The sequence below is a fragment of the Oxyura jamaicensis genome, chromosome 3 (genome assembly GCF_011077185.1).
Source record: "Oxyura jamaicensis isolate SHBP4307 breed ruddy duck chromosome 3, BPBGC_Ojam_1.0, whole genome shotgun sequence".
NCBI lineage: Eukaryota > Metazoa > Chordata > Aves > Anseriformes > Anatidae > Oxyura > Oxyura jamaicensis.
The window spans coordinates 71398767-71523753 of NC_048895.1; the positions used below are offsets into that span (position 1 = coordinate 71398767).

Sequence of the window (124987 nt, forward strand, 5' to 3'; positions counted from 1 at the left end):
CCTTTTTTGCAGTCCTACTCCACTGCCCTAGAGCCCTTCTTCTACAACAAACTCAGCTGCTCATAATATCCTGGTTTGACACCAACTCTACACACCACAGAGTCTGTAAGGTTTCTCAGGAGTTTGCAGGCCTAACACAAAGGACTGGATAGCTGGCATGTTTCAAAACATTCCACTGACCACTACATTGACTGGACATTTGCAATAAAACATGCTACTTTCCTTCTTTAATGAGCTTTTCTTGTGTGGTGATGCCTCAGACCTGGAGCCCTGCCTATGATGTCTATTTTGGGCAGGATGCACCTGCAGGTAACACAAATACCCACACTCAGGAGTGGTGAAAGGCAGAACATTTGAGCATTTGAACCAGTGAAACATTTGATGCTTTGCAAAGAGCAAACTCATGCAAAACACACATTTAGTGGCTGTTTGTAGTGGGGCATTCGTTACTTATTTCATAGTTCATTGTGTATTTTATACTCCCAAGTTAGAAGGTTACTTCATGTAGCTGCAGTGATTTTGCAAGAAAGAAATCTGCTCTCTGAAGTGTCTGGCTCTAGAGACAAATGCTGCACTACTAAACACTCCATTAGTGAAATTAAGATTTTCCTCTAAAACTGTAAGCACTAGAAGTGTTTGGGATTGGTGGCAAAAATAAACGATCTCAATAAGGTCCATAGCTCAGTGGCCAAGGACTCAGGAAGCTCTTGGCTGGGTTGGCTCTGCACACGGGAGTCACATACATGCGTATATGGTCCCACCACTCAACAGCACTGCATCTTCTTGAATTTATATCACCATGTCACACATTCACGGACCTGGACCAAATATTTCTTAGACATGTGAGCATTGGGAGAAGGGCCAGGCAGATTTCACCCCTCAAACCACTTGGGAGTTTGCATGCGGGGCTGAATGGCAACATAGCACCCTACTTCTCATCTGGCAGAGGCTGAGTAGCATCACTGACCTTCTGCCCAGTCTCCAAGTGAATGTTCCCACTCTCTTCTGGCCAAATGTTTTAAGAACGTGCTGGGCCACTTTTGAATTTTATTTAGATCTGAAAAGTTAAAAAAAAAAAAAAAGAAAAAAAAAAGTGGATTTTAGTTTTCATTTAAGTTTTAAGTGAAACTTTAAAGACCAGCTATTTTTAAAGCAGTTATGAACAAATACCTAGAAGAGAAAATAAAATGCTGGTAGAAATTTTGGCAGGTGATAGTTTCCATAAATTTGGCAGCCATCTTCAGTGTAGCCATCTATGCTATAGATGGGCTCAAGGGAGTTCATGGACCTAACCTCTTTCACCGTGACAGGGATATCCAAGCATCTAAAAGAATGGCAAATTTCATCACGCTGATCACCTTGTTTTTGGAGTTTTCCTGTAGCAATTGCTCTTCCTGCAGAAGAGGAAGATTTTCTGATTAAATTTCTATTTATTGCAATGGATTCCTGGCAAATCAAGCCTGCAGTCCATAACTGACAATTCACTGAAATGTACTGGAGGACTTCACACTTTCTAGGCAGGGCAGTCTCGATTCACTTCCTTGTGCAAAAGCTTCTGCAGGACAACTTTTCCCTGTACTCTTTATTTATTCTCTATTAAATATGATAGCAAAACTGTTTCCACCCTCTTTATATCAGTAATTGCATAAAGGTGGGTTAGAGCACATGGCTTTAATTTAGCCTTTAGTGGTTTTATGTGGCAGGAAAAAAAAAAAAAAAAAAAAAAAAAATGTTGAGCGCTAACCTTGAATTAGAAGCTGACCTCTGAATTAGTCAGCCTTTTTCTTGTAAATGTGTTTTGTGGAGTATAAACATGAACCATCTATTTACATAACGTTAGTGACAGCCAAATGATTTCTTACAAGCATTAATGCTGGAAATCCCAAACACTCCTTCATTGCTGGAGAATGGTTTATAACTCATGAGAATTACTTCTGCACCAGTTAACTACAAAGAACAAAGTCCAATAGTTTTCCCCTGAATTTAGGATTTCTATAGTTTTTCACTAAGAAACCAAGAGAGGGTTTCACGTGACATGTCCGATGACAGAAACCCAGCACTAACTGCCAGAAGCCCGTGGTGCCATCGTACTCTGAATTTTATCCACCGTTCCTGTTTCCTGGTCTGCTGTGAAGGCAAAGGTGATGAGGACCAAGGGATGATGGTTCTACGGAAGCTGAGATGTTCCTCAGACCAGGTCAAGCAGGTCTGTTCCCCACCTCTGCTCTCCCCACTACAGCTGCATAAAGAGGAGGCGGGTCGGACCAGTGGGACCCTGTAAGTATGCTGCTGCATTTCATGCTTGCTCAGAGCTCATGGTAATGTCTTCTGGGTTTTCTGCTTTGTCTCGTCCAGTGAAAATTAAAGTCACTAAATGCCATTTAGAGCTGCCTGTTTCTTCAGTTGTTAGCTTTGTTATTTTTAAGTCTAAAATTTGATAAAACAGACATATTAAGTATGATGAAAAGCAAATCTGAAAAAGATACAAAACACTTGTGTCAAATATTCCTCAGGCCACAGAGATGATTAACAGTTTTTAAGAGGTGAAAAAGTGTCTTTCTGAGCCTTGGTTCATTTTAGTTTATTTTTACCCACTTTAAGAGAGGGCATTGTGTGGATGTCATCACTTTTTTTTTATTGTTGAATAAACAGCAGAACATTCTTTATTCTTTCGAAACTCTATTTCCAGAAGTGTTTTTTTTTATTATTATTATTTTATTATTTTTTTTTATTGCAATAAGAGTACATACCATAACAGAGCACTTCTACTTTGCTCCGCATTTGTTAACATGCCCTGCCATAATGTGCCATAATAAGTCTCTAAATTAAGATGGTATTTTTCATGCTTTCAGCAACAGCAGCAAAGTACTCTGCTCTTTGCTGCGTGTTATTATCAACTGCACCATGATTGAATTTCAGCCTTGGGCACTGACTGTGTGACGGGGCCTGGCTCTGACGGCAAGTTTCAGCCCTTGTTTTGTCTGGCTGTATTTGCCCTGCCTAATTCATGGCAGGAAGCACGAAGACTCAGCTGAACAGAAGGGAAGTGCATGGCAAATTTAGCTATCGGTGTGCAGTTTGGGGCACCACACAATAAGAAGGACACAAAACAACTAGTGTCCAAAGGAGGGCTGCAAAGATGGCGAAGGGTCTGGAGGGCAAGACGTGAGGAGCGGCTGAGGCCCCTTGGTTCGTCCAGCCCAGAGCAGAGCAGGCCGAGGGGAGGCCTCATGGCGGCCTGCAGCTCCCTCACGAGGGGAGCGGAGGGGCAGGCGCTGAGCTCTGCTCTCTGGGGACAGCGACAGGACCCGAGGGAACGGCGTGGAGGTGGGACAGGGGAGGGTCAGGCTGGGGGTTAGGGAAAGGTTCTGCACCCAGAGGTGGTCAGGTGTTGGGACAGGCTCCCCAGGGCAGTGGTCACAGCACTGAGCCTGATGGAGTACAAGAAGTGTTTGGATAATGCTTGCGCTCAGGCACAGTCTGGAATTTGGGTGGTCCTGTTGTGGAGCCAGGAGTTGGTCTTGGAGATCCTTGTGGATGCCTTCCAACTTGGGTTATTCTATGATTACATGGTTCTGTCTTCAAATTATGGGTTATGACTTGTTCCCAAACTAAAATAAAGTGACTTCTGTTTAACACAAAGAGTAAGAACTTTTCTCTGGGCAGAAGGTATTAGCCACAGCAGTGCCTCCAGTAGATGGGAATAAGAAACAAAGCATCTGAAGACATCTTAGATAACCAACAGGACACCCTCCACTGCCCAGCACTGTTGTGCTAGCTTGCATCTTCAGTGGGAGCACTGGCAAGCCTTTGGTGCTGGGAAGCAGTTGGAAGGCAGGCTGCAGAGAGCATGGATGGTGTTTCTTTGTTCTTCACCTTCGCCAAACACTTGATTCAGAGTGATTCCTTTGGTGTTTCAGGCATCATGGAGCCATTCTCCAAGGCTGAACACAAATATTGTCACTACCACTACTAAAACAAGGCAAACACCTTCCCCTCCCTTTGGAGGAGGAGGAGGATGAATCCCACTGGTGGACACGATCCATTCCTCCTATCATGGCAAATGGCCAGAGATGTCCAGCAGTGTCCATGTACCGTGAGCAAAGACTCCTGCAGGTACATCCTCTGCCTCTCTTACAAGGCTGGGGCTGATGAAGCTTATCCCTCCTTCCTTTGAAGGTCTTCACTGCAGCAGAAAAAAACTATCATATAAATAAACCAGCTTCCCCCAGGGCCAGAAGCCAGACAGAGTGGTTACAGGCATTACCTATGCTCATTTATATTCATTTTGTTCATTTTGCTCACAGGGGTCAGATGCAATAGTGTCACTTCACAAATGGAAAGCAATCCCTCCATCTCCTCCATATCATTTTAGGATGACTTTCTGGCAATGCAGCACTGTGAAGTTGAAGCATATGTCCTTCTGAGGCAGGAGAAATTTTCTGAGTTTTACCAAAGGCTGTAGAAGTTTTTTTTGGCAGCCCTCTGAAATCTCCAGTTCTGGGCATGGGCACAGGTGATGGGAAATAAAGTATTGTTGGCTGTTTCTCTTCAGCATGCAGCTCTTAAGCTACACAAGGAGGTTAGCAGGTTGCACACTCCTCTTCTGCTAGAAGAACTCCTTGTCCAAAGGAAAAGGGCTGAGTAAAAATTTGAACATGGTTAAAACACAGAGCACTTGGAAAAAAATATTGTGGCCTTTGCCTGGCCTATGAAAAACACTTCTGTAAACAATATGCTTACCCTATGTTTCAGGATAAATTACAGATCACTGAAAAAATACTTTCCTAAATAGTTAATGATATACACAAAGGACGGGAAAAGTTCTTGTCCCTTGTGCATGGCTTGCTTTGTGCCCAAAACTGAAGCTCTCTGCTTGCTCTGGTTTCCAGTGATAAGGTCCCTTGCACCCATTACATCCTTAATTATTTGTTTATTTTGTATACAGGAGGAAAATGAGAAATCTTAACAGAAGTGTCTCAACCTCACTTACCAATGCCATCAATCAAAGGGCATTTTTGGTAGCGGGTCAGTTTTTTTAAGCAGATGACATGACACAAGGTCCCCATGGAGCTCCTCTGCCTGCACGATGAGCAGGAGCATGACATGGTGGGGACCAGGTGAGCTGGAGCGCTGCCAGCTCGCTGCTTCTCTGCAGCTCCCAGCCACCTCCCCCAGCACACAGCTGCCACCAGGCTGCCCTTCACCTGCCTCGTGCTCCTCCAGGGCATGGAGCTTTGAATTATCTTCAGGCTCTGTGATGGGCAACACCGACGGCAACTTTTGTACTCTCCTGTTGTCTCTAGAACCTCTGATTGGATTCCTCCCGGCGTAGTTTAACATGCTGACTGCCTGCCAAGTATTTTTTTTAATCCTAAATGCCTTTCTGTTGCTAGGTGGAATTTTTTCTGCCTTTCAGATATAAAGTGGCTAATGGGATACATTTCATAATACACCGGCGAGTACAGTATGCTATTATCATATCTCAGTGCCCTTTAAATATTATCAACCTGCACTGGAAGGATGAGGTAGTACATAAATTAGACACAATAAAGAAAGTAGGAGGAATTCTTTGTTCTTGGCTAATCACATTTTATAAGTTTAACAAGGTTTATTGCATTAGGGAGATGAGGTTAAAGCACATTGGGTTTATGTAGGAATGAATGGACATCCAACAGCAAACGTTAGGTGTCAGGACTGAGGTGGGATTTAGATGCTATAAACCTTATCCTGGTCTGATGCATATCTCCCTTCACACTTCCATGTTCACAAGCAAATGGGAGCATGTGTTCTCCCATCCCTCCATCTGGAGAGATGTTGGTTTTTCTGTTCCTGCTGCTGCCTCCTCCAGCTCTGCAGCGACAGACAAGACAAAACGTCAGCCCAGAGGAAAGCAAATGACTGGAGAAGAGGTCATGTGGAGAAAAGGGAAGAGAAAGACAGAAGAAATAAAGGGAAGTGGTGGACTGGGAACCATGAGATTTGAAAGGGATTTTTATGAGAAAACTTAGAAACATAACACTATTTGCTTTGCATTGTGAGGAGGGGTTGCCTCTAATTGGAAATGTGAGGTGAACATTTCTGAAGAAATTCACTGAAGAAGAACATTATTGAAGGGAATTGATCATTATTCAGCAAATCAGATATTTCACTGCAAAGCGCCATCAAGGCCATGCATTCCTGCGTGCTGCTGGAGTGACCGTTGCTAGCAGGCACTGCAGCTGCTGGCGGGTGGCAGGTGCAAAATACTTGCAGGTTTTGTGTGTGACACTCAGTGGAGCAGGTCTGTCTCTGTGGCTGCCTTTCCTCCTTTCCATTAGTGCACATGTCTTTGGGGACATCCCAAAGTCCAGCAGACTTCTCCTGAAGGAGCTCATCTACAAGCTGCATGCAGAGCCCGTGTGAAGGGATGGGGCGGACACCGACATTAAACACCTTGGAACAGCCTAAATGCAAATCAAGGAGAAAAGTGATGATGCCATTTCAATCAATAAATGCAATTGCCATTTTTGCCTTTTAAGCTTCTGAGGAGCTGCTCAGAAGCCTTTGTGCTACTGACAGCCACTCTTGGTTGTTAGGTATTTAAACCACAAACCACATTTGCAGGTTCTCAGATTCTAGAATAAAAATAAGGTTTATGTTTTTCTCAGCTGCTTTCAGGACACTGTGAGATGTGTGTCAGTGTCCCCTGTGTTCCTGCAAAAGGCATGAGCCAGCACAGCACTGGGGTGTCCATACACAACACATGCTTCCATGCTTTATCACCCCAGGGGCTGATAATTTCAATGCATGTGTGTGAGAAACTTGTGTCATGGTTTGTCTGTAAAAGTGCATTTAAAACATCAGGCAATTCAAGTTAAATGTAGTGTGATTTATTTATTTATTTGGTAATAAGACATAAGTTTTTTTTAGTGTATTGAGTATATTGAGGCTGTTAAAAATAATAACAACTAGATTTATAATATTCTGAAAGTTATCTTACTGCTTCTGTTCTTACGCAATATTTGGAAGTGAATTAGCAAAATACTTTGTGCTCTGGGTGGGTGTAACTGGCGCATTTCAGCATGTTTAATTTTTCTGGTAAAGAATTTTAACTGTAATATAGGAGACCTCCTGGAGACTGGCCATATCTGTGAGCTTAACTGGCAGTGCTAGCCTAGGTCATAAGACTCCTCTTGAGTACTTGTTCCCTCTTGTTAAGGAGACACCAAGAGGTCTCTACAATTTTTGATCCTTCTGGTTGAAGGTAACATTTATTTAATGTAACTTATAATATGAAGAGATGAATGAATTCTGACTCAGGTTTTGATAAAAAAAAATGTGTTTGGATCTGGAAGAACTCTAGATTAAAATAAGAGTAGAATTAATATCCTAAAAATGATGAATTAACAAAATTTGATTTTAGTAGCATAGAATAGGATGGGTCAGAAAAGACGTCTAGAGCTCATATGGTCCAACTTCTTGCTCAGAGCAGGACCAGTTCCTGCATTAGTTCAGGCTCCTCAGTGCCTTGTTCAAGTGAGTTTTGAATATCTCCAAAAATTGAAGTTTTGTTTTACTGCATTCTCTTATTCAAATCATTTCCAAAGAAACAATTCACTCAATGTTTTCAAAAATATAAAAAATAAAATAGAAAAGGTTACCTGACAGTGCAGGAATTTTGTTTTCAGTAGCAAAGTTTTGCTTTTCTTTGAAATTCCTTGACATATCTGAATAGCAAAGAGTAATAAAAGAAATCACCATTTATACTTCTGTAGAAATAAAAGCATAGAAAAAGTCAAATCCCATAATTATTTTTAACAGATAAAAATGAAGTTCTTGTGACACTCTTAACTGTGGAAAATGCATTTCTAGGTATGAATTTGAATATATGAAAAAATGTTTCATGCCAGTCACTGGAAAAAAATGAACCAAATAAAAGTCCTCAAAATACATTACACATACTGATTGCTTTCACAGCTTTTTAATGTTTAATTTTACAAGTCCTTGGCAAAACTGAGTGCCTTTCGATGAACTCATATTGACTTAAAGCCTGTATCAGGAAGAGAGGAACTATGCAGAAGAAAGGTTTCTTTCCCCTAGAATTTAAAAAAATTCTGCTAAAACTATTTTAAAAAATCATTGAAAAATCAGTTTGAAATTTAGAGGTTTTTTGTTTGTTTGTTTGTTTTAAAAAAAATAAATCAGTTATCTCAGACTCTTAAATGTTATTTCAATCAAAAGAATCTAGGTTAGGTTTTGCCAGCCATTTCTTTGGCTTTTATTTAAGATCTGCAACTGCTTTGTAGATCATTTTGTTTGTTTTAACTGAAACATTTTCATTTTGTCATAAAAATGCCACTAGAGAAAAACACTTCCCGAACCATTCACCATAGCCGGTCCCACTCGTAGGCCCAGGGCTGTGCAATCTGGTGCATGAGCCCTGCTGGAGATCGCAGCATCACCCGATGGCTGAGGTGGGCAGGGACCTCCGGAGGCCATCTGCTCCAACCCCTGCTCAAGCAGGGACACCCAGAGCTGCTTGCCCAGGACCACGTCCAGGTGGCTTTAGAGGATCTCTCCAAGGAGGAGACCCCACAGCCTCTCTGGGCAACCTGTGCCTGTGCTCCATCACCCGCACAGCACAGAAGTGCTGCCTGGGGTTCAGAGGGAGCCTCCTGTGTTACACTTTGTGCCTCTTGCCTCTGGTTCTGGCACTGGGCACCACTGAAAAGAGCCTGGCTCCATCTTCTTTACACCTGCTCTTATGTACATTGCTGAGATCCCCCTGAGCCTCCTCTTCTCCAGGCTGAACAACCCCAGCTCCCTCAGCCTCTCCTCACAAGAGGTGCTCCAGGCCCTTCATCATCTTGGTGGCCTTCCAATGGACTCTTTCCAGTACATCCAGGTCTCTCTTGCACTGGGGGCCACAGCACTGGACACAGTCACAATCTCAAAACTCTTACTCTCACATTTGTCCTAACTCTTTGCTGTCCACCCTTGGCTGTTATAACACTCATCTTTTATCGCACAGAAAATGTAAGGTAAGGGAGAGTTTTACATCAAGTATCTTCTACATAAATCTCCCGTATCAAGTGTATTGCCCACACACATTTGGAAAGATAGGTAAGTAGAACAACTGTCCAGTGTATCCCATGGCATTTACATTTATAGTTATTGAAAAAAAAAAAAAAAAAAAAAACATAAAAACAAACAAAAAAACCCAACAGCTAACTTGTGTTTAACCTCTAAAAAACAAAATGACACAGTTTGAACCACATTTCTCCACAGCTTTCCTATACAAGTCCAAAACACATCTTACTCAAAAACCTCTGAGGAATAGGTCTTGAACTGAAGATGAGTCCAAAATATTTAAAGGCTAAAAAAGAGGGAAACAAGGCACAGGACCAGGGCCATCCCATGTAAGAACCAAAGCTCAGTGCTGGGCCAAATCCACGATTGCTACGAGTTGTCCCAGCTCCACTGGCAGTTTAAGCCTGGCAGTTTTCACAGACTGAGCACGCTGGTCATCAGCACTCTGATTTTGGGTCTGTAAATAAAAACAGGCAGGCAGGCTGTGGACCAGGTCGTTCCACGGCCGCCCTCAGATGCAGGGCTGGCAGGAGGGTGGGGAAGGCCTGCAGGCCCACCTCGGGTGGCAGAAGCAACAAACTAGTTTTTTGTGTATGTGCGTGTGTTGCATTATTCAGGATCCAAACTTAATCCAAACCATTTGGATGGCGTCCCGCCCCGTGCTTACTCGGTGGAGCAGGAGACGCGTGCCAAGAGCGGCACCAAGCAGCTGTGGAGCCCGCGATGGTCTGGCTCCCAGGCTCCAGGCCCTGCACCTGCACGGATGCACAATCCAGAGCCTGTGCAAGTGAAAGGGACCCTGTTTTTTCAGTCAGCTCTGGAGGCAGCTGAGGTTTGCCTTGGTGAAAGCAAAGCAGGGAATGGCTTTCAGCCCATGTGCCGGTTCCAGGGCTGCTGCGTTTGTCCAGGGCTTTGGCAGCGCCTTGCGCTGCGGCTCCCTGCCCGCCCTGCCTGCCTCTCCCACCACAACTCCCCAGGTCTTTCATTTCTTGTAGTGTTTTCTTCCATTGACCACGGGGAAGCATTTCACAAATAACTGCTCTTTTAGAGATGGGAGCTCAGCTAAACCACCCCTAGCAGCGAGGTGGGTGTGCATACAACCTTCATACACAACTGTGAATGTTTGCCTTTCAGAGCTGCTCACAACTCAAGATTTCATTTTAGCTGCTCTAACGTGCTTGCATCATTAGCAACAATTACCAGTCGTTGTTCCATTTGGATTTCTCTTGCTAATTAGCTTCACTCCAACAATCTGTAAGGCCCATAAACCTAACCCCAAAAGGAGTATCTTCCCACAGCAAACAGAACGGAATATGAACAATCAGTTTAATAATTGTAATTGACTTAGCTTCTCAACACCAGCACATCTATCGATACGCTGCCAGGGTTCCCTGGTGGGACAGTCCTGCTCTGCTCCAGGTTGCTCTTGTGAGAGGGCTGAGCCCTCCTGGATGTGTTTCCAAACCTGCAGACACCGTGCTGGTCTTACACAACTTCCAAGAGCCTCCACTGCTCATTCTTGTGGTTTAGTGTGGGCATCCAGCTCTTTTTCTTATTTTCTCTTCTCTCACACTCTCCCTCTCTCCCCTCTCATTAGGAAGGTAGCAGCGATGGAGGCAACATTAGTTGCTAGGAAAGCTAAAGAAATTCAGAAACGTAAAGGGGTCATACTGCAGCCTGGTTCACACAGACCCAAGCACCTTTGCTCCCCTTGCTGAGCTGAATATTTGGGTGGCAACCCTGGGCTGGAAGCCATTTCTTAGCAACTTGCTGGGTCTTATCTGATAGCCTGCAGCAACGGCCCCTCTCAGACAGGGTTGCTCCAACAAACAGGGCAATACCGCTTCCAGGCTGGGGTTGCTTCATGTCTGGCTGGCTCGAGGCATAGCCAGGGGGTCTGACTCTGCTCCTACCTGTTTGTTAATCTGGGGCCCTCCTGCAAATTCCCTTTTCCATCAGAGATGTAGAAGAATTCTTCTGCTCACTAGGTAGAGCAATCCGCAGTGTATTGCTCCGGCTACCAAGTAGCTGGCTTTATTCATTTTTAAAACTGTTTTTCCAGGCTTTAAGGAAAAAAATATTAAAACAAAACCTGATTGCGCACATCCGCAGCCGCCCCTCACCGGGAGCTGTGGTTAGAGCTGGCACTGCGGGTGGGAGCGCCGGCAGCTCCCAGGAGTGGGGGCGAAGCTTTTTGGCACCGCCAAGCTGTGCCCAGCCCGGAGCTTCCCGCGTCTCCCTGCTTGACCCTCCGCTGCCTCCACCACTTGCCTCAGGGGCTGCTCATGCTCCTGAGCCAAAGAAAACAAAATAAATTTCAGTGCACCAGCAGCCAGGACCTCCCTGCATCCTCCTGCAGAGAGGTCCCCTGCTTTTCCCTCTGCAGCTGCTCATGCACCTTTCCCAAAGAAAGGGAAGAGGGAAGATGTATGTTGGCACTAATATTTCCACATCTCATCTGGAAATAAATACAAAATAAAGATCAAGCTGGCAGCACATGAGTCTATGACTGTCTAATGCTGTTTTTTCTTTCTCCTCAGTGTTTTCCTCAATTGATTCACTCCCTGTTAATAGCAAAAGCTGCCTCTGACACCATGCTTCACCTGTGTGACTTTTTGTCTTTTACTTGAATGTCATCCTCCTTTTATTACGGCCACTGGCGACGTGTCCCATTCGTCCTGCTTGGCCTCCAAACCACCTCCATATCCACCATGCGTCACAGCCTTGTGCTAGCACATGTCATCAGCACGGTGCTCATGTGGGCCAGGAACATGCCATTAATGGAAATGTTAAAACAAAATTGGTCCCAAACCTCCTATTCAAAAAACACTGCCACGTAGCTTCTAGCCTGGCATTTCCACCCTCCGCACTCATTGTCTCCTCTTCTTTGCAACAATGCACTCCCCCTGCTCACCTATTTTGTCTCCAGCAACATCAGTTGTTTCACACTTGACGTCATACCAAATTAAAGTAGCCTAGATAAAGGAAATCTGGCAGATATCAACTGTCTGGAAAAATAATTGTTTTATCAAGGAGAGCCATCGAGTCAGTCTGGCATGATGTACCTTTGGTTGCATTTTATCCCATTTTTGATGTGCCTTTGCATTTTTAATTAACCTGCCAGGCATGTTCCAAAGCCTTGCATACCGGTGAGGTCAGAACTACAAGGACTGCAGCTGGCTGGATTATTTTTTAACCCTGCACAATCAAACGTGTTGTAAAAGATATCCCGCCATCACATGGTCCCTCACATTTACCAAAACATTTGCTGTTGGCTGTGCCACCTTTGACGCTGGTCCTTCCAGAATCTCTTCCCTCCCCAGGAGCAATGCAGCCGTGCTGGGAGCTCTGCTTCCCCCATGGTAGCAGTTCCATTTCCATATCCTTGTTCCCATTAACCAGACTGCTTTTGCCCCTAGGATTTGTCTTCCAAAAATGAGAGCAGAGGTAAAATACTCCTTTGATTTTAGGCCATGCCTAGATTATCTTTAATCTCATTTGCTGCACAGCAGCCTGACTCTGGTTTTCTCTTACATTCATATTTGAAGTTTTCCCCATTTTCTTCGGAATACTTTGCAAGTTCCAGCTCAGGTCTACTTTTGACTGTCCCCACTTTATACCTGCATTTCTTGACCTCTGAATGATTGCTTTATTTGCTGATCAGGCCCTCTCTCCCACCCCTGTGCCTTGCAGTGGGCAGGCAGGGTGCTCCAGGTCCTCCTGCCTGCCCTGTGCTCCAGCCCGTGCTTTCTCCACCCAAGCCGCCTTTGCTGGCCAGCATCACTTCACTTCGTCAGTTTGCCCATTGGAAAACCGTCTCAGATGTATACCTGTTTGTTTTTATTTCCACATTTGCTTCAAGCAGTGAGATCTAGTCAGTTCAAAGCTCTTTTCTGTGAGTAGATCAACAGTAACTTAATTGCACATCAAAACAGCACCATCTTGTACTCGTTCACTGACGAAGACGCTTGTTGGTTGTCACATCCAAGAAGATCTGGGTCCTACCACTCCTTGCATGAAGCATCAGCAAATAACGCAGTCTGCCCAGACTGCCAAAGCACTGAATGAAGATATGAACATTTTCCCAAAGAGTTTTTATCTCAGCCAAAAACATCGAGTGGCAGCTAAAGGAACATAGACAAAGCATGTTTCTGACCCCTCCACTTTGTTCCTGCCGAATTTCCAAGCCCATATGTGAGCAGCAGAAATGCAAGAGCTTCTCAACAAAATGTTGCCAGAAACTTTAAGGCTGGGCAATGCGGGGCAGCCGGGGTGGTGTGTAGTTAGTTATCGTCCCGATGTGCTCTAAACATCAGCAGAAATGTTTATCACGGCCTGGAGGCCAGGAGCGGGCCATCCAAGTGATGTCAGAAGAGATTTCCCTTGACTGATCTTGTCTGTGCAGGCATAGGTGCCTCATGCCCTCTGAGCAAGGGGTCTGCCCTGGCCTGGATGAGGCTGGGATCTGCCCCAGGAGTGCATCTCTCAAGATCTGCTCCTTGTTTTATCTAACCTCATCAATCCACTGGATGTGTCATCTTAGCAGCTAATGAAAAATAACTTCTCCACCCAAGAGCAGGTGCACCACGAGAGCTATTGTGAAGGAGAACCCATAGGGGTTTTTTGTTTGTTTGTTCCTTTGTTTTCCCATTTGATTACATGAAAATATGTTCTCACATCAACAGCAGTTGCTTGGTGCCTGAAGTGGGAAGCTGGACTTCTAGGGCAGCTGTTGACAGCTCAGGTCATCTCCATGCAGTCTGTGGGCACATGGCTTTCCGGAGGCAGTGGCCTCCCTGGCTCAGCACCTACTGGGGTGAGGAGAGAGAAAGTTTGACTGCAGAAATGAATGGACAGCCTCCCACCAGTTTTAGATGAAAACATGCTCAGGGTGTTGTTGTCAGACCAGTGAATAGTGCCAGGAGTTGGGTAGAAGGACAGGCTGGAGACAAACATTCCTTCCAAGCAGGTCCCAGTCCTGTGGCTTCCCATCAGTTAGGACTGATGGCTTTTTTTTTTTTTCTTTTTCTTTTTCCTTTTCTTTTTCTTTTTCCTTTTCTTTTTCTTTTTCTTTTTCTTTTTCTTTTTCTTTTTCTTTTTCTTTTTCTTTTTCTTTTTCTTTTTCTTTTTCTTTTTCTTTTTCTTTTTCTTCTTCTTCTTCTTCTTTTTCTTTTTCTTTTTTCTTTTTCTTTTTCTTTTTCTTTTTCTTTTTCTTTTTTCTTTCTCTTTCTCTTTCTCTTTCTCTTTTTTCTCCTGAATCAGCCCCTCTTCTGCAATTTTGAGATCAAGCCACACATCAGAGGACCATATAGTGATTCCAGATCAAAGAAGCCATGGATGCACCCTGAAAATGGCTGAGGGCTGAAGAAGCTGTGGGGTCAGCTCATGCACAGAATGGCCTAAAGGATGCTATAGGATAGCAGTCAAACAAAATGTGTAAGAGGTTGTTGTTGTGCTGTACCCTGGCTTGAGCAGAGGAACCTTAGCAGAGCCAAATCCATGTCTCGTGTTCCACATTCGGTGGCTGGATGCGAAACAGCAACCACATTGTGAAATACCACGGGTCTTCTGCATAGCTCAAAACATGTCAGCGTTGCCTCCTGGTTGTATCAAGTCATGCTAATATTGCTTGAGTGCATGCCTGGCTGAAACAACAGCGACGAAAACAAAGAGACGGGGCCAGGGCTTGTCTGTGCACTACTTTATCTTCCTGCCTTTCCAGTGCACCCATGGCAGCGGTGTCTGGGTGATAGGTCTCTTTACAAAACAGGAAGACCGTGGGCTGGTCGGCTTCTCTGACGAGCTATAAATTACATGGGCCTTCCCTGGCTGCCAGCCTGAGCTGTTTGCTAGGTCAGGGAGGCACTAATGGAGGGTGCTGGCGTGGCCAGCGGTAGGGCAATGCCTGTTATTGCATTAGGAGAGAATAGCTGGGACCTGAGACCCAGAGGGAAAAAAGAGTACCAGGAAATGGAGTTCCAAAGGCATCGATAGCACACAAACATGGCCAATGTATAAATAACCTGACCTCTTTGTTCTGGTGAAATGGCACAAGAATTAAGATCCTGATTCAGGAAGAAACTTAAAATGCATGACTACACTTGGCGGAGCTGAGCAGACCTATTGACACCTGTGGGGCCTGAAGGCGTTTCTGTGTTGTGACTCTGTGCTCACCTGGGAGAGCAGCTGCTGGAGGCATCCCGCTGCCAGAGCTGCCCCAAGGTTAATTACTGCAGGCAAATGAGGGAAAGCATCCCATTTTTTAGTGGGTCTTGCCAAGAATACCAGGGGTTCGGTCAAGTACTTTCTCAGCTAAGAAGCTTGCAGCTGAAGAGAAACTCGGTAAAATCAGTAATCTGATAATAGTTAGCAACTTGAAAACAAAAAGCTGACACGTGAAGTCAAAATATTAGAGAAGGTGTTAGAACATAACCTTGACAAATGCAGCCCAGAAATGTGATAGTAAAGGAAAAGCAAAATAAATAAATAAATAAATAAATAAATAAGATGAGCCAGCAGCAGGGCAGTTCACCTCCAAGTTAGCTTCCCTCTGCACATGTACCAACTCTCATGTTGGCAAAAACCCACCCAAAGTTGTGCTTGTTCAAAGGAAAAGGCTTGCCATCAGCCTCTAGAGGCTCGATAGCCTCCAGCCTTGGCAGCGTTGGCAAAGTAGAGCTTCCCGTGAAGAAGAAAATGCTTTGACGGTTGCCTCGGGTGTGGAGTAGCATCATGTATGAAATCTTTTTTCTAGCTCTTCTTCATGGAGACTTACAAAAATTATATCTGACATTTATTTGTAAATATAAATAGACCATAAACCTTTCCTAACTTTTGCTTTTCATCCTCGTGGTAAAGAGAGAAAAACAAAAACCAAAAACTATTTTCCTCATGCAGAAGGTGCATCACTGACCCAGCACAGCCCAACCTGCAGCCAGCCCGCGGCCCCCTGTGCCTGGGATCTGCAGCAGATGCACAGGTCTTAGGGAAGACACGCGCAGGATGTTTTTAAGAGCCATTTGTTGCTGTGGGGATGAGTAATGGGATTTGGTAAGCGACTTTGAGCCCTGTGGGGTGTCAGAATGAGTTGCGTGCTGCTGGGTTAACAGAGAGCTAGAAAAGCAGTAATCCCACAGACTTTTTCCCAGGTGAGGAGGGAACAATAGGATGCAATGTTATCTGCCAGAAAGTTTGCAGTGAATGTTTGCGCACCTGTAGGAGGTCCAGCCACTCCCCTTTGTCCTGGGAGTACCTACAAAGTGAGGAGCTCTCTGTGCCTTTTGTCTATACTGTGTTTTCAGGCAGCCAGGGACACCAAGGATGAGTAAAGAGGCATGCAACCCCTTATCCCAATCCACAGCACCCTTCCACGACATCACTGCTCCTCCCCATGCCTCGCACGTGTACATAGCCCCTACAGCAAGCACTTTAAAAAGTGTGGAAGTATAACCCAAGTTTGCATGATAATTCTTCCTATGCAGCATAGTCACTGGCTACCACAGAGCAACTAAGAGCTAACAGGTCTGTCAGAGACACCCAGGGTCTTCTGGTTGCTTTCTCCAAGCTCTCAGGACCATTTTGGCTGAACTCCTGGATGGCCCTCAGCCTCGCCCTGTCACAGAGTATTATATGGCAGGAATTTTAGAGCCAACTATTCTGCAGTCACACATGGCGTGCATCCTGTGTTTGTATTGTTTCATGCTGGGAGCCATGATGTTGAGAGCCACACCACCCGCCTGTTCCTCATGCTCCTCCGTGTGCATCACCCTGGCGTCCCAAGGAGGTGTGAGTCTGCAGACGAAGCCAAGAGGCAAAGTTCATCTTTTTGTTCTGAGGTAGAACAGTGCCTGGCCTGGCTATTTTTGGTCCATGACTCAGGGCACAATCGTGTTAGAAATAAATAAAATGAAGAAGGAGAACATTTTTGGGCCCATATTTGACACTTGTTCTCCAACAGCACTTAATGTTGTGCAAACCATACTCATCGGTATGGTAGTTATTTTGACTCATCTGTTTAACAATCGTTTTTTTTTTAATCAGTATTTATTTAACTTACTGGCTAGACAAAAGCTGCCTAATTTCTTCATCTGATTTAATTGATATTCACTGACAGAATGAAGCTGGACTGGATAAGACAGTACAAACCCCACCGGTCTTCTTCATCTTTGGGTTGCATCTCTTCCAATGAGTTGTGTGACCGTCGCATCACCTAGGCACATCTTGCACGTCACGGGTGAGCCAAGTACGTGCCTGTATGCCTCGGGATAAGAGGCCAAGAAACACAATGAAACAGTAAGTGTTGACACAATAATTAGCATATTGATTCCCATTGCAAATCAGCTCTTGATACGTTGTGAAACGCTTTACAGTTTCGGAGGGCTTCAGAGGAGCTTTTAGTGTCTTGTAGGCACCATGAGAATTAAATGCATGTCTTTGGTTGTAATATTAAGATATAATTCTTAGTGAATGATCATAGAAAGAGACATGCACATTGAGCAGATAAAAATATATACCTGATATTCCCCTCCTGTCCAAACAAGCGCCATAAATTATATTCCCGATTAAGTTTTCAGGCTATAGGTATTTCAGGCCTTCCTGGAAGAACTTTTTGCTTTTTCTTTGAAGGAAATAGTCTCTACCCTGTGTCACCTCAGCCCTGTGCCAAGGGAGAAAAGTGGTTGCAGGCTGAAGGATTGAATCATGAAGTTTAACCTTAGCCCAGTACTCCATTTTTCTGGAAATAAAAGTTCATTTTAGCAAACCCAAAATAGACTGGCTTTCAGAGGAGCTAATTTTTCAAACTCCATCACAACAAGCGCAGAGGAAAAAATGAGGTCTCACATTTACATACAGGGGAGTCATGAAGAAACTCCGATCCTGAAGTCAACACGTGGAAATGTTTAAGTGAAGCAATGCCGCAGCTGTAACTTCCTGCACAGATCAGTTCATTGCCAGCTCTCACTGCCAGCCTGTGAAATGCTGAAGTGTCAAGGGTTGTGCTGGCCCTCTAGTCCAAAAACAACTGCTATTAGTAGACGGTGGGATAATGTTATGACCATTAACAACATTAACAGCCCCGTCAGCCAAGACAAAAATCTGCCAGACATCGTGCCACAGAACCACCTCTGCAAGAGGGAAAATGCTTATCCCTCCACAAACGTACTACAGCTTTGTAAAAAAATAGCTTTCTACTGAAACTACAGGCTAACAGGGCAGAGTTTCCTGTAGTGCTGGAGACAGACCCTTCCAGAGACAAATCTGACACAGTGAAGCACACAAAGGGACACCTAGATTTGAGCATAGGTCCAAACACAGCAGAGCAGAGTGGTGAGTCCCAGGACAGCTGCTTACAAAATGAAGATGCCTGATCATGGTCAAATTTTAGGAACAAGTCACCATTCTCTAATGGAAAGCTCTGACACTCACCAAAAAGACCAAAGCTCATACATGGTGCCTTTTCCCTTTCCTCATGCAAAAGATACCTTTTGCATGCTATTCATCTCAATGTTGCCATGTGGTAATGCTACCATAGGCTTCTGATGAAAAACAGCAGCTTGCACGCATATTCATACACTTCAGATAAGTACTTTTGGGAGGGACAGAGACAAAAGGCCATAGAAAGACCCAAAACCCTTCTGAGGAGCTCCAGGGAACAGGAGACAATTGAAGAAATTTCATCTTCTGCAAAGGCATTCAGGTCAGCTCAGGATTTGTTTAAGCTTGGTTTTCTATGGAAACAAGCTGAATAAGGTCAGACACAGCCTGTACAGAAGCTCTTGAAACTGTTGGCTGGTTTCAATCAAGCATGACAGGAAATGAGAACCTCTGTGATCACCCAGTTCCCATGCATTTTCATTAAAATGTTACTTTTGCATGGGCAGAGAAGAGATGTCTTCCTGATGCACTCATTTATTATATGGCAGGAGAATGAATGGGGGCAGAAAATCACCTTATGATGCTGCAGCCCTAAGCAAAGCTTCAGCATGTGCTTGACCAGGAGGGGGGTCAGGGATGCAAGTGGAGGATATGGCACTGTGTACTTGTTCCCCATGGCAGAAGAGCAGCCAGCTACAGCCTGAGTGATGGGTTGTGCCTGCTCAAAGGCCAAATCCTGGCTTTCGAGTATGCACATCCCAGCCCCAGGATCCCAGATCCAACTTTCCCACATGTTGGCTTCAGGATCAAGGTCTCCCCAGGTTCAAGTGGCACCGGTTGAAATGGGTTTCATCCCTGACAAAGTGATATTCAGCACCTCCACCCTATGCCCCAATAAGCCCTGGCTGTTCATGGGAGGCTTTCTGCGTGCTGAGAGAAAGGGGAGGGACTGGAGGAAAAACACCTTGGGCCTTCGGAACACAGAAAAAGTGTCCAAGTTGTTTCAATAGCCTGTCCTGGACTTAATAAAAAGTTAATCAAATCATCTGAAATGAAAGCACATGCAGCATTCCTGTCCCAGGGTTGGCAGAAGCATCACACAGTTTCCTACAAGTGATGCTATTATTTGGGAAAGGCCTCGAGTACAATCCTATGGGGGTTGGACAAAAAAACACCCAAAGCCCAAAAGGCTGCATGGCAAGAATTACGATAGAAATTTGCACTTCTCCTGCCTGTGAATGTGATTCATGCAGTTAGCACTTTATCAGAACTAATTTAACCCACTTTTTTCATATAAACTAAAGACAAGTGGGTTCAAGTAGGTTTCTGTAACATAAAGGACATCTTTTAACCCAACTTTTGCTCCTGCTCCCACGTATTGCTATTAAATGGCTTAAAATGTGACACAAAAACACATACGTGTCCACATGGGTTGGCTTCTCTTGCTATGGCAGCCCCTATCAGCATTCAGCAGCCCTATTAATGCAGTCCCCCGCAATCAGCAAGACAAAGTAGTGCTCCGCACATCTCTGATCCATCTCTTCCTGATATCACAGGCCATTTCTGGATGCAGAACAAAGAGCAGGAGCTTTTTTCATGCCAGCAGCTTGCTCTGTTACATCTGCTCTGCATCCTCCGGTCCATGGCTCTCTGATACCCCACGGCAGAGCCCTACGCTGCCTACCCTGCATGAAGCTGAGCTGCCCTGGGGCACGGCTGCTGGCATCCCCGGTACTGCCACACCGGGCACCCTGCATGCGGCAAGCCCTGTGCCCGTGCCCTGTTTCAGGCACGCATGTTTAGGAGGAGATTTGCCTGGATAAATATTACACGTACCATGCTGCTAAGTACAAACTGCTCTGAAGAGATAGCGTAGATTTGCCTTAATCTCATAGTCTGGAGATATGGTGGAATAAAGTGCTGGCAAAGCATTCCTTGGCATCTGCCAGGATTTTTGTAGAAAAAAACCCTGCGGATATGCACTCCTATGGAGCCTGCTGCAAGAAGAAAAGCTTCAGGAGTTAAACTGCTGGGGGACTGGGAGCTGGACATCCTCGCTGGGCACCACATTTGACTTCCAGACAAAGGAGACCTGGATTCAAGCAGATACATCTCCATTGGTTTTTAATACAATTATGCTTGCCATTTTCCAATCCTCATTGCATATATTGACAAGCCCTTTACTAACTGCTTTCCTCTGGTTATTTTGAGCTCATGGGTTGCTGTGCTTGCTCTAAGATTCCCAAGAAATTACAAAAAAAATGTAAACAAGTGTTTTCAAGACTTCATCTCCCTTTGTCCCCACTGCTCTGAGGAGCAGAGAAGCATTGGACCAGGCTGTCCTTGACCAGCTACTACCCTTGATTGTGGCCAACAGGCTGAGGAACAGTCAGCAAAAACAGATGGAGGAAGGATATTGCAAAACACCGGTGAAATCCTTCCCCTTGGGATTTTGGGTTTTAGGAGCTGGGCAGATGGTGGAGCAGGAGAGGAGGAGAGTGCTGACCTCTCCACTTCTGCTCTACACGAAGGCAGGCTTGCCCGGAGAAAGCCTGTGTTGTGCAAATGCCTCTCGGGCAGAGTTTACACCGAGTGTGAGAGGTTACGGGCAGTTTTCGGAGCGCTCATGTAAAAGGTAGGCTGCTCTGCTTCTGTTCTGCATGGCAAAGCCCTGGTGGGGTTTGCTCAGGTGTTGCCTTTGCCAAAGCCACAGTCAGGGACGTGACAGGGAGGGAAGAGCAAAACTTGGCTGCAGGGAGAGCAGGCAAACAGCCAAGCACGTAGGACATGGGGGAGGAAGGGCAGGCAGCAAGAGGCTGGACTGAGCCTACCTGAGTGCTCCCCAGCACCTCTGCAGTGGCAGGGTACCCGTGGCACCTCTGCAAAACCGAGGTACCTATGGCATCTCTGCAATGTCGGGTTCCCCACGGTATCTCTGCAATGTTTGGGTGTCAGCATCTCTGCAATGTTGGGGTACCCACAGCATCTCTGCAATGTCAGGTTCCCCACGGTATCTCTGCAATGTCAGGGTGTCAGCATCTTTGCAATACTGGGGTACCTATGGCATCTCTGCAATGTCAGGGTGTCAGGACCTCTGCATTCTTGGGGTACCCACAGCATCTCTGCAATGTTCGGGTACCCAGCTGAGCTCAGGAGCAATCCCTGTGTGCTCCCACGCCTCATCCATTCTTGGGGGCCTCCAGCCCAGGCAAGTCCTGCTGCCATTCCTCCAGGTCCCCTGGCCACCCTCAGCAGACCCATCCATCACTGCTCTTTCTAGTGGCCTGCTGGGGACACGAGGCAGGCAGGGAGGTGTCAGCAGGAGTCCCCAGGGGCTGGGTTTTTCTCCTGAGGCTTGGTGGCACTCCATTGCGAGTCAGAGAGGTCAGGTAGGGAGACAAAATCTCCGTGTACAGCTTCTGTTGCAAGACAGAAACTGTGCAAGGCATGCTCGCTAGCTATGAAAAATTATCCGGGGAGAAGGTTTCTCTCTTGTGAAATGTAACTCCTGATAGTCCTGCAGGAACAACCCTCACCCTCACTAGTGTTGCCACTGTGCAGATTTCCATTGCTGTCTTTGACTTTCTTACAGACTTTTAGAAACATCTCCAAGCCACCCTCAAGCAACGCTATCCAGGCTGCTTTTCCTAAAATGCACAGATTCAGTTAGAGGAAAAGAAGCCCCTAAACCCAACCCCAGCTCACAGCAATGATGCAAATATATAGGTTTTGTTGGAGTTTATCATACATAATTTTCTTCATCTAGAGGCAATTTTTATATTCATAGTATTTATATATGTATTATTATCCTTTAATGTACTGTTCAGAGGCATTATTAACACATGGAACTGTGAAACTTAGCAGATCTTCCTTTTAAGTCTTTAATACCCACATGCACAAAAGCAGAGAAGTTAATGCTTGCCTGGCCATTTCACTTCTCTATTTCCATCATCGTTCCCCAGTGCCTGCAGAATTACTGCAGATGAGAAAGAATCATTCCTCAGTTAAATAAATGTATCTACACTTTTTTTGTAAGAAAGGAGGAAAAATGAGGTATTTTCATATTGTCTGTAAGAAATTTTACCAGTGCAAGGACAGGCTAAATTTGGACCAGTGTCTTATAGCTGAAAAGCATTTATTTGAGAGCTGGTTCCCTTGTTGTAGACAAGATGAATAAGAAAGCGATCTCTGAACATGAAGACCCCCGCCCACAGTTCTTCACACAACTGCAGGTTGAATGGTGTAAGTTGCAGAACAAGTCTGTGAGGAGATATTTATGTGGGTACAAATTTAGGTAGCCACAGGCCTTCAGTGCCCTCTGCGTGAAACTGATCTGTTTCCTGCTGTCCACTCACAAACATCTCGTTAGGACAATTAGTGGCGATAAACAGAACTCGGAGGGCTGACGTTCTCCCCTTTCAAAACTTCTGGCTCGGATTTATACAAACCACCATTTCAGGAGCCCACAAAAACCCACAGTTGTTTGCAGGGAATGCAGTTTTACTGGGGAAAAGGAACAAAACCCTGCAGCCAGCCAACTTATTGGTCTTTTATTGTTGTTTTCAGGGAGTGATCTAAGCGTGACTGGGGAACAGGCTCTTCAGAAGCCGGGCACGTCACGGATTGCACAAGGCGTGGAAAGCACAACAGTGTCATCACCACACCTCTATTTTTTTAAAGGCACTTCCTTCTTCTTTTAGGTTGGGTCCAGTTATTCACCTGGCCCTGTATGAGGAAGCAGTGAATCCTTCTCCTCCTTTAAAGCATGCAACTAAATTTTGCTCAGGGATTTTTCCACCAGATCAATATTTTCTCAGTAAAACATGACACATCTTTTTCTTGCATCTTCAGCTGTGGAGGGAAGGTGGCTGTGTGTACACTGGTCAAGGTACACAGCCTCCCAAATGCCACTGAGACCAGACTTGGGATCACAGCATCATAGGATGGCTGAGGTGGGCAGGGACCTCCGGAGGCCATCTGGTCCAACTTACTGTGTTTTGGAAGAAACTACTCTATAAGGAGTACATAAGGGAAGTTGTAGACAAAACAGCAACAGCAGTAAGACCCCTTTTCCAAGACTTTTTTCCAAGTGCATGCTCTGGGCAGGGCAGCCAGATAGGATCTGCGGCACCATAAATCAATTTCCTGCAAAGCAAGAAGAGAAATGGATTGTGAAACGGACTGTAAAATAAACATCTAATGTAAACATCGAAAATGTGGTGGTTTGTTTTTTCTGTCTGGGAGCCCAAGTCCAGTCCAAGTTACTGGCTGGCTGTGCTGCTTCTTTCTCCAGCCCTGGGTTTTCTGATAAGCAATTGCTCACCCAAAGTCGCCTCTCCTGCTCCACCATGCCTTCCCCATCCCAGCCCTGTCTTTTTGGTCGGTGGGGCTTTCCCGCTCAGAGTGTCTTCTGATCCAGCGCATCAGACCCTTCACCATGAAAAAGAACCCTACAGGGCAGAGGATCTTCTCCGAGTTTCGAGTCTCACCAGAAACAGGAGTAAATGACTTCTGTTTGTGGCAAGACATGTCTGGAGAATGAATCAGGACAATGTGCAGCTTCTCTGGGGGCAAAGGGAGACACTCGAAAGCAGGAGGAAACCAAACACCCCCAGGCTGCTCAGCAGGCAGTTGGGTCATGTCAATATCTCTCTGGGGTCCAGGGCAAACCCTGGCTCATGTGCTCATGTGTCAACAAATGGGGACAACATTGCTCAATGCCTGCTATGCTCAGCCCAGGGGAAGAGATAACAATTTGCTACTGTACATAGAGACCTCTGCCTCAGGTAGGAAAGGGCAGAAGCCTCTGCACTTTTTTTTTTTTTTTTTTTTTTTTTTTTTTGGTTTGGCTTATTTTTAAAGCTTTTTAACTCTTTGAGGGAAGTCATAGAGCGTAAGATTAGACAGGACCTCAGGATCCAGCATATCTCCAGTTCTGAGGCAAGACCAAGGAAAATCCAGGCAAATGTTTGTCTCCCAAAAACATTCTTAATGAAGAAGAGTCCACACCTCTAGGAAAGGTGTTAACTACCCACCTAGCTAGGAGAACATAAGCTACATTTGCTGCAAATGAAACACAGTTATATGTCCTCTCCTTAGTGAGCAGGAAGTGGTTTTTTTGTTTGTTTGTTTCTTTTTTTTCTTTCAGTCATCTACTAAATAAAGGGAAGCTGGTGTCCCCTCTCAACCTGTTCTAACATATGACTGGCCTTTTCTCATATGTCCCCATTTGCTCTGTCTCCCCTCATTCTTGCTACTTTTCTTCAGAGTGGCTCCAGTGCCCAGGGCTGCTACAACACGACAGCAGTAGCTTGGGTATTTCTAGCTCATGAGTGCCCACAAAACCTTTTTTACAGTGTGGCTGTTAGTGTCCCATGTGGCATAAATGTAACTGATTTCTCCTTCCTTGGCACAGTGCTGTAAACTTTTGTCTACAAAAGTTAATCTTGTTGATTTTCTCTCCCCGTTCCTCAAGGTCACTTAGAGCTTGCTGAAGCAAAGGTTCAGGGAAGCCTTGCAGCGTGGTGTCTCCTGCAGCCTTTGCGAGCGTATATCCTGTCCCATCAGCCTAAGCCACCACTGAAAACTGCTGAAGAGAACTGGGACAGGGCCAGAGGTCCCCTGAAATGCCTGTGATGCAAGGAGGGAGATACTCATCACCCCCCTGCGAGACCATGCTTGTGGGATGACTGTGCACCCACGCAGGGGAGAGCTTCTCCGAAACTATGGAACAAAGCCTTCTCCCAGGTGGTTATGTGGAGACACGTGGCAGTACCCCCTGTTCTGTGTGTAGGCCCTTCTTAGGGTGTGCAGCACGTGTCCTGCAGCTGCCGGGACAGCGACACACCAGCAGACAGAGGCTGTGGCCAGTTTTCGGTCTTCCAGTCCCCCACAGCCATGGGAATCCAGTTGGGTAGAGCAGGCCTCATGGGGACACATGTGGCAGGAGATTAGGCCCACAGGAGAAGGATGGCATGGGTGGGAGGGGAGATAACATGCAGTGTCCTGCTTTGGGAATTCACATGTGAGAGCCGATAGCTGATGAAGTGTCTCGATGGAGAACTGGTTTCCACCTCTAAGATGTGGCCAAAAGCCATCCCTGTGGAATATGACAGGGAAGTCCCCATGGGAAAGGGTCTTATAGGTGATGGCAGTTTCCCAGCAGAGGAGCTGGCATCCCTCAGTGCACTGCTGAACGGGGAGGAGGACATGATGCTGGAGATACCTGATTTCATTTGGGGGAAGCTATCCACCTTCCCTACTGGGTTCACACTTTCAACTTTGACCACAGCTTGACTGCATGTCGAGGTCCGTACATAAGCACTGTGTGAGGAAGCTGAGCACACACAGTATGGGCACCAGGAGCTATGCTTCCATAGAGGCTTTGGTCACTGAATACCATCCCATGAGCAGGGTTCAAGGATCCCCAGGGTTTGTACCAGGGCCGCCATCGGCTGTGGCAGCTGCAGTGGGGTGTGGGTGGCCGTACGCTTTCTGTGTGCAGCACGGCCCCGGCCTTGGGTACACCAAGTTTGGGAGTAAAGTGCTTAAGTGACAGGGTGCTTGAGCAGTTTGGCATAATGAGGGTTTCAGTTGAGAGGGGTCAGAAGAATGAATTTTTACTTTAGCCATTTCTGAATGAATCTTCTTTGTTTGGACCCTCCACCTTTACTATCCTTGGACAGTTTGCACATAAGTGATGTGTGAGACAAGGCTAGACCAAAAAGAAGTGTGTGTGTGTGTACAGATATGTTAGACAAGTCACCTTTAGCTGGTCTTTCCTCAACCACGAGCTCATCCAGTCTGCCTGTATGATAAATCTGACCTTCAGGTTTGTCTTGAAATGCTGAACACGCATCTACAGAGGACTGTCAATTACAGTGGAAATGGAACAGATAAGATTTTTGTTCACTTACAGATGAGGTGATCAGCATGAAACATTCAAATTCTCTTAACCTTCAAGAGAAGTTAGCAGATTTTTGACTGGCTCAAATAAAGGGAACCAGAGGTTGCCAACTTTATTTAAGGGATTACAAACCAGGGTCACAAATGCCAGCCCTGCCAGAGGGCTGGCAGCGTGGCCTTATTCTGGGCTGCATCTAGGCTGCACAAAGGTACTTTACAACACCCATTTCTCACAGAAAGGCCCAGCAGAGCATGTACAAAGAGAGACACTTTTAAAAGGTGAGAGGCATTCATTTTTCCCATTCCTTTGGCTGTAGAGGCTTGCTCTGAAGTAGTGTACTCTTGTCGGTTTGAGCAGCCATACCTGGTAAGAGGGCCACAAACCATTTTCACTCACACTCAGCTCCACATCTCCTGACCTTAGCAGACCTTTGAATATAGCCAACAGTTTATATTGGCTGAAGACTTGCTATTCTGTGCAAAATAACACTTACAGTTTAGCATATATTTAAAAAAAGGTGGCTGGTGTAGCTGGGCAAGCAAACTCTGTCTTCAGACTCAGACATAGTTTTCAGCAGCAAAAAAAGATTGCTTCTTGCCAGCATAGCTGGAATGAAGTGAGTTGTACAGGCAAACAGCTCCTGCCAGCCAACTGTGTCTGCACTGGGATTCTTGCTTGTATAAAAACATCATTAAAAATAATCATACCCATAACTGACATTACTGTGCCCACAAACATTTTAATATCTGGCCTTAGAAAACCAGAGAATGTAAAAAAAAGTCAGAGAAAAAAAAAAATCTCTTCAAAGAAAGACTTCTGGAGATCAGAGGTTAGGAAGACCATTTCTGACAGCAGCAGGAAACCCTGGTGACTTCAGACATAGATTGAATAATGCTTGAAGGGCACAAAGGAGCGTTTCAGGTGCCCCCATGGCAACATATGACTTAAAGGATTACATTTTATGGGGCCTTTTCCATGCATTGCCTTATTTGACATTCCTGTCTTCTCACATCTCTTGCAATTTTCTCTACACATACAAAAATGTCCACTATTAAGCGTATTCCATGACGCAGGCCAGGTAGGAGCAGACAACCCATGCATTTGTGAGGGAGAACCGAACTGTGAGAGACTCTTGCTAACAGCAACATCATGTCATCTCCCCTAAGGCCCTTTCTCAGAAAGGGAACAAAGCTTTAGCAAGGTAAGGTGAAGAAACTTCAGAAAAGCAAAGATATTCAGGAAGGAGCTTTCAGAGTTTGGAAACGCAGCAGCAAAATCTCAGCCAGGTCCCCCAGGGCCCAGCAATTCAGGGCACTTTCTGCAGATGAATTATCACCTATGTGTCCTCTAGTGAAAAACAGAGTGAAATGAAACAGGGTGAAATTACCTTAAAATGCTAGCTGCAGATGAGCTGGAGAAAAGGGAGGGAGGCTTTGTGTCTACATGTATTAGCTGCTCTAGGGCAACTTCCCCAAAACTGCTGCAGTAAGCCAGTTTGCACGGACCCCTTGGTGAAGACAAGGCGATCCTGCCTTACCCTGACTGCAGAGCAACCACAACTCAGTTACAAAGTGAGGACACTCACGTATCCACACCTGACCTTCCCCCTTCCTACCTTGTTCTAGCTAGAGTCCCAGATGCAGAAGCTTCAGAGCAGACACGTGAAGGTAGCTGCCTTCCTCAGGAGGAGACTGGGATACCTCCTAGCTCTGAAGGACGCTGTAATTTTAAAACCACTCAGGCACAGTAGAGTTTTGACTTAAATTGTGGCTTTTCCATAGGAGTCTACCAGGCTGAGTGACAGTGCATAGCAGAAACTTCTGTATAAATGAGACGGCATTGCTATAATTTTTTCTTAATGGATGCACACTGAGGCTGATAACCCAGTTTGATATTGCAAGTATGACTCTCAAGAGTAGTGCAAATGACAATGGGTTTCATTTAATGAATAAAATGATTACTTTTTTTAAAAAAAATAGCATTTCATGTCTTACAAATTGCTTCCAAGTACTGACTTTTCTCCAGGACATTCATCCATAAACTAGTTATGGTATACAAGCCTGGATAGCCTTAAAATAGAGGAGCCTATAGAGATTTAAAATAAAGTGCTGGTAAAATATGCTCTTTTTTTGACTGAAAAAAAAACAAATGCAACATGAGAGGCTGCATAGATATAATCCTCTTGTTCATAGTGGAGGCTTGGAAAGGCTGGACCTTGGTCTCCTGGATGGAAGGGTGCCAAGAACAGCAGCCCTCTGAGGTGGCCTGGCCAGTCAAGGCCCCCAGAACTGGTCCTCCAGTGGCAGCCCTGGGTTCAGGCTCCCTTTCTCCATCTCCCACCACCAGCAGTGCTGCCTGGTGTGTTGGGGTGCTTCATGCCACAGGACAGCGCTGTCAGACACAGACAAGGGGATGCCCAAGTTGCATGCCTATGGTAGATGACCTCAGGTTTTGCAAGAACCTCCAGCCCATGAAGACCACACTGCCTTGTCCCATGGCGGCCAAGGTCCCCCATATGGGAGGTGCTGCTTTAAAATTACTTTCCCCCTGGGGGTGGAAGCATAAAAAGTTGTTCTTTAGTTTGTTGCCCATTAGGAGCTGCATGAAGCTGTAAGGAAACTCCGCGATGAAGGGGCTCTGGAGGCCCTGCTTCTCCCAGGCAAGTCGGCATCCGACCTATGCACCAAAGGAGGCCAAGTCCTCAAAGGAGCCGTGGGATCCCTGAACCCCATCTTTCTGAGCAGAGGAGTTGTTTGTTTGAGAGCTCCCATCCCTCACCTGTGTGCTCAGCCCTTTGTGGGAAAGGCAGCACTTGGGAAGGAATTTCCTTGCACTTTGAGAACAACCAAAATTTTAAGGTGTCACCTAGAAAAGAGGGAGAGCTCAAGGGGGAACCACCTGATCTGACTCATTTTCATTTTGGAAGCTGAAAAGACTTTTGTGAGATGACTTCTATTTTTATTATTTTTCCCCCCATTTCATTAGGTGTCATTCACAGGATATAGATATCGTTAAACCTGCACATCGTTTAGGCCAATTTCTACTTCTGAATCAAGACATTTTATCTTGTTTTCCAAATTAAATCTTTTCCTTGGTATGTCATCAAAGCATCAAATAATACAAACAGGAGACGCTTTGTTCTATAACGTAAATGTTGTGGCACATGCAAAACTACGGGTGTCATTAGTATGAAAAGAAAATCCAAATGCAAAAAGAAAAAAAATCCAGAACAAAGTTCCAGAATTTTATCAGACAATTGCAAAGTTTTCTAAAGATTTAAATAATAGTAAGAGAAACGCACTTAACTTTTTTTTTTTTTTTTCCTTCTAATGGAATTTTCTGTTTCATTTTTACATGATAATAGCATTTTCATCCAAAAAAAAAGAAAAAGAAAAAGAAAAAAAAAAAAAAGAAAAAAGAAAAAAAAAATGCCACAGGCAGAGCGAGTGGGAAAAAAGCTTTATGGGCTGGGTAGGGCAAACAGAGAAGTGATGAGGCACCACAGAAGTCACTGGTGGTGGGATGACTCTGTGTGCCAGGCGGAGATATCTGAATATATGCTTCATCTGGCTTGGGTTCTGCTTGGCCCAAGAAGTCCTCCTTTTGAAAAGCGAGATACCAGTCACCGCGACTGCATCAGAAAAAAAAGAGGCAGACTCCCAGATTTGCTTATCTCAAGCTTCTTGAAAGCACCCCTAGCTTCCTTGGCAGCAGTAGCCAAACAATAGCTGTAAAACCTTTTCCGTGGTCTGGTCTAACTAGCGACTCAGCACATGCGGTGGGGAGCTCCCAAAATAGCTCTGGGTTGCCTCACCAGTCTCGGCAGCAGCTCGAAAGGCCTTTTGTCTTCTGGGACTTGGAGAACTCTAAGATGTTTGGGCTTATTTTGAAAGTATTCTGAAAGATAAAGATGATATATTTCAAGGCCGGGTGAACCGCAGGTCACCGTGAAGACATTGCACAACACAACCGAGTAGGCTTAGTGCAGAACTTTTATGGGATTTGGTTGGATTTTAGTTGCTGCTGCCCCGACCTAAATTCGGGTCGAAGCCGAGGCTCCTCCACGTTGGCACCTCACTGGGCTGAGGGCTCTCACTGATTGTCCCAAATGCCCAGGGAGCAATACCAAGGATTAGGAGGACCAGAGTTGGAGGAGCCTTTGGAAAACGCAGCAAAATAGATCAATTTTCTGGGAGATAATGCACAATTCATCCCAGTAAACAGCTATTTTCTGAATGTGTCTTATAATACTTCAAGCTAGCCTTATCCAGGCTGCTTTTGTGCTGCAGCACTTCACAGCAAGCTCCCGTGAGCCTTGCATGGACAAGGCAGCCGTCGCACCCCCCAGCACCATCGTAACCCCTCCCTGCTGCACGAAAAGGCTCCTCTTTCTTGGAACCATCGTTTGCTTTTGAAAAGCGACTCCAGAAAACATATACATCTGTGGCTTCCCGTCAGGGCGGGAGAGCAACTTCTGCCGACACGTCTCATGTTTCTCGGCACGCTCTCCTGCGCCTCGGCCAGAGCCGTCGATACAACTTTCTGCTGAGTCAGGCTGCTGGTTTTCTTATCCCAAATCCCAAATGGGTGGTTTCAAGTACTCCAGACATTTTTCAAACACAGTTTGAAAGCCAGCCAAGCCCAGGGGGATGCAACTCTTCTGGCTGGGTTACAGTCAGGCTGGTTTTCTCCCGGGAAGTGCGAGCTGGGCTGCAGCAGCAGGGTGCGACGTTGGGAGGATTTTCTCCATCAGGCGAGAGAGTAGGGTTTGGTGTCACCACCCTCACCCGGCACCCTCGCTGCTCTGCTGCCCTTCAGCCCTTCATAGAGGGGCACTGAGCCTGGTCGCCCACCCAACGTCCCGGGGAGAGTCCCCTTGTGCAGCACCTGGGACATGCAGTTTTATTAACTCCGTGTTGCACGTTGCCTACAGCCAAAGGGACATGAAGTCACGGGCAAACCTCTTGGAGATGCCTCTGCAGAGCCACAGGACCTTGTGCAGCCCCATGCCTGGTGGCCCCTGCCACTGCCGGTGTCCCCTCCCAGCCCCTCTTCCAGGTTCCAGATGCCCAGGACAACAAAAGAGAGCGAAGGCGATTGTGCAATGTAGAGATCCATTATGCTTTATTTACATGCGTCACCATCTCTTTTACAAACTAGATTACAATTTAAAATGGAATACACAAGGCAATATCTACTAACACCAAGTGGAGTAAGCACTGCGTCTCTACTTCGTCTGGAACGGGGCAGGATTTGCTCCAAAACAAACTTCCTTCCGATCTCTGTGTAGTAAGGTAGTATATTCATCCAGGGCAGCATCTTTTTTTTTTTTAATCTTTTAATTATTATTATTTTATAAAATCCTCAGTAAGACTGCAACATGAGAGTGTCTGCTTTCAAATGAAAGTACAAGATAGCCCAAATGAAAAGTATAAACTGTTCAGCTCTTCGGTATGTAAAGACGGCCATGCACGCTAAGGCTGTGGATTTCATATTCTTCCAATTTACATGGCTTGAAACAAAAACAGATAAAACAGTTTTACAGATACTGTATACATATTTTTTCCAATCATGCAACTTTTTTTAAAAAAAGTTAAACATGTGAAGCCAAATGTACAATCCATTTTTCCAACCCATAGTAACGAAATGTATCTGGTCCCCCTTCGCTTCTGTTGGCAATGCCTAATGTATATCGTGTACTAAAAACAATTACAGGACACTGATTGCCAAGCAATGACATCATTCGAGAGAAATACATGACCTAGAAGGTTAACTTTTTGAAGCAGTGGCACAAAGATTGCTGGAGTTAAGCCGTGGCCAACTATCCAATTGTTCTCATGAGAAAGAAAAAAATTACAAAATTATTAAATAACCCCCCAAAACTGTGACTAGGAAACTGCGTAAATGCCACCTTAGACCTTCTGTTTAGACAGAGTGTTCAAATGACTCCTGTGTAATTTTCTGGGCCGTTATCTGTTTTACGTGGTTTCAGCAGGAAAACTATGCGGGAGAATGTTCAAAAACTCAAAGGCCAAAGTTTTCAGAAGGTGTTTTCCCCAAATTAGCAATTTTTATCTGCATTTTGACACCTAGACGAGTGACCCTTTGAATTTAGTAAGATGCATTTATTTGCTCGGCACCTCTGGAGGCGAGGGTGAGTTTTAGGCACCTCAGCATGCGGACGGGGCGGCCCTAGGGGCAGCAGGCACCTCTGCTCAGTTTGAGGTGCGACAGCCCCATGACACCACGTCCAAGCCCCAGACTTGTGATGCCTGACATGAGGCACTTCAGTCTGAAAATTTTGGCCACAAAAACGAGCAGCAGAAACCAAACCAAGCTGAAGAGGCTGTCCAAGACCGTTCCTCTTCAGGGGGTGCTGGGATAGTCTCCAGGGTAGGGGCGCGATGTGTCCTAGACATGCCAATGGAAATGCTCTCCTTGACACTGCTGGGAGGTAGGCTCAGCTTTCAGCTGCTGATGCTGGGTTATTTCAGACTAAGGGGCCTTCCTCTGCATTTGACCAGAACTGCAGCTGTACCAAGAAACAGAATTAATGATGGGTTTTTGTCATGTTGGCCACCATGTCAATACTCATGCTGCCAGCGACCTGGTGGTGGCCTTTGGGCAGGCACCCGGGTCTCACTGGGGACATTGCTGTGCAGGGATGCATGCTGAGTCCTAAGGAGCTGCTGAGGGAGCTCTGCCTGCGTCCGAATCCACAGGGCATGGGGAGAATCCCAGCCCAGGGCTGCAGCCACGGGGCAGCCTTGGGAAGGACCACCGGAGGACAGGCCTTTGGCGTGCACTCACAATTTGGGGTGTACCAGGAAGCTGACGGCTAACGCTGCAGGCTCAGAGCAGGGGAGGCTCACAGGGAAGCTCTCGACTGACTTCGATAAGAGGTGCCTGCAGCTGGACTCTGATAAGTGAAGTGACCCCAGGCCTGGTGACCGCCGTGCCATGCCAGCACCTGGGCAGCTGGTACTGACCAACCTCCTCGAATGATGAGATGGGCAGTGAGCATCAGCTACCTCCCGTGAATTTAATCACCTCGTCCCCATGCTGACAAATAGACCACCTTAGGGTGAAAAAAAAGTTTCTTTTTTTAAAAAAAAAAAGAAAAAGGGAGTGGTAAACCCTTGGCTGCTTGGAAGAGTTGATATGCTACGGGGCGACGATAACCACAACTGCACAGAGTTTACACAGTCATAACCGCAGGATGAAACCAAGAGGGGCGCCTGTACGAGAACAGCGTGGGCGTGAGGGGGGCCACGATACGGAACAAAACTTCCATCACACGGGGAGCTGTTATTTCACCAACATCACCTCAGGGACCTGGGAAGTGAGGAGCGAGGGAGGGCCCACGAGCGCTGGCGTGGGTGTGCATGACTGTGCGTGTGCGTGTGCGGTGGCAGTGGCGCGAGGGAGTCACTCCACATTGCATGGTACACGGACCGGTGGCAGCTCATGCACTGAAACTTTGGGTTAAAATGCTAGTTGGTTTTCCTAACATCCATGCATAATGATCCATTTCTGTACATAATAAAATATATTTATATATTTATATGCATAATGCCTTTATGCAAAGAAAAAAAACAAAATGTCATATATCGCTTTGGAGAATTATGTATACACTGTCCTATTCAGAACGTCTTCATACCAAGTTCTTATGTACCATTGGTGTTTTCCCCTCTTTTTTTGTATCCCTCCCCCCCAAGATACTAATAAAAAGTAATCAAACTTTCCAGATTATAGAGAGGATCTATACAGCACCATACCTTTTATTCATTATTATTAATTATTATTCATTTTACAAAAGAAAAATCTTAAGAAGCAAAATATATAAAACTGCCTTGTCTTTCAGTGTCATTTATCCTGTTACAATCTATGCTCGTATGAAAAGCCATTTGTGTATTGTCACCTTGCCATTCCCTCTCCTGCTTCTTCTTCCACAATGGGTTAGACATGATGAGAAGGAAAAAAATCATCAAGGATATGTCAAAAAAAAAAAGGAAAAAAAAAAGGATCACTGATGCAATAACACACACTGCAATGACCTGTGCCTGAACGCCCGGCGTCGCCGCTGCGAGTGACTTGCTGATGCACTGCCCATTTGCTCCCCTTTCCTGCGAAGCAGCGTTTCCCTTAATTTTCACTTCTCCAGATGGATCCCTGCAGGTGGTTACTCTCAACACATCTGGCAGCAGAGGGGCAGCTCAGCCTAAAACTTCTAATGTATAGCAGGTGGGGAGCCTGCTCTGGTGGGCAGCGAGCGGGGTCCTGCGGCCACGGAGGTGAGGGCAGCGGCACCCGCGGTCAGTCCGTCCTGTCCTCGCCAGCACCAGCCGGGAGGTTTCCCTCGCTGGTTTTCCATCGCTTCGCCATCAGCCCTGGCTCGATGCTTACGGAACACGGGGGCGTACCATGAAGTTTAAGGAAAGAATAAGAAAGAAAAGAAACAAACCAACCCAACGGGCAAACAGACCACACGAAATCGCATCCCTCTGGAATTCGGTCGGTCGGTTGGCATAATGGATGCTGTATATTCGGAAAGCCCTGGCATCTGAGCCGTGGTGGTGGGTTATGATCATTTCCTCGAGCATAAGCAGTGTTTCAGATTCCCCAGGGAGAGAAAGCAAAAATGGTCAAAAAATCTAAGGAAATCAAACTGGAGGTTGAGGGGAGGAGAGTGAGCAGACATGAAAAACCTCCAAAAAAAAAGCCAACTTAAAACATCCCATAAACCATTAATATATTGAAACACCACATACTCATTGACAAGTAACTACTGTAAAGGCTACACAGTGTGTTCTCAACAGGATGGTGCTGAACATTGTCTCCACAGCAGGTGCTTGGCCATCCCAGAAAAGGAAGATTTTGCATACTTCAGAATGAGTTCAATTCCAAAAAAAAAAGAAGAGAGAAAAAAAAAAAATGAGGATCTTCACTCAGGTGTGGGGCCTATTAACAGTCTGCTTCGTTAGGAAAATAATGCAGGGTTCACGAAGGTCGTAAGCTGTAAACAGTATCACTGTCCACTTGCTGACAGCAGATTTGGCAAAGGGTTCTCTCTCTACATCTCGTGTCAGTTTGAGGGCCTGGAGAGGAAGAAAAAGAAAAGAGTGAGATTGCTATGTGTAGGAAAAAACAGCCCACAAAACAACAACAAAAAGCCACCCGAGTAAACCTCCAAACCCAATGACAGTTTGCACTGATAAGCAATTTTGATTTGTTTGCATCCAGAAGCTTCAACCTAGAGCAAAGGGGTGAGTTAAACTGTTACCCCTTGTGAAAATGCTTCTCTCTCACCATGGTTTGAGTGCTTCTTTACAGGCTTAGCTGCTCCTGAGCATGAAAGAAGAGACCCTTCCTTGAAATAAAAGCAATAACCAAGTGTTATTTCACAGGAACCCAGTAGATTGTCTCCTTGTTAAGCATATCTCCAGGTGAAACACAGAAGGATGTTCCTGGAGATGCTCCTGGAGAGATGTTTCACGATCACCCTGCCTCATCACCACCAAGAGGCGGACACATCTGTCGGTGTTTGACACCGGGCACCAGCCCTGACCTACAGCCGAAGGAGGTTGTTTGAAGGAGGCAGCAAGGAACCACAGGTTTGTTAAGCCCTCCATTCTCCTTCACAGTACAGCACACCATGACAGACAGGCACGACTCGGCTTTAAAAATGTGGTTAGGGCAGGTAAATCACTGAAAACACGGGAACATTTCAACATGCACAGGGGACAAGTTTCAAAGGTAAGCAGTGGCTTAAGGATACCCTACCAAGCAGGGTTTTGAAAAGTATGTACGTTTAAACATTCCCGTGAAATCCTTCCACATTTTCAGAAATCCTACTTGGTAGCCATCCACAGTGCTTGGTACATAACTCCTCCTTAATATCTGGCTCAAGTGGCTTCTGAAGCTGGGGCCTAGTCCCCAACACCACCCAAAGCCTTTTGAGGGCCTTCCCTGTGATGAATGACCGGTGGTTTTTTATACAGTGCAAGAATGAGGGGACACTTGCTGAAGCAATCCAAGTTGATTACAGGAATGTTTTTACTCTCTGAAATGCCTGGTATCAGCCACCTTCAGGAACATGTAGGGGCACTGCTGGCCTGATCTGGCAGAGCAGCTCCTGCAAGGGAAATCACCCGACAGGGTATCGTCAGATGACTCCATTACTGCTCAGACTGTCCCGAGGATCCTCCTTTTTGAGGTGCCAGGCACTGATCCTACGATAACATTTTATTAAAATGACCTCTTCTGATAATGCTAAATGATTGATGGGAATTTAATCATTTTGTCTGATGGTTATTAGAGCAACAGGGCGACAGCTGCTCCCCGCGCCATTAAGGGAGAACTTCATTCAGAGTGGCTTAGGGAGCAGACAGATTGTGCCTTTCACCCAAACAAAATTTGGCTTTAGCCTTAATTACGTGCAGGGTTTTGGGGTAGACTGTTTTACAAATAAAGGGATTTCCGACTGGATCAACATATTGATTTCTTCGTTTCCAAAGAGTAAATTAATGTTAGCCCTTTGCTAATGTGACTGTCTGGCAACGGCTCCGTTTGGTAAGTGTGTCCCCATGGCCACAACAAGGTCACCACAAGTTCCCCAGACAGGCCCGGTAAGTCCCAGTATAACCAGTGGCCTGTCTGCAGAACAAACGAGTGCATCCCTTTGCAGGGAGGCTGGAAGCTGGTGGCTTCCCAAGGCCCAGGCTGCTCCGGAGGGAGGGCTTCAGCCTGGCCAGCCGGGCACGTCTCAGTCAGCACCCACGGGCTTAACCCGAATGTGTGAGAAGTCCTGCTGGCTCCAAATAGAGCCATTAATTACAAGGAAATAAGGACAGAAACTCCTGAGTAAGTACCAGAGCAGTGTTTAACATTTAAATTAAAAACGTATGTAAAATACAATGCTACGGAATGAGGTGACAAAGGAAAAAAAATGGAGGACAGGTGATCACAGGCAGGATTTGTGTAAGTGGCTCTGCCTGGTGTTTCTTCCTAGGAACACCGGTCCTCCAGACAGCGCAAACCTTCGTGGGACTGGGGCTTACCCAAGACAAACGCACGGAGGAGGTGAAAGCTGCTCATAGCAGAACTGAAACACACTCGATTTTCACGGTTCTGTTTATGCAGACTTTGCAGTTGGATTAAAAAATTGAAAGAAGTAGATCAAAGCCTTAACCCACATGCCTTTGAATTTCCCCGCTGCAGTCCGTAATAGACCCACACACTCTCACTTTCTGTCTGACCACAAAAAACCTCCGTCAACCCTGAGTTAGGTGCCTGCTAGTTCACAGCACTGAAAACCATGCCAAGCAGGGAAGCAAACACTCTGGCTACATCTTCGTGTAGCAGTGGTTCTCCACCACAACTGGCTCCAGGACCTCCAGCTGCCTCCTGAGCCACCACCAGGTTTTCTCCCATTCCCCAGGGCATTTGGGAAAGCTGTGTGTCAGCAAGGGAATCTCCTCGGGTGAGGCAGGACGATGCTGTCCTTTGCGGGCAACAAGCCCCCACTTTGTTCTGTGTTCTGGCCTTTATTTACTCCTGGTGCCTCTTTTGGGGAAAAGAGCAGAAGCACGTGCATGGGAGTGACTGAATAAATACATGGAACAGAGGCAATGGGTAGATAGAAGAAAAGGGAAATCTAGCAGGGCTGGTGGGTTAGAGATCAGTGCTCAAAAGCAGTGCCATGGTGCAGTGGGTTTATGTGGCAAGGTTTTGGTAGCAGGGGGCCATAGGGGTGGCTTCTGTGAGAAGGATCTAGAAGCTGCCCCATGTTAGGTAAGGGCCCCACTGCTGACCAGAGCTGAGCCAATAAGTGATGTTGTTTGCGCCTCTGTGAGAGCAGATTTAAGACAAGGAAAAAAAATGCTGTGCCACACAGCAGCTGGGAGAGTGAGAGGAGTGAGGAACAGCCTTGCAGGCACCAAGGTCAGCGAAGAAGGAGGGGGAGAGGTGCTCCAGGCGCCGGAGCAGAAGTCCCCTGCGGCCTGTGGTGAGGACCATGGTAAAACAGGCTGTCCCCCTGCAGCCCATGGAGTACCACAGTGGAGCAGGTGGACCTGCACTGACAGAGACTGCAGCCTGTGAAGACCCCTGCCGGAGCAGATTCTGGACCGGACCTGTAGGTCATGGAGAGGAGACCACACAGGAGCAGGTGACCTGGCAGGAGCTGCTGCCCGTGGGGGACCCAGGTTGGAGCAGTTTGCTCCCAAGGGATGGACCCCGTGGTACGGGCCCGTATCTGGAGCAGTTCTGGAAGAGCTGCTGCCTGTGGGCAGCCCATGCCCGATCAGTTCAGCAAGGACTGCATCCCGTGGGAGGGACCCCACAGCACAGGGGACGAGAGTGACCAAGAAGGAGCGGTGGCGAAGAAGCGCTACAGACTGACCATAACCCCCACTCCCCCGTTCCCCTGCACCGCTCGGGGGGAGGAGGTGGAATAGGGTGGATGGGGGGGGGGAAGGTGCTTTTGGTTTCTTTCCTTTGTTTCTCACTTCTCTAGCTCGTTAGCAATAGGCAATAAATCTTACTATCTCCCTAAGCTGAATCTGTTTTGCCCATCACGATAATTACTGCACAATCTCCTCGTCCTCACCTCAACCCTTGAGCCCCTTTCATTATATTTTCTCCCCACTCTTCTTTGAGGAGGGAAGTGAGAGAGTGGTTGTGGTGGAGCTCGGCCACCCACCCGAGTAAAACCACCACACATGGCAGCAGCTGGGAGGTTGCCATGGCTAACTTACTGCAGCAAACCCATTCCCCTGGCTCCTACCTGCAGCACGGCCTCGTTCCCTGTGGATGGGGACAACTCCTAGAAAGGGGAAGGGCAATCCTTGACTACACTTCCTAAGACACACTCTAGAAAATTCACTTCTCCCTTAAAAAGCTCCTCAGCTCCTCTGCCAAACCTGAAACCCATTTTCAATCATCAGAGAATGGAAAGGAATTTTAGATTTTCTCCTGACGTGTTTTAGACTTTCTTTGCTCAGTCTTTTCTTAGCCTTTCTAAGAAAATGAAGATTTTCTTCTGAAGTGCAGTCACCACAACTGAGCTGACACCTGGGCTCTGCGACACGCAGGCACGCACTGAAAGCAGAGGCAATTCCACTCTGGTGTTTTGACCCCTTGGGTACAGAAGGCTTGGATAAGACACATCTGCTGGACATCAGAAGAAGCCATAGTACTATACCAAACTATAACTTGTGCAACCACACATGCATGTGGTTGGTGAAAACGACAACTTTAAAACAGAAACAGAAAAAGCATTAAATTAGGGGTAGTTCGGGATGAACTCTTGCTTCATCACTTCCCACAGACATCTGAACCCTGGATGCTAAATCTGTTTATTCAATTTGGTGGAAGAGAAAAGGAAAGACTTTTGTATTCCTTCTGTCCTTTCCTATGCCCTTCCATCCTCTACCTTGCTACTGAACTCCTATAAATGCTACTCTTGCCTTAATGTGTGGCCAAAAATTTTCAGAGAACCACAGAATGGTTTGGGTTGGAAGGGGCTTTCAACACCATCTAGTCCCACCTTCCCTGCCATGAGCAGGGACACCTCCCACCAGACCAGGTTGCCCAAAGCCCCATCCAGCCTGGCCTTGAACACCTCCAGGGATGGGGCATTCACAGCTTCTCTGGGCAAGAGCAGAATAAAAATCAGAAATGCTGATGCCATGGCAGGTAAGTCACTGTGGTCCCATACAGGCCTAGCATATGCTGCACTAGAGTGGCACCGTGCCAAAATGCAACGCTGAGGTCAGGATGCACAGTCCAAGGGAAAGAAGAGAGCTGGCAGCTCCATGCACTTTCTTACAAGGGCCTGAACTTTCAGGCATGTTGCAACTTCACTTTTTCTCTTTGAACTGTACTCAGAAAAATAGATTTTTTTTCTGGTTCAGACTCAGAGGCAGGGAATAAGGGGAAAAGAATGGAAAGAGGAAGAGAGCAGCAGAGAACTAGGACGTACGGGAGCTAAAAATTTGCTGTGCTGGTACTTGCACAGGCACGTAGAGCACGAAAGTGCATCCTTTCCTTCTGTGGCTGATGCTTCTCTCCAAAACACACAGCAAACCATAGCAGACAACCAAATACTTTGGAAGTTAATGTACCTGAAGATGTCAGATCATTCTCCCTGTATTAGCACTGCAACAAAAGGCTTGCCCAGGACCTCAGCAAGGTGCCACAGCTACTGGCATGAATGCTATTTTGATAAACCTTCCTCTACCTCCTTTCTCCTTGCAGAGGCCCATTCTGGTTGTCCTATCTGTAATACCACTGCTGCTTGCTCCTGCACAACAACCAGCATCACAGAAGTTCACAACTTTGCCAAAAAGCTGGGCCTTTCTTTTTGCATCCCTGCATAGAATAAGTCTCTATGAAGACTTAAACCAGACTGCATGGTGAGGAGATAAGCACAAAATGACGTTAGCCCTATTGATCTCTGCACTTACTCATCTAAATCTACATTTACCTTGCCATGCACTTTATAGTTTGTCTGTAGGACAACAGGAAAAAACAGAATAAAGAGAAGATTTTTTCTCTTCTACTTTTCTGAAGAACAGGTATTGAATATAATCTAATCATTAATACGTTGCCATCTCTATTATGCATGTGAACAGGTTTTAAAAAAAAAAAAAAAAAAAACAAACTTTCACAACTGTTTATGAAGCTTTTGAAGAACTACTCTTCACAGAATCACAGTGAAGTCTAGGCTGGAGGGAACTTCTGAACATCATCTGGACTATCCCTGCTACCCATTTTACAGACAAAAAGGAGACACCTAGAAAGAAATTGGCCCACCTGTGCTCACACACTTAAAAGAAAAACAGATTGGGGTTTTCCTTATGTATCGGGACCTGATACTAAACCACCCAATCCACAGGAAATTCTGCTCTTGTTTGCAAGAGGAGCAGGCTTGTACAGACGACACTGCATATGTCACTGTGTTGTTGCCCATACAAAAAGACCATATGTTGTGACACTTGTTTTTACACCTACAGAGATGCCAACATGCAGCTATGCTGGCTTTCCAGCACAAGCACTGCTGACATCCATTTGCTTTTGAGAACCACGACATCTGGCTGGGTTCAATCCTCTGCCCTGGCCAACCGAGAATGGCTTAGATACAAGTCACCATCTCCCTGTAATGTCTCCAGGCTTCTTACAGTTTCATGGTATTTTTTTTTCATGGTATTCTATCCTCTCCCTTTTCTTCAGGGGTCTGAGGAGGTATGTGGAAACCATAGCAGTTATGGATAACACTGCCGCTGATTGAGAGACATCAGCACCTTTTAGGCAGGATGCTGCTGGACAGTTAACTGTACAGAAGAAGAACGCCAAAATGCTTGCAAAATGTAACTTCTAAAAGATGTACAGTGTATCAGCTGAATAACAGGCCCATGGGAGCACTGGCAAAGAGACCTCTACTGAGGATGAGAAAAGGATGGGTAACTACTATACCTGTGCAAATACAGAGAAGGATTTTCTTATGCTTCTGAATCTGGAGAACAAATGTTGCTTTCCAACCTGGAGAGTAAAGGGTACCTATCTGACTGGAAACATTGTGAATTACGCATTTTACAGTGCCATGGAAACCTGCTATGTACTCTTTTTCTGAATGTCCTCATAGACTGTCTCTTTTTCTCTGCCAAGTGCAGGCCAGTAATGCTCGCGTGGATCTCTGAAAAGGATTTCCACCAGGCTGATGTAAGGCAGAACCTCCCCTACCATGACTTAGAAGTGTTAGAAGGAGGCAAAAGAGGCAAGGCCCTTCCTCTAAACCAGATCTTCCCTACACTTGTATGAAACACATTACCTGTGGACGCTGAGAGAAGCAGTTTACAAAAGGAGGCAGCGCAGGGAAGAGCAATGGGCAAGGCACTCAGTTCAGATGAAAAAGTGCATGAACACACGCTATTCTCCACGGCACCCTCTGGGAAGTATCCTTTTTTCCCTGGAGCAATCGCAGACAGCCACGGCTATGCAGCAACCTCTGTTAGCTAAGCTGTGTCCCTGTCCGCTTTCTGCTCAACAGATGTCTGCTCCACCAGACTCCAGCAACGGCCGCCCTGTGTGGTAATCTGAGTGGAAAAGCTGATTAAACAGCCCCACAAACCCGGCTGGAGCTGAGTGGTCCTGCCACCCAAATGCTGGTACCTGATCTAATGGGGCCGGTGTCCCCACGTGCCACATGGAGGCTCGATTGGGGGCAATGCCGATGTGACTATCCTGCTGGAGACTCTCGCTCTCCACCTCCAGCACCAGGAGCCCAGGGAGGCTGTGCAAGCATCTGTGTACCTCACCCTCCTTCTGCAGGCCAGGAGAGAAAGCCCGGCTATTTACTCACAGCACTGCTCAGCTGTGTGCACTCCTGCTGCCCACGCCACACCTGTGCCCTTTGGCTGTCATGAACCTAAGACTCGAGCCTCGCCGGCTGTCAGTTCATCACTGCGGCTGAGCACTGAATTGTCATGAAAGAAGATCCTGACCTTTCCTCAGCTGCATGATGCTATGTTTCTAAAAAAAAATCTCTTATTATGCACTTCTTGAAGAAAATATGCTTTTTAGGGGGCTATTTAAAAGACTAGATGAAAAGACAGAAATAAAAAACCAAACCACCTGTAACCATCCCAGCTATCGGGCAAGAGCATGACTTGGGACGAACACAGATCCACAGCTGTAAACAATCACATAACGGCTCATTCACGTGAAAAATACATTTGCAAAGACTCATTCTCTAATAAAACCCAAGTGCTGCTGATACAGGGAGGAAAGCACTGGGGAGACCAGTTGATGCGGGCTGTTCTAAAAATACCAGTTTGTGCTGTCATCTGGTGAGAGTATGTCATCCTGTAATCTTGGCATCTGCAGGGACAGCAAGTTTCTGCCTAATTATTGCTGCTGAATCACATGACAAAGCATGAGGCTCTAAAATATATATATATATCACAAAAACAGAACACCCAAACCACAGGATCAGACCACTATCTTGGCTTCTGCTGCCGACGGCTCACAACACAAGCCTGCGGACAGCACGCTGGTTTTGATGGACCTTTTCCCTCAGTTACAAACCCTAAAACAAAAACTTAGATTTAAATAAATAAATAGCTGAAGCTTTTCCAGAAGGAGCGAGGGGATCCATCACGTTCCTGTGCCGGCTCCTGCTGCCTTCACCCCCGCTGAGCACAGGCCCCGCGAGCACCCTCCTGACTCACCCGGCCCAGCCTGGGGAGGAGCAGCCCCATCTGCTGCTGCTTCCCGTCGACATGGGGCTGTGACAAGGACTTTCTGGAGCCGAGCTGAGGACAGTGGCCGCCTGCAACACCACAGCAGGGACTGAGGCCCAGCGGTGCCTGGGGTGGCAGCAGCAGAGGCTGCAGCTTCCCCACAAGCATAGGACAGGCCCCTGGGGAGCCTGCTCGGGGCAGGCCCTCCCTGGAGTTAATGGGATCCCTGTTTCCAGAGAAATACAGAGTTTTCCACACAGATATTTTTGCTCAAAGACTAAACTTGGCGCAGGACGTTCAGCTAGTCACAAAACCACTTTTCAAAACTCGGGCTGGCTGAAACAACACTGAAACACGAAAAGCGCGCCACCGCCTTAACCACTGACCTGTTAGAAACGGAGCAGAAGAATTTGCTCCTCTTGAATTTCCTTTGGATTTCTTAAAGGTAGCCGCACAGGAAACCTGTCAGCCCTGCCTGTGAGACCTCATTTTGGAAACTAAGGAGGGAGCACAGCCATGGTGGTGAGGCAGCCGGGGTCCAACAAATCTGCTCTCCACATGTCAGCTTTAACAAGCAGAAAACAAGGTTTGTGGAAAAGAATGACAATCATCATCCTCATGGCACATTGTCCATTCAGAGTGCTCTGATTCAAAGGGGACAAACTGCATCCCAAGAGAGATCCCTTTACTATTTCAACTTTTAAGAGTCTTTTAGTCAGTGCTGTCATCCTCAGACCTATGGGTTTGCCTTTGGTATGAATTTTACCCAGAAACAGGCTGAATGTAAATTAACAAATCAGCAAGTAGTCCTAACAGATACAGACTAATGAAATACAGGCCTTTTATTACATTTCGTAGGATTTTGATTTATCAGAGATGTTAACCATCAAATTCTGTGAACTAATTCAGGACACTGCTATTAGAGACTCGTGAGCTCTACTGCTACAGTAGATGACTTGGGACTTCAATGATGCTCGGGTAAAATGAGTGACTCTAACTGCTCTGTGAAGTATTTTACTTCTAATTTTCAAACAAGTCAACGTGGCTTCAGCACAGCTCTGTTACAGCGCCCAGAGGGATCCAGCTAAATGGCACATTAAAACCTCTCCCAGAAGATGCAGCTAGATGAGTTTTGCAGGCAGCAAAACCAGCTCAAGAAGTTCCTGCCCTACTTGCACGGAGCCGCCCTCCACCCCTTTTCCAAGCCCTGCCAGCATCGCCGGCTGTGGGGCTCTCTCAAAAGCTGGATTTCTGGAATAACTGAGGCAAAACCAGCTTCTTTGAGGGGTTTTGATGCCAGAGCGTTTGCTGATCACCAGCCCCCATATATCCCCTATTTCTTCCCCAAACTGACAGGGAGAGCCCCCATCGGTTTGCTTGGGGCTGCTCTTCGGGCAAATACCAACTCCCTTGGGCTCCTCTGGCTGAGAAGGACCACAAAGCAAAGAGCCAAGTGGTGGGAACACCAGCAGATAGAGGGAGGACCCACTGGTTTATAAATAAAAGGTATTCTGGAGAAAGGCTAGGCAATAGTGATGTCTTCACGTATTGATAAATGGGCTGAAAAAACAACCCAATGATTACGTGAGTGGGTGGAGGGCAGATTCAGTGCTCTTGGGAAGTGAGCAGAGATTGGGGGAAATCACGGCTGTGTGAATAACGTAAGAAAAAAGCATATTGATTTTCTTCTTTCCTTCTTGCAGGAGGAAAATCCAAACAAACGAAATCAGTTACGGGCATCAATCGGGGCCCATTGAAAGGCCGGGCACAGCAAGTCCTGCGGGCACAGCACCAGCGTGGTGGGAGCTGGTAAACGTGCGCAGGCCATGGCCACCAAATCTTAACGGTGGTATCTTCTGCACATGCCTTTCCTCTCCCCTGTGAGGAGACTGTAGTCAATTTTCTTCCAAAGTAACCTCCCTTCTATACCTAGGGTATGTATAAGCTAAAGAACTATGTATTTGGCTGCTTTCTTTTCTTCCTGAAAACTGACTCCAACTTTTCCCTTATTTTTCATAGAAAACACAGCACTCTAAGGTATGCCGATAGCCCACTGTAACTGCTTCCCTTCGTGAAATGGATTAAACATGAGCAAGCATCAGGCTGTTCTGCTGAAAGTGTTTCCCAGGCTCCAAGCCCACAAAGCTTTGTTATTGGGGTCACGAAAACCGCTGAGAGGAGATTTTAATTCAGGGGTCCCTATGCTACAGCGAGGCAGAAAAATAGCTGAGAAAACAATTCAGGCTGATGACATTTGACTTCACGTGAGATGCTCCTACCAAAACTGGAGGCACTTGCTCAGAGGCCAGTTATTCAGTGCTGATGCTCAGCAGAGCAGGAGACCTGTGGAGGTGAACCAGCACAGCAGAAATCACCTGCACTCACACCTGACACCGGAGGCACCCCATAGCAGCCAGTCTGGCTGCCAGAGACAGAGAAAGAGGCTTCCACAGGTGACTGGACATTAATTCACTGAGGAGAGCCATGTCCTTAATAAATCTGTCCTCTGAAATGAGGCTCCTTGCACACAGATGTGTCGGATCCTCTCCTCTGAGAGCACAGCGTGGGAAGGATCGGGCGGTTTTGCTCTCCCTGCATGGTGCAGGACAGGGTTGAGAGGCAGCTGGGAGCCCTGGTGAGGAGGTGGCTGGTGGCGTGCCTCCCTAGTGCTGCTTGTGGGCCTCCCCCGGCACTTTCTACCCACACAAAGTAAGTGACAATGCTAAAACATCACTCTACTGAAGTGTGTCAAGCACAGCTGTCAATAACATCTCTGTTTTAAGCAGAATGTACTGTTGGATGTTTCACCTCAGGCAAAGAGGGTTTCTGAATCCAAAAAGCTCATGCACCTGGAGGCAGAGACAACTGATCGACAAGAATGACCTGCTGCAAGTATTTGGTTCCCAGTTCATGAACCACTTTTCTTTTTTTCTCCCCTTTACTTTCTTACATTAATAAGCACTGGAGCTGAAAAAAAAAAGCAGAATTCAGTGGGCACCCTGTCCTTGCCATGATGCCATCTCATGCACGGTCAGTGGGATGCAGCATCCTCTACAGCCCACCTCTGCAGCCCATCTCCCAACCTCACTCTGTAACACTCTTGCTTTTAGAGAGAAGATGTGAAAGTACTGGGCAAACCACCTGCTCCACTGGAGCGAGGAAGCTTTGCAGATGACTACACCAAGGAGTCCTGCATAGTCCTTTTCTCCCTTACAGACAGCAGATCAGCACATATCTTCGGGGGTACTCGAGACAGAGTTCAGGAGGCTCACCACTGCTGTTCACAGACTGCAAAGCTTCCCTGTGAACATCTAACTGTGTAACAAAGAATGTAAACTAAATTAAAGATGAAAGGGTCACTCATCAGTAAATTATGCACCATAAAGTCAGAAGACACTGTGACTCCTTCTTTCTATCCTTTCCCCAGAAAATAAGAAAGTTGGAAGTCAGCTGCAAAATGAGTGAATGCCTCTTTTAGCCTCAGAGTTGGGATACTCTGCACACTGTTCTGAAGTTAACACAATACTTTCAATAATTTATAGCTAACCTTTTATCCTACTGTATTTTGAAATCTACTCCCTTATACTAATAAATAAACAAAGGAGAAAGGGCACTTTGTGTGGAACCTAGTCGATGAGTCAGAGAATATGTACGTGGAAGCAGGCAGAGAGGTATGGGCAGGAACCTGCAGAATCACAAAGGATGACAGAAACAACATTTACAGGCTCTGGTGTCCCCAGATGTGGAAAAGAAACACTGAGAAAAAGCACAGCAACCTAGAAAAAATTAATCTGAGGCAAACATTTCAAAAGCATTGGTGTAAAAACCCAAACCTAGAGATACTCTCTTGGTGGAGTCCAAAAGGAAACGATATCTACGCAGGTCCTGAGGGGGACCAACAATTTTTGCATATTTAAAGCACTTAAATCAGGATGTTCCTGGGACCAGGATCCTACCTTTGTTATTTCAAAATACAGTTCCTTGGTTTGCTACTTTTCTTTTGCTGAAAATTACATTAAAAAATAAAAACAAACAAGAGCACTAGAGTAGGTGTACCACAGCAGCAGTATAACTCTAATTCAGTCCAAATCTGTGCCGCACACCCCACCCTCAGCGCAAGCAGTGATCTTTCAAGGGCACTCTTCCTCCTCCCCTGCAGCAGTATTGCTGCACTGACTGCAAAGCCCCTTGCCCCATCCCCATGTAACACAGCTTGGCTACGTGCAGCCCCAGCTGCAGAGATGAATCCACCTGTTGCGACTTCAAAGAAGACAAGCTGGAGCTCTCTGATTCCTGGAACCCACAAATATCCCAGCTCGGTTTGCCTGATTTGTCATTAACATTTCTTATGCCTAAATTAAGAAGGACACATAGCATCAGATGTGTGCTGACACTGTTGCAGCCGAGCAGCTTTTATAGCTTAGCCTCATTTCCCTCCACACCTCCAAATTTTTCTTGGTTGTAGCTGTTGCATACCAAAACACAGCAAGCCATCGCAAGCCAAATTAGCACTATTAGTGTGCGCTAACAATTAAGTGTTTGGTGCAGACTCCAATAAAACTAAGGAACCAAGCATTTTAGCACATCCACGGGGCACTGACCTGTTTGCCCATTTTTCCCTGTTCTGAAAGATCCTTCAGCCTGGTACCCAACTCTGTGATGAAGCCTGTTTAGCACCAGTGAAGTTCCCCACATTCAGACTGACAACGTTCTGAGCTGAGATGAGGGAATCAAAGTTAAAATCCAGCCCATCTGCATCCATGAGTTCACTGCGGATGATGGACTCCATGTCACACTCCAAGCTCCCATTGAAAATATCCAGGTCCAAGTCACTTGGGAATTTCTCGTGTCCCATGACTGGGAGGTTCACGCTAGAGGAATACAAAGAGGAGCCTGAGAGCGGGTCAGAAAGTGTTTGCATAGACTGGTTGACGGGTGACTGCTGATGTTTGGAGGAACCCAAGCTGTTCGAGTCATTCAAGCCTATGTTACTGATGGAATTGGACAAGGCACGGCTGCCACTAAGAGGAGAGTTGTGAGACTGGTGCTGGTGATGGGGCAGGCTCTGATTGACCAGACCGCCCTGGCTGGACTGCGCGGCAAACGACATCATGGGGTCGTTGCGGAGCATTATATTCCTGCGGGAGTTCTGGGCGGACACAGCTGTGCTGGCTTGTGACATGAGTGGGTCAGACTGTGTCATCATGACATCGCTGTGACTAAGTGCATCAGAGGCGAGCAGATCCTGCAGCGTCTGGTTGTTGTAATGGGAAATGGAAGAGAAGGTGGCCTGCTTGTTCTCCTGAATGGTCTGCATGGGCGACTGGCGGAGGGAATTCAGGGACGACGGCCCAAAGACGGCGTTGTTGAAACTACTCGAGGGGGAACCCAGCCCTGAACCTTTGGAACCATACGGAAAACTGGAGCTTCTCTGCATCATCCCTCCTGTGGGCGACTGCTGGGAGGAAGGGAGTGTTATATTGTCCAAGAGATCATCCATGAGGTTATCTGTCAGTCCATCGTTCAAATTCATTGTCCCAGCCATATCAGTCAACCTAGGCAACTCCACAGTACACGGTTTGTTTACCGAGGGGGACAAGCTTGATGGACTACTGTACAGCATGGGAGAAAGTGGAGCGTCGTCATCTTGAACATCATCTAGTTCGGTGCTTGCCAAAATCGGTGACAAGCGGCCACTTATCGTACTGGCGTTGGAATTCGTCCGGGAGCGAAAATCTGTCCACGCATCCAGCTCATCGCTGCTGCGGGAAGTTGGGCTCCCCGGCCACTTGGAGAGCTGGGAAGGGCTGTCCTCGCTTGCTTCCTGGGCAGTCTGCAGGGCCGCCTTTTTCTTAGCCGCCCGCCCTCTGCTCTTGGTGTACTTGTTGCTGTTGTCCATGGACACGGCGCGTCTCCGTGGTGCCTTGCCCACTTTTCCACCATCTGGATTGATCATCCACCAGGAGCTCTTCCCGGTGCCTTCGTTCTGCACCCTGATGAAGCGGCTGTGGAGTGACAAGTTGTGCCGAATTGAGTTCTGCAGGAAAGGAAGAAAACAAAATGTCAAGGCCAGCACTTCTTTTGCTACCCCAAACCTCAACCACAAAACCAACATCACATGAAAATGACATCGATAAAAAAAGCAGCCCCTGGAGGACACCACCGTGGGTTTCTTGGGTGGTAGACATGGAAGGGCTGGAGCATGACAGCACCGTGGCAGCACGTTGTTGTACAGCAAGCAATTCCTGGTGTCCACCTTTACTCCCCAGAAGCTGCATCCTAAGGAATGGGGTGTGACACAGGTCTGGTCCTGCTAGCAAGGAGCTAGACAAGAGAGCTGGGAATGTCAGAGCGAGGGAACAACATGTCCAGCTCCCCTTTGCCAACCAGCCCTCTGATGGGACACGGGTGAAACCAGAGGCCAAAGCCCATGCCCTTAAATCATCCAACAGCACCAGGCTAGAGAAGGCTGCATCTCTCTTTCCACTCAGGACAAACCTCTATACTATCAGCAATCTTGCCATCAGTTCCTTTTAACAAAAGCTGCAGAGACACTGCAAAAGTCTGACTGGAGGGGTAGTCACAGTCATTGCAGCCTGGCAAATGTCTTTTTAATTCTTCATTGGCATGTGTGTTTGTGTACTTGTTATAATCATTCCTGCGAAAACTGTGTGTGCTGGTGCTCCTCTCCCACGGGCACGCTGTGCATGAGTAAGCCGTGCTTTCTCTCTCGGTGAGAGGCACCAGAATTACACCCGTACCACAGCAGCCGGCCCGGTGGCCCCCCCCCCCCCCCCCCGCTATAGTATCCTCACAGTCTTCAAAATACGATGTGACACAACGCACGGTGACGTCCCCGTCACTGTAAGCTGCTGGATACTCATCTGTATGAAGTTGCACAAAGCTGTCTACCCCGTGTTGTAGAGGATGCCACAAAATACGGTACTTGCAGGGGAGGTCGGGGCACAGGCTTGCACCACTCAGCAACAACCACACTCTGGCAATAATCTCCCCAGAATAAGACAGTGGCAGAGAAAAGCAGCTACTGTGGTAGCCCCAGCGAAAGAACACCAGATTTATACCCAAAGAATAGGGATAAAAATCCAGCTCTACTCATCCTACTGATTTGGGGCTTAAAATAAGGCTCAAGAAAGGACATGCAAGTAGTATTGGCAACTGAGAATGCTTCCAAGGGGCTGGATTTTTTTTTCCCCATGTGCAAGTCAAAGATTTTTGGAGTGATGCCATATTCTTTTGACAAAACAGTTGTGCTATTCTTGCATGTTAAAGACAGACAGGTTTAAAAAGTTGCACTTTTCCCTACATTTCTGCAAATACCAGCTATATAGAGAGTAAAATTACATTTGTTCTACCAGCATGCTTTAAAAGCCCAATGTCAACAGGACGATAGCATAATCAAACCATCCAGAATAAATGACCTTAATTTACAAAGCACTGAAGAAATTCCAGGTTTAAATGCGCAAAGAATGCATCAATCAACAAATCATTCACTATCTCAGCACTTGCATTGTAAGGGTAAATGGATGTTTGACATATGTGAACTGGAGACACACTGGATGTATGAAGAAATACAGCCCAGCTTTTTTTAAACAACCCTTTTCAGCCTAAGATGCCTTTTCCCCCTCTAAGTGTTGTGGTTTTTGTCAGATTGTGAAATGGAAAACATGCCTGAAGTTCTTCTCACATGCAGACAGCAGACGCATTCGCGATGAAAAGAGAAATCGTACTGACTGCGGTTCAAAATAGCAACTGCTCAGTTTTAAACAGTTTGCACAAAACAGCAGACCAGGCTTTGCAGACGCACTCAAGACAAGTTTGGGTCAGCATTTCAACTGTGAACTTGTCTACTTCCAAAGAACTATAATGCCATTGAAATATGTTGGATTGAGGTGCAGCATCATAATTCTTCAGTCTAAGGAGGGAAAGAGTGCTTTTTGTTGTTTAGCTGATGAACATTTTTGACTATATTTTGAGCCTGGTAAAAGTCAGTTTCTAACTTCTAATAACTAGGCACCACTGCTAACTTCCTCATGTTTCTCTCAGCTGGCTGGAGACTGCTGGTTTTGTTTTTGTTGATTTTTTTTTAATTATTTTTATTTTTTTAAAATAGTATTTCCTGATATTCCAGTTTGTACTGCATCAATGCAGGTAGCTCTTGCATTCATCCCCTGTGACAACTACACGTGAGAATATCTGCATGGGAATCTCTCCCGGTGGCTGGATTAGGATGACCAGAGCTAGAACACCACACCACACACCATCACGTACACAACCTACAAATGCTGGATATCAGAGTAAGTATCACAGTGATACCTGCAGATTAAAAAAATCTCCCAAACCAGAAAAGAAACACCCAAGGTGGCATATGCAGACTGCCATATAGCTTCTAATGTGAAAACACTCAGCCAAAGTGCCAGCAGCTAACAGTGTGTGACCTCTGGTATTCTCACGCATTTCTGCTGGTGGTAGGTGTAGTATGAAAACATCTGGTCTAAAACCACGAAAAATCCCAAATGGTCAGTTGGTAAAAATGCAAAATTGAAGAACATTTTAGGATGAGGGTGCCTGCATGTGTGGATATATGTGCACATATGTAATCTTCCTATAATATCTTTTTGCTCAGCGTTGGTATCACATAAATAATAAGAATGTAATAATACTTTTGCACTGAAAATTGTTAGTTATGAAAAAATCCAAGCAGTTTGTTTTCCTTTACATTATGCAATATGCCATTTATGCTCCAGCTTCTGTTTTTCTTTACTTTTCTCCTGCAGAAGAACTGTTTTCTTACGCATAATTATGGGCCAATTTATTTTTGTGTACCTCATCTCCACCCTCTGTTCAAACACTGCCTTGAAACCCACTTCTTTCACGTAGCCTCCCCCGCTAACCTCTTCAACAACAGTATCTGAGTTTCTTGGTTTCTCCATGTGTCGGATGCCCTGCCAAATCAAATTATGGCTGGACCCTATTATGCTTTCACAAACAAGTCTTGCTACGGAAATCAGCGAGTGAAGGCTGCTGTGCTGGGCTACCAGGCTGCTACCAGGATGGGAATAACTGTGCTTTCTACCTGTTTCAGGATTGTCAATGAATGTTCACGGCTGCATAAAATATAGGAAAGGGTTGTGGCACAACTTCTGCTCCCAGGCACATGCATTAGCAATGTATGATCCTTCCGACAAACCACAGAGGAGGTGGGGAAGGAACGAAAACACAGTTTGTGATTTGAAGCCACTGCTGTTCAAATTAATGGGGATTTGTTCTGGCTTATTTGAGGGAAGGAGTAGGCCACTATGATGGAAACAAAACACATTTTTCCATGCCAAAATGCAACGAGAAACTTTAAAAGATCTATAAAGGAACGCCCATGAATCTGTCCTGGAGACCATATGTCCGTGGGACAGATGCTAGCCAGGCTGCAGACACCTTGGGAAGAGCTCACATACCACTGAAGGCTACAACACAAGGACTGTACAAGAGCAGAGCAGAAAATAAATATGACGAGCTCCTCCCTTTATTAGCGTTACTATTTATACCCAACTTGAAGTAGGCTGCATGCCCTACCAAGAGCCAGAAGACCGAGGTTCCTGCAGATAAGATCAAGAAAGAGCGTACCATACGGCACTGTGCCTGGCCCAGCTGGGTCCCAGCCCCTCGTGAAGTGGTCTTGCAGAAAGGTTTTTGGCCCTGAAGGCGAGGAAGACCGAGCAGAGAGGAGCACACGAGGCAGGGCAGATGTGGTGCGAGCAGAGGATGGTACAGCGCCTCAGGAAGGCAAGGCCGCTTTGCTCGGCTGCCAGCTGCCAGAGAGCTTACTGCACGCTTTCGTTAAAATACATACATCTGTGAGGAGTATGAGGTGCCTCTGGCAGACGCCAGGTGGGGGGGCAAGGCTGTGAGGAGATGGGCAGGTAGGAGTGACGCTGCTGGGGTGGAAGGAAGCTGAGCATGGAAGGTGGAGAGAGGGGAGAGCACCAGGACATCTGGAGAAGAGGACAGCAGCAGTGTGGGGTGGAGCAGACCCACAGAGCTGAAGAGGAAGGTGTCAGCAGAAGGTGTTGTGAGGCCAAGTGATGGTGCCATCAGGGAAAATGGCAGAGGAAGGGCTGGCACTCAGCCCTGATAGAGGTGGGGACAGCGGGGTCCTGCCTCGACCTCCCTGCCCATGCGTGCTGAGAGGCCGTGGGATATAAGGCTTCCCAAAGGCAGACCCTGGGATGAGGTGGTGGTGGTGGCATCAGGAGGGGTGCTGATCTTCCCTGACCCCTTTGCTAGGCACTTCTCTTCACCATACACCTCACACCCCTTGGGGTTTCATATAAACCTGCGTGGTTTTGTGAAACAGCAGGCCAGGGGGTGGCAAGATAGCATACCGAGTCTCCCTAGCAATAAATCGGAGCTGAGCACCCCATAGGAGCCTGAGCAGCAACACACGTGGTGACACTACTGTGAAACCCAGGTCCACATGGGAAGTCAGCGCTGACCAGGGTCAGTGCTGATCCGCTGCTCCCAATTTTATTAATGCTCCTTGAGGGAATCAGCCACATTTTTGCTCACGAAAATAAATGAAATCAGCTACCATGTCCTAATTACACATCCCTCTTGGTATTTTGGTACGAGTGCGGATGGATAAGCTCCCAGAGAGGACACTCAAACATTTCCATCGCGCCATATACCTGATTTGGTGCAAGCATATAAATGAGCCGCCTGGAAAAGCTTAGGCCATGCGTTATTTCAACACGCAGCCCTGGCCGAGCCAAAGCAGCAAATGCTCAAGCCTTTAAGACGGAGAAAATCCCCCCCCCTGCTCCTCCTGCCCGTGTCTGCTTCAGCCTCTTCCAAACTGTGTTTACCTTGTGGAGCCCGTCCATTAACTCAGACACCAGCTGCAAGTGCTTCCACTGCAACACAGAGTCTTTTTTGTCTGGGAGCAACATGTGGTATCAATTTATCATTCTCAACAACGCAACAAGGAATCCACTCACTTTAAAAATAAAGAGAGTTGTGTAACTTAACTCTTAAAGCACCCCCCCCCAAAAAAATAGGCTGAAGATTAGGCAAGATGAGGTGCAGCTGGTGGCTGCCGGGTCCAAGTTACACACTGCTCTGTTTTCATTTCAGTGCTTTGCAATGAGAAGTTAATTCATTATTTCAGATACAGGCTCCTAAACCGTAAAGTTGCTACTACAAATCAAAAGCAGCGGGTTATTTTAACAATTGGGATACTGGGAAACGATGAGAGAAAAACAAACACGATCTGCAGGCCCGTAACTGCTGCTAATGCTCACGTGGGAGAACTACACTTTATTTTACACTTTATTAACATATTTAATGCTCTAACTTCACCATATGAGGTTGTCTGGTAGCCATACAGTAGGGCAAGGCTGCCGTGCTGCTCTTCTCAAGGAGCTTCAACATCCCCAGCCCAAATGGGTCTCAGAACTCATCTTTCCCGTAAGATTTTGCAAATCAGGAAAAAAAATAATGTAATAAAGTAGCAAAGGTGCTCTGGAGGAACAGAAAAAGCAAGAACTAAAACATAAGGAAAGTCCTCCAACAGAATCTGTCCAGCCACATTTTACATCTTTTTAATTGCCTGTATTTTTTCCATACAAAACCAAAAATCATGTATTTTTGGTTTGTTGTATTCTCCCTGAATTATGGAAGTTGCAGAGAAGAAAAAAAAAAAAAAAAAAAAAACAGCATTAAGCAAATTACACCGAAGGAGAGATCTTTTCTGATAACCAGCCACAGATGAGCAGGGCACATATCTCCACTGGTCCCAAACTAAGGACTCCACACTATGCCAAATTACGATGGGAGAACTTGATTAGAGGAGGGAAAACAAACCCTGAGACGCACGCCTCATGCCCTGGGGCTGCTCCCTTACTGAAGGGCAGGATACGTGCCCCCAGAGGAGGTGGGTGCCCTCCCTTCCTAAGGGAAAAGCATCTCGAAATGTGGAGCTGAGGGAACTTAGTCACAGTGTAATTAAAAGCTTTTCTACACACACACACACACACACACAAAAAAAAACTCTAATTAAAACAACTGCTGCCTCACTCTTTGCAAACACTGATATTGCAAATCACTACGCTGACGTAAATAAAGCTCAGCTGAAAATATACGCTGCCTGGAAATTGTCTCAGAGCATCACACTTCCAGTTAGCAGAAAAATCTCCAGTTATTTTACAGTCAGACGTCTACTGACCACAGGAGGACTCTAATAAATAACATTTGTTTTGCTGTGAGCAGAGCACGCTGGTTGCCGTTTATTTTTTTTCCACTGCGTGTTGGGAGAAGGGAAACAGAGCGAGGGAAATGCTGGTATTTTAACCAGTGCAGCTGCGGAGAAGGAACACAGTCTGAGGATAAAAAGTGTAACCAACTTCATAAAGAGCAACGGCAATGGCTGTGCAGTGTGTATATGTATTTTTTTATATATATTTAGAAGCTGCCTGAGCAAGCTCCTGCCCAGCTGTTTTCATTCCTGGAGGGCTGAGGAGAACATCCCCTTCCTGCAACCCAGCCCACGGCCGTGTCCCCCCTTCGCCTGGGCACTCAGCAACTGCTCGCCATGCCAGCAGACACCTACGCTGTAAAAATATAAGCTGGTAAAAATATAAGTGCTTGCCTCTGTATGAGGAGCTGATGCTTTTCTGTATTAAAATGGGATTTAGGCTCCAGAATCACACAGCAGCATCAGGAGTTGCTAAAGGCACCTTGTCAAGAGCCTCCTTTTTCGTCCCTTTCCACCTGCTTTGTACCGTGTCTGCACAAAATTAAAGAATGCAATTAATTTCAATCAAAGGGTTGAACTTAATTAAGAGCAGGAATTTACTTTCAGACATTGATCTTGCAAGGTGCTGAATTCGTGAAAATCCCAAGGCACATCAGTGCAGGCTTGACTGCCCCACAAACACAATTGGTAAAACCAAAAAAATGTCGCCACTTACTGTTTTTTACGCAAGGGGTTCCATTAAAAAAAAAGCCATGATGGACACACACAGCAGGGTCTTTGCAGAGCCACTTTGAAAGAGTTACAGTCTCTGTTCAGGAGCAGTGTCACCAGCAGATAACTTTTTTTTTTTTTTCTCTATTTTTTTAATGGAGAACCCCAGCATTTCAAGTGTTTCCATTGTATCCACTCTGGAAAGGGCATCACTCTGTATTTGTAGAGCACCTCTGGTAGGGAACCGATGCATTTCTCCTCCTCTCTTCCACCAGGAGCCCCAGGAGATGTGCAAGCACACACACCTCATCAGTCCGAATATCATTCACGTGGTATCTTTCATAAGAATAGCTCCTATTTTCATCGTGCACCCAATCCAGCAGCTGCTGAAGCTTATGGGAGAGTCCTCACAAACCTCAGTGGTCACTGAGTGAGACCTCAATGAAAACGATGCAATTTCACTGCGAGGCAGGCTTCCACCCTGAAGCCTTTGGGTTTGTTTTTCTTAACTAGAAAAAGAACTTTTCCCTCTGCTTTTTGTTTCCTAGATGCAAAGATCCCAGCAAAACCCCCACGCAGCATTGTGGAAACCAGGGTGCCGAGGCTCTGTTTCTGCTCGCTCTCAGCATATGGCCGCTACTATACATCAACTATTTAGAAACACGTATGGGTGTTCTTTCATGCCTTTATAAATAAATGTGAGTGATGCTACTGCTTATAATAATTCACTAAAAATAGTAGCTTCCCATGGAAGATCACACAAAAGCCTGTCGATGCTGAATCACCTGTATTTATACAAATTCATTGGTGCCCAGGACCAGGACAAGAGGTGGTGGGCACAATGTGGAACACAGAGGGTCCCTCTGAACACCAGCAAGCACTTGGCTGTATGCGTGATGGAGCACAGGCACGGGTTGCTCTAAGAGGCTTCTTGGAGATCTTCAAAAGCCTCCTGGACGTGGTCCTGGGCAAGCAGCTCCGGGTGTCCCTGCTTGAGCAGGGGTTGGAGCAGGTGGCCTCCAGAGGGCCCTGCCCACCTCAGCCCTTCTGTGATTCTGTGATTTGTTTTAGAGGCTTTTGCAGTTATGTGTTTTTTTTTAACACTTGCTAAGCCTGGGAAATGCAACTAAACCCGAGGTGTGTTGCAGGAGCCTTCCAGGGCCTCTGCCTTAGCAAGGCACAGTGCTGTCTTGCAGGCGGCTCTGCCAAGTGCCAGCTCCAGAGTGACAGAGCTCTGAAATGATAGATCGCTAAGTACACGGCCTGCATTAATTGGAAGTGTTGAGCTGCACCTATTAAATTGCAAATCTGGTGACAGTTCTGGCTAACATGTGACTGATTAGAGGAACAGATCTGATACGCTGTCGGCCGACCAAGTTTGACCAGGCCTGAGTAAGCCCTTCAAAAGCTGGAGCAGGCACACGAGACCTTCTCGCAAGAAAAAGCCTTCAAGCAACCTCCAGAACAGCCCTGGGCACCTCTATTATGTGACTAATCTGAAACAGGACCCCTCTCCCGCACTATTTTAAGCACGTAATTAGTTTATTATCGAACCAGTATATATTATCTGATTAAAAACAAGTAAGTGCATTTTAAAATACGACGCACTTCAGCTGGCAGCTGGCACGGGGAAGGGACCCGGGCTCCTGCTCCGCACCCCTGGGCACGGGGGGCGCAAGGGATGAGCCTGAGGGCACCTGCCCAAGGGTCTGGCTCTGGCTTTTGGGGCACCAGCCCTTGGGGACACCAGGCCAGGTGACGAGGCAGAGCTGCACCTCCCAAAATCCAGAGTCAGCACTCTACCGTGGCGAAAGGATGGGATGCAAATTAGGATGAGGGAACAGAGCAGCCTGAAGAACGGGTGTCTTCTCTTTCACCGGGCAGCCGTGGTGCTACCAACAAACATATGACCCGTGCGCTCTTCAGAACATAATGGCAGCTATGAAATATTAATACGTTTGGAAAGTAGCGAGTCATCAGTTTTCCTTTTGATGGGTTCTGATGTGGGTTCTTGTTGCATCCTGGATATATGCTAGAGAATACATCAAGTCCCCCTAAGCCTTTTCCTTTCTGTTTCTTATGGTTTCCTAGCTTTTCCCTCAGTGTTGGGGAACATACTTTGAACACTTAGGAATATATTTGAAAAATCACACAGACTTTGCTTTCTGCAAATACAAACAAAGCTCATGATATTCCAGGATGGACAAAAATATGCATCTTCTCACCAGTTTTACACCACCAGCAGCAACACGGGTTCACATCAGCAGCCCTTCCTCGGCCTCTTCTGTAACCTCACTTCCATGGGAGCATCGCATCGGGGAAGGGACACCCAGCCCCAAAACCAGTAGAGGCACAGGACTCCGTCTTTCATGTTGTGGTGCCCTGCCTGTGTTCTCCCAGTATTTGGTTTTTATTTTATTTCCTACAGAAAAAAACCTTTCTGGAACCTTGAAAGTTGATTCGCCTCCCCCAGCCTGGGTGACTGCGATATGGCTCTGTGTCTGCTTGGGGAAGGTCCCTCCCTGCGCCTCGCGGGGCACGGCAGCATCCCAGGAGCTTGTCCTTGCTCACACCAAGCTCTCCTTCCACCCTTTCAGGTTCATCTCAGCCTAACCTAACTTGGTTTGAACCAGACCTCAGCTCACTCAGATGACTTACATGTTACTGGTTTTACTGGATTTTTTTAAATTTTCTGTTCAATGCAGGGGCAAAATACACCTCAGGAGCTGACAAAAGGGAAGATGACACCTATTATGCTGCCAATGAATCAGTCCTTTGCTACAGCAAGCAGGACATTCCTGTTTCACACGTAACTGGCATCAGCACCATCCCAGAAACCTCAGAATTGAGGTAAATGCACAGGTATGAAAATCTCTCTCTTTTTTTTTTTTTAAGCTATTTACCTAATCCGGGAAGCTGCCATCGCTGCCAATGCTATGATGCCAGTCACAGGTGCTAAATGTCGAGCATTCAGCGAGGCTGTGTCCGAGCACTCCGGCACCTCCCCGTGCTTTCTTAGCACCCCACCCCTACAGCAGAGCCCGAATAGCAGGAGGATGAGTGGAGCCCTTTCATGTTCCCAGCTTGAACCTGTGCTCATGAATCACACATCCTGAAGCCAACGCTCGGCCACGCTGGGGCCTTTGAGTTTGTATTGCCCCAGACTGGGCCATTTTTCAGAGGCAGCTGTGGAGCCACAAGGGCAATGGATTTCAAGACCCCTTTTGCATGGTCGAGCTCTTCACGAGGCACTAGGACAAGAAATACCTACCCTGCAGCCTGCAGTCTTGTTGACTCCCATGGTGGGAAGGGCTGCACACATAGAAGATGCTTGCATCTGAATCTTTACAGGTGGACTAAGAAGTCTTAATTAAATAAAAATGCTACAGGGTATAAAATCAAGTGGCCTTGGTGTTATTTGCTAGCACAAACCAGCCTTGCATTACCTGCGGCTCTTCAGTACAAGTATCGAGGCAATCTCTCAGTACACTGAGACAGTGTCACTTTGCAGACACTGTCCCCTGCTCTGGAAAACCAAAAGTATCATCTTGCTAAACCAAAATCTATGCTTCTTGGGGTTGCAGAAGCTGTCTGCTCTCTGAGATGATCCCTCAATGCCTGCAGATTGGGCTCTCTTACAGCACCAGACCGGTAAACCAATGTCTGCCTCCCAACAAAACTGGTCCCAGACCTGGGTGGGATGGGTGGGTACACTTAGCATGGCCAGCCTTTATCAGGAGTACAGTGAGTTATGTTAGTGAGTTATGCTAGTGGAGCTACGCTGCTGGAAAATAAGTCCTCTTTTAACACCTACCTGGCCAAGACATGGGTGGATTTTAAAGGACAATGCTAAGAATGACGGTGCCGTTGTTCATCGCTATTTGCTCTATGACTCCGTTCACATTATTCACAGCTCAAGAATGCCAGGCCTCCTAAGCATGCCAGGTATCATTTTCATAATAAAGGTACCTAAGGAACAAGTACCTTCGAGTTGTGGCTGAGCAGATGAGGACAGAAAAGAAAGGAGCAGTGAGTGGCAAATGCTTATGGGGATATGCACACATCTTTGCCAGACTTTGCCTTATGGGAAAGGAAAAACAAAAGGACACACACACAGACACACATACACTTTTCCAATTTCTTCCGTACGCAAATTTCCAAGCTTGCAGAAGTTGATGAAAACCTTCTAGCAGTTTTGCATTAGGCTCTCTTTGAGGTGAATATAGACCATATTAATTGTTTTCAGCAGAAATGGGTTCTCGGTGTTGTCCAACTGCAGTTATAACCCCAGCGGTCCTTCGGAAGCGGAGTGACAGCTGAGTCACTAATGTTAAAACAGGGATGAGAAGAGGAAAATGAACAAGAAACTAGGCTGCTTCCCCTGAGGAGCTAAATACAGTATTTAATGGCATCCTTTTATAAGGTTAACAAATCAAATGCTTCAGCTATGAATTGTAGCTATCACCACAGGTACAACAGGATGACCCTGGACAACCCATCTCCGTCGAGGCTTTTTCCTCCCGCGACGCAGGGATAAGCAGGGAGAGATGGGGTGGCAGCACAGCCTTTCGGTGTGCTCCGTTAGTGGCAAACATGTGAGGTTTCAGCCGGACAAACGTCCCTGCTGACATCGGGGAAGGAAGTGGGAGGGAACAGATGAGGGACTGGCATTTCCCTGCATCTGCAGCAGCTGCCATCTCCACCAGGCCACTGCCTCCTGGTCAGACAGAGGCACTGTGCAGGCGAGTGCAAGAGGCACTTGGCACGCAGGGAACAGTCCCACGCCACCTGGGAAGGCCACATGTGCTTGTGCCCACCTTCCCAAACCTGCCTGACCTCTACAGGGCTCTGCAGGAGAAAAAAATTGCAGGATGAGGGCCTGAAGATAGGGCAATGTCCTCCTCTGTGAGCCCCTGCATCCAGTACACACTGTTCTCTTCGCTGCCTTGACACAGTCCTTAAGGCTTCAGACCTGAACCAAGGGAAGCAGAACAGCAAGCTCTGTGATTCAAGGGTATTGAAAAGAGGGAAAGAAAGGGCAACTGTTAGTCACCGTCTTCCAGGAGGAGGAATTGGTCTGTGCGCCAGGAGGCAAGAGTCCATGGTTTTAATTTCAAAGGCTTTCAGGAAAGGCTACCTCAAGATATTTTCCCAAGCTGCTTTGAATGAGCCGCAGTTTGGTACTCTGCCCTTTTTTTTTCCTCCACTCCTTTTCACATCCAGATTATTTTTTTTTTACTTGGTGAAAGGCAAAACTTACTTACTCCACTATTTACGTGCACGTACATGTCACTTAGCTCTGGGTCGCTGCTGTATTTTGAGATGGTAGACATGCTTGGAAAGCAGTCCCTGGGAATAACAGTGCCTCAAGCCTGTGGCATGGCTTTGGTCAGCATGGCACGCTTTCTTCTGCCGTGCCCCCTCTCCTTCCCTGCTCCCCTCTGGGATTAGGACAGCGCTAGAACCTGATACTGTACTGTTTGCAACCACACGCCTTGAAAGTAAAAGGAGGCATTGTACAGCAACAGGATCGTATCTCCGGCTGCCAGCAATCCACCGCCTCAAAAGACGAAGCCGGGGCTTGCGCGTTCCGCTTACAAGTGTAGCAAAACGAAGACAAAGGCTGCGAGTAATCCGCTTTGCACGCACGCAAACCAGGGGACGGCTGCCAAGGCGCTCTGGCACGACCCGGCGCGCTGAGCATGCCGCACTCGTCCCGCTCCCGGCACCACGAGACCCCGGTGGGTGGGGGTCAGCTCGGGACAAAGCCGGGAGCGGGGCAGCCCGGCTCCTGCTGCTCCATCCCTGCTGGGGCAGGAGCCAGCTGGCAGGGCCGTGGCAGCACTAAATGGGGACAGGATGGCTCTTAGGTCTCCGGGACAGAGCAAGACGGGTCGGCGTGACACCAGAGGAGTGTTTGGAAAGGTCTTCGCAGACCTGGGGCTCTGCCTCGCAGAGGAGCAGAGGTGGTAACACAAAGCCTAACTCTTGTATTAATAGCTGTCACATGCTCATCCGGAGGGGGATCTACCCTTTCCTCAGCACACACCACCATTTTTGCACTGGATGAAATAAAAAGCGCACAGCGGATGCGTGACACCCCTACCACTGCTTTGCGAGGAGAGCGAGGTGAAACGAACAGAGAGATTCAGCATCCTGCAGGACGCGATGCGAGTGCTTTTATGGCTATCCCAACTAGTAAAGCTGCAACGAGAAGCCTGGGACGCATGTCAGCAGGTATCGGAGGCCCGGTGAGCGCTGAAACGAGAGCTTTTGGGGCCCGGGGAGAGGCCGGGGTATCACCTTCCGCGCGGTACGTAGCAACAGTTGCTAGCACTGACAGCCGGTGGGATGCAGAGGAAGACTTCGGTGTGACATCATCTGATCAGCACCTCGCTTTCCTCATGTTCAACTGAATTCCAAGAAGAAATTATTTTTAGAATTGCTGGAGATAAAAGCCTTGAAAAACTTATCTGTTACAGACTGGGGTAGAGGAGGCCGGGGACTGTCTTTCTAGCAAAGTCTTAGCAAGGCCCAAATATCTGGGAGCTAAAACCACAGCTCAAGTAACACGTGCAGGTTAGCAATGAAGGTAATTAATCACTCTTGAAGGCAGGTGGATTCCCCACTGCCTGAAGTTTCTGCATTTAGAGCTAGATATTCTTCGAAAGGCGGGATGCAGCTGGTGCTGAATTTGAGATATGCTATGGAAAGAACTGGTGGAACTGTGGGGAGCCCTGTCCCTCTCTGCTCGTACTAGCTTCGTAGTTATGAAAATGGGTAAGAACTATCACAGGATATCACAACGTGTGCCATGAATGCTCCAGGGAAAGCAGTACGAGCAAAGCCAAACAACTCCAAAACACTAAGCGCGAGGTCCATTGCCTTCACACCGACAACAGGCACGAACAGCATCTTGTCTTGTAATTCCGCCTCACCAAGAGCTCTGCAGCAACTGATCCTGCCTCCGATTTCGGGTCAGCTGCGGTGCGTGTTTGGGAAAAGAGGCTCATATGACAGGCTCGAGGTTGTGGAGGGGATGTGTGGGGATGGCAGCAGCTAGCTGGAAGCAGCCGGCCGCCGGGATTCCCAGGCGCACAGCGGTTCTTCGCTGCGTTTGTGCAACCACAGGTATGGGTATTTACAGCAAACTGCTGCTTTTTGCAGCCCTTACTCTGAATATTTGATATCCTCCATGAATTTTAATGGACTGTTGTGCCGTCTTGTGTTTTTTTAGCTTGTCATTTAATATGCTTGTACAGTGACAGACTAATGAAGCACTGAGTGCTGTGAGGAACCGGGTGGTATGTCACAACAACGCGTTGTGTGAAATAACAGGGCAAAGCTTTCTCTGCTTACATAGCAAGGACAGACTCCGCTCCGCTTGCCCCAAGTGACAGCGAGAACGACAAGTTGAGCACGAGGGAAAGGCGGGGGAAAAGCGAGATGGAAGCAGAAGTGCACTGTCAGGTTTCCCTTTCCACGGCAGACCTCACAACCGCCCCCACGAGCGGCCCTGGATTATCACCTCACCCCGAGCGCACGGCTCCGCGCTGACGTCGGCCATCGACTCGCCTGCTAATTCCATTTCTACACCTCGCTGCGCCGGGCCGTGGCCGATAAGACCCGACTGGTGGTTCCCCCAGGCAGATGGGATGTGCAGAGCCTCGCTCGCAGCGCTCGCAGCCCGATTCTTCCTGCGCAGGCCGCCGCCACCCCCGGCTCTGAGGCGGGGCGCGCTATCAGCAGGACCATATGGAGATAGCACAAGCCAGAGGATGCCGCCGTCCAGCCGAACAAACAACTTGACAGCAAGAAGTGACATGTGGCAGGAAAGAGACGGGAAAGGACAGAGCTTATGCCTCCAAAATTCAGAGGCTGCTGCCTCACGTCATGCCTCCAGCAGGTTCAGCCGCAGGTTTCTCCGTGACACTGTGCCCCGGTCCTGCTGTGGAGAAGTCAGGGTCACGAGGGGAGAACTGTACCTGGCACAGAGGAGATGGACTTCTCTGGTGCATCTACACTGAGGCTTTTTGTGGGGGGGGGGGGGAAATAGTTTGGTATAAGGCAAGGAAGGGGAGAATGGACAGCTTCCCATTACTCGTGCTACTCGATGGCCTGCCAGAAGGCCAGAAGGCAGGCCATCGAGTAGCACGAGTACTGGGAAGAATTTGGTGGGAGAGGTGGGCAATAAAGCACCAGGCATCCAGCCGCCCGAGATTTATGACAGGCTGGCTGCCAGCGAGGCTGAGCGGCTCCTTTTTCTGGAGTGGGCTGGGCAAGGAAGTGAGAAGGGAAAGACTGAGCCTCGTGTTTACTGGAAAAGCAGATTTTTGAAACCCTCAGAGAAGACACGACGGATTGCAAAGGAGACTGCTCAACATGCCCAGCCCCCTGGAGCTACGGGCCTTGAGCTGAGCACCACTACCCGTGGCCTTGCCACCTCCTGCCAAGGATGCTGCTCTGTGGCTGGGGCTGGAAGGAAGGCAGCATTACCTGCCGAGCCCCTGAGTACCCTCCTGCCCAGCAGGGACTTGGGGCTTGCCCTGGGGTGTGCTGGGGCAGCTCGCACCAACACGGTGGGCAGTGATGCTCAGGCTCCCTGGCACAGCTGCATCCCTCACCCCTCTCCAAAAGTGCCTGCGGGGCCTGGGAACCCCATAGGGCAGCACTCGGGGTCCCCAGGGCCTGTCGGCTGCCAGCGGCATCATGAAACAGCTTCCACAAGGTTTACCACTAACAGAAGGGAGGCAGCATAATGTTTCCCAAACCCGATCCAATAAGGGACATATGTCTTTCCTCGCCCGGTCCCGCACCACCACATGTTTTGGGAGCTGCTGAGAAGCTGAGATTCCTGCAGACTGGCGGGCAGGTGTCTGCTTCCAGTGAACAGCTCCCAAACAACTGCCTCCTTTCTGCCTGGAGAGATTTTTTAACTGTTTATAGTGCCTTTGATCTGTTCCTTCTCAGCACTGGCAAAACAAACTGGAGCTGAGGAGGTAGGATCTTCCCAGTTAATAGCTCAGGCATTGTATCTTAATCCCCCCTGAGGCATCTTCCCAGAGTCATTTTACCAGCAGCCACCGTCTTGCCTGCCTGGTTGTTTTTAAAACTACTTTGCTATTAAACCAGCCCCACAGAGCCCTACAGTAAAACAGCCCAGCACTGGGGCGTACACCCTCTGCATCCCCTACAGGAGAGGAGCACCATGCTGGCAGAGAGGGCAAGGAAGAGGGATGGAGAGCGGGACGAGCCATGCAGCCCTATTTCAGGTACCCCAGATGCCAAAGCTGGCATTCGAGGCTCCCCGTGCCCCAAGTTGTCCTAGACGCGAGGCTTGTTTCAGAGCACCCAAGACCACAATTCCCCCTCTGCTCACATGCAGCAGAGGCACCTGAAGTTAGACCGTGAAGATTTTTGCCTTTTCCTCCCAGTTATTTGCTTTTCCTTTGATTCTCCCTTTCTGCCGCTAAGACTGCAAGCACTGTGCAAGCTGTTCTCATCTTTGTGGAGCCTCAGAGAAATAAACCAAATGATAATAATAGCGTATGGAAAAGGGGAAATTTGTCTCAAGACCGTGATGTTTTTATTGAAAGGACCAGAGGCACAGCAGTTATGCCCCAAATAAGGGGGACTGCAGGCAGGGAGGGAGGGAGGGGAAGACACAGGGTAATTGGCCTGAACCAACAAAAACCAACAGACTCTTTTCTCGCCTTTCTCCTGTAAATGACTTGTCTCAAAGAATAAAGGTTTCTCTTCCAATAAAACAGATGAAGCACTGGATACCTGCAATTTTAGCCTTAGATAGTAAACTATTTAATCCTTCTTTTTTATTTCTCTTACTTCTGAAAAAAAATCACTAGCTCCTCACTGTGGCGCTTCTACAGTAATTAAACAGGCATCAAATGACAAGATAACGAATCGATAAACCTCAAACAAAGATATGTCTCTACCCTAGTTTAGAGCAGAAAGTTTCCTATTTGTCTGAGAAAATCTGGCATAAACAAACAGACTTCTTTTCTCCCCTCTTCATTTAGACAGAAAAACACCACCATGTGACGCCGCCCGAAGGCCACAACTTTCTAGAAAGAAAGGCAAGTAAACAGTTGTTCCTGAAGAGTCTGCCTGACTACAGATACAGGGCCACACCAAGCCACGGGCAGCCAACTGCATTCCTGAAATTTACAGCTGCTTTTCAGTCCTCAAAGAGGCAAAAGGGTGTCTGGGACTCGACAAAAGGAAGCACAGCCGCTGCAGCTGGAGACGGGGAGTGGGGAAGTGGTGGAGAAATACACAGACATTGCTGCAATTTTTATGCTGACTGTACTTCTGCCTGACAGCTCCTCCAAGAGGCGAGGTTATCTGACCACCAAGAATGGCCGGGCTATGGGTCAGGCAAACAAAATGCCCCCACCTCTCTTCTGAGGAGGTGGAGATGTGACTGGGTGACAAAGCAGGCAGGAAGCAAGGTATCAACTGGAAAACTAACATGAATGAAAGCCCAAGATTTTACTACGAAAACATGAAAACCTGGAGGGAAAAAAAAAAAAAAAAAAAAAAAAAAAAGCACAACTTTCTGTGAAAATGTTTTAATAGGTTACCTTTATGTGGATGACTCTCCACTCTCGCCTAGACTGACTCACTCTGTGAACTGCCTCATGGTCCGTCTGTCTGCCAACCCCTGGTTAAACTTGAACATCTTGTGACTGAAATGAATGCATCAAAGGCTGAAGTGCTGCAAGGTAACAAGGTTTTCTTTGTCCAGCATCTCCAGATGCACCAGCACTCCCCTTACCCCAGCTCCTGTGTATCCTCTGGGTCTATATTCAATACATTTCTAACTTTCAGAGCCTGGAAAAAAACAGTAGACTCAGTCTTCACCTCACCCTGATTTTACAGAGTGGACAGAAGTCTCTTCATTTGCAAAGCACCACTGCACCAGCAGCATCATTTGTGCTGCCCCCTCAGTGGTCTCCAGACCTCCTTGTTACCCCTGGTGCCACACTGGGCAAGGATGCTCTGCCACTGCCCGCATCCCATGTGCCCTCCTCCTCAGCCTGGGTAGCTCCCACCTGCGAGTGCACCTCTCATAGGGAAGAGGCTTGCAATAGCAAACACAAGAGATACTTTGGGGAAAAAAACGTACAGCTCCTGTTTGCGATTTTTTGTTGCTTTGGATAGAAAATTTTGCTGTCAGCTATGCAAACAATTTTCAAATCCTGGAAGACACAATTGCTGCAGATGAATGTGAGCAGAAAACCACTCTCACAGCATCTCTTTCAGAAAGCAGACCTGCACCACTAGATGCTGTACGTATGTCCACTGCCTGTCTTGCCGTCTATTTACAACTGTAGTGGAAGCATTATTTTTTTAAATAAAGGTATTACTTACTTTCCTAGCTCTCCTCCCCAAAACAGGAACACCCTCCTATCTATAAAGCGACAATCTAGCTTAAATCAGTTTTCCTGCCCTCACTAAAAACCATTTTAAAACCAGTAGCCAGGAACAAAACACACGTCCCAGTTAATGTAACATGTATTACTCAGTGATGATAAACACTGTACACCCACCTAGACGTTTCACTTGATGTGGTTGGAAACTGCTATGTAAGGTGGAAAAAGTAAGGTAAGCTGCTTTTATTTTTGGCATTTGTTGAAGAGTTAAGGCTCTCTGCAACAGTACGTTTACTCTGGCTGCTTGTGCTGCTCGCAGCTGCTGTGAAGAGGCTCTGTGGGCTAAGTCCTGGGCGGGAGAAAGAGGCATTGCCCCTCGGTTTTCCTACCTGCTGCCATGCTGCCCAAGCAGAGGGAGCTCCTCTTCCTCGCCCACCACAGCACAGCTCAGCAAGGCAAAGCTCTGTCTAGCCACCAAAGCTCTTTACCACCAATATCCTCATTAAACACAGTCTTATCAGAGCCCAGTTTCTGCAGCTTTAAGCAGTCAAGAATTAACTTGGTCAATATCTGAAATTTCAAGCCAGGATTAGAGGCCAGAGCCAAGAGGACACAAGCAGGTAGGCGAGCCACAACACGGGCACCCAGCCGTGCCCACGCCATGGTGGCCGAGGCCTACATGTGAAGGCCGGGATGGTGCAGGTCCTACGAGGAGCCACTGCCACATCCCCAGAGGATGCACCTGTGGGTCAGACCATGGGACCACATGGGGCAAACCCCACGTTAATGGCATTAGCTGGGCGCAGAGATGGCAGGGACAGCCTGTGGGATGGGGACAGACAGCACCACACCAGCACAGCCCGGCAAACTCCTCCATTGCACCCCGTGGGCAGCCTCCAGCTCTGATCCCCACCCACAGGATCAGGCTACGTCTCCTGTCCTATCCACGAAACGAAGCCGTCCGGCCCCGGCACAGCCCTTGGGGCTGGGCTGGTGGGACCAACGCCGCCCGCCTTCCCTCCAGGGTGAACCTCCACCAGTGGACAAGGTGTGAGCTTCACCCCACCACCCGGTGAGTCAAGGTCCTAATGGAGACCTTGCTCCTGCTGCATATGGAGAGCTGGCAGTGCTATTGATGGAGAAGCATGTTCTTAATATTGGCTAATAAGGCAGCGGTGAGGCTGCTGCACCCTGTCATTAGTGATCCTGGTGAAGGGCCTTCGCGCTGCACTCTCCTCCCAAAAGAAACCTCTGCACCAAAATCAGCATTACTGCGCTGTTTTTGTCAGAACTACCAAGCTTAGCAACAGAGTCCTCAGGTGTAGGTGGCTGGCCTTTCACCAGAAAGAGTCAGCCTGGATCGGTGGTGAAAACAAATAGCATGTTTTGGGAAACACCTGCAATCCGCTTTTTTTTTTCTCCTGACAATTTATTGTCTCAACCCTATATGTTGCTCCCTACAGTTAGTGCAACAGAGGATGCTTTCAGTAACTGGCATTGCAAAATAATAATTCCCATTTCACAACATTAATATCCTCACACTCGTGATTGTAATGAGGGATATTACATGCCTGTAATACACTTTGCAGTATTCCCTTGCCCTGCCAAATGAAGAATGGCAGCACCTTTCCTAGGACTCTCAGTGCCGCTGCCAAGCCCCTTTCCACTGAAGACACAGAAGAGGTGAAAAGAAGTCCTATATAAATAAGTAGAATGACACAAAAATCACAGGTTATGCCCACTAGCCTTTTATGTGTTCCTTTCTTAGAGAGCCCAATAAAGAACTGGAGGAAAGGTTAGAAAGAAGCTGTACAAATAAAAGAGAAGGGAGCCAATTTTGATGCTCCCTTCATTTGTACTATGTACAAGCCTCTTAGCTGAATTATAGCCTTGGCTCAAAAACCAGAACATGTATTATTTGTTGTACATTAATCCATGTATCAAAATCATCCACACTAATGACTGCTCAAGATTTCACTGTGAGTTCCACTGTATTTCTTACTGCCCAGAATTTCTATGCATCACCCAGTAAAGTAGAAGTACTTAAATTTCAGTACGTGCCTAAACGACAACAATTTTTCAATCCTTCCCCTTCCACCGAGCATACTTCGCAAGAGGTATTAAATGGGTTAACTCATTACTGAGTCTAATTATGAATATGGAGAGAATACTTCTATCGCTTTTGGCTTGAAGTGCAAAAAGTTGGCTTTCTGCTTGAGTGACAGCCAGAAAAACGAACAATGCACACAGCATACATTGTTCAAGAAGTGTACGCAAGCAAGCAGTGAAACAGACGAAGTCTGTGGGTGTCACGCGAAAGCAAACGGGGCAGCAACCGCTGCTCTCGGCGCTGCTCCCAGGGGACTCAGGTGCAGGAGCGGCTGTGCCGCGGCGACGATTAACCGCTGCCTTAGCGCTGGGAGATCCGAACCTGCAGCTCAGAAAATAAGCAGCTAGTTAAAAATAAATAAATAGCACAACAGATCCCGGTCTTTCCTCCGGACCTGTGTGTGACAGCGGCAGGGGCAGAGCAAGGACAGAGCGTGCCCCTCTGCACCAGGGCAGCCGTAAGTACCGGGGCTGCAAACTCAGCTGCAGAGAGCAAAACAGGAACTCAATTAGGCTGCATGTGCAATTTTAAATTATTAAACGTTTTAACTTGCCCCGATTTAAACATAACAGCATCTAGGGAAAATTAAGTTTTTATGGTGCTTATACCCAGCAAGGATTGGCTAGTATAAAGAGACAGGAAAAGATCTGAGATAGGACGTGCAGATTGCACCATGCGAAACGCTTTCAGTTTCCTTCAAAGTGCTTCCCTGTTTAAAAACAGTCTTTGGTATGAGCTTTTGAAACCTACTAGCTATGCAGAGCCTGCTATTACCTGTGCCACTATATTTCTCCAGCACTTGCAAACTCCTTCTGCATCTGAACAGCCCGCCCCCCTCCCAAGAAAATGTAATAACCAGGGTTAAAACCCCATTAACCAAAAAGTCACTGAGAAATCGCACTTTGATGTTACAGGAGAAAAAGTGGAAGAGGTCTGAGACACGGGTAGTGATCACAAGGAGCAGCCACCACACAGGTGCAGAACATGGGTACAAGGTGGCTTCAGGAACCCCAGTGCAAAGCCCCGTGTGTGCCTGTCCCCGTGCAGGCTCCCGCGGCCAGCCAGCCCCGCGGCACGCTTCCACCACGTCTAACAAAAGACAGCAACAGGCAGCCCAGCAGAAAGCCCTGGCCGCCTGCCCTGCTCGTTGCAATGAAGGTACGTGACTGCAGAAAAGCCGTGGCAAAGCTGCCCTAGCATTTACGGCTTTATTTCATGTAGTGTGCATGCTAAGAGCTCTAACAAGACAAGGCCATCACCCCCAAAGAGCACGTGCTGCTTATTCATCCATTTCCAAACGAAATGAAGAAGCTTTCAACGAGCCAAAGCCTGTGGGGAGATTTTCAGTCACCAGAGGCTGTGGCAGGTGCCTTGATTCTTACTCAAGTCAGCAGAAATCAGGTGCCTAACTCATTTGTGCCTCTGAAATCCCCTCGGTAATAGCTTAATGCAACAAAAGGGAGAAGCAAACGGGTTTTGTCTATGAGCTGCTTCTCAAACAATGAATACAAATTACATGTGACAGGCTGCTGCGCGAGTTGGGCTGTATTTGTCTACGTGCAAGTGGAAGAGCGAATGGAGAAGTATGCAAACTTTAGAAGGGCATATTGCTGCCAGTCATCCTTAATAACAAAAACAAAGGCCGTCTCACAGATCCCGCAGGCCCCGTTATGCAAGACTCCTCGATGGGAGCAACCTGCACGTCGGGATTAGCACCGCTGCACGCCTGCTTCTGCAGACCCCACGTGAGGGCTGTGCTGAGCTGGTTAACGTGCCTCCTGTTTTGGTCCCCCTGCCCTAGGAGCTAACACGAGCCACCCCCCAAGTCTTCCCCGTTCTCTTCTGGTCAGGCACATATCAACTAAAAATCCCATCCAGACCATGCTGGCTTCTAAAGGGCTCCTATGTTCCCAAGTAACTTCACAGCACTGCAGAAGAATTGTCTGTTTTTTTCCCCCTCTTTAACTTCTCCAGTTCTCCCTGGGCGATACATACTAAAGTTTGTAAACATGCTGGGATTCTGATGCCTTTTTTTTTTTTTTCAGTTCACAGAAATCTTGAAAGCAGCACCAGTATTTGGCAACACTGGAGAAACACGTTCTCACGCCGGGCATCTGGGGAGCAACACGCAGCGCAGTGTTGGTGCTCCTGTGAAATCAGTTCGTAGGAGCCAGCACCTTGCTCATTTGTTAGCATTTAAAAGAGGTCGAGGCTTTCAGGGGGACCTCAGACAATTAGATGCTGCAGACTCATTGAATTTCAATTAGATCTGTGCACCAACTTCCTTCAGGTTCTAAAATCAGAACCACGGTGTACACCTATAATCATACTTAAGTTGTGAAGCACCTTTCTCCCTTTGTGTGCATGCAAGCCTTTATTCGGGAAGATCTTTTGTGTGTATGATTAACTTCAAACATGCTTAAGTGTTTCTTGAAGTAAACACTACTTAAGCACTTTTAGATTTAAGCAGGTGCTTGCCTGCTTTTCTGAAGGAAGATGAACTTAATTACATGTCTTCGTATTTTTGTAAACAAGGCCCTTTACACTTCTTGAATCTGTTTTTTTTCCTTGTGTTTCTTCTTTTTTTTTAAAAAAAAAAAAAAGCCAAGATGTTAACTTCTCACTACAGAGTTTAAAAACTCAGTTATTTTTAACTCCCTGTAATGCTCCCAGACTGTGATACGCGAGTACAGATTATACTAACTTATTTTTAACATTTTAATTTTCATCTGAAGAAAACCATTCGCACATGTCCAGCCTCACTACAAATTGAAGCAGTCTATGATTAGCACTAATTGCTGGATATGCCGTATCACTGTGTAATGTGCTTATCTTCTAAAACCTTTAGTGGCAATCTTTAATAATCTGTCCCTAAACAGTGGCATGAACTTGGCTTCTTTACGCATTTTGTCTTACTGAATTTGACTTGTTAATCTTCCCAAAAGCTGCACTCAAAGAGCCGTAAAATTTAAAGATCCACGTTATGATAGACATACCTGGATTCATCTCGTTTGAAATCAGTAATGCTAACTTTCACATTTTGAGTCATGTTTAGATGAAAGATAGGTATTAAAGTGCTTCCCAATGAGGAGTGAGTTAGTACTTTAAAGTACCTTCTGTGAGATTTAAAGAAAAAAAAAGGATAAGCACTACAGACATACATCTATACCTAGCCTCTAGTCCAAAGAACTGCACCCTGAATCTTCACGAGCACGGAGCTGACTGCAGCTTCTAGGAAAGCAAATTCTGCCATTATTTCATCTCCGGTTTGGGACCCAACTCATTTAAAAAAAAAAAAAAAAAAAAAAAAAAAAGCCATATTCAAGAACCTTTCTGTTCTACGGCTACCAGGCCTCGTGCTGCAAATGGTGCTTATCATCATGGGTCCCAGGTCATCTGCTTATGGTCATGGGTCCCAGGTCATCTAATTTTTTACACCTGAGCACACTCCTCAGATGCTAGCAGTATCACACATTCACCGTTGAGCACAGAATTTGGCACAATGTCTGGCCGTGTCACTGGGGTGTCAACCAACTTGTACAAAGGACCTCCAACAGTTATTAATGAGACCTGTTTTGGTCTTCCCGGTCTGCTCTGGAGGCTTCCACCCTGCCTTACAGCACTCAGTTCAGCCCATTCACACCTACCTGGTCCATCCTCCTCCACCACCGTGAACTTTCCTGGCCTCCTGCATGTCATGCTGGCCATACTTCTCCTACTGGGCTTTTGTGAGCCCAGGAGCAACTGACGAACATCACTAGCAAACCCTACAGGCAACTGCAGAATCAGCTGAACCAGCTGAACTGTGCTCAAAATAGGTCACTTCTGTATTATCAAATGTACTTACTGCAATTACAATCACAGAGAGCCATTCTGAAGCAAAAAAAAGTGTGGTAGGGAACAGGGAAAAGACAGCACAAGCAAATGTGAAGTCCTATTCCTTTACAAGAGAATGCCATCCACAGGTCATACTGTCCAGAAAAAGAATAGGCTTTAAAATAGACATGGCTTTTATCACGTAATTAAAGGCTGCAAGAGGACACGTTTGAGTTTTCTAGTACTGCGATGAGCATTGGAAGCAAGGGTATAGGATAAAACGTTCAAAAACTGTCACAGCCTCTGGGAAGAAGCTGGTGGGAGCTGTTGCCCATGCAAGAAGCTGGGTGGGAAGCCCATCCACCCCCACTGTCTTTCCACAAAACCTCCTCATCACTTGCAACTTCTCAGAAGAGCACATGAGAAAGTGGAGGAACACAGTTTGTGGGGCTTCTAGCCTGTGAGATACAGTAATAAACATTTTTCAATGCCCAGTTATTGAAGGGCTGTGACTCTTTCCAGAAGAAAGTCTCTGGAATCTGCTCCCCAGTGACTGCCAACACCAACTCTTCTGTCTGGACATCCTGCTTAAAATGCACACCCAGCTAACCCCAGTGAATGACTCTGGCTATAGTGGGGCTCTTTCCCCACAGGGCCAGAAAACCTTGTATTAAACAATACCTGACACATGAGCGTCTTGCATTAATGAAGCAGATTGGCAAAGCATGCGAACACACCAAGTGCGGTAGTGGGCACCCCTTCTCACACAAAGCAGTCACCAGGCTGCAAATTCTTCATGGGGTTCTGCAGAGAGAATCCCTTGCAGTCCATTACAAGCTTATTCCTCTATGTGCAAACACAAATGCTACTTAGCACCTTTAGAAGTAGGACGGGCTTGCCTTGGAACCTAGACATCGCACTGTTTTGAATAAGACAACCATGCGAAGTAGTGCCATGAAGAGCAGAAGTACTGACGTGTAGCATGCAGACTGACAGGCGAGCATCATAAGGTATAGGGTGTTTCATGTCAAATGACATTCACTCTCCACTCCTTTCTTAAGACACTCTCCGAATAAATCATAAGCACTACTGAAGTAAACAAGACTCATTTTCTTTGCAGAGTGGTTTCTTGTGCAAGGTAAATATTTTCTTCATCTAACCAGGTAGGTTTCATAAATGGAGAATATTCTGAGAAAATAAAACTGTTCTGATTTCTTGCTTGTTTGTAGTACTTCACTTGAGAAATGCGGTTCTGAAAATTACCTACAGAATAGCACTGATGCAGAAAGGGACCGTGACACCACACAAAGCCGTAACGAGACTAATTCCTCCATCTCCTCCTAATCCCTTCTGAGGATGCAGGATATTTACTTTTATCATCACCATCGTTTGACTTCCCAGCCCTGACTGCCAGTTACAGTAGTACAGTACGTACTGTTCGCAGTTGCTGAATCAAAGAAAAAACAGCTCAAGTAATTAGAAAACAAACAAAAATAGTCTCTTTCTCTCCCTCCCCTCCTCCCCAAATAAAGCAACATCACACACTGTGAATCACACCACGGCCATCATATGTCCATATCAAAAGCCTCGTATTTGCTATTTCTTCTGCTGTGTGCGTAGAGAAGAGAAAAATCTTTTGCTGAGAGTTAGTCATCATAAAATACCTGCTGAGTCAATCGTTATCTTTGCAACGCAGGGTATCTCAAGATGTTGATTTCTGATTACACACTGCAGATTTTTGGAGGAGGGAATATTAACTAGAGAGAGGTCACGTTGGATGTTTGATCCTAATATTTGCTGACTTAGGAGCAGTGTGTTTTGATGCAACTTGTTCAATTTTAAAATGTAAATGCTGACACTGAAAATAATTTGATTTTTACAGGAAAAAAAAACAAGTAAAACTATCTACTATGTAATACGTACCCTTTCTATCTTTGTGCCTTAGTTTGAAACATATATATTGTCAAAACTGGACCTCTAAAAGCTTCTCTTGGACTGAAACTGGAAATTAGCGATGTGCAAGCATGTGCATGGCTACACACTGCTATGAGCACAGACTTTGAGCACTCACCAGCGACGCACCTCCCGCTCTCTCCCCCTTTCAGCACTGCGAGCAGTAGATGAGCAACTGTCACCACTTAAATAACACCAGAAAAACTGAGATCAATTTAAAATAACTTTTCAAAACCGGCACTAAATGCATCCGTAAAGCCTGTAAGCTACACAAGGACGCACACTTCCAGGTACAGATCTGCTACGGCCATGTTGAAAGGCATGCGCAGAATGGAAAATGCATTCACTTCTTCCGAGCGCTGCCTGTGTACTTCTCTCTAAAGAGAGCAAATGGCTGAATAATCAACTGCAAATGACTTCTGGGTCACAGAAGGAGGCGGAAAGGTTGAAACCTTGAACTACTGCTGCTGATGTATAGTATCTTTATCTCCCTGCTCCCTATGGCATGTAGTTGCTGGTTATCTCAAAGGATGAATGACCTGCCTGCAATGAATTATGCCTGCTTATCTTCCAGACAGGGTATACACTAAGTCATTAAGTAATCTAAGAGTATAACCCCAAGGGAATTACTAAACGAATGAGAAATCCTGGCTTGCTCTTAGCCCTTGTGTCAGACTTCCGTGTGGTGCTGGTGCAAATGTGGCAGGGGAGCAGGGAGGGGGCTCGGACATCTCTCACCTGTTGACTTGGCTACCTGTTTTCTGCTGTTGGCTTTTTCTGTATTTGACCTGGCAAAGTTAGGTGATGTTGGAATCACAGGGACCATTTCCTTCAGAGCAGGGGAAGGTGTAGCCCCTTCCGTCCACCAAGATTTTAAATACCCAAACTCACCTGCTGCAACAGACAACTTGAGAGTAGCAGAGAGCTCACGGGTGTTGTATTTTCACTGGGATATAATGGGTTTTGTCTACATGAAAGGAGGCACTTCTTCCGAAGAGCAGCACAATTTTTTAATTAAAAGAAATTGATTTAGTGACAGGATTTACGATAGGGTATCTGACAAGCTCGCTGACCTTCACACATACATACAAATGACTGAGGCTTGATACAGTCGAGAGAAGCTGATTCTTGCTTGAAACAATGAAACTGTTAAAACATTTAGGTCACCGACTCTGGCAAAAACTGAAGAACCCTCCTAAGCAAAGTATATCAAAGAAGGCTTAGGATAAAGACCGATCTGCACAGTCGTTCTTTTCAGATAACACCTGGGAAGTCTTGGGTATAAATAACATCTTTAAATAGAGAGGAAAGAGCATGTCTGGCACGGGGTCACCCATGCTTTTTACAGCCTTGCAGAGCTCTCACTCAACATCTGCGTAGGATGCTCCATTTACTATTCCAGCTTCCATTGCTCCTTGCACCGAGCAGCTTGTCCAGTAGTTAAATATCTCCTTTTAAATATTCTCACTACCTACAAAAGAAAGAGGCTCAGCAGCACCCTTAACAAGAATTACATCAGCAACTCCAGACAACACTATGTTGTTTGGCACCCAGCCTCCAGGGCGGTTTTCGAGGGGCTGCTGCTCAGGTTTGGTTGAGGTTTCCAACACTTGCAGGACGGCTGTGCCAGGATGAGCATCCGCACGGGCGCTTTGCTGGAAGTCAGGAAGATGAGGCATGGGGCAGAGCAGCATCCTCCACGCTCCACCACATCTGAACAGCCACTGAACGTGGGTGTCAGTTGACCTGAGCTTTACCAGGAAGAAAAACAAGCAGGCTCCTCTGGGAAATAACAAGCCTGTCTGAATGGAAATCTGTTCCTTTACAAAGCAGCAACACAATCTCTAACCTGCTGCCTGTCAATACCCACAGCATACGTGAGGAAACGATGCCCAGTGTCATCATTTTAGTGTCCCTCCTAAATTTAAAATGATAGAATCAAAAAAAAAAAAAGCTCAGTTTTCTTCTAGACTTACAGGGTTTACCAAGTGAACACCCCTCCCAGTCTGGTCACCCTGATAGGTTTCCCTGAATGCTACCAGATAAAAAATAAAACCTAATCCTTGCTTGAACGTTCCTGGGACGGTGCCAGGATATTTATATCTTTCCAGGGCAGAACTCAAAGTAGGCCTTGTGCTGTCACTTGTGCCAAGAAAAGTCCTGCTAGGACATGGAAAGAGGAAATTGCTCTCGTTTCCATATGGACATCTGAAAACTTTGTCCGGAAACAGAAGATGCCACGCAGAAGGTCACAGAGCAGTCAGATTTTGTTTGGAAGTATAGGCTCTGCACACACTTCTCAACACTTTCTGTAGGACGGTTCAGGCTTGTTGTTCATTTTCTGCATGATTTTGTTTTAGCTTTTTTTTTTTTTTTTTTTTTAATCAAGACCTTCTACATTAATAAAAAGCTTCATGTAATTCCTATTTCTTTTTCAAACAGTACTTACACCCTGAGAAGTGCTGGGCACCTCCAGAAATGTGATTTTAATCTTATCTTCCTATGCATAGTGGTTTATATAAGGACTTAATTTTTGTTCTCTTATATAACACCTATTTTTTCACACTGTGCTTCCAGCCACTACCAGAAACGAGGAGTTAAACTGCATGATGGTGAAAAGATTTCATTAACAGACTAGCTTCTAAGCTTGTGAGCAGTCTGCTAAAGGAAAAATAAAAGCAACAGATTTTCGGGTTTTGTAGGCAAGGACAGAAAGGACTCCCTTGTTAGCTTCTATTTATGGTCCCACAGCAGATGACCTGAATCTCCTCCATACTCATCCCCCTTTACAGAGCCTATAGCTTAGATTATTCACTTCTTAATGAAAACACCACCTGCCAGATGGACAAGAGAATAATTACATTACACTTACATTAATAAAATACATACAAGTCCCATTCGCTGGGCACAGAGCAGTGCTTTATATCTGGATCTGTATGCTGTAGGAAGGCGCTCAGAAAGGGATTTTCCTTACTGTATTTTATGATAATGAAGATCAAGATCTGATTCATGCAACTGCCTGATGCAAATCTACTTGATGTGGGAAAGGCAGCTCTTGGAGTAACAAACTGCCTTTCCTTACCACCTGAGCCCGCTGTGTCTTGTAGGCGAGGGTTCAGCTATTCCATCCAAAATGTGCTGCAATTCCCACTAAAAACCTTGAGCAGGAGCAGAGACAACACCAGGACTTCCACAGTGGGACGGACCTCTGCTGGGAGTAGAGGGAGGGACCTTACCTGAACTTGATAAAAACGCTTTGGATTTAATTTTAGGGGTGAGCAAAAGTTCAAGCCAATTAAGCCCCCATATCCCTAATACTACCCACAGCGTGAACCAACTGCATGTCCTATCCTGGTGGCACGTCTCCGGGAGCATTTCCACCTCCCTGCTAAAAGCCTCACTGCTCATGTTTCTGGGAATCAGGGGTAGAGAATTAGAAAACAAAATGCCTGAATGGGAGATGTAGCACATAATAGTTTCATCATTAAAAAGATCACCATAGATTGAGCCACTTACTGTATGGCCAGTGCTGCTGCATCTGCATTGAAGTGCAGAAAATTGATTTTGCCTCCCCCAGAACATTCTGCACTATTACTGCTTTTAGCCGGGAGGGCGAGAAGATCCGCGTACACCTTCTGCTGGTTGAATCCATCTCTGTTCCCCCAAGAGAGGCTACCTCTTCAACAAAAAAGGCAATGCTTTTGAAGTTCAACCTCCAAAATTTTGTAAATATATAGAAATGTCAGTGATGCCATTTCTTGCTGTCTGTCCTGCTACTCTGAGCAGAAGCATCTCTCCAAATTTCCTAGCGAAGGGCTACTAAGACTTCTCCAACCTATTCCAATTTTCTTGGTTCTTGTTCCCTAGATGAAGCAGACCTTAAAGAAAGCTTCAGAGAGACTTGTGACTCCATCCTCGCAGACTCTTGATGTTGGCTTGATGTTGAACTACTGCTGGCTTTGACAGAACACTTACATTCCCCCTTTCGGTTCAATGGTACCAGCAATGCAAAGAAGATGGAGGAAGCCCAACGTGCAGGAGCCTTGCACACAAGCCACCCCGTCCTTCTGTTTAACTACTACCCGCAGATTTCCTTGAAGGAAGAAAACATCCCCATCGGTCAGCTTGAGACCTGAACATCAGCCCTAGCCAGACAGCAGTCCTCATTTCACCAGGAGCCAGACTCCAGCCCTGGATTGTTTCCATCAAGATCCCATTAAGTCTGCATGTGCTGCGCCCTCAGATTTTGCGAGAGCCACGGGTGTATTCAGGAGCAGATTTTGACATTGTGTTTGTTTCTGGCTTCATAATGGTTTTCATGTTCCTTAAATAACAGCCTGTTTTCTGGAAATTTAGTAATTTCTTAAACATGTCCACAAGTTTATCCCTGTTACTGGCAAACAATATTGGAGCTATCAAATGCTCATCGCTTTTGTTTTTACTTCTGAAGACAAAAAGCTGTTTCTCTAAAGAAATAGTTTCTCTAAAGAGATTGTTTAGGACATGCACTTCGGTGCTCAGGACCCTTTCTTCTTTATCATACCAATGTATGCAGAGGTCCAGCCACAGCTCCTGTTTTGTTTCCTAGGTCCCACCCTGTTAGTCTAAGCAGGTGTGAGGTGTCACAGCCTTGGACTAATGCCTGTGTCACCAAACCTACAATTACCTCAGAACACAAAATAGGCAGAGAATAAAGCCCTTGCAGAGTGTGGTTCAGGTAGCCTGTGCTGTAGATCGTCCACGATCCCAAGCAATTCTCAATGTTCTTGGCAAAGCAGGGTATAGATCTAAATTCCTGAATGCAGCAATGTTTATTGCACTAGCCTGGTGATTCACTAAGTACAGGATGTGCCCAATTATTCTGTGTATTTTTCCAATCATATTTCATAAACTTCAGTTGCACAAGTGCAGGAATACATTCTTTCTTGCTTGTCCATTAAAACTCGTTTTAGGAAAGGCCATCCGCCTTCAACAATAAAATCACTAACTGGCTATATGCATGTTTGGGGGGGTTTGTTACTGTAACCATGGAATCAGAAAACTCCGCTGCTAAGCACATATAGTGCATGATACAATCGCTTTCTATTTTGTCTCAACCTGCTGCAAAAAGTTTTGCATTTAACATAGGAGGCTGGTTTTGTTCCAAATCCAAAAATTAAAAACAGCAGTTCTAAGGACATGGATAGCTAAGCCAACAACATTTGGCTGCCTAACATAAAAATTAGCAGAATTGTTTTTACTAAAAGCAAGCTATTAGATCTTTCCAAGATAAATAAAAACTTAGAATTCTGACTATCAGCCCATAAACAATGCTTCTAATTTAGTTTGTTTGAACACTGCATCACGGATAAAACAGATACAACTTCAACTACTGTATTTCTAAAGCTAATTTCACTACCTGAAGCAAGCTGGCCTGAAACAAGCTTTTTTCCTTTCTAAGATGGGTTACTACAAGCAAACACAGCTCTTTCTTTTCCAGATGAAATATTATCTAGATAACATAGCTGACAAGCAAGCTGATCTCTTGACAAGCATGTCCCGTACTTAGGGCTATCCATTCAAAATTATTGTATGAATGAAATGTGTGTTTTGTCACAAAAGAGAGTAAGATGACAACAGAAAAGATGAATACAGTGCAGAATCCCCACTTCCCATTGTATCACATATGCAACATTTGCAAGAATCCCAGTGGTGAGGAAATATTTGGAGGGCATTCAGCTGTAATAAACCGGTTTTCACCTGGAGAGCTCAACCCATCTTCCTTGCAGCAGATGGGGCGGCAGTAGGAGGTGCAGTGGCCCACCAGCACCCATCACTGGAGTAAATCTAACATGGAATAACATGCAAAGTTTGAATTTAGTGGAGATATAGGAGCCCCTGCACCAGCTGTTTTCATGTACTCATCCTCTCCCACTGCACCAGACAGCACAGCAATGCAGACAGCCCCTGTCCCTCCAGCACTGAGCTGCCTGGCCAGCCACTGCATCTCGTTATTTGTGCAGAACAGCCTCCTACCATATTTTTCCTGGACAGCAATGTATTATGTTAACAAATCATTTTATGCACTAAATTTCACAAAAGGTATAACCTTCAACTTCCAAATGATGAATTGGCCAGGCAGACTGGACTCCTGGCTTAGCACCATTGACAGTACAGGGAGGGTTTTATTCCCTGGAAGAAAGAGCTCATGCAAGCTCTTCTTTGACAGCACCTGCACATCTGACAAACCCCACCAGAGAATGCAAGCTGGGAGCAGCTCCCTCCTGCATCTATGCAACATGTAGGCTGCCCCACATAGTGGCACCTGAAAGGGAAGTGCCACCATGCAATGTGACCCACCAGTGAGACTACCTGCCCTCTCCACCAGAGCTCAGGAGGCAGAGACCCAGCTGCCTTGAGACACTAAGATCTGAAAAAATAGGATCTGGAGCACGTTGGCCAGTCTGAAGCCAATACTCCCTCCTGCCCTCACCACAGGTTTACCTCCAACAGCTGCCCAAGGAGATGCGTGTCACCTCAACACTGTGTGTGTGCATCCAGCAGTCACTTGTCAGGCTTTGCAACCTCACTTAGGAGAGACATAAGAGTAAGGCAGGCCAAATTAAAACTTTAAGCCCATTAATCACACCCTCATGACTTCAGATAATGCAACGTGCAACGTGCACCATATGCTTATGTAGGTCTTGCCTTGGGCCATAATCTAGATTATGGAATCCTCTCAGTGGAGTAAGTGACGAGCAGGGCTGCAGGGAGAGAAAGAAATTACAGAAGCGAGGAGGGACAGGCAAGGGTTATACGGATTCGTTCCCTCTATAAAAGGCAGTTATGTAAGGAGTTCGTACCTGAACTCAAATGGGCTGATTAACATTCCTGAAGCGAAATTCATCAATTCTTCACATAAAATGAGGCCAAAACTGATGGCACATACCCACTCTTTGACACGTTAAATGCCTGAAGTGGAGTTCAAATGGATCATTGCAGCTTCACAAAGTCCTCTGTGAAGAACTGCCAAAGGAGCAAAATTATGTGAAATACCACTTCAACATTCCTATGGTAGCAGCAATGTGCAATCACACAAATGGCAGTGGAAGAATGCAGCTGAAGTAGTTCCTCTGACCTATTGCAATGCACTGAGAAAGCTCTTCAGCCTGGCTGGTGAATTGCAGGCAGTTAAGCATCACGGTAATTTCATGCCTGTATTTGCAGGCAATGTTGTACGGTATTCTAAGATCTGCATTAATATAAATCCTTTAAAAAAATCAAATGAAAATTGGACCTACTCAAATTACATTATTTCCATGCTATGTTAATACGAATTCTGTTCAGTGTAAGTGTGCGATATTTCACATGGAAAAAAAAAATGATTTTGAGGGGGAAATGAGCCATGTGGAGATTTACAAAGATTTAAAATCAAACGCATGAGAAAATGAGTAATCCTATTAGACCAATTGTTTAAAGTCAATGTCTTCCTAAAAAACGTGCTGTACTTCCAAGGGGCTCTGACCTGACATGGGCAGCTCTGGATAAATGGATACGTGGTTCTCTCTCATGCGAAAATCTGTCTGTCCTAACAACCAAATTAGAAGAAACCTAGCCTATTTCAAACTCCCTTTCACCAACACAAGAGAGCTTCATGAACGTGAGCCGCTGAAGGAGCGCAGTACCTGCAGGTGGATCTTATTTAACTAACTTATTTAACTAACTTATTTAACTAACAATTTGAGCAGTTAATCTGCTCCCAACACAGGTACACCACAGCACACGACATCCTGACATCCTAAAATATTTTCAATAATACTTCCCATTTAAAAAATTAAAGAGCCAGACGTTTTAATTGAACACCAGTGCATTAGGAACTTCTGAGGCTTCTCCGGGCCTGGCTGGAGCGCTGGGAGAGCGAACCTCCAGGCCTTTGCTGGGCCTGAAAACACCAACAGCCTCCGCTGGCAGCTCATGCTGGTGTTTTTATGCACGTGCAGCTTCGCACAAGTCTAAGCCTCATTGCCTCTGTCAAAAGGACGACCTTCGCCTTTTCTGTGTTGCCAGTGAGTTTCTTCAGAGAACATTTATGTAAGTGTTCCCAGGCGAGCACCGTGCCGGACACAACCTCCGAGAGCCCCGCTGCCCATCGCCTGCCACGCCGGGCCCTGTGCAGCCCGATGTCCGAAAAGGGATCTGTTCCTAACTTGGCTTGCACCACCGCTGTGACTTGCAATCCTATTACTCAGTGGGAGAAACATCAAAAGATAGACACTCACTTGAAGAAATTGCAAAATTTGTTCCACTTACGTGTGGAAACAAATCCGACACAGACCCGGGTGGCTCTGCAGTCTCTGACAATGGGCACAGACCGTGGGTGAGACAGAGGAGAGGACGGGCTGATCCTGAACGTGCACGTTTTGGGGATGCACTCTGCCCCAGCTCCCACAGCTGACTCAGAGAAGTTTGTGCCTTTCAGGATGGGGGCTGCAGTGGGGCGAGGACAGGTCCCAGAGGGAAGCTGTCCCTGCCATCCTTCAGTGCTCAGCGTGCCCTCTGAGCAGTCTTAGCTTTCACATACAAAGCACCCAGATTTTTATTCTATTTCCTGGAATCATTTTGCCTGCAGATGGCGAAAGATTGTTTCTAGGTGATAAAACGGTGTTAATTCACACAACTCCCTATCGCAGAAACAAGCAGGACTCTTAAACTGTGCGGTTTGCATGGCAGTCGTTTACCTTACATGGGGCTTTCATGAGCACAATAAAAATGTCTATATCTTCATCAAAGACCTGCTATCATCTCAAAAACGCATTAGCTTAATAAAATGAAAAAAGGAAAAGGAAAAAAAGAAAGAGAGAGGGTAGGGCTAGGGTTGGGAATTGCCCAGAAGCTCTGTGTATTTGCAGTCCTATGCCGCCTGACTGAAGAGGTTTATTTATACCCAGGTGGAAAGCCCACCTGATGATGGGACTGGGAAAGTCTTCTTCTTACCTAAAGTGATCACTCCTTGGGACCTTGGGTGCTGAAGTGCCAGAAGGGGAAAGACTGGGAGTGGAGAGAGTTTCCTCGATAGCACAACTTAAACCAGGATGTGGAGAACCCTCTCTCCCTCTTTCCAACTGTCTTTCAGTCGGGTGTCTGCATTTTAGGGACAGTGCCTGGAGGAGCTGAGGGGCTGGAGGCTGCTCCTGGGGACCCCGCGTGCCCCTGAAGGAAGGGGGACAGCAGACTGCCCATCCCTCCAGAGCGCAAAGAGCACAAAAAGGAAAATCACAGGGGCAACTGTTTTGCCTGAGCTCTTTCAGTTACAGTGATCTTAGATAATACGAGAGACAATAGCAGGTTATAAACACATGCATAAACATCCATGCCAAAGCCTCCCGAGTTCCTTCGATTGCAGCAAGTCCCCCGGCCAAACACTTGCAACGCTGCAAACCTTCCTCAGCATTACCAGGAGCTCTGGGGGCGGACACCAGAAGCACAGCACAAACCACGCCACAGAAAGCAAGCCCCAAAGCTGTGGATCAGGAAGCTCACCCTCCAGAGACGCCGTGGGGCACCATCGGCCGTGGCCCAGCCAGTGCCCGGAACCACCTATGTTCCCTCGCATTTTGGGCAAAGAGGATAGGGCTGGGTATCCTTCCTGGACAGGGAGCGTAGGCATAAACCGTGATTTTTGTTGGCAGACTGGCACTTTCTCTAAAAACGCTAACGTTGAAGAAGCACACTATGGTTCTTTTAACAGAGGTTCCCCCTCCCAACCAGCCCTGTTAATAAAACGCAAAGGCGCCCTCTTAAGCGACCTTCCTCATCTGTCTCCCCCTCAAGCCAACAGCAGCCAACCTCTAAAAATAGTTAAAGGTAAAAGCTACTCCACGAAGGTCCTAAGGAAGACAGCAGCGCTGCGTGCCTCGAAGGAATCATTTGTCCGTAGCATCTCAAGCACTCAGACAGAGATGGACAGAGACACGCTTGGCTTAATGCTCCTTCCCCGCTCCCCCTCCCCTCCTTCTTGGAAACGGTATGACGTTTGAACGCTTTGCTCCAAGTTGCCTCTCTCCTCCAGGAATCGTTTCGATGTAGGCCACTCTATTTGTGATACTCCTCTGTAACCAGAGGATGAAAGAGTATCGCTCATGAGACGTGACTGCTTGGTTCACAATCCATCTTCAGGCGGTGCCAACAATAGGACTGCTTACAGCTAATCCATTTACTCAGCTTACCTGTTACGCTCCCGTCCCCTCCACAAGTGCCACGTGGGAGCCTCACTCAACCTGTACGCTGCCAAGTGACCCGCAGTAACCTGCCTCATGCCACGTACTCGGAAAGCTGTGGATTTGGATTAAGGCAGAAGCAACCCAAAATGGCCACAGAGCTTCCAGTGGGCTGCCAACGAATGAAGCTGTGTATACCTTTACTTTGTGGGGACACGACTGACGGCACCGTAACCATTAGTGGATGCAAGCACTTTCTTGTCTACGGCTAACCTTCACGATGCAGAAGCGAGAAATGACCCAAAGAGCAGGTCTTGAGTGCTGATAGCCCCCCTGGGCTCCTCTTCCCTTTCCACATCTCCTCTGCGCTCCTCTGGAAGTTCACCCAGTGGGTCAAGAAGGGCTGCAATTCCTCTATCTACAAAGCACCACTAGGTACCAACCTTCTTGCCAGGAAAATGGTTGGTGTGTATGTTTGAGGCAATTCTGGAAAAAGTCAGTCCTTTACAAATGCAGTGACCAACCTGGAATGTAGGAGAAGGCTGAATTCTCCAGCACATACACAGCAGAGAGGGGAAGTGGATCACGAACACAGAGAAAGGAATGGAAGTTCCACATTATTCCCACTTAAAACTTAGAACACTTAGCACTTAAAACACTTAAGCACTTTGCAGATCTGAAGTGCAGGTAAAGAAATCTGTCCTTCCCAGAAGAGAGGGCTTGAGGGAGAAGTGGAGATTCTGGAACTCTGACGTAAGAAATGTATTCAACTACAATGCCACACAAACAAAAATCCACAAAGCAAATTCAATTAAAAAAAAATGTTGATGGTCACTGCAAAATCTATTATTGAAAGAAAATTTCTAATAGAAACGAACTTTCGTGGACAACCCCTGTTACAAAGACAGATACTACTGGTGTAGCAGTGGATCAAGAGACTCGTGTACAATGAAGTGTCCACACTTGGTGCCCACCCTGCAATGGCTGAAGGTTGGGAGACAGGGAATCAGAACTGCTCTCTGCATTTCTGAGGGGCAACTCCAAGCCTCAGCACTAAATCTGCAGCCCAAAAGGCTGTGCGCATCCGAATGAACATCGGAGATGGTTCTGAAATTCCTCTGTTCAGCAATATATTTATGCTTAATATCTCTGTTCAGTAACTTACTCATTCCTGTAAGTCCTGCCTGGATATTACAAATACACTTAATTTATACATACAAATTATTACAACAGAAGATAAAGAGGTTACCAACGGTACTGAGTTCTGTAGCTCACAGCAAACACGTTGGTTTATCCAACAGTAACTACAAAATTCAATTCAATTTCTGCTTGTGATATAGGACCATCATGAGAAATTTCACCACCCCTGGTGAGACTCAAGACTGAAGCTTGCTGTCAGTCTTAGTGTCCAGATAACTTTTGCCAGCCTGGGAAGAGATGGGAGGAGAAGTTTCAAAAAAAAAATCTTGGAGTGTCCATAATAGGGAAAACAAACAAACAAACAAAATACATAACAAGCAAGGGAAGATAGGAGTCCAATTTATTCAGATTATCTGAGAGAAACCTGAGAGGTGACCTGCTCATATGTACCTTCACGAAGCAAAGCTCTCTGATAGCAGACATGAGCTGAAGTTAGCATATGAAAATTAAAAAGACAGTGGCTTGACAAATTCAGAGTGGAAAAGCAGTATCAAACTCCTTACCAATAAAAATAAAAAAATAATAAAAAAAAAGAGGGTAATTAACCACTGCAAAAACTTCCAAGAGCTTTATCATCTGAAGTCTTTAAAACAGGACTGGATGCCTTTAAAGTACCCTCAAGCCCAGCCAGAATTTATGTGCTTGATGCAAGAATTATTAGATGAAATTCAATGTCCTGTATTCACACAGACGTCAGACAATGAGCATAATGGGTCCCTCCAGCTTTAAAAGCTATTAATTCCAGTCTGTATGTGCTAGGAACTCAATTACAATTTGTAGCTAGCAAAACCTATACAAATATTATCACATTACTGCAAAAACACAAGCCAAAGAAGAAAGATTTAAACGTCACAAAGCATCACAAAAGGAGACTTCTTCTTGCATATTAAGAAAAAAGTGCACTAATAAAAAAAAGGAAAAAGACACACTTTACAAAATTCATCTAGACCTAAGGCAATCTCTCCTTCCATTACCCCAGCGGTAACACACAATTCTTTTAATAACATTTCTTGGTTAACGATTAGTATCAATAATTATCATAAAATGTCTTTGCCTTTTTTTGCACATGAATGGAAGAAAAAATAATAAAAGGAGGAGAACTCTCTTTTCAAATCCAACACCTGGACCTTAGTTGATAAGAAGTCCTCTCTTAACACATGATTTTTTTCCAGGATGGAAGAAATAATTCTTAGAAAATAAAATACTTTGAGTTAAATCAGCAATTTCCATTATTAGCACTAGCAGACATTAGCAGTTAATTTCTTTCTCGTAAGGATACATCCTGCCTTCTGCCTGGCCTGGATGAGGGCCGGGTGGTACAAAGTGCCAGATGAGCACAGAGTACCAAGGGATGCTCTCCCTCTCACCCTCATTTAGAGCAAGCTCTCCCTTCTCCATGTCTTTATGAAGGGCAGGCAGGCAAGAGGAACTTAATTTTCAGAAACCACAATGGCATTTTGCATGCCTCTAATGTCTCTCCCTTCCTCTTCATGAAGGCAATTGTCTTCTATCCCTTCTTACTGAACAGTATGTGCTTACTTAGACTTGTGACTTGATCAATCGGGGCTGCTGCTACATAAAATGAAGTAGATATAGCTCCATCATATTTCTACATTAATGTCACTTCACTTAATCCAACCTCTTTATTATACTCAATCACCAGGCATGTTTTTCAAATTTGCAGCTAATTATTCATAGAAAGAATTTTCTGGTGATTTTTTTTCCCTAACAAAACAGAAAAAAAGGACCGTTCTGTCTTTTTTTTTGAGAACAGGCTTTTTCTTAGTAATAAAAAGGATCGTATGACAATAGTTTTGCAGTGTATCGTGCAAGCTCTGTTGGAGTCAATCCAATTTCTATACAAGTACTGCCATTTTGACAACAAAGCAGCCTTATTGAAACAGGCAGGCTTCATCTTAATTCTGGCACTACTGAATGGAGAGTACACACTAGCCAGGGAACAATGAACCAAGAAAAGAGTTACAAATCTCTAGTGACAACTGCACGCAAAGAAAGAGAAGATGCATTATGATAGCATTGTTTGCTCGACTCCTTCAGAAGACCACTTTCAAACAGAGATGGCTTTTTGCACTGAAAACTGAAAGCTCCTTCCAGATTTTGCACGTGTGTCTTCCCACCCAACACCAGGCCAGCAACACCCTCCGTCACTCCGGTATGAAATGCTGAAACGGCTCCACTCCTTGGACAAAGGTGAGAAGAGAGTGTCCCACCTTCCCACTGCCTTCCCTCACCTCTGGGGCTTGTTACTTAGGGTCTTTTTCACAATTTTCCTATGTTTAAGGCACATACAATTGGACTATAGTACTGTTCTGGGAATACATTATTTCCCTTTAATTGATTTACATTACTTTGTTCTCAGTGAAATTGAACTTCCGAATTCCTGAGATTTCCTGAAATTTAGCCTGAGCAGGAATTCCTGCCCTGCCTTTGGCTGCAAGGAACAGGGGTAGCTTCACTCAGACCAGACCCCAGCTGATGTAGGGACACACGAGCTGAAACTGCCCACACGACGTGTTTTGATGCAGCGTTACGTACAGCTGTAGAAACAGATATTAAACTGTACAGGTAATGAGATAATTTTCAGTGAAGTGTGCACGAAATCCCTTACAGGTTAAAAAAATACCAGCCCCTACCTCGTATTTCCTTCCAACATTAATTTTTAAGTGGGAGCAAAAGCAAACAATATAAATCCACAGAGGGAAAAAATAAAAAAAAAATAAAAATAAAAAAGGAAGATTTCAAGGTAGCAGATCATTTATCTGTGGCCCCCTTTACTGACAGTAATTCTCACGTTGCTGTGTGTGACATTATTTAGGTGAATGTATGCTTCTAGGCACAACGGGGTGATTACTCCAGGCCGGGCCCTCACGTGCAGCAAAGCTCGTTCACATTGCTCTAGTTTGCATGGGAAGCGAGACTCAGCCCATCTATGTGTGAGCAAACCTGCGAATCGAGACAATTTTAACAGCATTTGCAATAATTCTTGAAAATACGGCAATGCGTATTTGGCCTGAGCAAGGGTGATTGCAGCTCTTCGCACGCGTTGCTTATTGGTAGGGTAGATGCAAGGACACACATACACCCATATAAACATGCATACACACACAAAGATAGGACAAAACCTTGTGAAACCTGAGAAACAGGCCAGCTCAGTCCATGAGCTTCAGTGTAATGAGTTTCTGAAAACCTTTCAGGTATTTACTCTGGCAAATACAACCTGATAATACAGGTATTTGTAATATAAATCAAGTGCAGGTGTGTGCATGTTTTTTTTTTAATTAAAGCAATTACAATCTTTTGAATATTTGAATATAAAGCTTTGGTTGGTAATTCTGGTAAGTTCAGGAAAGCCGTAGCTTCAAAGACTGCTGGAGAAACACCAACTCATCACAAAACGCTAGGCATTCACGAAGGGATTTTTCAAGGACATCAGAAAATGTTTTTTGCTCATACCCCCCCAAAAAACAAGGGGAGCTGCGTGACCAGTACACCCGACAGTCTCCTCATCACTGTTCCAATGCAAACGCCGGAAAGCATGATTGACTATAAATTAAAAGGCATTTAAATTCAAGCCATTTCTGTCGCACCTGGTTTCAGAAACCTGCTAATTCTGGTGCTGATGTACACTAAACATCCCCAGGAAAGGGGGGACGGAGGGTCAAAAGCAGGGCTGGTCCAGTTCACATGTCCACGTGTGCGAGACGGAAGGCGGAAGATTTGGCGCCTTCTTTCCCTTAGTAACAAATAGCTTTCAATTCTCACTCAGCAGAAGGGAATTAATTTATTCTCCAGTGAAGAAAAAAAATGCAGTGTCTTGGCAGCAAGCACACAGAACGCAAGTTTAATCTTTCTAGACTAAGTCCTCAAGCCTGGATGGTGCGAGTGAAAATATGTGATGGGAGTTTTTCTCTCTGCGAGTAATTGCATGGGAGGGAGATGAAGCAAGTTGCAGGCCTAATGAGCAGATTTGCTCAGGTCAGCCATTTTGCTGTCTGCTGAGGAGAGCACAGCTTTTGTTTTCTTTTGACAAAATGCAATTACTGCCCAAGCTTCAGCTGGGACTGGGTCCACCGCCTACGACCACCACTTCTCACTTGCCTCTAATCTGGATTCCTGAAAGATGGAAAAACTAAGAGCCCTGAAAGCTGGGAAACTTTCTTTTGAGAACATGAGAAAGAGTCAAAACACTAAGAAGTCCAGTCACCTGAAGTAGACAGAGAAGCCCCCAGAGCTAGAACGGATGTGTGGGACCACACAGGCCAGGCTGGGGGATGCCCTCCAGTATCAACAGAGCGATGGGCACAGCAAGACACCAGCAGGTTCGGGCTGTACCTAACAGGTCCTCCCACCCAAAAAAATTTACAAAATGCAATGCAAAAGGTACCCTAAGGCAATAATCACCCATCTGCTAATAAAGGCGAAGGTTGTCTACGTTCACAAAGCTGCTAATCCAGCTAGATGGAGATGTCTGCTCTCCGCTGAACACTCTGCATGAAGACCACAGCTAAAGTTGCCTGACTTAAATGCAACAAGAGTTCACATTTTGTCCATCAGAGACGGATTCCTGGGTGCTCAGAAACTTACAAATATGGGCACAAGCAGCTGCTAGAGGCATGGACATCAAAAAGACAGCTGAGGTTTGCAGCAACCCTGAGGACCCCTGAAAGTCCTGCAGGACGCCCACCTTTTTATCTCAGAAAGTACATCAGTACACCAAGATGATTCAGGTCCAAACGCTCTGAAACGGGCTCAGGACACAAGGTTGCAAACACCATCCATCCATCCATCCATCCAAGCAGAGAAATGCGGAGGGCAACTGCTGTGGAGCAAACCCTGTGGTCCTTCATTCACATGCCAGATTTGTGATTGAGAAATGCAGTGCAATTCAAAAAATTCAACAAAGAGAATTTGTATACTCTATCTGATTACTTAAGATCACATTTAAATAATCAGATTAACAATGTAGAACTAAAGAAACAGCTTTACGTCTGTGTTTTCTTCGGTGATCTTTCTAGTTTAAGTATCTTGGAATGCTCAGATAAATTTCCAGGTATGTAATACTGGAAATTTTTTATCTGGTTCAGGTATTCCAGAAAGGAAAACAAAAAGAAATTTAAAAATAAATAAATAAAGAAGAAGGAAAAAAATGAGACATTTAGAACTGTCTAGACTACTTAAGAGGAACTTCTAAAGTTCAAGAACCAGCTCTTTTAAATCTTTAAATCTGACTTCATTTCCCGTGTTATAAATTCAGTCCAAGCTAGAGTAAATTAACATACATTTATAAAGAGATGCTGGGAAATAAGATGAGCTTCTTAATACTTCCCAAGTGAGGGGAGGTCACTCTCTAAAACAATGTAAAATATGGTACTAATTTTAGTCAGCTTGTCATAACACTGTAACCGTCTGAGCTACATTCCAACAAGACGTCAAGACAGACTGAAAACAATAATAGTCAAACTCCCAAATGACTTTCTTCTCGAGCAGAGAGGCTACCAACACAGACAAGCAGACCGCTGAGCCTTTCAACACTAAATGAGCTAGCTTTTGTGCTGCCTTAATGCGACTTTGGTGCTTACACCGAAGTGTCCTGCTTGACTGCAGGACTGCTTTAAGTTACAGCAACGTCCTTTTGGCTCCGAGATGCGTGCCCATCAGAGACCAATGCAAAGCTCTACAGCTGCTAAGCACGAGCTACTGTGTGTTGTGGGAATGCTCCCACAAGTGCCTGTCTTGAAAAGAGGACATTACTGGTAAAATGCAACTTCTTGACAGCACTTGTTTACACACAGCCTAGAACTTCTCCCCATACCAAGCCATACTGACTTTGATGGAACAACTGTCACGCTAAAGCAAGAGATTGTGGAATGATGCCTGAATGCGGGAACTGAAATATATATACATATATATTTATACATATATATATCAATCAGTATGTTCTTTTATTGCTTGGAAAAAATCACACTGTTCCTTAAAGCCCTGTGGAAAAACAAAGTTCTAGTCTAAAATTAATGTAATTGTTATGACACTAAGTCAATTTTCATTCCCACTTTTCTGTGTTAAATGATACAGAAGACCATTCTGCATTAAACCATAAGCTTATGGAATATTAGGTGTATGTATGGATTGTCTGGCATAATCCTGCATCTGTACTTGTATAAAATCAAAATGACAAGTATGCGACTACAAATTATTTTTCGTTTTCTTCTTGTTTAGGATGCAAATAACTCATGTCAGACAGCAAACTGACCACCATGCACATGGGGCTAAAAATTAATGAAACACAAAAATAATCACTAGAGACAAAGAAACAGGAGAGGTTACTGGAGGGCAAATAAACCTAATCACTGGGAACTATCTAAAATAAGCAAGGGATTTACAAACTTGTTTTCAAATCACTTCAATTAAACCCAAATCCTAAAATGATTTCTGCTTAGGAGGAACTGTTTCACCTGTTGTACTACGCAGGGATATTATTAGTACATCTTCATTCTGCTATGGAGAGATACCACCCGACCAGAAGAGTGATCCAATGATAACAGAAACCTACTGATATAAGCCACATGGAAATGATGCGTAGAAGACTAGGCACATCGTATGTTTGTTCTGCACAGACCTAATTGCCTACAACAGAATGACATTTTTAAACTATAGCAAAGGAAACTTTGGATTTGTGAGTTATGTTCCTGGACACTGCATCCAACAGAGCCTTTCGGTAAGGTGGCTCTGGGAGGGTGAAATGGTCCTGTCCCGAGAGCCTGCCAAGCAGCAGCATCCTCTTCATGCTAAAATACCTGAGACAGAGACCACATGTTGCAGCTCTCATCTGAGAACAAATGTATGTCCTCAAGCGGGCTAAAGACTATGCTAGAAAAAGAAAGGAAAGGCTGCTCTGAGGGAAAGCACTATGGTAAAATGGGTGGATGCTAAGGTTAGTTTCCCTCTGTCCTAAGCAGTGGAATTAGCATTCCCAAGCAGAGTAACAGGTTTGCTGGAGGTCTGCATCTCCTCGTGAACAGACACATGAAATAGATGAAATAGGAGATTTAAAGCTGAAAACACCATAGCCCAGCCTGTATCCAGCTTGATCCCCCTGGGCCTATGGTTGGTTGGTGCTCAGAAAACACAGCTAATGGAAGGAGGAGGATTAGCCAGATGGCAGTGAGACAGCAGCACTGGAGGAGGTGTTGTGTCCCACCAAAGACTAAAAGCCCTCAGGCTACACCTACAGCACTAAATACAAGACACCAGGGACTTGAAGCCCAAGGGCACGGCACAGCTCACACCTACACTGCTCACTGCTCTTTCTCCTCCCAGACTGTCCCCCAGGTCCAAGTGGCTTTTGGGGACCATTCCTGGCAGGGCCTGGACCCTGCACCCTGGAAGAGGCTGGCAGGGGACAGGTCAGCATCAGGGACAGGGCACAGATGGTGCTTGGCAGTGCCCCTGCAGGTGATGGCACTGCTCCAGTCTCTGCGGCCTCCTGCACAGGCTTTGGCAGGGTCCATTTTTATGGAGCTCCATTTAATTTTAAAAAAATAAATAACAATAACAATATATGACGAGCAGTGCTTTATGTGGGATTCACTGAGGCAGATGGCCCTGACCAGGCCACCGAGGCCAAGCGCTGAAGCTTCACTCAGCCCTGTGCTCCCCGCTGGGGAAGCCGTCCATGCCCTACCGCCTGAGGGAGGATATCCACAAACCACGCGCCGTGAGGTGTAAACATCCTCCATCTTCAAATGGCCTGGTCGGATCACCCCATACGAGACAACGTTTGCAAGATCACGTACGCAGCTGCCTCTAAACCTTTGGATTTAAATTCTGCTGGCCTAACATACAAGAAGTCAGGAAACTTCCAGAAACACACGGCCTCCGAGTGAAACCACTTGCACAACATGGAAGGGGTTGGGGGAAGAGAGGAACGTCTTCATTTTTGCTTGTCTTGCAGAGTACTGAACAATCTTAATTGCTTCATGCATTAGGGATAATAGCAAAATAAATATTTATTTCTATAAAAAGAGGTTTGCTTTCCCCAGGTGGCTAGGGGGAAAAAGAGGCAGAAAATTCCCCTAACTCCAGCACACCATGTCGATGGGTCTCACATGCCAGGGTTTGGTGATCCCCAGCTCTGGGGTCAAAGAGTGGCCCTGAAGACAAAACGGCAGTGGGGCTACGAGCTGCTGGTCAGCCCAGCCTCACCTGGCACTGAGAACAGGACAGGCAGAAAAGGCTGTCCTGGCAGCCCATGAGAAGGAAAGAGATAGCAGCTGTTAATTATTATTTTGCCATCATAAAGCTTCTGGCACTGACTTGGCTGATTTTCACATTAATTTATATGCTGTTCGTTTTAAACACAGAAGGAGTCAAGGCGAGTGGTAAGGGCAGGGTGAAATATTTCCTTGGCTTCAGTTGATAGCTTGCAGAGCCAACACCTGGAGAAGCAGCCCAGCCCCAGAAAAAGCTGCCTCGGAGATTACATTAGTGCAAAGTTTTCTGGGTGGACACCAAAAGACGCCTCCGATCTCACTGCCCAAGGCCTGGCCACTGTCTCCCTTTTACAATTCATCACCCACCTAGCAAATGTCAGACCCTCAGCCTTAGCCCCAACCCTGATGAAGTTAGCCTACCCACCGTGCTGCTGGAAGCAAAGGCTGTTTGCTGAGATAACAACTTGCCCTGCCAACAGGGCTAGCCAGAAGGTAGCAACCAAGCAAAGCACCTATGAGAAGGATAATCGAGACGGACACAGGGTATTTTAGATGCCAGCCTTTGGTTGCCCCTAGCAGGAGGGGCAGACCTCAGCAGAGGGCATGGAAAGCTGTGAGCGTCCCGGCTGAAGCTGCTCTGCCTGGCTGGCTGGCATCCTCCCCCACAGCCGCCAGCGGCAGGCGTCCCCCGGAGGTGCAATAGCTGCTCCAAAGCAGGAGGAAGGTTTCTTATCTGCTGCAGCATCGCCTCGGCAGAAGAGCCTGAGAGAGGCACGCCATAAAAACAGGGTGGTAACTGTAAATAGCCGGGATCTGTTTGGCTGCGCGGAGCCCTTTCAGAGCCATGAGGCAAGGCAAGGCTGCTGCCCCAAGGAACCTGGAATCTAATTTGGACTGATAACAACAGAGGATCACACAAACACTCTCGAAAAAATGGGCACAGAGGTAGAAAAGCCAGAAGTGAAGGGGGAAAAGATCGCATTAAAGGATTAAAAAGAAAAACTTGTCTTGTCCCCACAAAATCATTAGACGGTTTTGAGTCCATCAGTTACGGCATCTTTACACAGCCTTTGTTTAGGTAAATAAATTGCTTTTAATAAACTTTGTTAGACCTCTCAAGCCATTTGTTAAACCTAGGTTAATTGCAGAACACAGAGGTGACAGTTTTACTGAGAACCTTCTTCCTCTAAAAAGCTTCATCACTTGCTGCTAAAAAAAACAGTTTGCACCTTGTACCAAGACTGCCTTAAAAAAATAACTTTCCTCTTTCAGAAGAAAAAGAACACAAGCTCCGAACTGTGACTCTTTCAGAGTCGAATTTCAAAAATCAAAATAGTAAACACTAGAACTTGCTAGCTAACACCCAAAGTGGTTTATATTCTTCAACAAGATAAGTGAGGTTTTTGTAGCCAAATCAAATTCTGCCTGTGTTGCAGGGACCGGGTCCCTTGCCTTCCAACAGAAGTGCCAACCAAGTCCTCAGATACGGCATCAACGACTCCTGAATCATGCAGAAGACATTAGGGGCCCAGACCCTCTGAAAAGCACACACGGAGCTTTCTGCTTCTCTGCTACCTAATTAAAAAAATAAAAATAAAACTTCAATACAGAACAATGGCAACACAGGCCCAGCAGTCAGGAAGAACGGGAGAGAAAAGGTGACAAGTTTTTTGGGCTCTAAATGAGCCACTTCAGGAACTGAAAACAGGCCTCTGTGGGGTTGTGCCTTAAAAGCAAAATTCTGCTCAGAAACATACAAAAAATCATACTGATCACACTAATAAAAGTTACACCTGCTGCATAGCTTGGCTTCACCACATCTCCAGCTTGTTAAAAGACCTCAGACACTCAGGGAAATGCTTGGGTTAGGTTTGCTTTTGTCAAAAACCACACAGAGAATGTGGTGATGGGACTGGTGATGAGAAAGAGCCTTTCATTTTCTGAGCATCAGATCAAAATCCCACCCAGGTCAGCTGCTGCTTGCTGTCTGATAGCTGTTAAAAGGCCTCTGTGAAATGAGGCGGCTGTTTTAATCCAGTTTCAAGTGGATTGTGCTTAGATCCCAAGGTGGTAAACACTTTAGCAATCAAGCAGACAGGCACATGCCCTTAACATAAAACTCGGTACAACCAGCACTAATCAGCAGCCATACCGGAGAAAAGCCAGGGACTGAGAGGAAGCTGGAAATCCAGTTACCCACACCATTCCTAGAAATGATTCAGCCAGATTGGACTTAAAGCAAATGGGCAGAAGCACAACAAGTAGCTTGTCTTTGTAGCTATGTTTTATGAATAAGTATTTCTGCTCGTGAACCCTTGATCTTCCTTCCCATAAAATGCTATTGCAAAAGCCAACTCATATTTTCCACATGCAGAGAAGTATTTGCTACCCATTCAATTCCTTAACCAAACAGACTCACTTACTCACCGATTTTCTCTCTGACCCCCTTTCCATTTTATTTTGTGTGTGTGTGTGCTTACGCTCTTTTCTCTTCAGGTCTTTCAGCATTACAGTATTCTTTTTGCCTGTGCTGTAGCTTGTTCTGGGAGGGCAGCAGACGATGACAGGACAAAGCACTAAACCAATAAAAAGAATACTGGGAGTTCTGTTCGCTGTTTGGAAGCACATTCGAGTACGTTTTTTGTTTGTTTGTTTGTTTTCCTGCTAGATTTGCACTCTTGCAGAGCAGTTGACAAGTGAAAGAGAAATTGGTAAATATCTTGTCTGAGTTGTAATTAAAAAAATAAAAAGTCTTAAACCTCTTAAAATACAGCAAATAGAAGCCATGGGACGGCAGGGCGAAGGGAATGTTTTAGAAATTATACCTGTGCAATAGCTACGTGTTAATTTCAAAAACGCTCAAGCTGTTATGTCCAAACACCGGCTTGAAAATTAAGCACTCGACAAAGTGCTGGCATTAGAGAAAGCCTTCAGCCTGTGCAACGCTGCTCCGGTGGCATGGAGTACACGCCGTGCTGTCACAGAACGTGCTGCTCCGTCCTGTCCCAGTGTGTCAGCAGCGTTGCATCACTGCCAGGGAAACCACACAGCTGCCTCGCCGCCTTTTTTTTTTTTTTCTGTCTGTGTGTGTGTGATAGCAAATTTCAGCGCAGCAAATACTTGAGTGTGTGCCCAGCACTAGGTAGTCGTGGTACGTATCACTTATCACCCACGCAGACCAACTTCACTGCCTTATCCTAATTTTTAGGACACTGCTTTTTCCCCCACCGTGGACACGTGGAAAAATAACCCTCTCTCCATCTCAAAGATGTCATGATTAAGCTTAAAGATTGGCAGCCATGTTATTGACTGTCGTTATCCCCTTAGGCCTCCGGGATTACTGCTTTCACTGGCCATTATCGGCGCTCTGGCAGGATCCGTGCCGCTGCAAGTGGGCTCTCGGGTGGCCCCTGCGATCCTCAGCAAACGGTGAATTCTGCTGAAAGGCAGCCAGCAAATCCCAGCAGCAAAATGCAGGCAACTTCTCTCAGTGTTGACACAGAGACTGAAATAGGTGTGATCGATACCCGCTCACCAGGCTGCTGCCCTTCTTTACTGTTGGGTGAACACACGTCTGAACACCGTGCTCGGGGTCCCTACGCTGCTTTCAGAGACTGCTGCGGTGCTAAGACCACGATTCAGAGGTCTCCTTTTCCAGCTTTGCCCATTATTTACCTATGGCAAACCTGCCAGGTGCTGCTCTTATCAAAGGCAGGGGGAAAAGTCAGAGCTATCCATGGCTGCTGCGTACAGTTTCAGTAACTTGGCACAGGGCAGGAGACCACGGAAATGTCTTACCACTGGCTTCATCCAAAATTCAGAAGAAACACTATAGTTACTTTCAAAAAGATTTTAAAGACAAATACCCTTTCTCTACTTTGGAAGCACAAGAAAAGCCCACTTGGGGTGAGATTTCAGGAACGACAGGGTTTCTCAAATGACAGCGACACAGAACCCCTGCAGATCTCCCCAGAGCACCTTCTCTTAATTCTGACAACTAAATGTATTAGTGTAAGACCATCAGCATCGGGTGCAGTTGCAAACGCTCCAGCTGAAACCTGCAAGCTACGTACTTGTTCAACCAGATTCATGTTATTATCTTTTCCCTTTCCTTTCACCGTGGCAAGAGTAACAATTTAATTAGAAGGGGAAAAAAAGCCCGTATTATTTATAACTATGGCGCAAGACATTATTTTTAGCTGAAGAACTCTTAGGAAGGAAACAGTGCCCAGACCAATTTTCATGTACAACTTCCTGAATTTGTGATTCAGACCCAAATTTCAGGGACAAGTTTAATTTAGGTTTTGATCCTTCTGACCTCAGAGTGTTTGCAAGTGCCCTGGTTTTGGTGCCTGCGGCTTTGCTGCTTCCTAGTCCCGTAGATCTACAAGCCAACAGGTCCATCAGCTGCAAAACTCCTGGAAACGCGGCGTTTGGAGAAGGCAGAGCGGGTGAAACGGAGCTGTCAGCCTCGTGCAGGTCCCAGGGCAAGGTGGGGGGGTGCCTACCGGCACTGATAGGAGTGGGATGGATCCCGTTACTGGAACTCGGCGTTCGCAAACAAACACCGCAGTCGCAGGCTGCCCCGTGCCCTGCAGGGGAGAGAGATAACACCCACAGGCTCCAGGCTGCCATTCTACCCTCGGCAGCACTTTTTTTTTTTTCTTTTTAAACCTAAACTATATTTGACTTTGCTGTCAAGTATTTCAGCGCAGCTGCTATTCTCAGGTTCTCCCAAAATACACACAGTAGGTACTGTACTACTGCACATATAAACAGCTACCTTCCTACCACAGCTATTTATGATTAAAATAACTTTTCTCCATTTCTGATTTCATTTCCTCTCTTTGGGCCCCATTCTACATTGCACAGGAGGTGCTTTCAAGACTGCACCCAGAACCAACTTTTAGCATGAAAAAAGAAATCAAACTGTAGCCTAGTTAGAAGTTTTAGGATGTAACATCCAATTTTCTTTATGGGTGACCAAAAAAACAGGACATAATCTCTGCCCCTTCACAGTTTAGGGAAAATAAAGGAGTGAAAATCAGCAGTGAGCTGGGGGGGGTGGAGGGGAGCTGCCTCTCATTTGCAGTTCCCCCAGTACCACCAGTGTTCCCCCAGTTGGTTCCAGTCTCTACTGGCCTTACTGCCTCTCTTACTGAGTCTGCATTGGATTCGTCTGCTCTGGAAATCTCACCAGCTCCAGCCATCATGGCCAAAACCTGCATGGATGCACAATAGCTGCACTTACATGTGGCAGGTCTTACTCCATGTGAAAACTAACTTCTTGGGTGAAGATGAATACACACTCGTTCTGGCTGCACTGGCAGTGGAAACAAGAAGAGGACACGGTGGTAGCGTGCAGTTTAGCAGCCACTTCCACTCTTCTGGGACACCTTCACGGTTCAGGGGTTCTCCACTGATGCGATGTGTGATAAGGAGCCAGTGGCTTCCCCCTGTGTCTGTACTGAAAGCCAACGAACTGCCTCCTAAACTCACCTGTCCAGCCTGGCAAAGGGTCTTCCTCACACAAACACAGGTCTGCCTTGAAAAATGGCCATCTCTAGCAACGGAACATCTTGTTTCCGTTCTCCCTCGCACCAGGCAAGTGTGGAAGTAAAAATATTAACAACACAGTGAAAAAGCCGAGGGGCCCATACAGAGGAACAGACACCTCCACCCAGCAGTCACACCAAGTTTTCAGATGGGCTCCAAGAAGCAGCTTGCGACTGCGCTCAGACAGCCTGTGGTCAGGATGTTCAGACAGATGTTCCCAGCAGCTGGTCCTCGTCCAAAACCTCCCTCCAAGGTACCCATTCCACTCAAAAACATCTTGCTGTCAGTATACGTATCTTTCCATAATCAAATACACTCAAGCCCCAAACTTCTTTTCTTTCCAAGGTTTTTGCACGGTCCCTAACTTGATGATGACATTAGCTCTGACAATTTTGGAGGGCTAAGGACCACCCCTCCTAACTCTCAGGAATGTTACAGTCCCCTGGACATAGCCTTGCAGCCTCATGCCTCATCCATGACCACCCTGCCTGCTCAGCCAGCTATTAACAAATAATTAACCCACACTGAGGTGAAGGCTCCTTTCTGCCTGATGGGATGGGGCCTCGAGTTTCCAGTGTATAGCTGCTTTGTACTGAGCCCAGCATTTCCTAGAAACCGTTCCATGGACAGCTGTGCTTTTATACGGGCAGTTACACAAACACGAGAGATCCACGGGGTTCACCTCAAGCTGGTAAATGAAAATGAGCATGACCATTGTAAATTGTTCTCAGGTGATAAGGGCTTGGGGTGAAGGATGCCAAACCCGGACTCAGTGACCCTGTGGCTCATGTCCCAGTGCAGCAGGAGGACACCCACATCACACAGAGCTACATAACAGTTTCCAGTTCTCCTGCAGCAGGTCCCAGCCACGGGCACTGGCACTGGTATCGTGACACTCTGCTCCAGGATTGCTGCCTGCTTCTCTGCCTCCTGCACGGAGCTACTTCCAGTCATCCACCAGGGCCTGAAACGGGCTGCACGACTGAATTAGCACTGGGAGACGAGCAGCAGCTCCATTTAGTTTAGGAGGAATGCAGAGTACGGGAAGTGGCTGGCACTGGTTCAGTCTTCCTTGTGATGCTAAGAAAAGTCGCCTGTTGCTAAGACTCTTGCCATTGCCGCTAACTCACAACCACAGGAAAGTGTTATTTACGTGGTCCCTTCCTCACACATGACCTAACCAAGGGGCTAGTCCCACTGGCATGGAGATGGTGCCAATTCACAGCCTCAAGCAGCACGTTCCCCTCCTTCAACCACAGGGCAGCTGTCTTTATTCCAGCATTGGGTCCAACCCAGCAGCTGGGTACCTGTATACACATACACACACTCTGAACTTCTCTCTTCCTTACACAATTTGTTAGTTTTCCAGAAGAGACATTGCTTTACAAGAGCTTCTGTTTTCCTCCTCCTTGCTTTTAAATCCCCTTTTGTTTATAATTAACAAATTTGCAATAAGATTTTACAGAAATTTGCACTTCTACGATAATTTTTTTAAAAAAACACAACTTCATGGAAAGAACAATGCAACTAAATAGGGGAAATGCTGAAGACAGAAGTGAAATTTGTGATCAGATGCTCTGGACACCCCTATATGCCAGTAAAGCAGGGGCTGGGGGTTACAAGAACACCATGTCACTGCTCGCCTGTGAACTGTGCTCTCCCTCCAACATGACACGCCAATGGAGAAGTGAGGCTGGTGCTCCTCCTGGCACGGGGTGGCCAGGATCCTGTTCTGACATCTGCCTATATAAAACAGCTGCTGGATTTGCAGCCAGAGGAAACCCCCCTCCTTTGTCCTGCCCTGCTCTCAAGATCAACCAACAGGGAAGGCTGTTGGCAGATTTTTTTGTCCCGACTTCTGGCCTGGGGTCCCCTGGGCATCTCACTGAACAGACACCCTGCACTTGCAATGTCCTCAGCTTTTCCTGCCCTTTGCAGACAGTACATTAGTGGAATGGTGTCTGACTTTTTTTGGTTTGTTGTAATGTGACGGGAAGTGCTTTGTCCTAAGCGGTGTGTGGGATTGCCCTGCCCTTTGGGCGCCCCTCTGTGTGCCCTTTGGGACGAGGCACTCATCGCATGGCAGTCCTCTGCCAGCAGGCCCAGGTGACTGGTCCCACCAACCTCAGGTCCTCTACGGGCTCTTTCTCTACAGGACAGCAAGGTGAAAAAACAAACAAACAAAAAACACAATAATAATAAAACAACTAGCAATTCATCAGAACCCAAAGTTGTAGTCTCACCTCAAAATCACGTGGCTTTCTCTGATTTTTTTTCACCTAATTTTCACACTGTTTTACTGGAAGAAGAATGACCGGTTTACAGCTTGGACGCTCGCGTCAAACAAAGCTCTGCTTGATAACCTAATCTCTAACCCACGGCGTGTTAACTCAAGGTTGTTACCTCTCCTACCTCCTTTCTGCCTTATTATACACCACACGCTGGAAAACATGGAAAGCAAACAAAAAATACAAAGGGCGCATGGAAAAACCTTGATGCAGTAGAGACAGGGCAGATTTTCTGATTCACTTTCAACTCTTCACTTTTCTGTTCTCGTCAGACACCAAGTGGTACGTACAGCTTCTTATAACCACACAGGCTGACGATTTTTACCTGGTGTAAGCTTCAATATGTGATGTGCATAGGAAATAAAAGTTATTTAAACCCCTTCACCCCCCACAAATGCACCCTAATAGTTTTACAATCTACAAAACAACCCCCAGCCTGTCCCGCTGCACAGACGCCTATCTGCGCTTATACATGAGTGCATTTGGCTCTTTTTTAAACACGCAGAGAGCACACGAAGTAAAAGCACACGGGTTGTACACTGCACGGAGCTGCAGAGCCGATTGCCCCGCTCCTAAAGCCGCTCCCTCGCAGCTAAAGCTGCGGCCAGCAGCAGCGCGGGCACGGCAGAAACGCTCCGGCAAGTCAGCACTCCGGCTCTGCAGAACTGTAAATGATTACAGAATAACGCCCTGCAATCAAAGAACAAAATGTGTGCTGGAGATTAATCACTTTCCAAGACTGGAAAGGAAAGATAGGATTGAGAGATAAATCTGGCTGCAGTGTTTATGCAAGCGTATCATGCTCCTTAGGACTGAATGTCCCAGAACGTACAGAGGAAGTAAACAATGTGCTGGGGGAGGCGGGCGAGTGTGCCGGCGCGCACAGCCCCAAATACGACAGCCCGGGAAGGACGCCCAACTCTCGGTTATGAAACAGCACCCTCCTAGCTCGCCCAGTTGCTGCCCGTACTGCCCGGGAAAATCTAAAACAAAGACCTGGTAGAGGCAGCCTACGATCTCCCTCGGCCTTTCAAGTTTTCCTTCAGGGCCCTGCGAGCACCCCGCAGGCTCCCAGACCCTTTATCCCCCCCCCAAGGCATCACCAGGCCTGGCACACACAGGCAGGCAGAGCACTTCTTGTCAGGCTTTACTTCTGGAGGCAAACGCCGGCAAACCCACATTTTCAGTGCCCCTCCAGCATGTAATCACGCTGCTTTTGGCTGCTAAAGCGCTGCCAGCTTTCGTGCGTTCCTCGTTTTTGTGTAAACATGTTTACATTTGTAACTCCTGACTGGCTTAGTACTGCGCAGGCATTTTGAGGAAAACCCTACGAGCGCTTGAATTCAATGCAATGCTTTGACAGTCAATTACAAAGAAAGTAAATAGCAGACAGCCTGGATTAGGGGGAGCTGCATTTCCACAGAGGAAGGTTTCCTTGAGACTCGGGCCGCCACACGAGCACGTGTGAACACAAAAAGGGCTGCGGCTCGACCGTCCCATGAGAACACCGTGCTGTGCAGAGGCAGAAACTGAAAAGCAAAAAGGGGGAACGAGCCCCCCAGGGCTGCCTCTGATCTTTCAGGCCGAAACGCAGGGCTGAGAACTGGTGCAGCGGGGTCACGGCGTGCTCGTTCGTGCCCTGCGAAGAAGCACCTTCAGGATCTCTGAGGTCACGAGTTAAAAGCGTCCCAGCACATCGCGTAACGACTGCCCCGTGTCGCCTGACTGCGGCCTGGATTTAGCCCCGGGGCTACACATGAAACCTGCCCGGGTCATCAGGAAGCCACCCGGCCTCTGAAGCTCGCGGAGGGCCTAGGGCACGGCAGCTTGAGTTGCAGAGTCCCCGAACCACGACTCATGGCCACGTTACAAAAATGCTATGACATCTCCGTGCAGACGGTTCCTGGTGTCGCTGGCTGCTTTGGAGAAGGCTGGGGCACTGTGCAGCAATTCCTCCTTTGCAGATGGTGATTCCACGCCAAAAGTGCATTTCCACACGTGAGCTGGTAACAATTTTCTGAAAACAAAAGAGATGCAGCACCAGGGGATGCACTGCACCAGGACTGCACGCGGGGAAACCACTTCACAGAAACCAGCCTTATAAGGTCCCTCCTCCCTGCAAATATCTGGCTTTGTATTAAAGCCAATTAACAATAATCTACTAATAACAAGACTGTGATGTAGCTGCAAGATTCCCCTAAAGCAAAATCCTGCCAGTGCTAGTAATTGATCCAGCAGTGTGTACCAGCTCAATGGCAAAGGCGTCTCCAATTCTTGGAAACATTACATCCAGTCTAATTCCCCCCCAAGGTCACAACCATCAGAAAATCCCAGTACATCATGACCCGGAGATCTGTGACTGAACAGCTGTTATCAATAGCCTGGGAAACTGAAGCACGGTATCTGAACCCTATCAGCTGCTGCTTGTGAACCCCTTGGCCTCCCGAGCTACTGGAGTGACTGGGAGAGGAGAGGCGGAGAATAAACTGCAGATTTCTCTTGCAGGAGATTTGCCAGATTCGCCTTTGCACCATTTGTTGCAATACTTGTTTGCACGCACTTTATTGCTGTGTAAAAAAGGCCAGACTGTTGCCTGATTAAAGTTCCTTCATGTTAAGGTTCAAAATAAGGGACTCATAAAGCACGTGCTCTGCACTCTTTGAAGGATCAATATAGAGTTATTCCCACCATTACATGAGTTCACCTAGCTCCAGGTCCATACTAAGCTGCCTCCTGACTACGGCAGAAGCTAGGTGATGCTTACCAGAATCATCAAAGACAAGGCACGAAGTTTGCAGCAGATGCAGAACATTGAAGAAAACCAAGGAACTACATTAAGAAAAGGCTCAAGTATTTTCTAAACTAAATATACCAAGACAAAGGGAACACACTAGAGGATGCAGGATATGCTCTGACTATGGACTGTACGCTTTCATATCTTATATACTATCAGTGAGGAACTTGTGATGTCTAGTCTCTTCTCAGCAATAGGGAAGGAAAAAGGTTCAACCCCTCACCAATGAAATTACAACGATCACTACATGTACCATTAAATACATCACAAGCTTTTCAGGAGCTGATGCTTAATTTCTCTTTTGACTTTGGTGGAATATCAAAGACAATTAGCCAACAGTGCAGGTCACTGAACTAGCACGCATCAGCAAAACGATCAATCAGGTGGGGACCACTGGGTAAATGATAAAATGGGTGTTCAGCTTATTTTGACCTTGTGGCTGCCTGTTTGAACGCAGGAAGGTCGGAGAGGAGCCAGAGAGCACCTCCAACCCATGATCACAACCCGTTCATCCAGGTAGGAAGCAACCTTCATCCTCTCCCAACAAAACCTTGCAATTTGCAGTGGGGAGGGGAAATGAGGGCAGTCAAACACCTACTTCAACTTGTCACAAAGCAGGCAAGGAACAGGATTCCAAGATTTTTGTCCAAAGCAGTCAGTATTTTAAGGACTGCGCAGCAGAACCATGAAATGAATCATCTCAGACACTGTTAGCTGTCTGGCTCAGGACACACCACAGCAGAGACTGAAGTCTCTCTAAGGCTGGATCATAGCATACCCAAACGAGCAATCCCTACTTACACGGTATCAGCAGAGTGAATAAGACTACTCAAATGACTAAGGATTTGCACACCGACAGCACCAGGACTGCTTACCTAAGGCTGGATTAGTTAAGAAAATAAACAAAGTTGTAAATTATAGGTGGTGCTGTGAGCCCCACCTACACCTCATATTGTCCAACACTTCCTATTATAAAATCCTGCTCCCAGTTGCTAATAGCTTTGCAAACCTGAACTGAAAGTATGACTGGAAATAGGGTAAGCAGACTGGGACAGGCAAGACACTGAAAATAGGAAATCCCAGGACAGGGGAGAAATGCGGAACCGTAAGATGGACAAAGAACTTGGCCAAGTAGATGAGGAGAGCAGACAGGGAAAGTGAGAAGGTGAGAGATGATGGGGAAAGGAAGGAAGGATGCATAGAGCAGGACTGGGAATAACAGGGAAGGAGACTAGGATGGGAGGTTGAGGAGGATGAAGAGCTTGGGGATGGGAGAGGATGCAAGGCTGGTGCTGGCCAGAAGCAGGGGGACAATGACTTCTGGGAGCACGGGGATGCTGGGGAGGTGATGACACAGAGCAGCAGGCAGGGAAGGGCATATTTCCTTACTCAGAGCTGAGTGTGAGCACTGTGCAACTAGCATGGCACGGGGCCCACGCAGAGATCACAGCGGATGAACTGAAACCTTGATACCCCTTGAAGCATCCAGCCCAACTAGAGGCTGGGGGTGGACAGAGAGTATGAGCTTGTTACTAATGATGGTGTCACAAGGAACGAGAGAAGAAATTCCAAGCGAGAGAGGTGACTCCAACACTTTCAACTTCCAAGCACTTGGCTTTTATATAGAAAGATTTTTTTTGGTGTAGATTTTAGTATAAATGAAGTACACTCTCACTCAGTACTTTCTGTTTGGCACTTCACTGAGCAGTGAGAACTATCCACACAGATTCTCCAGTAGTCATGGAGTATCCACAGGAATACTCCAGATACTCAAGCCATGTGAAATCCAACTTTCCTGCTCCCTGTCTGCTCCTGGTAAATGGGAAAGGCACGTGTGTGCCATGGCTTGCACCCCACCCGCCGTATCTGAGGCTAAAGCTGCGGCCCTGAGCACATCCATAGCTACAAGGAGGAATCGGTGGTTTGCTACTCGACAGCGTTTCCTGTAGAAAATAAGGAAGCTATCATCTCTCAGCCCATGCGGAGCTTTAAAAAAAGCAACCACCATCCAAAGGAAAATGTCAAACCAGAAACCAGGCACTCAAGACTGGATAAATTTAGTAAGAGGTTATGATTCAACTACAATCGAAGGAAATCCATACTTAATTTCTGAAGCTATTGTTACCATAGCTTTCAAGCAAACTGTTTTTCCTTCAGGCTGAGAGTACACCAAATCCACATTATTTCTCAATTTGCTACTCTTTTTTTCCTTTAACTAGAAAGTGTTGTCATACTACATGCTTAGTACAAGCCTGAATAAAAAAAAATGACATGTGAGAAGCTTTTGCCAGGGTAAAGTCCTGACACAGCTGTTGGAAAAACCCAAAATGAACATTTTATCCTGGCCAAATCTGTGTTCTTTTCACTATTTATACTCTTGGATCCAGCAGCTGCAAGTGACGCTACAGGTCACGTTGTCCTAAAAGGACAAAGAATCTGACGACACGCTCAAGTTTTGGAGGCTTGTTTGTACTTCAGGCCTCTCTCTGTATACTTCACGACACTGTCGTGCCAATGCCAACTCGCTGCAAGTTTAAGAAGTGCACCAAACTCTCGTCAGAACAGATCCTTCGGCTAAGATTTTCCATTAAAAAAAAAAAAAAAAGAAAAAGAAAGAAAAAATAGACTACTTCTTTTCAGCTTCCATTTTTCAGCACCATAGGATCAACACTGGCTGTTCAGTTGATAATACCCCTCTTTATTTGAAGTTATTTTTCTCCTTTCACCACCCACATTCATCTGGGACTTATTCAGTATTATTCTGCCTGACACTGGTCCAAAACAGCAAACAATTTCTGTAACTACACAATAAGCAGAGCATATCCTAACAGAGGCACTTCGTCATCCAAGAATCCCCTTATGTAACATCCAGCTCTGTACTGAAAATAATGTGGAAAAACTTGCAACGGGGTTAGGTACAGCTGTGCCTTTAACACAGCTTCTTCCTGCTATCCGGACTGCATTTTACAAGCAGGGAAACATTTCTGTACTTTGGCCTACTGTCATCAGAAAGAGGTGGAGATTTATGCCCTTTCTGCTTCTAAATTAGACTCCTTCAGTGCCCCATTTTATATTCTTCCTGACAGGTCCCTATTTTGTATTAAAAAAAAAAACCTGCTGTCACTGTGTTGCATAGCAAAAGACCTTTCCAGATGAAAAAGCTCTTGCCACCTAGGCAAGTGGCAAGAGTAACTCTGCGGTTAAAACTGCAAGGCTGAAATCCTTTACCCAGCAACGTACCCATTTCCAGCAGGATTTGATAAAATTATAATTCACTGTCCAGAAAAAGACTACAACATTAAACATATTACACTGAGAAAGTCAAAATAGGTCATTCAATCAGCGCTATTCCCCCTTCGTTTCAAACATAATACAAAGCAGTTAAGTAGTCTCTCTTGCAATTAGCATCATCTTTGTCTCCTTGGTGTCTAAAATACACTGGAGAGACAGAGCTGCTTGTACCGTGCAGCAGCCCAGGCCCTGCTCCCCACCATCACTCACTTCTCGGTAAACACACAGAGGTGAAATCCTGCCCTTGCTGATTCCAACCATCACCCTTTTCATCGGTTTTCCAGTTTCCCAAATGACACACACTTTATCCCACTGGTCCCCCTGCACCCTCCAGCCAGGAGGGCTGCTACCCAGCGAAGCCCTGAAGAAGGTGAGCTAGGAAGATCCTCCTTGGGGAACAGTGGGGCATGAGAGAGCTTTCCTGGATGTGAGAAGCCTGACATATGCTTCCAATGCATTTTAATTTAGTAAGACATTGGAAAGATTTTATTTATGTTTCTAATTAGGTAAACAGTATGCTTCCTCCACCTGCTCCAAGCTACCCCACTAGGCCCCGTAGACATCAGATGCCTACAAACATACCTTGGGTTGATTTACTTCCTACTGCTAGTTCACAGTGCCCTTCCTCCTCTAACCCCCCCATACCACCACCTTATGTCCTAAATGTTTTCCCTCTGTTTTCCTATTTAAAATGGCCTCGATATTGATTTTCAGACACCTTTGTAACTTTACAGCTCCCCTTCTCAGGGTCTTCTGGAAAACAGCTCTTTGTAAGAGATTCCTCTCCTACTTCAAGTATGTAAACCTCCTAGTACATTCTAATCTCAAGTATTTTCACCATGAAGGAACCAAGTTGTAGGAGCAGTGGGGCAAGAAGTAAATCACCTTGGGGAAGCTGAGAATCACACTGTCACCATAATGATGAAAATAATAACGTAAGGTCTGGAGGCTGGAAACCTCTGGCCCAAGCCATTCAGAGCTCTGACACGATTTCCATTTTCAGTTCTAAGATTTTAGATGTGGCCTACTTATCTGGGCCACTTATATGGCTCAGGCTGTACAGAAGTAGAAGCTGCTTGCATAAGGTTCACAAAATGCTGAAGAGTTTTTACAGCTTCTCGGTGGCAGCATCGCTCTTGGCGTCAAGGCTATTCTCCTCCAAAGGCATAGCAGGAACAGCCACCTCCCGCTGCAGGTCTTGATGAATACTTAAAGAACTACCATTCTCTCTGAAACCTGACATGGCAGACAAATGGTTTTGAGTTCCCCCATACAGTGAAGCTTTTAAACCTAGCAGATAGTGTTGCACAAAGCAGGGACAGTGGCTTCACGAGTCTCAGCTTACATCACATCTCAGGACACGACTTGAACTGGCGTCACCTTCTCCTAAGAATTCCTGGAAAAAATATTCTCTGAAATTTGCTAAGGGCCAGAGCAGTTTTGCAGAGCAAACAACAGGTTATAGGCTTTGAAGAAACCACATCACTGTTCTCAGAGCAAAACCAATCAGCAAAAAAGGTGATAATGTGGGAGTCTGTAGAAGTCTTACACTAAAACACTCTTTGTTTAGCAGTGTTCGCGCTTATCAGGAACCAATTTTATGTACTAAGCGTATCTAGAACTTTATATACGAAACCAATAAATCCTCCATGAAGCACTAGCAAATATATTTACCCAAGATAGGAGTTCACGGTCTAACTTTACAAATACCCCCAGTCAGAAAGTTTAAATCTGGATTAAGTCTTGCGTTTTAAAGTATGTTTACACAGCGAATTTCATGTGAGAAGGTGGGGCTACCTTTTGTCACAACCCGTCTACAGAGAGCTGAAATATCTGCTTGAAGAACTTGCACAGAGAAGAAAAAAAAAAAAATACAGCAGGTTTTAAGAGTGCCGATGCATAACTGGAGGATATATCAAGATAATTTGGTCTACGCTCTAGATAAAAAAAATACGACCCTGGAATTTATGTCCTAAAATAATTTATTTAAAATAATACATTTATTCTTCTTCACCCTATTTCAGAAAAAGTGCAGAAAGTAAAATGGTACAGCATGAGAAAGCACTAACTTATATGGACAAATCACCCACCAATTTCAGAGGTGCTGGCTGGCTAGACTAGGAAAGTGGTTTGTATTATAACATTAACAGGTAATTAATACATTTTTAAACAAAGCTTTGTTTACTTAAGTGCAACACAGTTGCTAGCACTCCTTGGCCATGCTCAGTCCTCACGGGGAGTCCAGGTCCAGCTACAGCCAGGATTTCAAGCACCGCTGGCTCGATTCTTACTTATGCCGATGGAACGCAGGCTGGCGCTGCACGAGAGCCCTGCCTTCACAGGAAAGCCCCATCACGCTGCTCTGACGTGGCCTTTGCAGGGACAAGAGTCAGGCCCTGCTCTCAGATACCCGTGCAAGTTGGACTGTCATAAACCGGGCTGAACCCCTGCAGAACGATTTGTGTCCCCACTGAAACCTGCGCGGCCGTGTGCCCGCGTGTTTGGGTGCTCCTCTATCTGCTCTCCCACAGCAGGCTGCGCCCGCTCCTCACCAGCCTCCCCGCTTATCTGCTGGCCTCCCACCCCTCTGGGGCCACGATAAACAGATGTCAACTCCCTGCCAAAGTGCTGGCATCCAGCCCGGTTCGGCTCCTTCCTCCTCATGAGACTGGGGAGTCAGCAAACCTCCCCAAAATTTTTCCCTAGGTCCGTGTCATGCACACCTTCTGGTCACAGCCCCAGGCATCCCCAGGGCCCCTGTGTTCTTCAGGAAGAGCCGGAGGTCCCGGAAACCCCTGGGGTGGGCAGGCCCCTTGCCTCCAAAAACAGGAGGACAGGCTTCAGAGGTGTTGACTGCAAGGCCTCGTGCTGCCCGCCACCCTCCTCGCCCCTCATCGCTGCCCCTTATCGCTGCCCCCCATCCTCCTGTGCCAGGCCGCACCTCCCTCGTGCCTCCCCTCACGCACAGCAAGTGCCAGCCCCACCAGCGGGGGAGAAATTAATAGCAAAATACAAGCAGAAAAAAAAAAAAAAAAGAACACCTTGCCGAATAAATGAGTTCAAGTGAGAACACCTCATTTCATAATTCAGCTTGCGAGTACATAGCATGTTTTGATCAAGCAAGCAATTAATTCCATTCGTTACTGCAAGTGTGTTAGAAGAACCAATCTTCACAAGGCATTTATCAGTACAAATCCCCAGAAAGACATTTTTCTATCAGTGAAATCTTAGAGAGGCATTTTGTATCGGTAGAAATCTTTAAATAGCCTTTATTTTTAATCGGTACTAGTGAACAGATAAAGGAAATTACGCCAATAAGCAAAGTCCAGGCAGGACACGCACGGCGTTACCAACAAGACACCAGCGCTGTTAACTCCTGACCTGCCTCAAATTCTCTCACAGCAGTGTTGCAAGCATGCAAACGTGCAAGGGGACAGCCCAGAGAAAGCAGGCTGGCTTTGCATGGCAAGACCGGTTCTCCCAAACCTCGCAGTGAGGCACAGCATCGGGGTACTGCTCTGGCAAAAAGCACTGTCAACGTGGCATTGGTCTTCTCCTCCAGCACCACTCAAAGGCAGCTTCCTTGCTCCTCATCACACGGATGGGGCAGAGCACTAACACAATCACTTGCTTGTTCCCAACCCCTGACAGAGCCCTGAAGTGGCTGTCCCACAGCCCCATCACCTCCAACCCCACGCTGTACCCCAGCCAAAATGCTGCTGCACTAAGCATGATGTCCTGCCCAGCTATTTATTTTTTATTGCCACAGAGGCAACCCGTTGCACCATGCGGCTCCCCCAAACTGGTGTTACAACAGGCAAGGAAGGAAAGGGTGAAGTAGGACGTAACACCTCTGGAGTCTCCCAAGACAGGAATGAGGACTTGGGGGATGGGGAAGTGAGGAATGGGATTTTTAACAAAATACTGGCACTTTGGAAATTGGGCGAGTGATCCCTGCTTATCATTCTGCTCATCACGCAGGTTTTAGGCCAATGACCTGTGATGACTTTTGCCCAGAGTGTTGCCAGGAGATATTTGTAGATAATACAGCCGATGAAGGCAGTAAGATGTAACCTGCTGTTGTTGGAGACTGTGCTCCACGCCAGTGGTGGCTGGCTCTCAACAGCTGCAGGAACCCAGTTCTGAGGCTCTCGTGGCCTGTCAGACCTGCAGCAGTATGCAGGCTTGGCTTTTGGCATGCTGAGCAGAGCTCTTTCTCCAGCTGCCTCAATCAGAGAAGAAAGGGCTGTACCTACCGCTAGTGAAAACCACTTGGAAACACACTGGCTTGCTTGGAAAGCTAGGCCAATGTCAAATAAATGTCACATACACACAGGTAAGGAGTTGGTGACTGTCAGTGTTGCAATGGTATCCCATCACGCACAACTCGAGCACAAGAAAGCTGGCATAGCCATGCAAAGAAGCACGATATACCCCATCCTGGCTTTGTCTGAAGCAAGTTAGAACAAAACATCTCACTCCGAAGGAAAATCCCCTTCTGTAGACAAGCCACTTTTTAATAATAAGTGCTAAATGGACTATTCAAGCAGGTAATTAATGTTAATTAACATATGTCAGGCCATAAATTGGCTAAATACACCTCATTTTCCAAGCTTAGTGTGTGGCAATGCTCAGGAAATTGTAATAAAGAGGAACAGTCCAAGTTTGTAGAAGTAGAAACAAAGAGCAAATAAAAGGTTAAAATAATCTTCACTTAACTCCTGATGTGCTGAGCCAGCACTACTGAAAACTGAATGACAGTGCACATGACTTGAACATTTTATTTTTTTGCTACCGAACCGCTGCACGTATTGTCAGCCCCCAGAAAAGCCACATCAAAAAACCCGCAGCTCCCTCGGCGCCGCGTTATCGGCGGGCCTGGTGCTCGCTGCGGGTCCTGAGCCCCGGGACACACCGAAGCTGGGGCCCCTTTCCCATGTGGATTTGGGAATGGGAGCTTTTGGCTGCACCAAGAACATCAGATGCTCAGAGCTCACCCTCCTTCGGAGAGATCCTTCCTTGAGATGCGGAGGGCCGTAGACCTTTAAAAGTAATCTATAGCTGCCATTTTACAACCCTGCCCTTGGGCACTTTTTCCATGACAGAGATACTAGGAAAGCTTTTCCAGAAGTGGGAGAGAAACAAGAGCATGTGAAGATTTTAGTCTGAGTAGCAACTTGCACTTGGGAGCATTTTTGGTTTCTCCCCTGGCAAGCTGCCGCTGCACGATGAAGCACTGTAATTGCACTGGAAGCAAGAAGCAATCTTCACAACGGATTTTCCATACTTCACACCAACAAGTTGGCTGCCAAAACCTTGCAGGGCACATTTAGGAGGCTGCCACCTAGAGAAATGATCTGGCTGCTTACCATGAGATGTCCCTCAACCCCACGATGGTCCCTTCACCCTCTCTGAACTGAGTGCACCCACCGTGATTTTGGGGGTGATTTCATGCTTATTGCACGTTCTCCCTTATTGCGCCCCTCCAAGCTTGTCCCAAGCTGCCTGGCTGCCGCAGTGAGGTTTCTGGGGCCAGCCCTCTGCAAAGTGCTCCTCTTGGCTCAGGATGTCCACTTTGCCCACAGCATCACAAGGAGCCTTCACAAAATGGACCTGCTGATCCTCACCACTCACCTTTTTAAATGTGCCAGCACATGCCTGGCCCTCTTTCGTCTCCCATATTACAACAAAGTGTTGCAGAAGCACCAAAATGACCCAGATACAAAATGGCCTTGTGCAGGAGACACCTCTGGTTGTACATGGACAAAGGCAAGCAGAAGCAGGACATCCCAGGGCAGCTGTGCCAGCCACTTCTCTTCCCCAGTTTGATCATCCCCATCTCACTGCACAGCCCCACAATCTGGGGCCCAGAAACCTACTGCACAAATACGGGGAAGGCTGGATCTTTTCCTGAAAAAAACACTGTCAACAGCATTTTCTCATGCCCGGACAATACAGCTGATATAAAGCCCACCAGTGTGATTTTATTTTTACTAGCATTAACCTTTCAAACACACAGGTAAGTGTGAGACCCAACTCTCATGCTTCGTATTTTAAATATGCTCAAGCACTGGCAACAATAATCTATCACAGACAACACCAATGCTGCCTGATTGTTACAGGTAGCCATTTGTTTTTAAAGAACTGAGGAGCACTGATCCCAGTACTTATCAAGCAAGTCTACCTGACGGTGATGTTCTCCTGCAGCATTCACTGGAGTTTTCCTATTCTACGTTTATCGGAGCCTGTGACTCTTTACAGCTGATGACGTTCACCAAGGCAATGTGTTTATATCTGCATTTAGCCTTTAAGCAGACGTGCTCCTTGCTGTCACACCAGAGAGGAAAAAAGTCACTCTCAAGAGCTACCCAATACCTGTCTCTCCTCTAATAGCTGTCACCTGCCTGCATGAGCGAGGGAAAAGTGAGATCTTTGATGCACGTTACCAATACAAAATAATGATGTGTGCTAGGATCTACACATGGCTTCTACTGGAGAGTTTAAAAAGTCATTTATTACTTTGACACTAAACTATATTCCTGTTTGATGCAAGAAGCGGTTACCTAGCGGTTTTGAATATGGGGCTGGAGTTGTGCTTCTCTCTATTTTGCTCAGCACAAACTTCACTTACAAATGCTACTGAGTGTTTGTTAAATTATAGCCTAGTAAGGCTTTGATCAGGTAAGATGCTTAAGCTGTAAGTTTAAGCACACAAGTAATCCCAGTGAAGTCCCAAGGAACTATTCACGTGCTTAAACCCGTGCTTGCGTCACTAGATCAAAAACTTAAAATAAACAGACTACAGTTTGTAACCGAAGCCTTTCTGCATGGGCAAACAAGGCAGCTCAAAATTAGGAAAAAAGAAGTAAGAAAATAATAGAAGGTTGGAAAAAAATACTCGTGCTAGCAGTTAACTGGGAAACAAGGTCTTAAAAAGAAAGCAATTGAGAAAAATGAAGCTGATGCAAACTCCAGTTTTACACTGCTGCTCCTGATAAAGAAGCTATTTGCTGCTCTGAGGAAGAAGAAATAAGAACAGAGAGCGGTGTTGCTTCCTTCCCACATCCTTTGCAAAAAGATGATAAAAAATGTCCCACACATCTTGCGTATTAGCATCTGGCTAACAGATTTAGGCATCTGTCTACATAGCTGGCAAATTTCTCAAGTCTTTTTAAGTCTCAATCATCAGAGAAAAGACTCGTGCATTTGCCATGCTGAAGGAACTGCGAGACTTCAGTACATGCTGGTCAATAAAGTGAGGTAATGAACGTCTGTGTACAAAGTTTCCAAAAATCTACGCTCCAAAGTAAATATCCCAGCGGTTAGTATTTATCTTTCTCGAGGAAGACAAATGCAATAGGTGTAAAACAAACAGGCTTCTGATATAAAAACAAAACTACGCAAATCAGCTGTATTTAAATTTGGGAGTTACTGATATCTGCGTATGAGGGACCAGATTCGCAGTCTTGCGATACTGCTCAACCAAGAGGAAAACAGTCCCCCTAGTGTACTCTTCATGCAGAAAAGGCTGTGTTTCACAAGACAGTGCTGCAAGAAATTACAAAATAGCATTATAGGAAAAGACATGGAAGTACTTCAACATGCTCTAGTGACACCAGGCTACTATATATATGGACAGAAGGTTGTTTCGGTTTTCTATTTCAAGACTATTGAGTACAGTAAATTGCTGCATCCTAAGTATTTGGGGAAAGAAAAACGTTTCAAGTCACCACACTTGTTCTGCGACTGCAGTACATGGATAGGGAAACACACACCTGTATTTGGGAACACGGGGAGACCTGCCCATCGAGGAACCCTGTGGAAGTAAATGCAATACCCGGCCTTGCAGTGGAGCCAGCTCAGTCGCAAACCCTTCCCCCCAGCTCCTGTGATAGCAGATTTAAACACTGCCTTCCCACAACTATTCCAGACAGTAAGCAGATATCGAAGCATGCATCTAAATCCTTCCCCGTGATTCAAAAGCATGCAGGATCGCACCGAGCCGGGCTGAAGGTGGCATGCAACAGTGTGTGAAGCACGCCGGCTCGAGGGGGACGCACTGCAGACTGCTCCCTTCTGAGCTGCCGTGCAGTGCTGGCATAGCTGACATCCCACCGGGGACAAAGCGAGAAGGTTGCTGGCGTCTGCACGGGGCAAACCTTATCTGAATTAGCGGAAACGTAATATATGCCTTCCTAACCACATCTGAAATATTCACTTCTGCTTTAATGCCCTAGGCGAGAAAAAAAAAAAAGGAAAAAAAAAAAAGTGTAGCCGAACGATAGTTGTAACTTTAATTTATAGCTCTTAGGATAATTGTTTTGAGGAGTGTAATCCCGGTTATGCTTACGGATTATGGTCTTCAGCACATCTCACTGGAAACAGCATTAATATTTCACATATAATAATATATAAGATAACAAAACAACTTATCTTATCTTTGTTTAAAATGACAATTTGCCCTCTCAGGGCTAGAGGAGAATATTGCTAAATGTACTTACAGCCTTCAAAGATGAACTTAGTTGTGTAAAAATATTCTAAATTAAGATAAAAGCCTCCTGATGCAGAAGTATTTTCTGTTCATTTAAAACCTCAGGGTAACTAGCAATCTGAAAAAAGTCTGATGTGAAAAGCTGACATTAGTTCCTGAAGAGTTGTATTCATTACCTGTGAGGGAAACAGAGATGATAATAACATATAATGTGTTTTAGCATCGGGAGACTAAGATGGAGTCTCTATTTAAGAGTGTTGCCTCTGCAGAAACTCATTTACTTTCCAGGCGACTGAAGTATTTCTCTCCTGAACGTACACGCACGGATTGAAAGCAACTCTAGCCCTGCTAGGAACTGCATTTTGCAGTTCTGGAAGCCTAGCAAATGATTAGCTCCTGACCTCTCCTTTGCCCCTTTCAGTACGCCCCTACCACCCACACACAAACGCACGCTCCCTGAACGCGACCCAACGCCTTACCCTAACTTTCAAAGGCAGCTCACAGTCATTAAAAAAGGAAGAATTTTCTGCCACCAGCATGTCTGCATATTCTGCAAAAGGTCATCTTTAAGGCTGGCGAGGAACTTCTGAACTAAATTATATCGGAGAAATCTCAAGGGATCCAAGTTTTTAACATTTTAATTAGCTCCAAGTACCAGTTAATGCTGCTCAGAAAAGGAATCAATATCAAATTAACAGTATAAATTGTCAGAAAAAAAATGTGACTGTATTAAGCATACTAATCAATGTAAAGCACTTGGCGTTATGGCTCGGATCCTGCTTCTGCTGAAGCGAATGGGAGTTTTGCCACCCAGTTCAGCTGAAACGCTACCAGCCCGATCACCTGGTAAGTCATCTTTCAAGGCAGGTATCTTGAGTTTACCGAAAATTCAAATTATCAGATAAAAAAGCGGGATTTGTCACAGCAGCTGACAGCTAAAGCCCCTGCCTCTCTCTGCACATGATGCCAAACTACTCAGGAAGGCCAGGGCTGCCGTGGTGAGATTTAACCCTTTGTCATGATCCGTGTCACATCTGTAAAGTCACTTCAAAGCCCTACGTCTAGTACGGCAGCAAAAGCTGCGAAACCGATCCCTGTCTTTTCAGAGCCTTGAGTCAGCTGTGCCACCAATATAAACTTTGTGCTCGTATTTTCCCAAGCCTGAGACAAGTACACCAGCAGAATGCTTCCTCTACAGGGCTCCGTTCGGAAGGTAAGAACCATACAGCTGCAAAATTCAGCTCCTGACAGCAGGTCCTACTCAGAAACCGAAACGCGAGACAGAGCTGCTAGCACGGGATCAGCCGGAGACATTTCATCCCTGCGATCTCTCTGACTGATTCGCCTCACAAAAGTTATCCCCTGCTCCAAAGACTGAGAGATCCAAAGGATAAAGCTAATTTCCCTGTAAACCAACAAACTTCCCCACAAATTTACCTTTGATCACTCCCTGTCGGATGCCACGAACATCATCCCCCAGGTCGATCCCACCGGGATCTCCCTCCCCAGCCAGGAGCCGCATCCAGGAGCACCCTCCTGGCTGCGTGTACCTGACATTTCGGCACCGGGGAGGCTGACGGAGGGCCCCAGGGAGCGGGGAAGGAAGGAGCAGGTTCGGGATGCGCTCGCAGCATGCCTCGCACGCCGCACCAGCCGCTGCTAGGCCTCGGGCTGCATGCAGGAGAGCAAAGCCCCAGCTGCACGCCGCGTGCAGTGGGTAAACAACCCACAGACCCAGGCTCGATCGGCTTCTTTTCGGCTCGCTTATTGAAACGGCAGCGATCCGGGCTGCTGACAGTCACCACGCTGGGAGGAAGAGCCTGGAGAGCAGCAGCTGGTCGGGTGAGGGTGCCCTCGCCGACACCGTCAGCGCAGCGGACGCCAACCCAACGCGCGGGTGGCCACACAGCCACCAACTCCAGGGCTCGGCCAACGTCCCAAAGAAACACCAAGCCCCGGGTTTCCCTCCTGTGGAGCACGTGTGGCAGATCGCCGGGGCGCTGGGTTTGTTGTGGTGTTGTGTTTTTTTTTTTTCCTTTAAGAAAATAGGAGCTGTTCTGGATCTGAGCTTTCAGACTAGGGCTGGTGCTGCGTAAAAGCAACTCTGCTTATTTCAATCACGAGCTATAAGGTGCGTGTAACTTCAAAACAAACAGCCTTTGAGAACATTTTTTTAGCCTTTTTTAAAGCTTTTTTCAGACTTTTTTGGGGCACTTTTTATCCTTCTCCCTCCCTGCTCGTCTCCACCTGCACCAGACCAGCCTGCTCTGCTTCAGCATCTCCCTTCTCTCCACCACCTACACAGGGCACCAGCAAAGCGCCCCAAGACCCCCGCACCCCACTTTTATCCCCCCTAACCCTTTTTTCAAACCAAACCTCGGGCAGGCAGCCGCAGCCCACCCGTGGTAGGCGACGGGGCTGCGCTCCCCGTGTGTGTGCGTCCCCCACCACCACCCCCACGACCCCCCTCACCTTCCAGCCGGCCGAGCTGTTGCTGTCGCCCTTGTCCTTGAAGTAGGGCACGCAGCGGACCATCCAGTCGTAGATCTGCGACAGGGTGAGCCGCTTCTCCGGGGAGCTCTCGATGGCGCGGGTGATGAGGTCGGCGTACGAGAGGTTGCCCCACGCGTTGCGCCGCGACGAGCACTTCCTCGGCGCCGCCGCGGGGCCACCGCCGCCGAGCCCCCCGCCGCCCGCAGCCGCCGCCGCCGCTCCTCCCGCTCCCCCCGGCGACAGGCTCGGCCCCTCCGGGCCGCCCCCGGGCAGCGGGGCCAGCAGCCGAGCCGCCTCCTCCGGGACGGCGGCCGCCGCCGCCGCTTCGCCGCCCGCCGGGGCCGCGCCGCCGACGGCCATGGCCGAGCCGCCCCCCTCGTCGTCGTCGTCCTCCTCCTCGGGGATCATGGAGGCGGCGTCGGCGGGCGGCTCGCCCGAGGGCTTGGCGGGGCTGGCCTGCAGCTCGGGCCTCTGCAGGGGCCAGGTGCAGGAGCGGGGGCGGCTCTGCGGCTCGAACTCGGGGTCCAGCTCCACGGCCAGCGGCGAGAGCGGGGCGGGGGGCGACGCCTCTGCCATCTTGGCCTCCCCCCGGGCCGGCTGCGGCGGCGGCGGGGCGCTGCGACGGGGCGGGCGGCCGCCGACCCCGCTCCTCCTCCTCCTCCTCCTCCGCCGCCGCCTCCTCGGTGCCGCCGGGAGCCTAGCGGGCGGGCATGCCGCTCCCCGAACCGCCCGAGCCCCGCTCCCCGCGGGCGATGCGCACGGAGGAGGAGGAGGAGAAGGGGGAGCCGGGGGGGAGGGCGAAAAGAAGAAGGAGAAAGCGAGGAAAACAAATCGGACGGAGAGCGGCCAGGGGTCCGCCGCGCTGCCTCGGGTCGTTTCACTCCATGCGGGGGCACACGGAGCTCAGCCGGGAGAGGACCCCCCCGGACCCGGAGACCCGGTCCTTCGGGGTACAGCGGAGACTTTTTTTTCCCCCTTCTTCGGAGCGCCCTAAAGGGAGGCCAAGTCTTTGCGGCCGTCCAGCTGCATGCTAGCGTGCGCCCGTCACTTCGCAGTGCCCCCCGGGCCACGCACCGGAGACCCCCCAAAATCTCGCGGCGGGCGGGTGACGGCCACCCCGGGGCCGGTCGGTGTCAAGAAAAATCAAAAATAAAATCCTTCTTCTCGCAGGGAGACGGCGACCACAAGAGGAGCAAATCAAATCACCGGTCTTCCAACAGGTCCAGAAGCTTTAAGCCCTCCCTAGGGCTGCCAGAGAGAACGGGTTTTGTTCCAGCATCAACACCACATTCATAACCTCCTTGCTCCTGCTGCTGCCATCTTGACAGTTTTCCCCCCTTCGCTCAAGTCATTTCCCAAGCCCGGGCACAGGAGGCAGCGAGAGAAAGCCGCACCGGGAGGGGATGCAGGCGGCGGGGGGGGGGGGGGGGGGGGGGGCCCCCGGCCCCCCCCGCCCCCGCAGCAGCAGCAGCAGCGATCCCAATTGCCGGGGAGGCACAAGCAGCGCTGCCGCACGGTTCCTGCTCCTCCTGCTCCTGCGCCTTGGGCTCCTCGGAGCCTTCCCTTTAAAGGCGAAAGCGGCGGTGCCTCTGCGAGCGGGCGGCGAGAGCCGAGCGAGCCGGCGGCGCGCAGCCGGGCTGCCGCAGCCCTCCCGAGCAGCAGCAGGCTGTCACCCGGCTGGCCGCCGGCTCCTTGCACATCCCTCCTCCTAACAACCACGGGCAGCAACACAAAGTTATAGGCGCACGCAGGGAGCCGCAACCTAACCGCACGGCGCGGCGTGGCCCGCCCACGGGCGGCGTCGCGCAGGGGCCGCCCCGACGGGGCGGGACGCGGGGGGACCGGCGACGGGGATGGGGTGGGACGGGGTGGGATCGGGGCGGCCGCCGCACGCCCGATGCTGTCCCCCACGCTCCTCCTCTAGTCCCCGAGGGAATTTTGAGGGAGTCTGGGGGGATTTGGAGGCCGGCCCGAGTGGCTGGGTGCTGGGATGGAGCGTTTTGGGAAGTGCTAAGATGTGCAAAGTATGCCGTAATGCTTTGAGAGACCCCTTATTCCTCGCTTTATGTGTTTTTTAAACGACGTAAACCTTGGATTTTCTTGTCATGTTCAACCCATCTTCAGCTCCTCACTTCCCCTTAAAACCAGCTCTGGCTGCCGCAGCTGCACTGCTTCCACTCTGAATTGTTCTCACTGGACATACATTTGTGTACAAGTTACAGTGGCAAGCTTTGTTTTTGGAGTCCGATCTATCCTGCCACTTCTCAGCACTTCTGTTCAGCCCGTGGGTATTAGGGAAGCGTGCCCAGATGCTCGCCCACGTGAGCGCAGTCCCACTGCCCTGAGCACACGCTGTTGCAGAAAGCCCGCCAAAGCAGCTCGCCTGACGACGCAGCTAATTATGGGTTGGGAAAAGGGCTGACCCACAAAGCCGAAGAATATAGAGCTATTAATACGGATGTAGTTATAAATACAGTACATAGCGACGTGTACGTATCAGTTCTTGCCTGGTCTTGGGTCAGCCTCATCATGGACTAGATTCAGGGCAAAAACAGGGTCGACTCGGGCACCAGACAAAAAGTACGTGTGCTTCTGAAGCGTTTCTCGGTAGAACTACTATTTTCTAGACAAATTATTCCTGATTTATCTGGCATCACAGATGAGCGATGAGGTTTGAGAACCGTTCGGTTCGATCAGAAAGCAGTAAGGCCCTGATCCTGGATGCCTTACACGTCCTGCTAAGTAAGGGCAACAGCCCTCAGGCTCCAGATAGGTTTTGAATTCAAGTGGCACTCGTTAGGAGTAGTTCAGCGTGATTTTATTACCAGGGACAGCATTTCAGCATGCATACAATTAATCCTCAGTTGTCTAAATATAGCAGGAGACACTGAATTAATCAGAATAAATGCAGGTTCGGGTCACGGAAATAATTTTCACTGCAACTCCATTTTGGGTCACAACATCGCGGCCCTGCTGCGGCTTTCATTGCGACATGGCCCCTCATGGGAATGCGAGGCAGCTCAGTCTCTCCGAAGGACCCCACCAGCTACTGTGCGGCCGGGATGCTGGCGTTGTGCACGTTATTTAGCAGCTGCCAGGGGAAGAGGAGCGTGGTAGCACTCAAGAGTCATGAACCAAGAGGGTGTGTGACAAGAAGGTGCTTGGTCAAAGACCTCGTCCACGAGGAGGCCCTGCTCGTGACATCCAGCAGAGCCGGAGCAGGCCAGCTGCCAAGCTGTGCCTGACACCGAGCCTTTCCCAAAACCTGCCGGTGCTCCGGGCTGCGTGTGGCCAGCACAGAAACCTCCCTGTGGAGCATTTCCTCAGGTCCCAAGGTTCCGGGGAATTGCAGCGCTCTGACCTTGGGCTGGATTACAAGTTGAAAATCTAGTCCTAAATGATATTATCATCTTCATTTATTTATTTAATTGGCATTGCATTACTGTACAGGCATTGCCATTAGGGCTCATTGTACTAGGTGAAGGCCCTGCACGTGGTCAGAAATGCTCCACTCCCAGACAGAATTGCAGCCTAAGTAAGGCAGGCCAGGGCGGGAGAAAGGAAATAAGTAGTAACCCTATTAAAGAGATGATGGACTGAGGCACTGAGCAATTACATGACTCTGCTGAGGTCATACAGGAAGCCTGTGTCAGAACTGAGAAATAAAACCAGATCTCCTGAGTGCCAGCCTTCGGCCCTTTACTGCAGGATTACCTTTCCTCTTCAAAATCCACGGGTGTTTCAGCCACACAGCATTAATCGTGCCAGTTGCTGTACCGGTTCTCCATACCTCCACGTAGCATTTGTGTGCACATTACAGTGCCATTTAGAGGCAGAATTAAAACCACAGCTTAATCGTTCCTACACATTTGGTTTACCAGATGTGTGCAAGCAAAATGGAAAGACAGAGGAACCCGTTGTTACCACCGTTCTATGACTGGGACCACTGCAGTAAGTATAAAAACTGATCAAAATTGGATCTAAAACCCGCACGATTTCCAGCCTCTTCCTTTAAGTACTTCAATGCCCCAAGGGTGGGATTTTCAGAAAGTCTCGGTTTATGGGAGTTTTATCGCTGACTTCAACAGGAATAAAGTTAGGCCAGCCCCGAGGCCATCTGAAAAATTCACTCACTTACCGTGCCTACTTAGACTGAGAGCGTTTCAGTGCTGTGTCTTCCTCTGCACCTCCTTTTATACACTTGAGTAGGGAGAGAAGATATTAGGAACAAGCATCCAGCATGGTGGATTAGGCAGCCACTTTCTTACAGAGCAGGTTGCGTGGCAATCACTTTCTTGGATAGAAAATGGAGTTCAGTGACTTCTATGCAACCATCCCTTTTCCTTGAATCACAGGAAGGATTCACTAATAGAAAGAAAGAAAGAGAGAAAGAAAGAAAGAGAGAAAAAAAGAAAGAGAAAAAAAAAAGAGAAAGAAAGAGAGAGAGAAAAGAAAGAAAGAGAGAGAGAGAGAGAGAGAGAAAGAAAGAAAGAAAGAAAGAAAGAAAGAAAGAAAGAAAGAAAGAAAGAAAGAAAGAAAGAAAGAAAGAAAGAAAGAAAGAAAGAAAAAGAAAAAGAAAGAAAGAAAAAGAAAAAGAAAGAAA

At 46.8% G+C, this 124987-nt stretch overlaps 1 protein-coding gene and 1 long non-coding RNA gene across 2 annotated transcripts; one reads left to right on the top strand and one right to left on the bottom strand.

Annotated features, from left to right (window-relative positions):
• The first annotated feature begins 5849 nt into the window (after positions 1-5849).
• Positions 5850-23291, top strand: LOC118164281. The gene is made up of 3 exons (XR_004749409.1): positions 5850-7246; positions 17186-17305; positions 23014-23291. It is a non-coding gene; the product is annotated as an uncharacterized LOC118164281 (long non-coding RNA).
• A 10171-nt stretch (positions 23292-33462) lies between these two features.
• Positions 33463-121324, bottom strand: FOXO3 (forkhead box O3). Its single transcript, XM_035320591.1, has 4 exons — positions 121251-121324; positions 120364-120966; positions 48198-49633; positions 33463-35451 (listed from the first exon to the last, which is right to left on the bottom strand). The coding sequence occupies exons 2-3, from the start codon at positions 120958-120960 to the stop codon at positions 48233-48235; spliced, it is 1998 nt and encodes a 665-aa protein (XP_035176482.1). The 5' UTR covers positions 120961-120966; positions 121251-121324; the 3' UTR covers positions 33463-35451; positions 48198-48232.
• Between the last annotated feature and the right edge of the window lie 3663 nt (positions 121325-124987).

Coding starts and splice junctions, on each gene's coding strand:
- FOXO3 (XM_035320591.1), bottom strand. CDS start 120,960: ATGGCAGAGGCGTCGCCCCCCGCCCCGCTCTCGCCGCTGGCCGTGGAG. Junction 49,634..120,363: donor ACAGCTCGGCCGGCTGGAAG/GTGAGGGGGGTC, acceptor CCTTTCCTGCAG/AACTCAATTCGGCACAACTT.